Source organism: Podarcis bocagei, assembly GCF_964188305.1.
Source record: "Podarcis bocagei genome assembly, chromosome: 1".
NCBI lineage: Eukaryota > Metazoa > Chordata > Lepidosauria > Squamata > Lacertidae > Podarcis > Podarcis bocagei.
In genome coordinates, this window is record NC_138125.1 from 47,110,702 (window position 1) to 47,231,581 (window position 120,880).

The 120,880-nt window shown below is 42.8% G+C and overlaps 4 protein-coding genes across 12 annotated transcripts; 2 read left to right on the forward strand and 2 right to left on the reverse strand.

The window, feature by feature from the left end:
* Nucleotides 1-1,548: 1,548 nt before the first annotated feature.
* LOC308596585 (acyl-coenzyme A thioesterase 1-like) lies at nucleotides 1,549-4,785 on the reverse strand. The gene is made up of 3 exons (XM_081211834.1): nucleotides 3,879-4,785; nucleotides 2,849-3,051; nucleotides 1,549-2,247 (listed from the first exon to the last, which is right to left on the reverse strand). The coding sequence occupies exons 1-3, from the start codon at nucleotides 4,477-4,479 to the stop codon at nucleotides 1,642-1,644; spliced, it is 1,410 nt and encodes a 469-aa protein (XP_081067960.1). The 5' UTR covers nucleotides 4,480-4,785; the 3' UTR covers nucleotides 1,549-1,641.
* A 36-nt stretch (nucleotides 4,786-4,821) lies between these two features.
* On the forward strand, nucleotides 4,822-43,976 carry HEATR4 (HEAT repeat containing 4). Of its 4 annotated transcripts, none has more exons than XM_081211635.1 (19): nucleotides 4,822-5,607; nucleotides 6,417-6,498; nucleotides 7,568-8,642; nucleotides 11,098-11,285; nucleotides 13,307-13,444; nucleotides 14,941-15,144; nucleotides 16,203-16,349; nucleotides 17,901-18,089; nucleotides 20,038-20,198; nucleotides 21,485-21,589; nucleotides 22,955-23,073; nucleotides 24,471-24,651; nucleotides 27,019-27,088; nucleotides 28,780-28,969; nucleotides 31,152-31,230; nucleotides 33,683-33,854; nucleotides 35,296-35,357; nucleotides 40,088-40,304; nucleotides 43,727-43,976. In XM_081211635.1, exons 3-18 carry the CDS (start codon nucleotides 7,693-7,695, stop codon nucleotides 40,280-40,282), a joined length of 3,150 nt encoding a protein of 1,049 aa, XP_081067761.1. In that variant the 5' UTR covers nucleotides 4,822-5,607; nucleotides 6,417-6,498; nucleotides 7,568-7,692; the 3' UTR covers nucleotides 40,283-40,304; nucleotides 43,727-43,976. The 4 variants fall into 4 exon arrangements, with proteins under 4 accessions (XP_081067761.1, XP_081067763.1, XP_081067762.1 ...); XM_081211637.1 differs by having other exon boundaries at nucleotides 6,435-6,498; XM_081211636.1 differs by lacking the exon at nucleotides 6,417-6,498.
* Nucleotides 35,376-37,311, reverse strand: RIOX1 (ribosomal oxygenase 1). Its single transcript, XM_081211780.1, has one exon. It carries the CDS (start codon nucleotides 37,179-37,181, stop codon nucleotides 35,415-35,417), a length of 1,767 nt encoding a protein of 588 aa, XP_081067906.1. The 5' UTR covers nucleotides 37,182-37,311; the 3' UTR covers nucleotides 35,376-35,414.
* Nucleotides 43,977-58,499: 14,523 nt separating the features above from the next.
* On the forward strand, nucleotides 58,500-120,674 carry NUMB (NUMB endocytic adaptor protein). Of its 6 annotated transcripts, none has more exons than XM_081211717.1 (11): nucleotides 58,500-58,624; nucleotides 91,676-91,818; nucleotides 95,516-95,590; nucleotides 100,058-100,090; nucleotides 104,866-104,940; nucleotides 109,036-109,176; nucleotides 109,703-109,904; nucleotides 112,846-113,145; nucleotides 113,835-113,984; nucleotides 114,977-115,132; nucleotides 118,692-120,674. In XM_081211717.1, the coding sequence occupies exons 2-11, from the start codon at nucleotides 91,693-91,695 to the stop codon at nucleotides 119,393-119,395; spliced, it is 1,962 nt and encodes a 653-aa protein (XP_081067843.1). In that variant the 5' UTR covers nucleotides 58,500-58,624; nucleotides 91,676-91,692; the 3' UTR covers nucleotides 119,396-120,674. The 6 variants fall into 6 exon arrangements, with proteins under 6 accessions (XP_081067843.1, XP_081067847.1, XP_081067846.1 ...); XM_081211719.1 differs by having other exon boundaries at nucleotides 58,569-58,666; XM_081211718.1 differs by lacking the exon at nucleotides 58,500-58,624 and adding an exon at nucleotides 58,673-58,812.
* The last annotated feature ends 206 nt before the right edge of the window (nucleotides 120,675-120,880 follow it).

Below are 120,880 nucleotides of genomic sequence, written 5' to 3' on the forward strand. Positions count from 1 at the left end.
TTATTATATTTAGTTCAGTTTATAAAACAACTTTTAAATTATCTACCTTAGTCATTATATAAAAAAAAGAAAAAAAAGAAAGATACTTTTTCTAAGATTGACCCTAATTCCCTTCCACGAATTCCCCATTCTTATAATGATAAACAACATAAAATTTTTACACTGCAAAATAAAGATCAAGCCCCCTTTGGACTTCCAAACCCCACCCTTCTCTCCCCGGTTTCAATCCCAAACCATAGTCCATTATTCCATCTTTTTAGCCTGGTGACCTTACGTCCGAGGCTCTCAAATCTCTCTCAGTCCCTTTCAGCCGGCTTCTTTGGAGGTCTCTTATGATTGACACCCAAACTCGAAGAGATACTTTCTCAATGCTGACCATAATCCTTCCAGCCAGGCCTACTTGTTTAAAGGTGGAGCTCAAGCTCTGTTTCTTAAATCCATGTGTCCCAAATAATCCAGCTTTCACCTTGGTCGAGCTTGAAGTCGTCTTGACAGGTCCCCGGCTCTCGTTTGTCTTCTGTGACACTTCGGCCACCCCTCCTTTCTGCTCCTCCTGTTCAGCAAGTGTCTTTTCCTCCTCTTCGGTCTTAGGTTTCTTTTCTTGTCCAGCTGCCTGTGTTTTGAACATCAAGTCCTTTTCCAACTCAGTAGATATATTTTCTGTTGACTTCGGTTCACAGGTTGGGTTTTCAATGAGTTTTACTGGAGTCAGGTTAGCCCAGTAAATACAGCATGTGGCATCACGTGAAATTCCAGCTTTGTAATAGTTCCTGCTGCAAACTTTAAACTTATATCCTAACAGAGGCTCAAGGGTAGAATTAATTATAGACTTGCTGGAGATTTATGTCTTCTTCTAATTCATGGAGAACATAATATAAGTGACCCATCTATTCCAGTGTCCTATTCTTACAGTGGCCAACCAGATGCCTGTGGGAAGTCGGTAAGCAGGATGTGAGCTCTCTCTCCTGCTGCAGTTTCCAGCAACTGGCATTCAGAAGCATGAATACTGCCTCTGACTGTGAATGTAGGATTTAACCATTGGGGTTTGTTGCCTTATCCTCCATGAAGCTGTCTAATCCTCTTCAAAGCCACCACAAGTTGGCAGCCATCACTGCCTCTTGTGGGAGCAAAGTCCATACTTTCACTATGTGCTGTGTGAAGTGCTTTCTTTTGTTTGTCCTAAATCTTCCAAGGTTGAGCTTTATTGGATAGCCCCAAGTTCTAGTATTATGAGAGGAGAAAAACTTTACTCACTTTCACCTCTTACTCACTTTTTTCTCTAAACTCGAAAGATCCAAATGTTGTAACCTAATGGGAGTTTCTCCATCCCTTTGATCATTTTGGCTGCCCTTTCGCAACTCTACCATTTGCTTTATGAGGTGAGGTGACCAGAAGTCTACACAATATTCCAATATACAGAGATTTGTATAATGTACACCATTTGTAGTTTATTTTTGTAGCTGGGAATTCTTAGATGTCCCTTATACAAAAGCTTTCTCATGTTTGAGAAAGCACTCTATCAACATAATGAGTCCCCTGTCTGCAGAATTGTTATATCAAACAGATTTATTGTTATATATAACAAAAAACAATCGGCCACACACCCATTATCTGATAAAACACCTCTTCCAAGCAACATTCTCACAGCTTGCTGTTTTCTTCACCTTGTTTTCCATCGAGGTGTTTGCGGAAGAAGGTTTGAATCTGACCCCATGCATCCACCTGTGCTGCGGCATGAGCCCTGGGCTCCCCTCCCCAGATTACTGGTCTGCCCACCAAGAGATGCATTGAAGCTGCACACATAGGAAAATACGGAGGCTCAATATAATGTCCTGCTCCAGGATAGCAAATTATCTCAGGTTTTTCTTTTCCATGAGCCTGTAGCCGCTTGGAGGCTTCCACAGCAAAGAACTCGCTCTTAAAGTTGTGGTCATCTTGGCCTACGATGAAGAGGAAACGTCCTTCAGCCTTCTCCAGTGGAATAAAACTCTGGCGATCAGGGCCCTCAAGTGGGTTGTTCAGGACATCCAAAATGTCAGCAACACCAGACTTGTCTAATTTGAGCCGCTCTGAATTGAAACCAAGAGGTGGAATGGTGATGTCCTTGTAGTGCAGTGGCACAGCTATATTGGCCACAGAGCTATTAATAGTGACTGTAACAGTGACACCCTTTAAGAAAGAGGCCATAGAGATACACAGGTCACCACCTTTTGAGTGTCCCAGCAGTCCAACTCCTGGACCTTTAACCTAAAGAGAAAGAAAGAAAGAAAGAAAGAAAGAAAGAAAGAAAGAAAGAGGTGAAACAAAAACAAGATACATACAGTATGTGCCCCTCCCCCCCCCCATGACTAAGCTGTGGGCAAAAGCTCATGCTGCTCACCCTTAGTTTGGCAAAAGAAAAAAAGCTGAGCTGAGGACCATTTCACATTTCTGAACAATTTATCACAGTGACTGCCCAAGGCTTGCCTGCTTTGGTTAATCTTTGCAGTCAAAAATGGAGAAAACTGTTGCTGTGGACTTTAACCTTTCAGTGTTTTTTTATTCCAGGAGCTTGGCACAAATAATGAATTTAAAATATTAGTGCAATACAAGTAAGCATGTGATGATCAGAGTTCAGCTCAGAGAATACTCTCAAATCAGCAATTCAACAGCTCTCAGAATAAGAATACTATGGAATATATACTTCTGCATATACAGTGGTACCTCGGGATGTGAACGGGATCCGTTCCGGAGCCTTAGATGTGCTTCAAATGTATGGTGTGGTTCTACACACAAGACTTTCCAGTTTCAAATGTAGCACCCTCAGAAGCTTGCTATTTTTGTGAAGGCTGTCCACATATGGCCCTACCTTTGGATGTTTCAGCATATAGTTCAGAGCTTCTTCAAAATACTCCAGATGAAATTCCTTCATATTTTTGGGAAGATCTTCATAAGCATAATAGGCCAATGCTAATGTTACAAAGCCATAATTGGCCAACAGACAGGCTCGGTATTCTTGAAGTCCTCCTCCTGTTCCTGAAATATCCATGATTCCAGGAAAGGGACCATCACCTATAAAAGACAGAATAAAGTTGCATTATCTTTTTTAGACTTCTTTAGAATTCACCTTATTGAAAAGAAAGCCTAGCATGGAATCACATAAGGGACCTTGGAGATAATTTAACTCTGACCACTTGGGTTGAAAAGACCCTTGTTGATGACCCACTTTAATGGCTGGATCCTTCATAATACACTTTTCAAACCTGTTCATATTAGCAGATCAAAAGCAGAGAATGAGAGAGTTTGGAGTCTGAGGTGCCAGTGAGTTGTTGTTGTTGAAACAAACCCACGTTTCCAGTGAGCAAGGCTTGCTACGAAATACAAAGGAATAGGCAAGGTACAGGGCTAGCTCAGCACCATCATTAGACACAGTAGGGCAAATCATCAATTCTCTCTCTTTACACCTTTTAGCGTGGCCCCGGCCGGGACAACTTCCGCCTCACTGTATTTGTGAAGTCTTTTAAGGTGCCACCAGACTTGTTTTATTGCCAACAAACTCCTGCAGCTCTTCCTTAATTGTGGGTTTTTTTTGTTTGCTTGCTGGGTGCCATATCTTTCTCCCTTTCTGAGCAGGAAGAAGAGGAACCAGTTTACTACAGGATGGAGAAATCCAAGCTAGGGATGTGTGTGCCCTTCCAGAAGTCGTTCACCACAACCACTCCCATGATCTCTCTGAAACTAAACTCCGCTGCCTGGGACTAACGAGCTCTTTGAAATGCAACAACACGTGGGGGAGCCGCAGGTCCTCCACTCTGGCGTTGCGTGTCAACGACACGAAGCGCAGGAGCGTCTAGAAGGCCTTAAGAAGGCCAAGCGCGGGGCCAGAGTCCGCCACTAACCCGGGGGCAGGAAGAGGGTGGCGCGGACCCGCCCGTCCCGTACGGGGATCCTCTGGACGCCGGCGCGCAGGAAGCCCCTCTCGTGGGCGCCCTTGGCGAGGACGCCTCCCGCGAGGCCCTCTCCGTGTCCCTCGAGCACCTCCAGCTCCAGGCGGAAGGGGCGCTGCACGTCGCGCTTCACCAGCCGCCTGAAGGGCGTGCGCGGCTTCAGCGCCCACAGCAGCCCCATGGGCTCCAGGCCGGAGAAGCTGCCGCCCTCCAGCGCCGGCGAGCGGCTCAGGTCCAGCTGCCCGCTGCCGTCCGCCCGGTAGAGCGCGAGCGACTCGAAGAGCTCCCCGACCTCGTCCTGCAGCGACGCCCGGAGCGTGACCTCTTGCTGGGGCCGCAGCCCCGACACCGAGATGCCCAGCGGCTCGTCGAAGAGGCTCCGGCCGGCGGGGGAGAAGTCGATGCGGGCGTCCATGAGGGAAGCGCTAGTGGAGGCGGCGCTCTGAGCCGCTCGGCTTGGGCAGCCGCCGGGGGGGCGAAAGGCGCAGCGGGGTCTGGGACGCAGGCGGAGTCCCAGGCCGCTTCCCCAGAGCAGGCGCACAAATGAGGCCATGGCAGCGGAACGAGCTGTCAGCCTCAAGCAAATGAAGCGGCGGCGCTACGTGTCGTGGTTTCAAATTACACAACAATTGTTTGGAAAGGAAATTCGTTTGGGGCGGAGGGAGGAAGCTGCCCTTCGCACAAGGCCTTTCCTCCTTCTGCCAAATGGTCACCGTGTAGTCCGAATCCACCGTGTCCTCTAACTCCTTCATTTAATTCAGTGGGGTTCATGGGCGTAGCCAGGATTTATATTGCGGGTGAGGCAGGGTCAATGTCAGGGGGGCCATAACCGAGTTAGTTAAGTATTTCTATTTATTTACTTGATATTTATTTATTTGATAAATTTACTTGCCTCCCTTGGCTACGCCCATGGTGGGGTTTACCAGATTTAGATCCTGATCCTGAATCTGAATGGATATCTTAAAATTTAGAAAAAGTTGTTTATCCCTGAGGTGCAGGTGTAAGCCTTATCTCTCTCTCTGTCTCTCGTTTGCTTTCCTGTTGATTGCCATATTTGTTATATGTTGAAAATTAACAAAATACTGGTTTCGGAGGAAAAGCAAAATGGCCCCTCGCTCCCCACAACCAGAGTGCTGCAGCAACTCGTGATAAAAATAAAAAATAAAGAGTAGGGAGCTCCAAATGTTAACATTCATGTTACAGGAAATTCATGTTGTAAACAGCCAGACAGACATATTGCCAGGACAAATGCCAGTGAGCAAAAGTTTGCCTTCTGTATTTATTTCATGTAATGTATAATAAATGTCAGTTTGATGCACCCAACCTGAAGCATTCTGGAGATCTTCGACTAACTTGAATGCTGAAAACTTGTGCACTCTAAGGTAGTTCAATAAATGTTACTTCACTAGCTTTGTTTCTCTCCATGTTTAAAAAAACCAACAACAACTTGTGAAACAGCAGGTTTAATACCAAACAGCCAAAGGGGACTTAGCTTGGCAGCTCTATTTAAAATCAACAAATCAAAATTGACAGAATGTGAGTACATCATTTGTAGCCTGGCAACAACTGTACACAAGTAGAAGGGAGGTCTGAAGAGACAAGAATCTGATTTCTAATGTGCATGTATTTGCGATGTGCTCCTGCTCCTACAAGAGCAGATCTGTGAAAGCCATTCTGAAAGGTTAGTACAAACTTTTCAGTCTTCATAAAGAACAAGAAAAAGAAATACCCTGGAATCCAAAGAAGCAGGGGTATGAAACTGGCTGACGTTGGGAGTGGTTCACATAAAAACAGAGATTCTTGTACAATATTGCAATGTATATTTTCCAACTTAAACTTAACAAAAGATTGCAGAGAACAAAGAAGGTGACTGTCCACAGTGGCTTGTAGTAATTTAATGTAGAGACCTAAGTTCCTAATGATTGTAATCACAACATTTAAAAAAATGATTGTTGAAAACATTTCCAAACAGTAGCAGGAATTAACGTAGCATATTGTATAAATATTACTGTATTTTCTCAAGTTTAACACCTTTTCTGGCCAAATTACAATGTGAAAATTAAGGGTGTGCATTAGATTCGATGGCACATTTACATTGGCCAGCAAATACATTTTTTGGTTTCAAGGTTTTGAAAATTGAGGTGCGCATTAGATTCGATGGCACATTAGACTCACGTAAATGTGGTATGTTCTGAAACATGGATGTTACTTTAAGAGAAGACAGCAAAAATATTTTGGGGCACCTTAAAGATTTACAGACTGGCTGTATGATTAAGAAGTAAGCCCCATTAAGGCTAGTGGGGTTTCTTCTCCGGTGTAGATTGCAGCCTCATTGTGGCATAAGTGTTATGAGAGGAAGTGAGCACTAAAAGAGGAAAGAACAGGGTTATAAACTAGGATAAATGCATAATTTTAATCAATAAAATTAATATTTAATGTAGTTAACAATTCCTAATAACTCATCATGAGCAAATTTTCTTTGAACCATAGATCCTTAAATTATTCCAGCTCATGTATTCCAGGCAGAAACAAGTCCTGCAGGGTGCAAAGCTGACAGCAATAACATTTGCAAGTAAGAAATGCTAATAGCACCTCGGATTGGATTAGGGTACTGAAGGAAAAGCAATATTTGTGGACAAGAACTGACAATGTCAAGTGCACAATAATAGGATAGAAATCTTACCTCTTGATGCAGAAAGGGATAACTATTGTCAGCACAGTGCATGTTGTACAAGTGTAATAGTCACTTGGAAGAAAGAAAAATATTTTTTGTTTGTGTGCCAGGAAGTTATGCTTGGTTTAATATCAGAGATTCACAGCAGCATCTGAATGACATTTACTTGGACTAGGACTTTTTTTTTAAGCTAGTGCTGCTGTAGCTCCAGCAGCTTCAGCAGAGCAATGGTTTAAACACAGACAGGGTAATTTGTAGGTTGTACTGTAGTGTAATAGGCTATTTATTGAAGCAGTACTCCTAGGATCCCAAGTGCCAACATGACATGAGTTTTAACCCATTCTGGAGCATGCCTTGGTGACAAAGAGGTGACACTAGGCTGGTGAAGCAATATGATAACATAGTGAATGATAATTTCCCACTACTCTCTTTCTGCTTATAAAGAGCCAGAAGTAGAGAACAGCAGATGGGCTTCATTTTGTCTGCCTTGAACAAGCCTTTTCAGATGAGATCTTCCCCAGTTTGCATCTGTATTAGAATTGTGTTAAAATAGGTTTTTTATTGTTGTTTGATGCCCTGGGTTTCTTTGGTAGGAAGTGTAAGATACAAAATAAATCATGCATGATAGCATCTTCTCCTCCTTCCACATCACATTGCATCCACCATCAAAGGTAAATAGGTCATCATGGAGATTCAACGATACCAGCATTCTGCAGTGATAGCCTGTTTGGGGAAGAATTGTGGTGTTGGGTGTTTGCTTGAATCAGGCTTCCTCAACCTTGACCCTCCAGATGTTTTGAGACTACAGTTCCCATCATCCCTGACCACTGGTCCTGCTAGCTAGGGATCATGGGAGTTGTAGGCCAAAAACATCTGGAGGGCCGAGGTTGAGGAAGCCTGGCTTGAATCTTAAAAGAATGGTCTTTTACAATCTGATAGGGTTATTTATTTTCTCTCTGTGGTTTAGGAAAAGCTTGAGTGTCCCCTCAGAAAACAGCGGGATGTCTGTTTCTTTACACAGCCATTAAGTCTAACTTCTAAAGATTTATGAAAAGTTAGCCACTAGTGAGGAGCCTCACCAGTCTTGAAAGGATGGAAATACCAACTTTTTTCAAGAGCAAAAATCCCTTCCCGCTTGAGTCTAGTCTGAAGGCCAGAGTTGACAGACACAGCTTGCCATCTCGCAAGGCAATGCTGTCTGCAATGAGGGCAAAAATGCCTTTCATGTACCAGAGAGATGTTTGTCATGCTGAAGAGCACTATTCAGAATACCGGAAACAATGCCTCCAGAATGCAGCCAAGAACCTATATTTTTCTAAAGAAGCTGTTTACCACAGAGGGGCAATGCTTCAGTCCTTTAAGGACTATGACCCCAGGGGATTGTATGATTTTTCCAGTGTCATTCAGAGAAAAGAAAGTGAAAATGTTGTTGTTAAGAAGCAAAGGCGACCAAGTAGGCTCAAACCTTTGAAGAAATTACAGTCCCTGGAAATGAAGCCAGACACGCCTCCTCCCAAGGAAACCACCGCTGATGTTCCTGTCTGCATGGAAGAGCTTATCTGGAAAGCCAAGGTAGAAAGCACACTTTCAGAGCCAAGTCTCCTGGTACCTATTCCACCTCCTCCCCCTCCTCCTTCTTGTGAACCTCCTTACACACAGGCGTTCCTGACAGAACCTCATGAGATGTTAGGAGACTTGACAATCAAGAGGTCAAAAGCAAGACCCCAGGGCACCACAGTCCATGAGCCAGATCATGGGGACCTGAGGTGGGAAGGAACAATGTTGGTGAAGTTAAACAAGGCTACAGCTCAATTCATTGTGAATAATCAGCCCACCTGGGGAGGCTGGGTTCAGGGTAAGCCACCAGGTTTCAAGAAGCAAAAATATAACTGGGAAAGCATCAGGTACGTGCTTCCTGATGAAAGTGATGTGGAATTACTGGATCAGATTCAGGCTGAGGATACAGTAGTGAAAGGTCAGATTCAAATTCAAATAGATGAAGAGAAGAAACCGGAGACACCTCTCTCTGCTTATTATTGCAGGTAAGGCAAATAAATACCTGTTGTACTGGACCATCAAGCTGTGTTACATTTAGATGCTAATCTCATTATTTGGAAACATGCCTCATGGGATTGTGATCTTAGGTTTAGCCCTATAAAAAGTAAAGGGTAAAGGGACCCCTGACCATTAGGTCCAGTAGCGGACATCTCTGGGGTTGCGGCGCTCATCTCGCTTTATTGGCCGAGGGAGCCGGCGTACAGCTTCCGGGACATGTGGCCAGCATGACTAAGCCACTTCTGGCGAACCAGAGCAACACACAGAAACGTCGTTTACCTTCCCGCCGGAGCGGTACCTATTTATCTACTTGCACTTTGACGTGCTTTCGAACTGCTAGGTTGGCAGGAGCAGGGACTGAGCAACGGGAGCTCACCCCGTCACAGGGATTCGAACCACTGAACTTCTGATCGGCAAGTCCTAGGCTCTGTGGTTTAACCACAGCGCCACCTTAGCCCTATACATTTTTGCAATAAAAGCTGCTCTTTCCCCTCACTTTCCAATGCTCATTTGAAGGATGATGGGACAAAATATGGGTTTCTGTGACACCCTGGTGAAGGCCATTCTATGGGTAATTACCATAGCTAAGTAAAAATAAGCAATGTATGATTACAAACAGTTACAAAACAGCCTAAAAATTAATAGATGAGTTTTAAAAAACGCAAAATGGACACATATGGCAGAAAGTTACTCATCCAGCTGGGAAAGCTGGTCAGAACAAAAATGCCTTCAATTGCTACTAGATATTGCAAATATTTGTTGCCCTGCTCTGAGTTAGTATGGAGCAGCTTTCTTAGCTCTTTGGAGCTTGAAGGAGACTTCATTACCCTGTATCAGTTTTTTCAAAGGGAACACAGAATCAGTTATTTGAGCACAGTCTGTTTTGTTCAAAACCACCATGGTGCTCTCAGAAACCTACTTAGCGACCACCAAGGCCTCATAATGTTTTAATGCATTTTTTAATTGATGGTTGCCTTCTTGGTTGGGGAAGGTGCCTGTTTTTGGGGAGTGGGCATTGCTTGCTTGTTTTACTGTGTTTTTTGTGGGAGGGTATTTTAGTTGAGGGGAGTGTGTTGCTTGTTTTGGGTGGAGGTACTGAACATTACTAGTTTTTCTTCTGTGAAATTGGTGTTTTGTGGTACCACAACACTTTCTCAGAATTCCAAAAAGGCTGGGGAACCCCCGCATTAAAAGCATGACCTGGAATAGAAAAGAAACAAATAAATGGCCAGAATAACACTAGAAAACTATTGTATATATTCGTACCCCACCTTTTCCCCTGACAGGGGCTCAAGGCAGCTTACAGATAAAATAAGACCAGCCAAAAACATAGAAACAATTAAACATTAATAGAATTAAAACTATCAATAAATAGAGCACAGCATCAGCCCTTTCATTAAAACAACCAGTTCCCAAAATCCTGTTGGATTAAGAATGTGTTCACCTGCTGGCCTCAGGTTCTCCTTTTAATAAACAAAGGTAATAAAGTAGGTCACAATTCAGTAAACCCTGCCCTATTTGCAAAAGATCTTACGAGAATAATACTCTGAAGGAGGAAGAGTGTCAGATAAAAGGGGCAGTAATTTCTAAATGAAGCATTTACTACATTTGCTATGCTGTAACCCTCCCTGGGGAAAAATAAGAAATGTAGTATTATTATCAACAATGCTGCTGGTGTAAGCTGAGGTTGCTGAGATCATGTATGTAAAATGCTTTAAGCAACTTGGCAACAGCAGTTATTTTTGTATATATTGGGTCTATATAACTTGTGGCTCCCCAAGCCAAATGTGCCTGTATTGAGTGGTGTTTCTGCAGACCCTGGCAGACAGCAAAGGCATGCGATTCACTGAGGCTGGTGCTTAAGGGATGCTAACCAAGCAACCAAACAGAAAAATAATTGTTTGGTTTTTAGGGCAAGTGCCAAAAAAGCAAGAGGCTAGGCTGTTTCTCCACCATCACTCTAGATTTGCCCCCCTCCTTTTTTTAAGATGGATTCTTTGCAGCGTTTGCATATACTTGGCACTGGGCACGTTGGGGGGCAGAACTCTGTTTTCTGACAGGTCACACTGAGTTCTGTTCCCAAACTTGCCTGAGACCAGTGCTTTTTTCTTAAAAAAATGGGGTACTCTCATTTTCCTACTCATATTGAAATACTGCCCCTCAGTGAGGCCAAACTTAGATTCACAAAATGTTGAGGGGTATGCTTACCCCTGCGTCCCCCCAGAAGAAAGCACTACTTGAGACTGCTAACCTTTTATGCCAGTGTGGTCCCCCTCTGGGCTTTGCTCAAGGGCCCTTCCCAGGTACCCAAATTCTTTACTTCAAGAATTGACAACCCTACCTGGTAGGCTTCCATATGTGTGTGATGACCTGCGTTCTTGTTCTGAGTGAATTGAAAATTGTACAGTGCTCTCAGCTGGAAGTATGCTTCTCATTTCGCAGGGGGCCATCTTTCCACATGAGAGGGCGTGGTGTGGAAGATTCAGTTGATATAAACAAAACTGCGGATGAAATATCAAAGAAGGATCTCAGACATCTGGCACGTACTAAACTTCGAGAACGGCTGAGCGCCCGGGTTGGAAAGTACTCATACACTACCCAGAATGTGTTTGAACAAGAGCTCTATTTTGGTAGGTAGAACTATAATTCCTTTTGCTTAGCATTGTATAGATACGAACTATCCAAGCATTATTTGGATCCAAGATTACTTGCACAAAGACCAACTGCATTGGATCAACTGTGGGATTCATACAATCACAGCTCAATACATTTCTGGTGATGCTTGGTAGCCTGTGCATATCCTGTCATTTTTCTGCCATCCCATTCTAAGTTGCTCCCTGTCACATTTTTAAATATTATACGTAGCTGAGTCCAGGAAAATTAGGAGAGAACTATTTGTATGCACTTATTTTGTGCGTTCTAATGGTCAGGGGTCCCTTTAAAAAGAGAAGGGATGCGGGTGGCGCTGTGGGTTAAACCACAGAGCCTAGGACTTGCCGATCAGAAGGTCAGTTCGAATCCCCGTGACAGGGTGAGCTCCCGTTGCTCGGTCCCTGCTCCTGCCAACCTAGCAGTTCAAAAGCACTTCAAAGTGCAAGTAGATAAATAGGTACCACTCCGGCGGGAAGGTAAACAGCGTTTCCCTGCACTGCTCTGGTTCGCCAGAAGTGGCTTGGTCATGCTGGCTACATGACCCGGAAGCTGTACGCCGGCTCCCTCGGCCAATAAAGCGACATGAGTGCCGCAACCCCAGAGTCGGTCACGACTGGACCTAATGGTCAGGGGTCCCTTTACCTTTACCTGTTTTGTACGTTATTTCAGTTTTATTCTCATCTACCTTTAAAGACCTCAGCAACCTTGGGAAGGCTGAATTATAATGATCAGACTATGGCCTCCCAGTAAGCTTTGTGTCTGTGCTGTGATTTGAGCTCCCCAGGACTCCCCCAAGTCTATTCTAGAGGTACAATGTGATGCACTCCAAATGTTGTGGACTACTTTTCCCATCACCTTGCCAACAAAGGTCTGTATAGTTAAAGCCATGGTTTTCCCAGTAGTGATGTATGGAAGTGAGAGCTGGACTATAAAGAAGGCTGATCGCTGAAGAATTGATGCTTTTGAATTATGGTGCTGGAGGAGACTCTTGAGAGTCCCATGGACTGCAAGAAGATCAAACGTATCCATTCTTAAGGAAATCAGCCCTGAGTGCTCACTGGAAGGACAGATCGTGAAGCTGAGGCTCCAATACTTTGGCCACCTCATGAGAAGAGAAGACTCCCTTGAAAAGACCCTGATGTTGGGAAAGATGGAGGGCACAAGGAGAAGGGGATGACAGAGGACGAGATGGTTGGACAGTGTTCTCGAAGCTACAAACATGAGTCTGACCAAACTGCGGGAGGCAGTGGAATACAGGTGTGCCTGGCGTGCTCTGGTCCATGGGGTCACAAAGAGTCGGATATGACTAAACAACTAAACAACAACAACTTTTACCATGAGGTCCAGCCAGCATAGCCAGTGGTCAAGGATGATGGGAGTTGCAGTCCTCAACATCTGGAGGGCATTGTCAGGATTCCAGCCGCGGTCAGAGGTACACCGGCCTCACTCCAGGCATTCGGCTGGGATCCTTGCTGACCTTCCGTCTGCGTCCTCCGGCAGGCAAGGTCATAAGTCGGCGATTCTCCTCAGACGTGAGGAGAACACACCCTCCTCCTCCTCTCCCTCCCTGCATTCACCTCAGGGAGGGGAAGAAAGACAGACAGGAGTCCTATTTACATGTTTTATTCCTGTCATTCAGCAGTACAGAGAAAACGTGTCTGTACCCTCCAGACTCCGGCAGAAGAGTCTCAGCTCCGCCCCTGCACTTCCAGCACAGGTCAGATGACACTCTGAGCTAACATCCAGTGCTCAGAACAGAGAAAGGACTGCCCCCTTTCTCCAACAGTACATCTGCAAACCACAACATCCTGTTTTGCATTCCAGCCATCAGGAGCTGGCTTTTGCCTTGGTGCTTTTTCCCAACAGGCATGACATTGACTATTCTTACTGTAACCCCTACACCACACTGTCTTTCATATGCCACCATAAAGTTCTGGGCAACAGGAACTGGATCATCCCTATCTAGTTGTGGTTTCTTTTGTCTTCTGTGTGTATTTAGGGTCAGCCAAAATTGTCCATCAAAAGACCAAGAAGGATCTTATTGTTATGGATAATCATTATGAATATTATAGACAGCTCCAGCAATGCTACCCAAGGCCTCCAGAGGTCTGGAGCTTCATGCCACCAAAAAAGACAGGTAAGAGGCGATTACGTACTTGTTCCATCCCACGGGTCCAAGTACAGACTGGGACAAAGAATTGACAGATGCACTGAAGGATCCAGTTGTAGGGATTCCAAAGAAAGAGGCACAGAATACCAGAGTGATCACTTCTAGGGCTTTAGGATAAGAGACATGTCAAGAGACTTACATACAGCAATGCAGGATTCCTTGTCGTGCCTCTCCACTCTGTCTTTGGGTGACTAGGAAGGAAAGCAGCATGGGAAGGGGGGGAGGCAGACAGACGGATGGAGGGAAGAGGAGGGGAGGTGGAGCAGAGCCGGTGGACCCTGATGGCCACAGAGGAAGTCACCAACGGTGTGTGAAAGGCAATGACAAGCAAACTTTTTGAGTTTCTGGTCTATGGTCTCTCCTGACTTTGGAGGTGTTGATACAGCTCCTTGCCAAGGGCACAAGGGAGCCAAGGTACACCTCCGCCTATTCAGTGTTTTCTGAGATGGATCACTCCTCCTGCTCTCTACACAGGGAGGGCCATGTTAATCTTTATACTGCATTCTTCTACCTTTCAGTGGGAAGCTCCCCTCCCCTCAGTTATCCCCTCCACCTCCATCATTCTGCCTGGACACTGAGGTCCAGCACCGAGGGCCTTCTGGCAGTTCCCTCGCTGCGAGAAGCCAAGTTACAGGGAACCAGGCAGAGGGCCTTCTCAGTAGTGGCACCCACCCTGTGGAACGCCCTCCCACCAGATGTCAAAGAGAAAAATAACCACCAAACTTTTAGAAGCCCTGTTTAGGGAAGCTTTTAATAGGTTATTGTATTTTAGTGTTTTGTTGGAAGCTGCCCAGAGTGGCTGGGGGGGGGCAGCCAGATGGGCGGGTATAAATAATAAATTATTATTATTATTTTTTATTTATTATTATGGCAGTGGTGGGCCTTGGGGTCTCAAATTTCAGCATGCCCTGTGTGATGGCAAAATTTGGCACGCCCCACCCCTCACCTTCTGTAGCCTCCTGTGGTGCTCCTGAGGCTCCTTGCCCAGTACAACCAAACTGGTCACACTCCCCTAAATCCGCCTCTGGTTGTGGTCCTGTCTCCTCTGCAGGAACAGGACTTTTGGGGAGCTCTAGTTCCTTACAAAGCCAATTGTTGTTCCTTGTGCTTTACTTTCCCTATACTAAATAGGATTGAAAGAGAGCCTGGCTGTTTTTTTAAAAAAACCTTAATTGATTTCACAAAGCGAATGAATTTTCCTAATAATAAAAATCCTTAATTGATTGGTCTTGTTTGACTTACTTGAATTAATTTATTGTTGGGCCATCAGCCATCTTTCTCAATTATTTTATAAGCTAGTGGTGCAAATCTCCACATGTGAGCTGGTAGTATTTTCAAGGTTGAAATAGTCTTGGTGTTTAACCCTGTTCCAGTTTTTCTTTCTGTGTCCATTCATGTCATTGTTGGCAAGGGTTAGTATGGATTGCTACTAACCAATTTCCACTGAAACGCTGCTGGTTCAGTTCATAGGGTGCAGAAGGGAGCCATCCATTGGGCAGGGCTTCCCTCTGTCATTGAACACTTCACCAAAGGGAGTGAAACCGAATCCCTTGAACCAGCTAAGAGAGAGAGAAGATATTTGTACGGAGAGACTGATCTGGATGTGTCTGAGGAAATCTGTATCCGTAAGACTATGCTGGAACAGTGGAAGGCTGCTTGGAAATATGGTGAGCATTTTATCGCCCATAGGCCATTAAAATGACGACTGTTTTCCTATTATCATTGCTATGGCCAATAGTGGTTAGAGGACATAACTCACTTGTTTCGTTAGATCAGCTGATAAAAGCTTGCAAACTCACATATTTGCAATGGATATTCACACCTATGGGTTTTATTGTGACATTTTTCTTCCCTCTTTTTGCAAATATTTTTTATTAGTATTCATTTAATAATATTCTAATTGGTAACAAATCAGATCAAATCTTGCTACATCATAATACAAACATTAAAGCCAGTTATACATTCCAAATTAAAATAATTCAAGGGGACTTTTCATGTTCTGGATGTCTGGAGAAAATCTCTTTCAGTTATTCCTGCATTCATCTCTCTTGTTTCCCCCCAGTTTAATAAGTCCTATCTTAACCCATTGTTTTATCTTCACAGTCCTGGTGCATGACTCTCTATCATGTCCAACAAATCTATATTTCTATTAACATGCAGGAGGCAGTTTATTCTGTGTTGTTTTCCTTCAATTGATTTTCAGCATAGTCCTCTCAGTGGCCCTATCTTTCATTTCAGTATTTTATCTTTCAGGCTCTGGGCTCTCTCCCAACACTCTCAGTACATGCCAACTCTCCTTCTTTTGATCGGATTTATGGCGCAGCAATCTTTGAGTTTTTAATGAGTTAGTATTCCAAATATGAGTCTCCCATGGTGTTCCAAATTAGTGTTCCAAGTTAGTGTTCCAAATGTGAATCTTCCATCAAAAAGCAATGTCGTGGGGTATATTTCAATAATTGTTTGGTGATTGTTTAGTTTAGCTCCTCTAAGATCCAGGTTTGCTCCCCTGGGCCCTAGGGAAGCCAGCCAAAATCAAAGATTCACCCTCTCTTTCACATTACGCCATATATTAAAAAGAAAACTCCATGCAAGTAAATGCAGTTTTTATGTGACATATTCCCCCAATTATGATCTGTCAAATGTCCTCAGCTCCACCTGGGGGGAGGCTGTTTCTTTTTCTCCTGCTCCACAGCCGCCGTGTGACATTTTTCTTCTCAATGCTCAGGTCCACGATGGCATTTAGCAACTATAGAAGGATTAATCAGAGACTTGGCAGATGTGCACATTCAAAATCGGGTCAATGCTATACTCACCTGCGCAACTGCTGTGCTTGAGCGGCCCCACGAAGTCCACGATGCAAGTGATGAGTCAGGTATAAGCAGCTTCTATTGGAAACTGTTGTAACTTTTGTTGTGGTTTTTCTGGTATAGCAGGCTGGTAAGGTGGCACAACTGTTTAGGACTGGAATACAGACTATCATGGATCCAAGTACCTCTGGTTTATAGACAAAACAGCTAGGGTGTCATCCTACCCAAATTAAGGAGAATGCTTAATTTAACACAGTGAGACTTACTTTGCAGTATATGATTGCACTATTAGGATTGTACAGTTGAAACCAACTAATCACACTGCTCCAAATATTTGGACCATATTGTCTGAATGACTAGGTGCCAACGTTGTAGGGTGAAAAGCAGTGTCTTTTACTTTGGGTTCTTGGCCAAATCATAGAATCCCCCCCCCCATGTTCCTCAGCAGTTATGCCTTCTTCTGTCAGAATGGGAAGGCTTTTTTTGGAATGAATACTTGAGAACCTTTCTGAAATCATCAGAGGACAGGGTCTTGAGAGTGCCATGCAGTGGTACCTCGGGTTAAGAACTTAATTCGTTCTGGAGGTCCGTTCTTAACCTGAAACTGTTCTTAACCTGAAGCACCACTTTAGCTAATGGGGTCTCCTGCCGCCACCGCACGATTTCTGTTCTCATCCTGCAGCAAAGTTCTTAACCCGAGGTACCATTTCTGTTTTGTTTTTGTTTTTAAAAATAGATTTTTATTGATTTTCATTCAACATACATTCATTATACAAATAAATCTCACATATATCTTTGGCTCTGCCGAGCTTCAGACTTCCCTCCACCCCTTCGGTAAGTATTGTACATTTTCTTACATCGCGTATTCTGTTTGTTTATCTGGTTGACCATATGCTGTTAGAGTTAGTCTAACCCTGCCAGTGTCTTTAAGGTTTTACAATTATCTCTTATATACACCAAATATTTACTCCAACTTTCATAAAACTTCTGTTCGTCCTGGTCTCGTATTTTCCCTGATAATCTGGCCAATTCTGCGTAATTCATCATTTTAACCTGCCATTCAATAATAGTAGGTATTACATCTGTTTTCCAATTTTGGGCCAACATATTGCACTGTTTTGAATGCCCCATTCCTTTTTCCTCTTCCCCCACTCCACCCACTCCATTTGTGTGAACTTTGGAAGCTAAGGATTAGTCAAAGAATGAACGAACAATGTGAAAGACAGAAGGTCCAAAGGGCAAAAGTTCCAGCTATTTCTAGTTAACTGCTATCAGCATGATTTTATGATCCATCTGTACCAGGAAGGGTATCAGACAAAGTATACCAATCTAGCCATTTAGATTCCTGGATTTTTAGTACAGTGGTACCTCTGGTTACATACGCTTCAGGCTACAGAACTATGTTGGCTGAGGTACTATATCTGGGTTAGCGGAGTCTGTAACCTGAAGTGTCTGTAACCCGAGGTACCACTGTACTGTTTTCATAGTGAGCATATTTATAAAATGAGTGCTTACTGACCATCAATAAAAGAAACATCTTATTTTTAAAAGCTGGCATAATTTCTGCATAGGAAGGCAAAAATATTTACATGTGAATGTTCTGCTCTTTCTTTCAGTAATAGGGATAGAAACTGGTGGCAAGAATTTAGAAGTTGAAGATATACCAAAGAAAATACAGCCTTTGCTTAGAAATACATTGTTTGATAAGGATGCTCATGTGAGAATGGCTGCTGCTGTGGGCTTCTACGCCATGGGGGAGTGGAATCCAGTGGCACAGTCCATCATGAAGGATGCTCTGATAAATGGTTAGCAAAATAACTTTCCTCTTCCTTCCATATAGGAACTGTTTTGTGGATATCAAGCATCTCCAAAGCCATGAAAACATTTTCTCTGACAAAGAATATTCAAAAAGAAGTCAGACTAGGGCCCAAATCCACCTATAGTTAGGCTATAAATCTACATGCATGTGCCTGGGAACTCAATGGGGCTTACTTCTGAGTATACACGTATAAGATTGCACTGTCAGTCACAGCTAAAGCTGCAATACAAAGCCCTGATCTGCCGGGCTAGAAGGCGTTTGGTTGAGGCAGAAGTGTCCCTCTGCACAGCCCAGACCTCTGCTGGCCTTTGATGGGGCCACTGTGGAGTGTCTCAGTACACCTTCTTCTTCTTCTTTGGCAATCACTCGTAGTCAAGTAAGATTGTCTTCCATATACATGGTTTTAAAAGTGAGTCCGTAAGTGACTGTGGAGGCCAATTCTGAACCCACACGTCCTTCCACAGTGGGGACATAGGTTTCCAGGTGGGAGTTGATCATGGTGAGGGTTTGCCAAACGTGCCTACCTCTTAGCGCATTTCTACCTTTCATCCTGAGTTCAAGCATCTTCAAAACCCACGACACCTTTGGTAAAGGCTGTTCTTCACTTAGAGCGCTCACAGGCCAGTGTTTCCCAGTTGTTGGTGTTTATACTACATTTTTAAAAAAGATTTGCTTTGAGAGAGTCTTTGAACCTCTTTTGTTGACCACCAGCATTATGCTTACCATTTATAAGTTTGGAATAGAGTAGTTGCTTTGGAAGAGGATAATCAGGCTCAGTACACCAGCCCCACAGTGGTTCCTGGCAGAATGCCGCCTCCTCCTAAAAAGTGTAACTTTTTCAACAATCCTGCTGTGCTTACCAATCACTTTCTTAGACTGCAAACACTCTAATACAGTGGTACCCCGCAAGACGAACGCCTCGCGAGACGAAAAACTCGCAAAACGAAAGGTTTTTTCGTTTTCGAGTTGCCTCGCAAGACAAATATCCCTATGGGCTTGCTTCGCAAAACGAAGCTTGCCCCGGGGACAGCGGGTCTTCTCTTTTGAAGCAAGGGGCGGCGGGGAGAAGCGATCTTCTCCCCGCAGCCCCAGGTCCGGGGACAGCGGGAAGCGCTTCCCGCTGCCCCGGACCTCTTTTGAAGCAAGGGGCTGCGGGGAGATCGCTTCTCCCGGTGCTCCGAAGCGGGGCGGGGGGGTGGGAACACCTTCCCCCGCCGCCCCGCTTCGGAACGGTGCTCCGAAGCGGGGCGGGGGGGCAGGAACACCTTCTGAAGGCTGACAAAGACTTTTGCCCCCCCTGCCTGCCTTCCCAGGGGCTTTTAAATCGCCCCGGACATTGGAGAAGTCCTCCGCTGTCCCGGAGCGATTTTAAAATGCCGCCCGCCAGCATTTTAAGATTGCCCGGACAGCGGAGAAGTCCTCCGCTGCCCCGGGGTTTTTTAAAATGCTGGGGGTGGGAAGAAAAGCCCTTATCCCCCCCCCCCCAGCCTTCAGAAGAGGTCCGGGGACAGACTGTCCCCGGACCTGGTCTGAAGGCGGTTTCCCTAGGAACGCATTAATTGATTTTCAATGCATTCCTATGGGAAACCGTGCATCGCAAGACGAAAAAATCGCAAGACGAAGAGACTTGCGGAACGAATTAATTTCGTCTTGCGAGGCACCACTGTAATTAAAAGTGGTGTGTGTATTAAACTAAAAGTTTTATGTGTTCTTGCATCTGATCTGGGATGGCTAACCTGTGGCCCTTCAGATCTTATTGGACTCCAACTCCTACTGGCTCTAGTCAGCATGACCAGCCCCTAGGGATGATGGGAGCTGTAGTTCAGTGAGATCTGGAAAGTTCCAGGCTTCCCGCTACTGCATTAGACCAAGCTGGAATGAGAGTCTTTTTTATAGAGCATCATATTATATACTAGTAATTCTTTTGCTATTAGGTAATAGTACAGACAGTTGGACTGCAGCTCAAGCCCTGGCAATGGAAGGCAATATAAGTTTCCATGTAGTGAAAAGGATCCTGACTCAAATTTTTGAGCAGCAGGATGATGCCACAGAAGACCAGGCTTGTCTTTTATTATCTCGACTCAGCCGACAAACAGTAAGTACCAAGGCTCAGGTGAAATAACAAGCTGTAAACACACAACCATTGTGGCCTGCTGATATTTATTTTACTCAGGCTTGCCCCCCACTGTTGAATACAGATACTGGACACTCTTTGTAGCACAAGGCATGCATGTTGCAGAAAAGACAGGCATGAGACTTGTTCTACTTTGGTGGACTTGGGCCCAAGGGACAGGTTCAGCTTCCTTGCACAGAATCCCACAGGGAACATTCACATCAAAAATTATTTTGCTTTCTGTCTGAATAAGTGGCCAGGCCAGTTGCTGTACTCAACAGATTTTTCCATTGGGATTAATGATAATCTTGTGAACTATGGCATTATTTCTCCCTGGATTCCAAGTAGATTAGTCAGATGACTCTGGTTATTTGCAGTATTCCAGTCCAGATTATCACAATGCCATGGATAATGGCTTCACATTGTGTTTTCTTTTTAAAAGGTGTGTGTGTGTGTGTGGTTAAAATCTGAATGGGAAATTCCTAATTTAACATGAATATATATGTATATTTTAAAAAATGGTTCCAGCAGGACATCTGTTTGTTATATACTATCACAAACAGGGATAGCTCACCCCTTTTCCCTGAGTGGTGAAGTTACAGCAGCAGTCTCTTTTATTGTAATGAAAGAAAGCACAGAAACTGATGGTGTATTTGTAATTATCTGGATATTAAGATCAACCTCCGAGGCCTTGCTCTGAGTTCCCCACATCATCTGAAGAAAGGTAGATGTTGATCAGAGATGGTGGCTTTCAGTTGTGGCCTCCTTCTTCAGAGAGGTTTGCTGGTGCCATATTTGTTTTATACTCAGTGCCAGGTGAAAACATGTTTATTTGCCCAGGCCTTAAGGATGTATGTGTTTTACAATGCTGAAATTGTTGTCTGCTTTGTTGATACAGCTTAGTATTTGTTACTATGGTTTAGTATTTGTTTCATAACAAGCCGCACTTAGAGTTTCAGCTGTAGAGTCAATCAGGTCAATTAGTACCAGTTCCTCAAAGCAAACAGCATGCTTTGAAGTTATCATATAATAATAATAATAATAATAATTTATTATTTATATCCCGCCCATCTGGCTGAGTTTCCCCAGCCACTCTGGGCGGCTCCCAATCAAGTGTTAAAAACAGTACACATTGTTATCTCGCAGTCAGCTCCAAAAATGGTCATCGGTGGTCCTAACTCCTCTCCTTAAAATATTGGCAAGCCTCTCTGTCCCTCTTCTATACTTCAGTGCGTTCAGGCTTTCTGCTGATTGGTTTAATCTTCCAGGGCTTGGTTCATTGCTTACTGGCATCCGAATTGAACAGCTACCAATGGAAGCATCGGGTTTTGGCCTGTAAAACATTTTCACGTATTCCTGGGAGCGTCAGCCAAGTAAGTTATGCCTCACGAAGCTAACATACTATAACATCCATAAGAGAATATTGGTAGAGCCATTTTCATGACCGAAGCACTAGCAGATTCAAATATTCCTTCTGACGTGATTCAAGCTTACTAGAGATTCCATTGTTTGGCAGTTCAGAGTGAGGAAAAACATGTTTCTCTTCATTTGTGACATGCACCAACATACACATAGTAATTAAGGGAGGGGGAATTGTTGCAGTGGTGATGCCACCGTTAAGCGTAAAAAAAAATCTGATTTATTTAAAATTGCTCCTAAATGGCACTGGTGGTGAAACAAAGACTGAGATGTGAATATATAGACAGAAAATTCTTTGGTTTGAATCCTAAACTAAATCAGCTGAAGGAAGCTCATGGAAGGAAAGTTTCCTCTTGCCTCCTCGCTACCCAGCCCTGTGTGTTCCCTGAAAAGCCTCAGTAGAGACTCAGGAGGCCCTCCGAAACAGCAGAGGCTTGGGCTCAGGTGTATCCTGGGGATAAAAGGAGAAGGAAGGGAATCACAAAACTTTCCTTCTGTGGATTTTATTAAGTTATATTAAGTTATCCAAGTCTGATTTTGGAAGATTCCCTTGTCTACCAGCAGCCCACTGCATCCCAACCCACATTGTTTAGGAGGCCACTGGCCCTCCAGAGTAGGCTTTTTGGAGGGTTCAGGTGTCTTCAGAGAGACAGAGGGAATGGGAAGCTTTCCTTTTATGAGCTTCTTAAATTAACTTACCTTGGAATCCAAGCCTGCATTATGTATATGAGCACTGGGGTTGGGATGCACAGGTTAAGGTTTCTACTGTGAGCAGAAATCCTAGGCTTGCCAAAAAATATCCATTCCTTCCCAAAGGGCTACCCAGCAATGAAGGGGGCCAGCTTCCTTGATTCCTAGACTTTTCTAGGTGTCCAGGCTTTCTACATGGCTCGCCGCAGAGATGCTGACATAAGAAACAGTTGTACTCTTTTAAAATGATGCCTTGTGAAGCAAGGTTGTGTTGCAGCAGTTCTGCTCCTACAGGGCTGCTTTCGGAGAGCAGCATTGGGAAACTATGGACCGGCCTCCTGCCAGTTCTGTTATGGGGAGATTTGGGGCTCTGTTTCTGTTACATCTGAATCAGGAGAGGGTGTGGCTGTTTCAAACCAGTGCCTGGACACTCTTATACTACTGTTTTACTGGTTTTATGTTGCATTCTCTTTCAATGACACTGCTTGTTGTCTTTATGTTGTACACTGCTTAGCTTTTTAAAAAATATTAAGTGGTATATAAATGCTTTTTAATTATCATCTTCATCTTTGTCTTCTTCAGCGTCAATTTATCTGTTGCCTAAAGTTACTCTTAGTTCTTCTATGTAGGACCTAAAAAACAAAATTGTCCAGCTCATGTGGACAGATTGGAAGTTTGATGTACGCCAGGCAGCTGCCAAGGCTTTGGGGCATTTGGAGCTTGGGAAAGAAGTCCATGATCAACTCAGGTGAGAGCCATGCAACGTGGTAAGACATCTCAATCACTAGCAAAACATTTCCTCTGCAAGATTCTGAAATGCAGATAGACAGTGCATTGGAAACAGAGGACCTCAATAATGTCTGATGGCATTTGAAATGAGACGCATAGAGATCCATATGCATGTTAGAAACATCATCTTCACTGATGGGCAGAGCAATCCTATACAGTCACATTTGTGCCCAGTGCCACAGATATCCTGACAAGAGTTTTCAGCTGACGTACTGGAGGTAGTTCCTTCAGGGTAAGTATCATTCTGCTGACATAGCTCCATCTCTGCCAGCAGAGCATCATATATACTGCTTCCTAAGGCCACTTAGCTAGCCTAAGTCATTTACAGGATTTGCACCCTTAGTATGCTCTTAAGTAATGACAAAATAGGATAAAGTTAATAACCATTGTTGTTATGCTTTTAAATGCACAAAACTAAAGCTTGATTGATCCTCTGCTCCATAATGTGAACTGGTCTGATTGTCTGAAGGCAATGCACAGGGGCAACATGAGAGGCAACATCCAGAATCAGTCCAAGGTCAAGACACTGGGGCCTGGACTCAAATCAGGCAACTGGTGCAATTACACTGGTGCGTTTACTTTGGAACCTAGAGCGCAGCTGCAAGCCATCAAGGCTACCTAAAGAGTTCGTCTGTTAATGAGGAGCATCTTACTCACAAGTAGCCATTTTCTCTTGAGGAGGGCAGCAGCCTGACTGATCCTGCACCTGTGGGCACCTGCACTCCCCCAGACTCAGCGGCTGATCAGCCTCTGCCTCTGATTCTGTGCAGGGGCCTCCTGTGTCCTAAGGAGGAGGTTGGAGGGCTGTGACCAATGAAAGGTTTGGCTCTGTCTGACTGTTAATTGACACAACCTGCTGCTCCATTTGCCTTGGGGAGCTCCAGGTCCTCCTCCGAAGAGGATTTCTCCAGCGTGGAAGTGGCAGTGGTGCCCTCCAGGTGTTGGTGGGATACAGCTCCCATCATCCCTAACCATTGGCCACGCTGTCTGGTCCTGATCGGCCCAACAACATCTGGACAGCACCACAGTGATTACCCTTACAGTTCTTTATGCTAAACTAGGCATAGGCAAACTCGGCCCTCCAAATATTTTGGGACTACAATTCCCATCATCCCTGACCACTGGTCCTGTTAGCTAGGGATCATGGGAGTTGTAGGCCAAAAACATCTGAAGGGCCGAGTTTGCCTATGCATGTGCTAAACACATCTAGCTCATGAACACGGGGGTTTATGCTGTTGCTGATTCTATTAATACTTGTTATAATTAATGGCCCTTCACTTCAAATGAAGTCTTCACACCCAGGACTTAATAACTGAGTTCAACCATTGTTCATTAAGAACACACTTGTGCCCTCAGGGAGAAGCTAAAAAGAGGAGATGTCCGGATGAGGGTGGAAGCTCTTTCATTGATTGGGTGGCTGAAACTCATGACGGCCAGGCTGCTCCCTGGCTTCCTAAAATGTTTCACTGATGACTTTGTAGCAGTTCGAAAAGAAGCCTGCTGGGCAGCTGGAGAACTTCAGATTAAAGAAGAGATGGTGAGTGTTCAAAATGTAGGGCCAGTGCATCCACGAGGCAAGGTGAGGTGACTGCCTCAGGTGGCGGGATCTTTAGGGACAGCAGATTCAGCCTCCAAACAATCCATCGCCTTCTGATGCTGCTGCAGTGGCAGAGACAGCTGGGGTGCTGTTCCTTGAAGGCCAGATCCTTGGCAGCACCCCCTCCATGCCTCCTTTGCATCAGCCTCTTGGTGAATAGGAGGTACTGCTGGTCTTCTCCCACCCTTTGTTCCCAAAGTGGTCATTTATTTCCCGCTGATTCCTGATGTAGATCTTCACCCACCCCTTCTTCCCTGGGGGGATGCTATTTTGTGGTTTGCCTTAGGTGCCAAGTGTTCTTGGGCCAGTCCCAGCAAAATGACTGGCAAAAGCCCTATATGCAGAGATAAATATAAACTCCTTTCTTGAATGCAGCCTGGGTGGCTTCTTCAGAGACTTATTCTTCAGACGCTAGTCCAGGGCTGGAACAATACATCTTCCTCACTGATTATTTGGGGAGAACCAACCTTCTACATGCATAGTAGATGTGGTATAAATGCAGGCGCGCATCTGGATGTATAACACTACATCTACATTGTGATGCTTTTTCAGGCTGGGTTCTGCCTGGATGCATGATGTGGAGAAAATGGGTAAAGAGAAATTATTCTCCCTCTGCTCTAATACTAGAACCTGGGTCCCTCCAAAGAATCTGAATTAATGGGACAGACAAGATCCTTCTTCACGCAACACATAGTTAAACTATGAAACCACCCCCATAAGATGGTGGCCGACAACTTGGATGCTTTTCCAAGAGGATTAGGGAAATTCATGGAGAATAAGGCTATCAGTGGCTGCTAGCCATGATACATGTGCCAGAGGCAGTGTGCCTCTGTATACCAGTTGCAGGGAATTGCAAGCGGGGAGAGTGCTGTTGTATTCAGGTAATGCTTGCAAAATTCTCATAGGCATCTGGTTGACCACTGTGAGTACAGGAAGCTGGACTAGATGGGCCTTTGGTTTGATTCAACCAGACTGTTCTTATTCCTTTTGATGTAGACTTCATTACATGCAATTTGAGCTGGATCAGGGACGCGGGTTGCACTGTGGGTTAAACCACAGAGCCTAGGACTTGCCAATCAGAAGGTCGGCGGTTCGAATCCCCACAACGGGGAGAGCTCCTGTTGCTCAGTCCCTGCTCCTGCCAACCTAGCAGTTTGGAAGCACGTCAAAGTGCAAGTAGATAAATAGGTACCGCTCTGGTGGGAAAGTAAATGGCGTTTCCGTGCGCTGCTCTGGTTCGCCAGAAGTGACTTGGTCATGCTGGCCACATGGTATGCTGGCTCCCTAGGCCAATAAAGTGAGATGAGCGCTGCAACCCCAGAGTTGGTCACGACTGGACCTAATGGTCAGGGGTCCTAGGGCCAAGATCTATATTAAAGTCCCTTGTCCAGAGACAGAGAACCTGTGGCCCTCCAGATGTTGTTAGACTCCAACTCCTGTCAGTCCCAATCAGCATGGCTAATGATCAGAGGTGATGGAAGTTGTACTCCAAGAGCATATGGAGGGCCACAGGCTCCGTATCCCAGCTCAATCCCGTTTCATCCCAGGGAAACATTTCTGCTACATCTCCAAAGTATTTTTTGGTAGAGCCAATGAATCCAGCTGAAGTTGCTTGGGGGCTTTGATCTGGTTTGTGGACTTTCTGTTAGCTGTCTCTAAAAGTCCACCCCGCCATAGACTGTATTTTCTGTGTTTAAAAATAATATAAGCTGTGTTTATTATTTATTCATTCCCATACTTTATTTTTAAAAAAATATTATAGGCACAGTTTGCCAAGACCTTCTAAGCACCATTGAAAATTAAAGGAATGTGATGAATAATAATAATGATTATAATTTGTACATCGCCCATCCGACTGGGTTGCCGTGGCCTCCAGCAGATAAAAAAACACAATAAAAGATTAAATATTAAAAACGTCCCTATAAATATTCCCTATTAAATATTAAAAGCTTCACCTTCTGATGGGGTGAATGAAAGCAGAAATGTGCTATTGTGTTTCTCTCCTTCATTATTATGAGGCTTGAACAGGAAAAGAAAATACTGCACATAATGGAAAGATGGCTTTTTCAAGACAATGGAATTGAATGAGGTACCTGTCTGCCCTGCAAAAATGTTACAATACACAAGTGATGGGCGATGTTTGGCTTGGTGGGTTCCACATCGTGCCTACCTGCTGCCTTTATATTACAGTCTGGAATTCCCTATTGGGGCAGTCTTGTAATTTATTTGGTGTGAACCATCCCGTTTAAAACAATATGCAAACTACGTTCCTGCAACTAATACCTTTTTTCTTGTTGCTGTTCTTAGGTGCTCAGGTGCCTTTTTAAGATAATGCAGACTGACCCTCTCTGGAAAATCAAGACTCTCGCTATCAAAGGTATTCTACAGGCTAGGACCCTATCATTTCCTTCTCATGTGCAGAACCAACCTGTAAAAAGTATGGGGATGTTCAAGTTCCACTAAAAAGCTGATCATCATTTGTGGATGTTTTAATCATCAGGACTGAAGCAGCCCCAAGACTAGTGATAATCCTACGTTAGCATTTACGTAGCATATTTAAAGCATTTAGCACTTCATATTGTCTCATATTGTTTCCAGGGAAGTAGCTGTCTCTTGCTGCAACAAGAACAGGAAAGAGTTCTGTGGCCTTTTATGGACTATCACATTATTATGGTACAGCTTCCACGGACTAAAATCCAGTTTGTCACCAGTTATCTTTGTAACAGCCCTGTAGGATAAGTGAATATTTTAATCTCTCATGCTGAGAGATTTAATCTCTGATGTTGAGAGCAAAGCCTCTTGCCTGAGCCTCTTGAGATAACTGCTAATTGATTTCAACCAGAGACTTCTTGGTACACTCTCTTGGGGCCAAGCTGGATATGCCATTAATTGCAACCTTGCATTGAATATGTACACTTTAAAAACTGCAAATTAAAGCTGCAAGGGAAGGTATATGATGATCAGAATCACAACAAGTCATAGTTGGCGAGTGTAACCATTTCCTCCCCTGTTGTGACCCTGAGGAAAATCCCTCCTCTGAAGCTAATATTTGCACTGGGAGGAAATGCCTCCTGCTAGTATCAATTGGGGATTTCTTCTCAACGCAAACAGTGCAGCAACAGGGAACCTTGGACCCAGCAGCCAAATGTGGCTTGCCAAGCCTCTCTGTCTAATCCTTGGGACTCTCCCCAGAGCATAACCTCTCCCAACCACATTGTCTCTTCCTGGGCCAGTCCCTGCACTGGCCTTCCTTCCCACTCCCCTTGAATGTTTTCACTTGGCTGTAAAGTGTTCTTGACCTCTGATAGTGACTCTTGATTGAGAAGAGTGTCTGTAGAAAATAGTGTACTTTTTAAAGGTGCAATTTACATTAATTTATCTACCCACTTTTGCCTCTGTCTGCCCAACACTGGTACGTGCCCCCTGGAAGATTGCTTAAAAAAAAAAAAAGGCTTCCCACCTCTGAAATAACATTCAGGCAAAGGATTTTCTTCAGAACCGCAGCAAAGGAGGAAAGGTTTAATTATCAGCCCCAGAGGGAGCAGCTGTTTGCGTGCAAAAATAACTAGCCATATTTAACATCCTATCTGATACTGCAACAGCTAGCATACTTATTTAGTGAGCAGATACAATGACCTTTTAAATGCCTCAAAAGTGTTTTCCTGCTGCTGAAATTTCACATTAAAAGAGTCAGCATCAGAGTCAGCATCCTGCTTTCTAATTTAACACTTTGCCAAAAATGGTATGTCCAGGAGCACAATCCTGGACTGTCATTGAGTTAATGAGTCAACAGTGGCTTGATTTCCAAAAAAAGATGAGTAAGATCAGCAATAATACCGGCATCTACAAAAGATGATTTGGGTATAATCTATTTTGTGCTGCAAGGAAGGTTGAAGCACAAAAGAGATTCCCACAATAAGGCAATTCCTTCCTTCCACTTCAGGGAGAAAGGGTAACATTTTGTTTCAGAGTGTAGGATGTAGAACTTTAGGTGATGGTGGCACTTGGATCATTGCCTCATCTTCCTGGCATAAATGTTGAAATGAACACTCTTTTATTTTCTGTCAGCTCTGGGTCAGATAGGAGAGGCAAGTCCTTACCTGAAAGAACTTCTCCTCTGGGCCCTTCATTATGAAGAAGACCCTGGGGTGCGAAGGGAAGCCTGTCGTAGTCTCATCACCCTCAAGATGAAGGATGAAACAGTTCGGGCTACTTTGCTGGAGAGAATGATTATGGAGCCAAATGAGATGGTCAAAGAGTAAGTCCCTTGTTTCCTAAATGGAGAAAATCTTATGCATTTAGAAAACCACTTCCTTCTCCTGGGTTCTTCTTGGCAGATGTGCAATACCTTTACAGTGGTACCTCAGGTTACATACGCTTCAGGTTACATACTCCGCTAACCCAGAAATAGTGCTTCAGGTTAAGAACTTTGCTTCAGGTTGAGAACAGAAATCGTACTCCGGCGGTGCGGCAGCAGCAGGAGGCCCCCATTAGGTAAAGTGGTGCTTCAGGTTAAGAGCAGACCTCCGGAACGAATTAAGTACTTAACCCGATGTACCACTGTACTTCTTCAGGATAATGCTCCTGTGGAACACATTTACAGCTTCTGGGAATGAACTTTGTGCTTGGGGGAGGGGGAAAAGAAAAGCTGAAGTCCGGAAACTAAGTTCTGTTTCTCACTGGGCACTCCCACCACCACCCATTTGGTGAGCGTAAGGCCAGCAGGTTATGTGTATAGATCTCCTCCACTTAAGAGTGGTGCCTGAGTGAGTCAGGATTTCCCCCTTACATGAACTACACTTATAAGTTGGTCCCCTTCTCTCACACACCAAACATGTAGCTAGGGGGTCAGGGCCTGTATGATCTGGCAACCCCATCATGAGTTAATGTTTAGCCTTTGCTTGTAATTCTGTTTCTTTCCTTACAGGTATTCCAATGAGCACCTCTCAGATTAACACTAGACTGGCTCCAGAATTAGCAGTCCAGAATAAGCTCTAGCTGTTCTTAACTAACACAAACAGAATAAGCTTTGAGGGCATATTTGGCAGGGTATGATACAAGGCCTTGCAGATTTTTACCTTGTTCATAAACACCCCATGACTATCTAAATTTGTATCAGATGTACCCCCAACCCACTTGTGCAGATTTTGAGGGCATGTGGAAGGCTTCAGGGAGGAGTGTGATGTGAAGTTCTGCTGCAGAAGTCTGTTTCACTTGTGCACAGACAGCACTGGATACAACTCATATTCTAGACTATTCAAAAGTATGCAAATAGTTTTAAGAAACAGTAAAGCCTACTTTCAAGATTAACTTGAGAACTGGAGTTGTGGCCTCCAAGTGCCTTAGATGGGATGGAAACTTTCACTGTAAACATCAACATTACTTCTGAGAAGTACTATACTTAAACCTGATCCATTCCTCACCCCACTCCCCTCTTCTGCGTAGTCATGTGCTCCTTCCAAGCCTCAACCAGCCAGAATTGCTAGCTACATCTGTTTTTTTATCATTTTTACCACCTACCCTAATAACCTTCTCCCATGAACTGCTGCACAGGCCAAGCAGATCACAGGGTGGTACAGAAGAATGCAGTTTAAGGTTACAGTTGGTGGCCTTTGCCAGCATGGCACTCCAGGTCTGTGGTACCAATACCCATCTCTTCCCCAACCTGCCTCGTATGCATGGCAAAGACAGATTTTAGTGTCTCTTACACCCACTTCCCCTTGTATTGCATCACAAGGATTTCAGAGGGTGCAGCAGACATATGGAGACAAGTGGAAGCATGAACCAGCTTCAGATAAGCCCAAAGGACCCGTAGGGGAGGCCTTCTCTAGCTATACACTGGTACCTCAGTCTACGAACAGTCCTGTTAACGAACACTTCAGACAATGAACTCCACAAAACCGAAAGTAGGTGTTCCAGTTAGCGGACTTTGCCCTGGAAGACGAACGGAAGCCAAACACCGGCGGCGGGAGGCCTCATTAGGGAAAGTGCGCACCTCAGTTTAAGAACGCTTTGGTTTAAGAATGGACCTCCAGAACAGATTAAGTTTGTAACCCAAGGTACCACTGTACACTGCTGTAGGGGCAGAAGGGTCTACTTACACTGTTGCAGATATCTCACAGAATAAGGTGCTAGCTGTATGCACATAGGAAATATAGACTGAGAGAAGTTATTGTATTTTATTTATTATGTTTTATTATGATGTTTTTGTATCGGATCAGATTAAGGTCTGTGTTCTTTGGTGTATCTTTTGTTGCTGTAAACTGCCTTATGAATAGAAAGAATATAGAAAGGCAGCACACAAATTAAAAGTGAAATGAAAAAAATGAAAATAGAAGATGGCTAGTGTACTGATTTGACAGAACTCCTTCCTCTGCCAGACTTTCATCTGAGATCTCTGAAGCATGTAAATAACACACCGTCCATTGTTTCCAATTTAGGGAAGTGAGCCGTGCTGTGAAGATTTTCAATTTTGAACAGGAAGAGGAACACGAAACGATTCAGATGATCAAGAATAAGGTGGGAGAAAACTGCAATTAGCAGAAAGAACTAGATTCTTTTTTTTGTAGGAGTAAAGAATTCAGAAATATATTATGAATACTCCCCCTTTCCAAGGATGTTCAATTATAGCTGGATGGGGGGGGGAACCTGCTCCCCTCCCCCTAAAATCAGACTTTTTGCAGTAAACAACAGAGGAAGTCTAAACTTGAGAGACAGCACTTGTGAGTTACCACTTGCTTTGACACATCCTCTTATCTCCCTAAACACAGATCATAATGAACGTTAATTAAATAGCCATTATCATCGAATCTTGCTGCAGACCGATCAGGACAAATGCTCAATAAATAGGTCATCTGGAAGTGCCCTTACTTTCACATAAAATCTTCATGTTCATTCTGGAGGTGGCATGGTCCTGTGAAAACTGGACCACATGGCTTCTTGCACTTAGATCTAGCAGCTTATAGAGCAATTAGCTGTAATGCCCCTTTTTGTCTCTCTACCCTTCTAGGAGGGCTAGTGTGTTAGTTAGTCTAGTCTTACATCCTGGAGGTTAAGGAAACTAGGAATCTTACTGAAGAGTTAAGCTCTGGCTTGTTAGGGCAGTCTTAATGCAACTGTCTAGGCTCTCTGAAGCCCAGTCATACCATTACTAATTTTTCACATCACAACTGGCTCCTACCAGCCCCTGAAAAAGAAGTGGAGGCAATGTACCGTATTTTTCGCACCATAGGATGCACTTTTTCCCTCCTAAAAAGCAAGGGAAAATGTGTGTGCGTCCTATGGAGCGAATGCAGGGGAGGAGGCAGGCGGGAAAAGCCCCCAAGAGCCGCACACAAGCTCCGTGTGCTCTTGCGGGCTTTCCCACAGGAGGGAGAAGGGACTGACTGGCCGCATCAGTCCCTTCTCCCACCTCCCAGGAAAGCCAGGAGAAGCCGTGCAGCCCTTTTAAAGTGTGCGCGGCTTCTGCCGGTTTTGCGGGAGGTGGGGGAATTCCCCCACCTCCCAGAAAAGCCAGGAGAAGCCGCGCAGCCCCTTTAAAGAGCTCACGGCTTCTGCGGGCTTTTGCGAGAGGTGAGGGAATCCCCCCACCTCCCAGGAAAGCCAGGAGAAGCCGTGCAGCCCTTTTAAAGTGTGCGCGGCTTCTGCCGGTTTTGCGGGAGGTGGGGGAATTCCCCCACCTCCCAGAAAAGCCAGGAGAAGCCGCGCAGCCCCTTTAAAGAGCTCACGGCTTCTGCGGGCTTTTGCGAGAGGTGAGGGAATCCCCCCACCTCCCAGGAAAGCCAGGAGAAGCTGTGCAGCCCTTTTAAAGTGCGCGCGGCTTCTGCTGGTTTTGCGGGAGGTGGGGGAATTCCCCCACCTCCCAGAAAAGCCAGGAAAGCCCTGCGCAGCGTCTCCCGGCAAGGAGAGGCTGCGCCGGGCTAAAGGGGAAGGCAAAACAGCGAGCGGGATCCATCCCGCTCGCTGCCTTGCCTTCTTCCATAGCTGCGCGCAACCCCTCCGCAAGGAGACGCTGCGCGGGGCTAAAGGGGAAGGCAAAACAGCGAGCGGGATCCATCCCGCTCGCTGCCTTGCCTTCTTCCATAGCTGCGCGCAACCCCTCCGCAAGGAGACGCTGCGCGGGGCTAAAGGGGAAGGCAAAACAGCGAGCGGGATCCATCCCGCTCGCTGCCTTGCCTTCTTCCATAGCTGCGTGCAACCCCTCCGCAAGGAGACGCTGCGCGGGGCTAAAGGGGAAGGCAAAACAGCGAGCGGGATCCATCCTGCTCGCTGCCTTGCCTTCTTCCATAGCTGCGCGCAACCCCTCCGCAAGGAGACGCTGCACGGGGCTATGGCTTCTTTAGCCCTGCGCAGCGTCTCCCGGCAAGGAGAGGCTGCATGGGGCTAAAGGGGAAGCCAAAATTTGGCTTGTTCCATAGCTGCGCGAAACCCCTCCGGCAGGGAGAGGTTGTGCGCACCCTGTACGCTGCTCTTTGGGGCTGGGGGGGGAAAATATTTTTTTCTTGATTCCCCCCCCCTAAAAACTGGGTGCGCCCTATGGTCCGGTGCGCCCTATGGTGCGAAAAATACGGTATGTCAATATATAAACCAAAGGAATTGTGGAAAGCAGACACAGACATCAGTTATGAAAGTGAGAAACATTTAGCAGTCCTACTCTCCAAATACAGATCTGCCCCACTCTGTCCCTATTTAGGTAAGAGCATATTGTTTCAATCTGGTCAACTAGAATTAAGTTCTGCTGAATGGAGCACCTACTGACAAGTGATCTACCCTTCTACAAGGGCTGGTGCATTAGTTTCACCTTTAGTCTTACACCCCCAAGACTACAGAATTTTAATCTTTGGGCTACTGATCATTGTATTTTTGGTTTTAGTACATTGGATTCAGTTTGTTTCCATTGTGCACCACCTGGACAAGTTTTTACATGACAAGTGGCAAGTAATTTTAATAAAAATAACTATTTCTGACGCAGGTTGCCGCATTAAGCCAAAAAGACTTGGTAATTGAGAAAGTGCTCAAAATTAAGGAGATAACAAAGAATATGTGGCAGGAAGCCCACCGCATCTATCGAGAGAAGGGAGACGTCTTTGCGTACAGTTCAATAAGGGACATCTTCCTTGATGTTGTTCAAGATATTTTCACCGGTAAATCAGGGTGGTGGGGAAAGCAGTTTGGTAGAATGCTCACTTGCTTTTGCATATTTATTTTTTTCTTTTTTCAGAAAGGGTGCTTGGCACAAACTTTAAAGTAGGGGTGGGAAACTGGATCTGGCTGGCAGGCTGATTCCAGTACCGGTTCACCATCCAGAGAACACTCTTGGGAGGGACGGTCCACACAGCTGTCAAGTCACGTGACATATGACGTAAGCAATTCCACTTCAAAGGAAGAATCAGGAGCATTCTCAGTTTAGTTCAAGGCACAGATACAAAAGATTCTTGCCAAAGGTGAGGCTTGTATTCTGCAATGCATTTAAATTCAGCTTTGGATGCAAACCTCATTTTTGGGAGGAATTTAATAAATTGTACATTTTTTTTGTTCCTGCAACTTGCTCTAGGGCTTTATGATGAAGGATGGGTAATAACAACATTTCACAGAAAGTCAAGTGTAGCTGTAGGAGTAGGTCCTATAGATATGAAGTTGTCCACATAAGTGTATGAGGGATTGAAATTTGTCCATTTTGCTAAGGTTGCTTTGATCAGCTTTTTAAAAAATCCAGTATTGATGTACGCATTGTGCTAAAACACTGCTTTTAATTGACAGCTTAGCTTCTATGTGTCATGTTGAAATGCTTATCTACACCAAAACAAAAAAGCATTCACTATCCTTGGTAGGTTTTGTTTTGCTTTACAGAAATAAGTGTTCCATATTCAAACAGTTTAGGATCCTGCACCTGTAAAATATGTAGGATTAGCTTCAATGAATTTATAGAAATGTTGTGTAATTAAACTGTCACCTAGTCATATTTCTGTGTGCACACAGATCAATGGCTACTAGTTGTATTAGATACAGTCACTGTATATTTTAATTTCTAATCAAACACACAATTTAAACATCCCTGTTAGAAATATTGTATTTATTATATTTAAATATTGGATGATCTTATTTTGCCAAAGGAAAAGAAACTTACCGTATTTTTTGCCCTATAGGACGCACTTTTTCCCCTCCAAAAATGAAGGGGAAATCTGGGTGCGTCCTATGGGGCAAATGCAGGCTTTCGCTGAAGCTTGGAGAGCGAGAGGGGTCGGTGCGCACTGACCCCTCTCGCTCTCCAGGCTTCAGGAAGACATCCGCAGCCTAGGCAGCCCTGTGGGAGTTCCCGCAGGGCTGCCCAGGCTGCGGATAGCAGCATGTTTCCCGGAGTGCCGGGCGCGCTGAAAGCAGAGCGCCTGGCGCTTCGGGAACACATCCGCAGCCTAGGCAGCCCTGCGGGGCAAAAGGGAGATGGTGCTTAGCAACATCTGGAGGGTGTCATGTTGGCTGAGTCTGGACCAGATGTACTATGTACACAATTCTGCATTTTAATAGGCAGATAGCATCAATCTGTTTGTAGTTAAACTAACAGGTTTTTTCTCTCTTTCTATTCAGAAAGCTTTCAATGTCCAAGCAGGAAGTTCTCAGAGGTTTGGATTGCTATCTTAAATATTCTAGTAAGTACAATAGAAGAGTATTCTTCCAACACATTTATTTTGATCATACTTAACATGTTATACAGACAACAGAGGGTTCTTAGTAATCAACAATCCCTTCTCAAATAAGACTGTGGCCAAGGCAATTTTGTCATCCAGTGTAGCACAAGGAAGGTCTTCCACACTGACATACTTTGGGTAGGAAGAAAGCAAAAATTCAATACCATCTGCATATTCAGGCTCTATTTCACAGAATTTGGGCTCCTCCTTGTGGTACACCCTTGAATTTTCTGCAGTATAATACAGCAATGTGGCATCTCCTTCATTGCACAATCTGACAATTCCATACTGAAGCAGCCGTACCTGTGTCTTTTTCTTCAACTGGACATCAAGATTTTGGACATTTCCATTTTCCCACCGTGCTGGATGTCCATACACACTCAATGCCTTTTCGCTCTCAGTCAGCACTGGCGGGAGGCAGTCATGAAGAAAAGCCTTGGCTTTTTGATCCACAGCAGCATCAACTGGTGCAAAATCTATTAGTTTGGTTATTAGTGTTCTGATCTTTTGCATAAAGGCATCTCGGCGAGGATCAGCAACATCTGAGTTCAGGACTCCCATGTATTCCAGGTAGTCTGTGGGTAGCCCACGGCGATAGTCCACATCCTCTTCAATGGCCATCTGCAGTGCTGCAGGAAGGAGCTTTTCTAACAGGTCTCCCCAGGAGTTTCGCTGGTATGAAGATACTGTTATATGGAGTGAATGTGCATCTGGGAGACAGTCGCCTTGGTGGATAAACCCCCGGGGGAAATAGAGCAGGTCTCCAGCTTCTAATACAGTCTCCAGAATGGGTTCTCCAATCTCCTCCTGGCTAAAGTTGCTACTCGAAAACTGAGGCAACACCTCCGCCTCTTTCCTCGGGCTGTAAACCCTCCAATGCTTCTTTCCTTCCAGCTGGATCACAAAGGCTTCAATGTCATCATAGTGAGGAGCAAAGCCCTGTGTACCAGCAGGGGTCAAGTAAGTGTTTGCTCCCACCATGCTGTTGAACTGCTCCTGGAGGATGGAGAGGAACTGCCAGAGGGTGAAAGAAAAAGCCTGGGGGTTTAGCATCCTGAGGGAACAGCCATTCCTGTAGAAATCCCACACCACAGCCGGCAGCGCCCTGCCCTCAGGATTGTGTGTCTCCCTCTTCCCATCTTCGTAGCTGGTCACGTCCAAGTTGACGCCGAACCGAACATCGCTGTCACGCAAGATGGCATCAAACTCTGCTGTAGAGAAGAGGCCCTGGTAATAACCTGGATTGTGCCTCTGGAGCAAGAGAGGTTTCTTCTCCCAGTACCGGTCAAAGAAGTGACGAAGCGAAGTGGGAGCGATGAGCCACTCGAAGAGTTTGGCGGCTCGCTGCCGGCTATGCTGAACTTGCCCCAGCTCTTGAAGGCGGCGCTGGAGTGGGCAGCCCATAAAAGGACGCTGTGGGGAAGGCGCCTTCTTCTCCTTATGGGGCACCGGAGCAGGGCTTTCTCCGCTTGCCAGGCCGCGCTCACGCTTGGAGGCCGCCGCATCCCTGGAGTTCGCATTCATTCTCCGTCTCTTCGCAAGTTTCACGGCCGCATCCGGGACGGGGCGAGCATCCCTGGGCGGCTCCCCGTTCGCGGCCCCTGGTGCCTCCGCGCAGTCCTCGGCGGCCACCGCCCTCTTAGAGGGCCGCTTCTTGGCCTTGTGGCGCCTCAGCGAGACGGACAGCCCGTGCCTCGGGCGCTGCCGCAGCTCCCGGTCCCCGAGTTGCACGGCGGAGCGGTAGGCCGAGAGCGCGGACACGCGTGGCGGGTGAAGCAGCTCCATGCCTGAACCCGGGATGGGGAAGTGCCGGCCAACACGTGCCGACGGCTTCCGGCTTAGGAGCGAGGCTTTTCGACCTCTCCTTCCGGTGCCGCTTCGTACGTAGCTCCGCCCTGGGATTCCCGCACGGCCAACGAGCGACGGGTCAGAGAGACTCAGTGAGAGAAAGCGCCGCTCTAGCCCTAGTGGGCTTTTCCGGTCTGAAACGGAAGTTGGGTCCTTGTTCTCTAACAAGTATCTAGGATATTATAGAGAAAGGAAGGGATGGAATGGTTTTACGTTCTAGTCTAAATCGTATTCTTATTGTTATTCTTATTGTTATTCTTATATTTATCCTCTGCCTTTGACCCTAACAGGGACTCAGGACAACTCGCCCATAAAATAAGAACACCTAAAAACATAGGGGGGAAACAATTGTTAAAAACAATTGAACGTTAATAGAATTAAAAATCTAAAAGCTCTATTAAAAACATAACATACAATCGCAATAAAGCAGCAGGGCACCACGGGATCCAATAATGTATCATCACACACGCACCCCCGATTTGAAATTTAGGCTGTGCGCGACTCTTAACTTTTTGCAAAGATACCACGGTGGAGCAGGTTGCTACTCCTGCATCGTAAATCAGATTTAAAGGTAAAGGACCCCTGACAGTTAAGTCCAGTCGCAGACGACACTCGGGTTGCGGCGTTCATCTCGCTTTACAGGCCGAGGCTTGGGAGTAATTATTTTGAATTCAAGCTAACTTACTTTCGGGCAAACACCCATAGGCTGGAGCTCACCTCAGCATGCCTTACTCTTGAGTAACTATGTTTAGTGCATTAGGTCGGAATTCTAAACCCATATTTATTTACTTGGAGATAAATCCTATTAGTCAAAAGAGGTTCAGTTTGGGCTTCAAGCCACATAGGTGTCTCAAGATGCTGTTTTGCCATATTAACAAATTATATACAGCCAGATTTAACATAGATAATGGCAATGACATAAAAGTAAATACAGCTGCTCAACAAATAATAAATGCTAATGCTATTTAAAATGTATCCAGTGAAATATCTACAGCAAAATTATTTAATTATATGATAATAGCAGAATAAACAGTCACTCTTATATGAAAAAGTAATTCCCATGAGGTGTTTGAGGCTTCCCTAGATTGCAGACACAGACCTCAGAAGGACAGGCACTTACCAACAAATAATTTAAGCCACTATAAATACATTTTAGCTATGTGCAGTTATTCAGAAGTAAATTCTGTGTTTGTAAGCATGCACAGGATTCCTGTCTAAATCACCAACTTGTGCAGTTTGAGCTATTCAATGCAAGTAGCTCAGTTTGTGACTTTTACTGGAATCCTAAACATATTTACTAAAGTAGGTCCTTTAGGGGCAAGTAGGACATGCCAAGTATCATGTTGCGCAGCCTTTTGCATTTATAGGGTTAGGAGAAATCAATCGAAAGTTTGTTTTTCATGTAATGTGAATTGCATTGCTAATATGTGCATATTACTGATACTGATTTTAAAAACAGCAATATTTGTTGTTGTTTAGTCGTTTAGTCCTGTCCGACTCTTCGTGACCCCATGGACCAGAGCACACCAGGCACTCCTGTCTTCCACTGCCTCCAGCAGTTTGGTCAGACTCATGTTTGTAGCTTCGAGAACACCGTCCAACCATCTCGTCCTCTGTCGTCCCCTTCTCCTCGATCTTTCCCAACATCAGGGTCTTTTCCAGGGAGTCTTCTCTTCTCATGAGGTGGCCAAAGTATTGGAGCCTCAGCTTCACGATCTGTCCTTCCAGTGAGCACTCAGGGCTGATTTCCTGAAGAATGGATAGGTTTGATCTTCTTGCAGTCCATGGGACTCTCAAGAGTCTCCTTCAGCACCATAATTCAAAAGCATCAATTCTTTGGCGATCAGCCTTCTTTATGGTCCAGCTCTCACTTCCATACATCACTACTGGGAAAACCATGGCTTTAACTATACGGACCTTTGCTGGTAAGGTGATGTCTCTGCTTTTTAAGATGCTGTCTAGGTTTGCCATCGCCTTTCTCCCAAGGAGCAGGCGTCTTTTAATTTTGTGGCTGCTGTCCCCATCTGCAGTGATCATGGAGCCCAAGAAAGTAAAATCTCTCACTGCCTCCATTTCTTCCCCTTCTATTTGCCAGGAGGTGATGGGACCAGTGGCCATGATCTTCGTTTTTTTGATGTTGAGCTTCAGACCATATTTTGCGCTCTCCTCTTTCACCCTCATTAAAAGGTTCTTTAATTCCTCCTCACTTTCTGCCATCAAGGTTGTGTCATCTGCATATCTGAGGTTGTTGATATTTCTTCCGGCGATCTTAATTCCGGCTTGGGATTCATCCAGCCCAGCCTTTCACATGATGAATTCTGCATATAAGTTAAATAAGCAGGGAGACAATATACAGCCTTGCCGTACTCATTTCCCAATTTTGAACCAATCAGTTGTTCCATATCCAGTTCTAACTGTAGCTTCTTGTCCCACATAAGAGATTTCTCAGGAGACAGATGAGGTGATCAGGAACTCCCATTTCTTTAAGAACTTGCCATAGTTTGCTGTGGTCGACACAGTCAAAGGCATAGTCAATGAAGCAGAAGTAGATGTCTTTCTGGAACTCTCTAGCTTTCTCCATAATCCAGCGCATGTTTGCAATTTGGTCTCTGGTTCCTCTGCCCCTTTGAAATCCAGCTTGCACTTCTGGGAGTTCTAACAGCAATATTAGATGTTATTATATATGCATACATTACATAATATATGTAAAAATTGACAGCAAATATTAAAAATGAACAAGTTATGCCTTTCTCTAGTTTAATTTTTATTTGCAAAGAAAGAGATAAGATGAATCTGTATATGGCTTTGCAAAGTCAAATCTTATTTTGCTACTTGTATTTCAGCCTTGGTTGGGAATCCCTCCAACCCCATGGACACAAAGAGCCTTCTTAGAAGCACTGAAAATACGCAATGCTGAGAAGGCAGAATGTGCCAAGAAACCAAAAGCACCCACAGAGAAGCGGAAAAAATCCAGCGTCAAGAAAACAAAAACAAAAAAACCTGCTCAGAGTCCATTTACTAGTCAGCCACTCAGCTGACTCTTCTACTGTGGGAAACAAGGTACAAAAGTCATGTACAGAAAATAGCTTTTCAGATACTTGGAAGCAGAATAATCATAATACAGTTGTTAATTGGTGTATGTGTTCCACTATGGTCTCTAGTCAAACCAGCTCTGCAGGATTTTGAATCATTGAGCTTACTTCTGCATCTAGTTTCAGCTATCTCAGGGTGTGTTTCCAGCATTGCTGGTATTGCCACACATCTATTACATTACTGGTAATACTTCTGCATTAGATGGGTACAATATATTTCTTCACTAAGGAGCTGGGGGTGGGATTAAAAAAACCAACCTAAAGTTTTATAGTGTATTTATTGCATGAACTACAGCACATGTCCACATGTGCTCATGTGGCCCTTTAGAAATAAAAATAAATGGGCAAAGTTACCACACCCTATGCGCAATGCCCACATTTTTTCCTTTTTAAAAGGAGAGAAGGGCAGAAGTTGCTAGCAACTTGGGTCAGTTTTACCACTCTGTTCACTAAAACCAAGGCAAGGGCAAGTGTTTACCAGGCTACCTGTTTCCTGCATACTAGTGGGAGTTTCCCCTCAGTTTAATTCTATTTGCATAATTACCAAGTTTTTGATGCTGGATGAGAGGTACTTAAGCATGTAATTCTACGCACACTTTTACAAATGGGACACTAGAGAATTATTGGAAATTGCAGTCAAACATAACTAGCAAGCATAGAGCTAGTGGCAAGCATAGGGTTATTTACTGCATGAAGGGATTTAGGAAAATAGAGCTGTGTTCCTAGACTCAGCTAGGTCACTCCACCTCTCTGGAGAGGGAGGAAGTGAGGCTTTCTACTTCTCTCTCTCTCTCTCTCTCTCTCTCTCTCTCTCTCTCTCTCTCTGCACCATGTAACCAACAAAGGAGGATGTGTGTAAGCTTGCTCTCAAGCTTAGAGCATGTGTTTGAAACTACTAGCTGTATTTTCTACCCAATAATATTTTGCCTGTGTCCTCCTTGCAACTACATGGAGCAATGCATGTACCAGACCTTTGAATCTGTAAGTAAAGCATTTAAAACTTACTTAGCAGTGTGTGGTCTGTTCTTTGCAAAAGAGGTAGAAAGAGTGGGAGAATTGTAAATGAGATAAGAGGAGTCTAACAACCTATGTTCCTAATGCTACACTGCTGCTTGACTTTTGTGCTTTAAACTCTCTTGGGGCTTTCTGTGTGCTTTTTGAATCTAGGCACCCAGCTGATTCTTTTGTTGTTCACCCACACATGTGGGTCCACAGGGATTCATATATTTAATTCCCCAGGAAGAATAAGGCCCATTGATTTCAATGAAGCTCACATCTGAGTACAAATGCTTAGGGATGTGCTGTAAGTCACTTCCAGTGCTCCATTGAAATGCAGTCCATCTACATTTAAAGCCCCATGGCAATTATTAGTCTTAAGGTGCATTTTCAGTTTCACGTTTCAGAAATGACATGGACTAAATTGATCCATATTGCAACTCAGCATGAAAATAGAAGGAAGACATAATAGGTTCAATCATATGCAATATTGATACTTCTTTTATGAGGTGAATGATCCAATATGAACAAGAGCCAGTGAATGTGCAGGGAGACAATTAATATGCTGCACTTTCTGTTAGCAGTGAGGGAAGAACTACATTCAAATGGGGTCAGAAGAATTTATTTGAGTCAGTCTAGATTTTGGGTCTGTTTCATATGCACTTTCATTAGAAAAGAGTACAAATACTTACTTCTGGCTGTTCTGAATTGTCTAGCTCAGAGTAAATCCATTGAAAGTAAATATAGTCATACCTTAGATCCTGAACGCCTTGCAAGTTGAACATTTTGGCTCCCAAACACTGCAAACAGGGAAGCAAGTGTTCCGGTTTGCGAACGTTCTTTGGAACCTGAACATCTGACATGGGTTCCAATTGGCTGCAGGAGCTTCCTGCAGCCAATTGGAAGCTGTGACTTGGTTTCTGAACTTTTTGGAAGTTGAACGCACTTCCAGAATGGATTCCATTCAACTTTCGAGGTACAACTGTAGCTTATTTCAGTAGCTCTAATCTGAACATGACCAACATTGGTTATCACTCTTAGTATCAGTTTTAGATTAAAATACATACACATAAATATGAATAAAATATTTCTGTACAATATCCCCATTTGTATTATTGGAATCAGGGCTTCACGGATTTACTTTTTGTATCGTGATGTAACCTGAACCATTCTTTACTTAAGACCATGAAATTGCTGTCATTGTTGATTCAAATGTCAACTGTGCCAGCTTTAGAACTAAATACATAGTTTTAAAAAAATGTTTTGGCCTGAAAAACAGGATATTAGGGTAATAGAAAAACCAGAGTAAAAGAAACTTTATTGTTCACCTTGGACACTTTACTGGATGATCAAACATCCAGTCAGAGAGATATTTTCTGCATAGCATCTCATTTCAAAAACAAAGGTGACCTTGGAGGAGCTTACCGGTCAATCCTATGCAGAGAAGGTATGGTGTTTGGTTAAAATAAGTTTAGGCATGCTGAACAGTGTAAAATCAGGATGGATAGCATCCATCACTGCCTCTAAAAAAGGAATTGTTATTAAAATTTCTATACTGCCCTTCAGCCAAGGGTCACACGGTGGTTTACAATATAAAAACACAAAAATGCATAACATAGTAACAAATGAAACAATATCCCCCACATTGTTTATTAAATTTCAAGGGATCATATTATTGTAAACCATGCTGGGAGTCTTTTCTAGCTTAAAAATGATAAAAATATTTTAACTAACTACCGGTAACTAACTAAATCCCTTTCTACCTTTCCTACAGAAATTCTTAACGGTCACTTCAGTTCTTCCTGTCTTTTCATGCAACCCCTTTTCATATTAGTCATGGGTATTAAGAAAATGACTTCTAGAGTATGGTCCTGTTGTCAAGCTGGATTTATTGTTTTACATCACACAGTGTGGTTTTATGGCTCTTGGTAGATACTATCAAGTGGTAGAAATCCCATAAATAAAATAAAAACAGTGGATTCATATTATCGTTTTCCTGCAGTGAAGTGATTTTTCCTATTTCTTTTTTTCTTGCAAAGAGACTTTATAGTGAGAACTGAACAGAACTACCTAAGATGAAAAACAAACAAACAAACAAACAAACAAACAAACAAACAAACTGTAGTATGAAACCAGTTTTGGCCTCACCGGGTACAGCTGAATAAGCTCAGCTAAACAACACTATTAAGCCTAAGAAAACAAAGCATCAGGAATATACTATTAGCATCGTATAGGAGACTTGGCAGTTTTAGAGAAAGTGTCTGCAGTGTTCAGTGGCATTTATTCACTGACAACAATAAGGTCTGGCACAAGTGCTTTGCCTTAAGTCTCTAGAAACCTTGCTATTGCTCTCTTCATATGTCCTAAGCGTCACACTGTTTATTTTGTCTCCAGATGCAGAGGGACATTACTGTACATCTCTGTCATTCTCAAATACTTCGGGACCTTCATCTGATTGACTAGCAGAAGTGCACTCTTGAAGAAAATAAATGGATCAGAGGGATGGCTAGATAAAGTTACAACAAGAATATATTTGTTAATGAACTTCTATGCTTTTTTAAGTTGTAGTAATTTACTGGATTTGATTTTTTACACCTGTGCAACAGTATTCTTCAATTAAATTAAAAGTTAAAATGAAAGCAAATATTTTTGTGCACCATGGTTCCCTGCCTTCACCCTTCCATTACTCCCCTTCTTGAATGAATAATCTGCACAAGTGTGGGTGTTACTGAATGGAATTATCAGACCATCAGATGAATGCAGCGGTTAGGTAATAATATTGTTGCATGCCACCCCAGTCTCCGAGCAGTTCAAGATTCCAGGGGTTCCAGGTGCTTGCCCAGGATTTGGTTTCCTTGAAATGAGGGGCTGTGGTGTCTTTATGATAGATGGTTTATTTACACATACAACCTGAGCCTATGATTAAGGGGCTCACAGCATTAACAACCCAGAAAGTCTTGCTTCTCCCAAAGTCACAACATTGGATTCAAGCAGAAATCAGGCATAGCTCCCGCTCTCAGGCTTCTTCCTGCTGTCTGCTTCTAGCCCAGCTCTTGCACACAACCAATCTTCCTTTGTTCTTCTCACTACCATTCAGGTGACAGAGGGAGCCCAACCATTTGCCCTCTGAAACAGAGCAGCTTCCTTTCTTATTCTAATACTTAGGGCACATTAACTCACCAAGAAACTTGCATGGCTCCTTCAATGGAACCCCCAAATTCACAGCGATATATTAAACATTGCTCAGCACTTAATATAGAAAAGCAACATAACATATGTAAGTAGCATGCTTTGCATAGAGTCATGCAACCAGAACCTGCAACAGCATGCGGGAATTGTTCAGTAGGAATTTTGAGCATCCAGGAAATTTTACTACTATATAGTGCTGGGACAACATAAAAGTAATGCAAGATGGTTAATCTTCAGGAAGGTAGAAGCAGAATTGTTATTATTTATTAAAACTATTAGTCACTTTTTTGCCACAGCAACTCAAAGCAACTTACAATGTTTTAGGCAATAAACAAACACGTTAAAACAAAACAAAAATGGTGGGAAATTTTCTGACAGCACATCATTCACCAGGAAGCTCCCCTTGGTTAATCTGCTCCACAGAACTACTTAAGATAGGGTATTTGGATTTGAGTCAATACAAGTCACTCAGACCAGACTCATGTGGGGTTAGGAGTGCCTAAGCCCCTTGATTTTAATTGGCTTGGGGGCATCTAATTCTGCATAGGATCAGGCTGTATATTGGCTTAAATCTATGTACTTTGTGCTTAGCTGATTTGTGCTTTATCTTGTACACAGGGCATCTGCTACCATATCACTTTCCTGGAAGCATTGTTGCTGTCAAAACACATGCTGGAGTTATCTAAACAGAAACATTAATTCCATGTAGGGACACCACAGCCATTATGCCGGTTGTTATACCACTAAGTGAGTTGAAAGCAGACAAAGATCCTAAGCGTAGGGGCATATGTGAACAAGTTTTTTCATTGCTCATCACAGTTGTGACAGACACCACTGTAGAAATGGCTTGTTCCAGTAGGTGGTAGTATGGTACAGAAAAACATTTTACTTTAGATGGTCTAACTTTCCCAACATGCAATAATGGGGAGCTGGATATTTTGCCTGTACCATTTCGCTGTTTGATAAATGTAAGCACTCTATCCCCAAACCAGCACAAGTGTGTGTGTGTGTGTGTGTGTGTGTATGTGAGAGAGAGAGAGAGAAAAAAAGATAAGTCTTACATGTGCACCTCAGGGATAAACAACTAAGAGCTTAGCGGAAAGCTATTTCAAAATATTTGAGAAATGAGACTTTTTAGAAAAATGTGTCTTTTCCAAATACACATATTTTTGCACATGTGAATGCATGCATCAATACATGTGCATCATGTATATCTCATTCTTCTGTATTTGCTTTTTTCCAGGGGCTAGTTATTCAGCTGGGTGCAGCACTTGGGTCTGTTCCTGAGGTGCCCACACTCTTTTATACTCAGAAAGCCCTTCCTAGCAGTGAAGGATTGAGGTCTCTCTAGTAGCCAGAAAGGCTTCTGCTCCTTCATTCTAGAACTCCATCTGTCTATCAACCTCTCAATGTCATGTAAGAGATGCACCTTTGCCCCTCTATAAATCCCATTCGGAAGTTGCGATAATTGAGCTCCACATATCTCCGCTGCAGTGGCGAGGATTTTGTTGTGCACAGGCTCTCTGATATCCAAGCTTAGCATTTCTCTTTCTGGGGAAATTAGGTTCAGCTTGCTGTTATCAGGAGGGGAAACAAGAGCTTCCTATCTATTTGGGATATTGTGTTGCCAGAAGCAGTTTGTGAATCAGCCTTCATTTAAAGCAGATGCCTACCCCCAGTGAGTCTCTTGCGAGGCCTACAGCCTTCCTCTTCCTTTCCAGTGTATCTACTTGCCATTATAAAAGGTAGAGAAATGATACTTTCTCTTATTCTACACAACATTCAGCAGGGAAGGGAAATCATTCACTGGGGACTTTTGCAGCTTGGGAGTTCTCTGGCCCTGGGTCTTGTACTTATTATATTATATTATGGTCTGGAAGCACATCAGGCAATCACCCCAAAGCAAGGAGGTCAGCCAGGACTTCTATGGCAGAAGCTTTGCCTCTGTCCAAACATATGGCATGTTTTAAAGCAGGGAGGCTTTTCCACTTTCCGCTACAAAGAAAGGGTCATCCAGCATAAACAGAGTTTAAGACAGCTGGGATCCTTGCAAAGTGTAGGTGTGTATCAAGACACTCTGACTGACACGAGTATCTGAGTAAACCAAGTACATAGGGTGGGATAGGGGAGAGAGGGACAGGCAGCCATATTTTTATTATTATTATTATTATTATTATTATTATTATTATTATTATTATTATTACCCTGACTACCTGGCTGAGTTTCCCCAGCCACTCTGGGCAGCTCCCAACAGAATATTAAAAACACGATAAAACATCAAACATTAAGGACTTCACTAAACAGAGCTGCCTTCAGATGTCTTTTAAAAGTAAGATAGTTGCTTATTTCCTTGACATCTGATGGGAGGGTGTTCCACAGGGCAGACGCTCCTACCAAGAAGGCCCTCTGCCTGGTTCCCTGTAACCTCACATCTCGCAGTGAGGGAACTGCCAGAAGGCCCTCGGAGCTGGATCTCAGTGTCCGGGCTGAACATGGGGATGGAGAAGCTCCTTCAGAGATACTGGGCTGAGGCTGTTTAGTGCTTTAAAGGTCAGCCTAGGGGACATCACATAGGTGGGCTGGGATAGTGATGCAGAAGACCAGACTGCTCTCCTTAGTCCAGCACAGAGAGACACACAGTGGAGAAATCCAGAGGTCAATGTAGGGCTCCAGACTAGAGTTAGGATGCCAAATCATACCTTCTGCACCCAACTAAAAAATGAGTTGCTCCCCTGTAACTCGAGCAAAGCTCAATATCTTATAGTTTCAGTATATGGCAGTGGGGGGCTGCGGCCCTCTAGATGTTGCTAGTCTACCATTATCCCTAACCACAGGCCATGTTGGCTGGGGCTTATGGAGTCCAATCACATTTAGAAGCCTGCAGGTTCTTCACCCATGTCATAGCGGTTCATGTAGTGAAATGTATGGAGACCATGCAAGTGCTGACAATTTTTCTACTGTACAGAACTGAATCCTAGAGCAGAGAACAGATTAATCTACATCACATTCTTTGAAGTCTGGGACAAAAGTAAGAACGTAAGAGGAGCCTGTTGGATCAGGCCAATGGTCTATCTAATCCAGCATCACAGTGGCCAACCAGATGCCTGTGGAAAGTAATATGTCCTATTGGGTCCATAAGAGGAGATTCTCTGCTTAGGAAAGCTACAAATCGCCTTGGAAGAAGGATGTTAGATTGCGGTGTAAAATAAATAGAAAAAAATATTCAGAGTGTCAGTTATGATTCATCTAGAAGCTTTCCTGGGCCTTTTAAAAAGTCTATAAAACTCATAAATAAAATAAGATGCCGAACAGAGTAATGTAGCTTCAATTGTTTTAATAATCAATCAATTGAAACAGTACATAATTGTTGCAATTGTTCCTTTTTTTCTGGCACTGGTCGCACATGCCTATTTTAGAAACTGCCTAGTGAGAGCAAAGAGTAACTCTGCTCAGATCTTTACAAGTATGTAAGCCAGCAGTGTGTGTTTTTCTGGGGGGTACGCAGGGGTACGCATACCCCCTAAAATTTTGCGAATCTTTGTACTTTTCTCCATTTACTGTATTTATTTTTCCCAATTTGAACTACAAAATGGGGATTTTCTTGAGTCAAAATGAGAGTACCCCTAAACATTTTTTTAAGGGGAAAAAAGCACTAGTGAGCAGCATTGCCAAAAGCCACACACACTGTATACAAAAGGGGATTTAAAAGTACATTGAGAAAGTTATTCTTAAAAAGTTGCAAGTCCTTTCTGAAAATGGTAAGAAGATATGCTTCAAAACCGGTTAAGAGTTTTCTCCAGCACAGGACAGTTCCCACCCCAAAAGCTGAGGCTGAGCTAGTTTCAGGCACTTGGATGGACCTTGCTCTTAAAAGAAGCAAAAAGAAGTCAGCGCTATCAGTAGTAGTTAGCCATCTCCAATAGAAACTGGCATATCTTCCAATAGCTGTCAAACGAAATTAGGTACTGCAAATCTGTTTTTACATTTTGAAAAAGAGTAGACTTCCATAGCAAGGCAGAATGCAAATGGCAAGCAGAAACTACCATAGGAGCTGGTGGATGAAATTCCTTACTGAATGATTTTATACCACCCTCTTTTGCTAAAACAAAAACAAAACAAAAAACAAAGCAGATTACAACCCAAACTAAAAAAATTCAAATTAGAGCAGTAAAAATAAAATTACAACAATAAAACAGTACAATATAATTAAACGGTAAAGAAAAATGCAGGTTAAAGCAGCAAAAAAAAGCAATCATACAATGGAATAAAAGTACCCAGCACAACCTCCGATTCTTGGAATTATTGTTATCATTATCATCATACATGTGAGTGTATATATATATACACCAGTAAATGGGTTAGAGATCTGGATGTGTGAAAACAGTACCTAAAAAAACCCCGTGTTTGCTTAAGAGCTGCCACAATCCAACCCTGATTTGTCACTTCTTTTTAACTTTCCCCCACTTTATTAGCAACTCTGAGTCCTGCCTTGTCACTTTTGCTGTGCTGCCAACAGCAACATCCTATTATGGGAGAAGAACATTTCCAGGCTTGTTCTTGCAGGCTTCCCAAAAAAGAAGGCCTTGACAAAGCCTCTCCGTTTGGCCCGGTGGCATTCAGTATATCACTAGTGTAAAGACACTGGGCAGGATTGTGAAATCTGTTCTCCATTGTGTTGGCTGTAACATCCACCGCTAGATAGCAAGACTGAGAGCTTGTTCAAAATACTGTTTCTCAAGAGCTCGCTGCTCCCCTGCTCCCCCGCCCTTCCTCCATCAGTATGAATGCACTCACTCACTCACTCAATGAAGCATCTCTTATCTGAGATCTTGGCTTCCCTCCAACTGCAGCTTGCTGGCTCTCTCTCTCTCCAGGATTTTCCCATTCTCTGTTGGTTTGTGATCCTTAATCCCGGTTTTCGTGCACACAGGGTTCCACTGAGAAAATGAGCTTTATCTAAATTTGGCCAGTCTAATTGAAATAGATTAATAACATCAGTATGTTAAAAAAAACCAACAAGCCCCAAAACCCAAAGCCACTGTGAAATAGACTCAGTGGAAACTGAGAAATAGGCTGAAAAAAGACTCACTGTGCTGTTCAGATACAGAAAAAAATTGGGCACATAGAGTGATAACCAGCTACGCTGCTGCACCCTGTTCGCAGGGGACTCCTGTAGGCTCCCCACTCCCCTGTATTAATCGTTAGCTTTATTAAGCCTCATTTGATGCTCACAAAACACGGCATGCAAGGATCGCTCACTTGGTGATATTGAAAAGATGCTATCTGTAGTGTCTCAATAGCCAGTGACTACACAACAAAGCTTCAGACTCCAAGACTCCAAGCGTCTTACTTTTCAAGGGAGAGGGAGGGGGAGAGAGGGAAGCATGTGTAAGGGGGGAAATTCAGATAATAAAACGAACAAGGAGAGAAACTGGATGAAGTCACTGCACTATAGAATTACCATGAGGAAGCACAACAGAGGCAGTATGCACAAATGGACTTAATTCACTCGGATCCTGCCTGCACCGTGAACAAGGGCCTTGATAGCTGAATGTGTGTCAGGAACTTCCCTACGGAAAAATAAGACCTGTGCAGCCAGGGTGTGATCTTCATTCGCACGACAACATGTGCAGTTTCCCTATGCGCTCACATCTTGCTGCTTTTAAAGCCTTATTTCATGGCATTTGGGTTTAGTGGTACTCAACAGACTGACCTGACCCTGAAAGGGCATCCAAATTATGGCAGATTTTATCCTCAAAAATGTCTTGCAAACATTTCACAGTGCGCTCACTGAGATCCACAGATGGGCCAGACTGCAAGAGACCCCAGACCACTGAGAAAATCTCTCTCAGATGACACTGTGAGGATCCAAGGATGGAGAATTCCTTCTGCACTGCCATACCGCCTCCGAGTAAACCGGACATTAGCTCTTATGAGTGTTGAATTCATTACACATGTTTGTGGATAAACCTAACGAGAAGCCAGGACTAAACCACTGAGTCATAATCTCTGCCACTGTTATAGAGTTTTTGTTTCTGCTGTCAGTCCTTGGCTTTCCCATAAGGTAAAGGTAAAGGTAAAGGTACCCCTGCCCGAACGGGCCAGTCTTGACAGACTCTGGGGTTTGTGCGCCCATCTCACATCTATTGGCCGGGGGCCAGCGCTGTCCGGAGACACTTCCGGGTCACGTGGCCAGCGTGACAAAGCTGCATCTGGCGAGCCAGCGCAGCACACGGAACGCCGTTTACCTTCCCGCTGGTAAGCGGTACCTATTTATCTACTTGCACCCGGGGGTGCTTTCGAACTGCTAGGTTGGCAGGCGCTGGGACCGAGCAGCGGGAGCGCACCCCGCCGCGGGGATTCGAACTGCCGACCTTTCGATCGGCAAGCCCTAGGCGCTGAGGCTTTAACCCACAGCGCCAAAATCGTCTAAATAAATATTTCTTAGCACTCTTTGGCTGTCACACAAATTGGAAGTCAGAGTTGATGTTAATTTCCTTTGTATTCCAACAGGAACACTGCTTCTATTATTTCCTCCTATTTGTCCCCAATAAAAGCAAATTAGTCTAGGAAACTGTGACATCTGAAAAGAGAATTTATAAATTACTGTGTGAATAGATTTAAATAGCCGAGGAACACATTTCAAAAATGTGAGAATAACCGCAATCTATACTGCTTGACTAACTTCATTCTATGTAGCAATTAGCTGACATAGCAATCACAAATGAATTTGTAATGATAACTCCAACTCACAGCTACAGCTACTGTGAAAGTCTGAGGTCATTTCATGATGCAAGATGACGTCTGTTCTTTTGGAATGAAGGTTTAAAGCTCAGTGCCTTATCTGAAGTTCTTTGTCAGCAATACTGAGATCGGAAATGCCCTTCAATAAATTGGATAAAACTGAACCAAATCCTTAACAAAAGAATATCATGTTGGAGCTATCCTTTAATTTGTAATTGAAAAATTATTCTAAGAGTATTCCAGTTGTCTTAATATAATGATCACAGTCCACTACAGAGTTAATTATGCTTATGGCAACTGATTTTAAAGGGGCTTTTGGACTGTGGTCATGTGTGTGCAGTCTAAATGCAAAAGAACATGGAGCTGCATGTAAAAGATAAAACTAATTATGCTTTCCCTTCTCTTCCCATTTTTAACACTTCAAAATAATATTTCTGTTTAATGCATTATCACTAAAAAGAAAACATTCTGTTCTCATGTCTGTTATTGACTTTATATAAAAGCAATTTTATACAAGCCTTATACACACTTGGTAGTCTGGTTCACACTTAACACTAAGCAATAGTTTGTTTAACAAACCATGAATTAACTACAGATTATCCCATGGGCAAGCAAGCCATGACTTGTTTCATGGGCATCCACAGATTTTTCTGGGGTGGGGGGGAATAAATGCTCCAAATAAGCAAACATACATACATAACTAGCATCAGAGAACAGGGGCTACCATTTCTGGTAGATCAGATCCTTTAACATACCTTTCAAACAGTCCTGGGCTGGACAGACAGAAAAGTTTCTCAGTTTTAAACTACACCGAGCAATGTGTTTTAATATCAACTTGTAATTCTGAACAATAACAAAGCTAGCTCCAATAATTCATATCTTATCCCTATGCCTGTGGGGCATTTTCCCCTTGCCCCACTTGCTCCTCTTCAGAGTTTTCAAGGAGATTAATAGCAGTGGGAGGATCCCACTGCAATTTTGTAGAAGAGGTGGAGGTGGTTGTGGATGAAAGCACCGATCTGTCTTGCATATATTGCTGTGCTACACAGTTCCTAGGCTGACACAATTGTTGGAGGAGACGTGCACATATTTCCAGGGGCGTAGGAAGGGGGGTGGCGGTGGGGCAGACCGCCCCCGGGTGCCCTCACTGAGGGGGGTGACATTCAGCACGCTGTGTGACCGCGGATCCCAAGCCTACCCCGAGCCGTCGGGGTAAGGGGGTAGATGTGCCGCTTTGCCAGCAGCATTCCCCTGTTATGTACTGAGTTGAATAGGATCCAAAAGGCAACAGTCTGATTGCTCCCAGAACAATAGGATTCAGAATGCAGCAGCCTGATTGATTGGTCCTAGAACAATAGGATCCAGAATGCAGCAGCCTGATTGGTCCTAGAACAATAGGATCCAGAATGCAGCAGTCTGATTGGTCCACAGGAGCCACCCAATCCAGCTCCAGGTGGAAGGGAATCTGCAACCTGATTGGCCTACAGGAGAAACCCAGAATTAGCCAATCACATGGGGCCCATTGTGTAAATAATGTATATAAGGCAGACATTCTGGGGGAACTTCCATTCCTCCTCACCACTATGAGCTGAATAAAGAGCATGAAATCCACACTCGACTCCAAGTATATTTCACCCCCCCTTCCCCCTTTGTTTTGACAGCTTGGGGAGGCTTGGGAGTCACGGGCAGGTGGTATGCCAAATGTCCGCCATGGGCTGCTTACTCTGCCCCCGGCTGCAGGGTGTGCATGTTGCTCCAGGCACCTGAGTGGCTATCCCGTGCCTGGGAGGGCACCCTCTGCACCACGCTCCCCTCGGGAGCGCGCCCACCCTGGGCAGAGTGGGCATATGCTCCACCGCTGCATATTGCCTCCACAGTGCATTCCATAAGGTAGTTGGCCTTTCAATTAAGGAAGCTCTCTGTGCCATGTGCCTCTCAAAGTCAGCTCATAGCTGCTGCCATGGACTCCAAACATGTGTTCACAGCTTACTCACTTTTTCTCTAAATTTAATAATAATAATAATAATTTGTTTATATGCTGCCCATCTGACTGGGCTGCCCCAGCCGCTCTGGGTGGCTCCCAACAAAAATAATAAAAACGCAGTACAACATCAAACGCTAAAAACTTTCCTAAGAGGCCTTCAGATGCCTTTTTAAAATCGCATGTCCCAAATGGTACCAGCTTTCTTCATAGCTGGGAGTTGCCTTGCTCATTTTGGTTTGGGTGTGGTCATTGGCCATGGAGGGTGATAACTGCACATCATGATGCATGCTTTGTGGAAGTGCGCTAGAATGCCGACTTTTTAAAGGAATACCTCAGAACCGCTAGTACTGAAAGACCACATCTTAAACAACTACTTAATGCACATATTCACCCCAGGTTACCAAGGTCAGCCAAGGGAGTGAGACTTCCAGGCACTGCATTAATTGTTCTCTAGGTAACTGAACAAAGCTATTACCCTAAAGTTGCAAGCTGAAGTAACAGGCTTTGTTTTTATTGGTCAGGCTTTACTGCTGATTGAGCCGTTTCTTACCCCTCTAGGATTTCACAGTGTTACCCGCAGAAGTGTGAACTTTTGAAACCTTAGCAGCTTTAAATGTATAAACTACGGCAGTCTTAATTCTGTCCCTCTGAGAAGCTATCCCATTACAGTGGTACCTCGGGTTACATACGCTTCAGGTTACAGGCTCTGCTAACCCAGAAATAGTACCTCGGGTTAAGAACTTTGCTTCAGGATGAGAACAGAAATCGTGCTCCAGCGGCACAGTGGCAGCAGGAGGCCCCATTAGCTAAAGTGGTGCTTCAGGTTAAGAACACTTTCAGGTTAAGAACGGACCTCCGGAACGAATTAAATACTTAACCCGAGGTACCACTGTACATAAACAATTTTAAGAAAGGCGCTTTTGACTGCCATTGTGTCCTTTTCCGTGGTATATTCCTGCTTTCCTATTTATCCCTTTAGAGATGGAAGCTGGGCAGAGTGGACAGCGGTCTCTTTAAACTTCCCTCACCTCATAGTCCAGCAGCCGCAAAGCAAACCTGTCTGCCTGGCTAGGGAGGGCTTCTCCTGGAGGAGGGGGGGGCGAGGAAAAGAGCCTGTTGCCAGGCAGCGTTTGGAGTGAGGTCTTCTTCAGGAAAAGTTCAAAAGCAAACAGCTTAGCCTGGAAACAGTTTTGTTTCCCAGGCGCTTTTGCCTCACGCCATGTGGCCTGGCGAGTGACTTCAGCAGGGCGGCGAAACCAGGTTCAAGAATGGGGACCCGGGTTCAGGTGGGTTTCAGGATACAGAGGCAAAGGAAAACTGAGTGTAGTCAGACACACACTCTGGACTTTAAGAAGGCCAATTTGGAAAACCTGAAGGAGCTACTGGGTGTGATCCCGTGGTCAGAAATACTCAGTGAGAAGGGAGTCCAATAAGGATGGGAGTTTCTAAAAGGAGAAATATTGAAGGCCCAAATGCGGACCATACCAACAAGAAAGAAAAGTGGGAGGCAGTTGAGAAAACCAGTGTGGCTGCATAAGGAGATGACAGATGAGCTGAGAGTAAAGAAGGGCATGTACAGTGGTACCTCAGGTTACAGACGCTTCAGGTTACAGACTCTGCTAACCCAGAAATAGTACCTCGGGTTAAGAATTTTGCTTCAGGATGAGAACAGAAATCATGCTCTGGCGGTGCGGCAGCAGCGGGAGGCCCCATTAGCTAAAGTGGTACCTCAGGTTAAGAACAGTTTTAGGTTAAGAATGAACCTCCGGAACGAATTAAGTTCTTAACCAGAGGTAGCACTGTATAAGAAATGGAAGAAAGGGGAAATCACAAAGGAGGAGTATACATGAGTAGCCAACAGTTGCAGGGGGAAAGTCGGGCTGGCTAAAGCTCAGAATGAGCTCGGGCTTGCAAGAGAGGTTAAAAATAATAAACAAAAGGTTTCTTTTGCTATGTCCGAAGAAAGAGGAAGAACAAGCAAGCTAACAAAATGAATTTCACTCTATTCTGCCTTGGTCAGACCACACTTGGAATACTGTGTCCAGTTCTGGGCACCACAATTTAAGAAGGATGTTGACAAGCTGGAATGTGTGCAGAGGAGGGCAACCAAGATGATCAAGGGTCTGGAAACAGACTTATGAGGAGCTCCTGAAGGAGCCGGGTATGTTTAGCCTGGAAAAAAGGAGGCTGAGAGGAGATATGACAGCCATCTTCAAATATATTAAGGGCTGTCATATGGAGGAGGGAACATGCTTGTTTTCTCCTGCTCTGGAAGGTAGGATTCGAACCAGTGTCTTCAAGCTGCAGGAAAGGAGATTTTGATTAAACATTTGAAAAAAAATTCTGACAGTAGCTGTTCAGCAGTGGAACAGACTCCCATGAGAGGTGGTGGACTTGCCTACCTTGGAGGTTTTTAAACAGAGGTTGGATGGCCATCTGTCATGGATGCTTTAGCTTAGATTCCTGCATTGCAGGGGGTTGGACTAGATGACCCTTGAGGTCCCTTCCAATTCTAAGATTATATGATTCTAATGTCAACTATAGTTAAAACAAACCAAAGTTTGTAAGCAAACAATCAACCATGGTGTCTGATCACGGTTTGTAGGAAGATAACAGGCTACAGTTGTGCCACTAGGCAGTGTTCAGATAATTAAATAAACAATACTTCAATAAACAGCAGTTTAAGATTACATACACTAAGTATAAACTCTAAAGAACTCACTGGCGCTTACTTCTGAATAAAAATGATTAGCACTCTGGTTCATATCCTCTTTGTCCACCATAACAGCTGCTCATTCTTTATTTCACTTTCCTTTCAATATTTTTTTTTCTATTTATTTAAGTACTAACTGTATATCCTTGGATACTGGAACATAATTGTTTTGTACATTACTGAGACTTTGTTGGAGAATACTTGTTGGTGTCTGTAGAAAGCAAGTGCCTACATGACATTCAGACACCCCTTGTGTCTGCAAATGGTTCTGGATGGAGTGCTTGACACTTAAATAGCCCTAAGTCAAACTCTATATTGTGGAAACATTTTGAACACTTGCAATTCATACCTGACCTGGGGCTAGTAATGTGTATCAAGAATTCCAACAACGGGTTTTCAGTGAGTGACTTGCATAAGCAATTTTAGTGGTTTTAAATCCAATCAGACTATCTTATGGTTTTCCATTCACAAATAGCTGCTGTAGTTAGCCATAAGCTTTCTGCAAAATATTAATGAAAAGGAAGGCAAGAAGCTGTTTAACCAAAGAGTAGCAATTCAGGAGGGGATATACAGATGAAGTCTTCATCTTCCCATGAACGTAATATAAAAATTGATCTATGCAGGCCAGAATTCTGTTTCCAGCAGATGCCACCCAGATGCATGGAGGAAAAAACCATAGCTGGGTATGTAACAGATAGTCACTCCCTCTTACCTACCTATATGAAAAAATCCTCTCTCTCCCACTTCCTTCTTTCCATTTAAACTTCTCCTGTCCACAAAGAACCTCCCAAAATCCATCCTTCTATAACACAACAGGTATGCAATACTGTGCTTTAGGCTGCAATCTAAAGTAGGGCTGAAAATAAGTCACACTGGAGACTTATTTCAAAGAAACCTGTGTGTTTCATCTAAGGAGGATAGGGACAGACCTGGTCTTGTGCTTTCAGAGATAGGGAATCAGCCATTGTTATGCTTCTTGTTCCCAGCAGACTTTGGTGCAACCTGATACCTGTACAGGACCTCAAGAGTGTAATCCAAATGTCTGCTACCTCCTCCCTCATTCAGTTTTAAGATTGTGCAGAGATGTAGACTCCATGGCTTCAACAGCAGTTGTTTTCTCTCCTAACTGCCACCCTGTCGCCCAGACCATTGCTTTGTTTCAAGAGTTCTGAAGAACTCAAAAGCTTGCACAGCATTTTCTGTAATTTTGGTTGGCTTAATGAAAGTCTCACTCCAATACAGATTGGAGCATTTTTCTTATGGGCCAACGTGCCTCCCTTTACTGTCTATTAAATATGAGTAAATGTACTCATAAATCACTAACGTTTATTGATTAATTAACACTATTTTATTGAAAAGTTGAAGGCAACCTTGTTCTCTTTTGTGCCAGATGCCCTTGCGCTACCAAACTGCCAAATTTTATATTCCAGTTATTGAGGGAAAGTGTTATTTCATACGGTTAAAACTGATCTTTCTCTTTTGTGAATTTCAAAATACAAATGTGTATTGTTTTAATGGCCTGATACACAAACTGTACTTTGACAAAATTCAATAATATAAGAATTATAATTTTCAGTGGCACAGCTGTTCCAAGGAGACTGCTTGGCAGCAAGGCAGTAAATTAGCAGAATCTCTAATCTGTCCCATTTGCTCAATGTCAGGAACACACAATCTAGATTCCCACAACTGGACAGAGAGCCCAGAGAGAGAGATGGAATCTCTATAGACTACAGCAATTCTTCCTCTCCATCCCTCAGTTCTGCCCTGATGCTGCACTGAGGACCCAGGTGGACACAGCTGGGTGAGACCAATTCCACCCTGCTCACCCACACAGGTCTCAGTAATGGGTGAGGCGGCTTCCTCATCCATAAACAGATCATGCCTAGCCCTACCATGTACCACTGTAATTGTCCCCACCCCACCCCCCACTCTCCCCTGCTCCTGTCCTCCCAGGCACATCCTCCCTCCATCAAGAAAAATAACAAAAATCCACACAGATTGAAATCAGTTGAAACAATTAAAAACAGTTAAAAGATTGGCCCTGTCTCCTAGATCTGAGAAAATATGGGAACCCAATGGGATCTGGCATATTTTAAATATACAGTATTGTACTTCTTAGGATTGCCCTGGGAATATTATCAACTCTTAGAGGAGAGCGACAAACCTGTAAACTGAATGACACCAACCAGCCCAGTCAGTGAAGGGTTAATTCCGTGTCAGGTGTGCCCTGCCCCGCTCTTTTGAACTGTGTCCCTCCCTACTGTGCAACCAAACCAAGCAGGGCTAGGCACTTTGCATCGGGTACTTTATCAGGAAGGCGGAGCCTGAATGATCGCATCTCTTCGACCTATCGCAGCTGCCGCTTCTTGCGGTTTGGACCGACAAAAAAAAAAAAAAATAAAACAAGGAAAGAAGTGGGGGCGTCAATGCTTCGGTGTGAATCAAATACTGCGAAACGACAAGGCGGAGCGAAGGCTTGACGGGCTCAAATCCCCACCAATACCTACCAGCGACCGGGGCCGAAGCAGCCTATGCGCCCGCGAGGCTTGAAGTAGGGAAGGAGAGAGGGTAGCGAAGGAGGTGGGAGTTGTTGTCAGGGAGTAGGAGGCAGCTCTGCTTGGCGGCTGAGGAGGAGCTGAAGGGAGGCGGCCGCGGGTAGCAGGTGAGAGCGAGCGACGGAGCGAGCGAGCGGCGGCCGGGCCCGGTAGGCGCTTGGCTGAGGGAAGGGGCTTCCGCGGACGACGAGGCGCGGTTCCTTCCTCCCTGCCCGGCGGGGAGAACGGCGGGGCGACCTGTGGCGGAAGGCCCGAGCTCCCGGGTGCGGGGCTAGTCGGCTCCGAAGCCGTGTGGGTGAGCCTCGAAAGGGGAAGGGAGGAAGGAAGGAGGTGCGGGGCTGCTGCGCTCAAGAGGAGGCGGCGGGGAAGGCGGCCGCGGGGAATCCGGGAATGGGGAGAAGCGGGCTCCCGGAGTACGTGTGAATGGGTGCAGCGGCGTGCAAGGGAAGGTGCGAGTGCGGGGTCTGCTCGAAGAGGAGGTCGGGCGAGGTGCCGGAGGGAGGTGGGGCGCTCGAGGTGCCCGGGAAAGGAAGGGGCCGGGTGGGCGTCTCTCGGCTTCATACATATACAGGGTATATATATCTGGTCGGCTGGGCTGGAGGCTGAACCTGGGCGAGGATCTGCGGCGAGTGGCCCAGGAATGCGGGCGGATGAGGAGCCCTGCGGAAGGGAGGAAGGAAGGAGGAGAGAGGGAGAGGCGGATAGTGCAGGAAGCGGCGAGGAGGGAGGGAGAGGCAGAAGCGCCGCTCTCGCATCCCCGGCAGCGGAGGGACCTCGGCGGGCGAAGCTGCCCTGCCGCCCCTTCCCGGCTGCCGGGGTGCCTGCCTGCCTTCCTGCCTGGGACTGGCCTCCCTTCCAGGCCCCGCTTGGTTTGGGGAGTTAGGGATTCCTGAAGGAATGTGGCCAGCTGGCTTCCTCTCCTCGGAGTATATCTGCCCTATATTTCATTCTGTCTCCGGGACTACTTGTTTGTAAATGAAGCCTTTTTGCAGAATCCTGGCTTTGCAACCCCTGGAAAAGGGGGCGGCGGCGGGAAAGAGCTGATAAGCTAATTGAGCGAAGCGCCGTCCCACCTATTCTTACTTGGCTTTGTGCGAAGCAGAATTGATGTGTGATAGGATTGAAATCAACGGGGTTAAACTTTGAAAGATTGGGTGTTGGCACTGGCAATATGATTACTTTGGTCTTTAAAGGAGAGCTTCATTTCCTTTTTATGGCTTGCTGTCAGGATGTTGGGCGCAAAGCAAGTGTATATCTTTTTAAAGAAGAGGATTAATATTAATACAAAGTGCAACAATTACTGAATCATAAAATACTAGGTTTGTGTGTCATGTTTCCAAATAACAAAATACTCGAGTTTTTTTTATCCTTTCTATGAGTACTTATTGTGAAATGATGTGTCTATTTGCCTTGTAATGTCTTCCAGCAGCTCTCATCTAGAACTCCTTCATCCACAAGATTTATGTAACCTGCTCATTAATTTTTCATAAAGCTCTAAAAGTTTCTGGTAGAATTTATTCTGTTTAATGTGTAGGTTGTTGTGTCTTCCAAGACTCTTATAAAAGCACTTATAAGGATTTGTTATTTGGTTGTAATCAGCTATTTGTCTTAATAATAATAATAATAATTTTATTATTTATACCCCACCCATCTGGCTGGGTTTCCCCAGCCACTCTTAAACATTTGTGGTCCTCAAATTGTGTGTGTGGCATCTTTAGCAAAGATGATGTTTAGGAATACAGTTGAACCATAAGGCATTTGTATCTGGTTATTCTCTGCTGCAAAAGTGTGCATGTTACGCATATTTCACTTCTCCAATCCTTGGGCTTGTTCTGTAGTTAAAATCATGATAGGTCTCTTAAGGCCAACTGCTATTTAATGTTTGACATAGTAAAAGAGTGCTGATCTGTACAGTTTTTCCGCTGGATTGTTGCAATGTTTTTCCATTCTTTCCTTCTTGGCCATTCTTTATGGAAACACTAAATCAGTGACATCACTCATGTGAGCAAAATAAAACCATAAATTGTCTGTTCCTCCTTAGTTCAATCCTTGTCCTTTATCATATTAACTTCTTTAATCTACAGATAAATAGACAGTGGGGTGGGGAAAGTTGCTGTTACACAAGTTCTGTACAAAGAGTGGCAAAGCCAAGATGCATAGTGAAAACTTTCTGTCACTGAAGCCTCCTTGGCTCAGACATTTGCACTCTTTTAATAGAAAATACATAGAGACAAGGAGAATAATTTCCACAGTGATGTGATGCATCTTCCAAAGTTTTATTTGCCTAATCAGATTTAAGTTCTTAATTCAGTAGTGTGTGTAATATATATTACCCTGTGTTGCCTGGAGCATCATTTGTGCAAACACTCTAGGTACCTTATTGCAACAATGTAATACCGGTTTAATTAAATTCAAGCTATAGTCTAGCAAGGGTTTTGTTTTTGTTTTTTGCATTGTTTTTAAAGACTTACTGTGTTCAACCTTGCAAATAAGCTCACAAAAGTTACTAGCCCACATAAATATTATCTAGCCCAGGGGTCGGCAACCTTTTTCAGCCGTGGGCTGTTCCTCAGACCATGTGGTATTGTGTGTGTGTGGGAGAGAAATGAATGAATTCCTATGCCCCACAAATAACCCAGAGATGCATTTTAAATAAAAGGACACATTCTACTCATGAAAAAACACCAGGCAGGCCCTACAAATAACCCAGATATGAATTTTAAATAAAAGGACACATTCTACTCATGTAAAAACATGCTGATTCCCGGACTGTCCACAGGCCGGATTGAGAAGGCGATTGGGCTGCATCCGGACCCCGAGCCTTAGGTTGCCTACCCCTGATCTAGCCTGTCAACTTGCCCACACACAGTTTTAAGAAAAAAAGAGCCAAGCTTTTTGGCTCTCTTCATCATGGAGTGAGCAAGAGGCTGTATCAAGCCTTGGTTAGTCCATGAAGGAGATGGGATGGAAGTGGAATATTTTGTAATCTTAAATTTAGGAAAATTCCTTCCAGTAGCACCTTAAAGACCAACTAAGTTAGTTCTTGGTATGAGCTTTCGTGTGCATGCACACTTCTTCAGGTGTCTGAAGAAGTGTGCATGCACACGAAAGCTCATACCAAGAACTAACTTAGTTGGTCTTTAAGGTGCTACTGGAAGGAATTTTTTTATTTTGACTATGGCAGACCAACACGGCTACCTATCTACTACTTAAATTTAGGAGATTTTTATGTTGTGGAAGTATTGGTGGGAAGATATGACTTACTGATATTATCTTGCACTCTGTTTAAAGCAGCACAATTGGGGACTGGTACATCAAACAATCCATTTGAAGTGCTCTGTCTAAAGTCTTGCTGGCAGAAGATACAATATTAAGTAACTTTACTACTCTATTTTAGGAGAATGAATCTTTTCAGATAACGTCTTTTAATCCTGAGCCATTTTTGAAGATTTTATAGGCTCTAGAGTACTCTGGAATAGGGTATTGACAATACCCAGATCAACAAAACAGATATCAGCAATACAAACGTTTATTGGCTAATACATTTTATTGGAGAAATAAAATATTGGACAAAATATTACATTGGGAGAACAATTTCATGACTCTAAATGAAAATATATTGCAAGTTTAGTCTGTTGATGACCTCCCTTGTTCCACACACTTGCATTGCCTAAAAAAGGGGCCTTATATAGGAACAAGTGCTGTAACTAATGTTCTATTGTAATGAAAGTAGATTGCATGCTATACCAGAATTCCCTTATTGTCTGCTGTCTAAACATAGTGATGAATATAGGTAAACTGTCTTTCTGGACTTCAAATATTCTATACTCCGTAGCTCTCATCTGGCATTAACTGGCTTGAAGAGACAACATACCAGTGAATACCAGTTTCTGGAAACTGCAAGGCAGCAGAATGCTTTTGTTCTTGGGTCCTGTTTGCAGACTTCTCACTGGCATCTGGTTGGCCCTGTGAGAACAGAATGTTGGACTAAATGGGCCTTTGTCCCAATCCAGAAGTCTCTTATGTTCTTTACCGTGAAGGTTCATCTTCGGTTGCCTCTTCCCTCCCCTGACCATGCAGCTCGCCCAGTCTCTCTTATGATGATGATAAAGTACTGTAGTGAAGAAGCTTTTTTTATCTGTGGAAGTGCCCTGTGCATGGGAAAATAATGAACTTCCGAGATTCTCTATCTGTGTAGGCCCTCCACAGAATCAAAGGTTTATCTTCATTATGAAAGAGACTAAAAGATTTGTGTGTATGTGCGGGCGGAGTGAAACACGTGGTCTCAATATACACCTATATTGCTTCTTCAAGTTAGTAATGGTTAAGGGCGGTGGTTATCTTTATATCATTCTTTGCCCACTGTAATCACAGACTCCTGTTTCAAGCATGGCAGGACCATGCAACCATCGTACCAAATTGTTGGCATTGGTGAAGAGATCTACAGGGAGCACCCTATCTGAAGATTATCTTGTGTTTGGGATACTGGTACAGATCTGGTGTTTCCCTGCCTAGTCAAACCTTGCCTTTCTGTAGTTGCTACTATTAAACAATTAGGAATCTGAAATCTTTGCTGATCTACTGCAGAATAACCAAAGATCTGGCTGTTGATCCAAATCTACCTTCTGTCCACCCTGATTCAGGCAGGTTCAGAGAGTTGTCAACCTTCTTGAAAGGTGCACTTACCAATATAGTGTTACTTCTAACTGTCCTGTCTGAGTACAGCTGAGTACATGTTGAAGTTTCAGCAAATAGGTTTCAACATTTTGAATACTGTCTTCTGAGATTATATTTTGCTTCTCATGCAAGAATAATATAATTACAATTTTTTTGGTGATATATATTGACTTATAAAAACTGGAAATGTTATTTTCTGTAGTTCTCTATTATAGCAAATTACAGTTATGGATGAAGGATAGTAAGTCATTACACATTACTTATATGTTTTATAACTTTAAATTCTTATTTAGAATTTTAAAGCCATCTAGTTTGGCAACTATAAAATTCCTGAGAAACCTTGGCTGGCTAATGTCTCTCTTTTTTTCTTGGAAAAAGCTGAGACAGTTCTGTGGAAAATCACTAAATCAACATTTTCCCCCTCATGCAAACCTGGTATGCTTCTGAGTTGTACTGACTTTTTGTAATTCTGCGTCTGCAAACTGCAACATTCCCAGAAGGAATAGTTCTGGGTATTTTGTTCTGCTAGTTTTGAAAAGCTTAGAACTATTGCCTTTACAGAGTTCTCTGGTGGGAAACTTTATTGATGGACATCTGTATATTTAATATCTTACACTTTTAAAATGAATTATCTGCCTTTATCTCCTACTAAACATATATTTATATCTGATATTGGTTAATCTTGAAATGTGGTGAGGCTTATAGCCTGATTCTGTGCATATTTGCTCAGAAGTATATTCCGCTGAGTAATACATCTTATTTGACCATAACACACTAATATATTCATACAAATGGGACTTTACTACCAAGTAAGTGTGTATAGAAATGCAGCCTTGCTTTGTGTAATGTAGAAGATCTTACGTTTCACCCAAGAAAATAATGTGTCAGGTGCATTTAACTTTGATTTATATTTTGCCTAAAGCTGCATTCTTGGTTTCTGCCACTGAAGAAGCAGGAAGCTAGTGTTAGACTAGGTAAAGTCAGTTGATAGTGGCAGTGCAGTTTTCAGAAACTTTTCCAGTACCTTTAATTAATTGGGATTTGATTTAGCATTTGTCTTAAAAGCAAAAAAGTAAATACTGTTTTTTTGTTTAACTATCCCACACTTTTCAGTACACAAAAGTAGTTTAGCTGAAATATTTTATATAGACCAAATAAAAAATGCACACTTAATGTGGTTTAAATGTTCATAGAAATTCACATCTGTACTTTGAAATGTATTGTACTTTTCTCAAACGAAACAACTCAGTAGCATATACTTAACATTGTTCAAATGATAAGAAAATAATTTGGGCACTGTCAGCTGTTAATATGGTAGGAATACATCTTGTTTGACCATAAGCATAAGCCATAACAAAACTAACATAGTCATACAAAATAAAATTCATGAACAGTGTCTGCATAAGATACAGCTTTAGCAAGTCTAGAAAGCTGTTCATAATAGATACAGGTATGCTTCCTAGGGATAGTCACCTGAAAAAAGTTAATGGCTCAATTTGACAAAATCTATTGTTGCAAATCTTCTAAACAATGTATTTTTGGAGAAATATGTGATATATCCCCCCACAAAATATTTCACTCTGTACGTCTTCTGTAAAGAAGCAGAGGTGCTGCCGTTATGTTAATAGTCCAAAAACAGAAGAACAAACTGAACAAGCTATTGCCTACAATTAAAATAATGGCCTCCTCCCCCCTCGCGCGGCATCGGAATGAAGCTCCGATGCCAGGCGGGGGGGGAACGCCTCCTCCCCCCCCCCCGCGCGGCATCGGATGGCTTTCCTGAAGACTTGGGGTGGGAGGAGGGTTTTCCTTCCCACCGCCGCGCGGCATCGGATGGCTTTCCTGAAGACTTGGGGTGGGAGGAGGGTTTTCCTTCCCACCGCCAACATTCAGAATGCTGTTCTGAATGTTGGCGGCGGGGAGGAAAAACCCTCCTCCCACGCAAGCCCCGGGAACAGAGGGAAAGCGCTGCGCGCCTTCCCCTCTGTTCCCGTACCTGTCCTGAAGGCTTGCGGTGCGGAGAAAAGCCCTTCTCCGCACCGCCAGCCTGGCAAGCGGTTTCCCTAGGAACGCATTAATTGATTTTCAATGCATTCCTATGGGAAACCGTGCATCGCAAGACGAAAAAACCGCAAGACGAAGAGACTTGCGGAACGAATTAATTTCGTCTTGCGAGGCACCACTGTAAATGTGGATAAAATGGTGTTCATGCAAAATGGCAGACACTTAAATAGTTTTGCAACTTGAAGTGCTAATTGCAATGGTACGGAATGATAAAATGGTTACAAAATAATACAGGCTATCCAACAAAGTGATAAATCATTTAGTAATGCTCACAGATCACCCAGATCCACCCTTCTTGTGCCAATAGTTTAAAATTGCTATTTAGGAAATAGAAATGGATGGATGGTAGAGAGCTGTCACAAATGGCAAATGGGAGGGTACTAGAGAACTGTCAGGGCTGCAGTGTGAGTCTAGGTGTGCCAAGGGGGGGCTCAAATGCTAATGCCTAGGCTTTGGACAATGTAAGAATAGCAAGACAGTGATATTTAGGAAATGAGGCAAAAGAAAGAAGGAGTAAAACACAACTAGTTAACCTGTCCTGAGAAAGAGAGAGAATAGTTTCTCTTGAGTTTCACTGTGACCTGTTTGTGTGATGTCACAGCTGTAGACTGAGGCTTTAGCTGGAGTTAAGTGTGAAGCCTTTTGGTGGGTGTGGTGGGTTCACTCCAAAACAGGTAGTTTTCAAGTTTACTGTATTTCCTAAGGGACCCAGGTCCAAGCATTGATGGGTTGGTCAAAAATAGCTCAAGGATGACATTAGAAGGCTTGCCTAAGTCCGCTCACCATCCTAAGGTGGTTCCAAAAAAAGAAAAAAAGTACTTCCCTTAATGGTGATCACAAAGCACCTACTAAGAGAACACCAGAATAATCTGAAAGAAAATTTAAAAGTATAGTAGTAAGGAAAAGGGGAAGGGAGGCAAGGGTAAAGGATCTAGCTAAGTTGGAAAGGTCTGCTCCTATAATACAGTGGTACCTTGGATTAAGAACTTAATTCGTTCTGGAGGTCCGTTCTTAACCTGAAACTGTTCTTAACCTGAAGCACCACTTTAGCTAATGGGGCCTCCTGCTGCCGCCGCGCCGCCGGAGCACAATTTCTATTCTTATCCTGAAGCAAAGTTCTTAACCTGAAGCACTATTAGCGGAGTCTGTAACCTGAAGCGTATGTAACCCGAGGTACCACTGTAATAGAATTGAGTTGGCTTGGAGAAGAAAGAAGAGTGGAGCATGGAACAATCTTATGGGAGAAAACTGAACAGTGTCAGGGTCTGAGGGATGCCTAGTTACAGGAAAGAGAATTCTGATGGGTGTTGGCCATTGTCACAAATGTTGATTGTGGGGAACAAAAAACGATCAATTTCTGGAGAGAGATGCTTTCTTGGAAAAAAAGGCTTTTATTCTCACCAGGGTTAATTAATGGTCAAATAGAGGGATATACTTGCATTAGATAGGACAGAGATTCTGAAGACCAATTAAGTTTCTGTATTTTCACTAACATCTTTTAGCTTTAAGGAGGTCATTTAGCTTAAGCCAGTATTGCTTCCTGAATTTTTCTGCAGTGGCACTGCAGTCATTGCACAGAGCAAAGCCAAAGTTCAGGTGCACGTGAAGAGTTCCAACTGAGCTAAGTTTCTAGGTAATACTAGCTCTGGAAAAGGTATGGAAAAAGCCTACTGAAATTAACAAAGGTCATATCATGTTCCTAGTAAGGAAATAGAAATTGTGGTTGCTTAGTTGAGGGAAAAAGCGAAGTGGTTTCATGCGAACAATTATGTTATCAGTTATCTTCTCTCAATGCTATCTAGCGCTTCGGGCTATTCAACAAAACTGTTTGGCAATATGTGGAAATATTGGGGTGGTGTATAAGAATTTGATTTGATATTTTTAAGCAAAGTGGTTGATGTGAGTTATGTTTTATGTTTGATATGAAAAATGATAATACAAAATTAAAAAAATAAATAATAAAACTGGCAAGTTTTCAAGGCAAACAAGAAATCCCTTTTCATGAAGTGCATAATTAACTTAGGGAATTGACAAGTACAGTGGTACCTTGGTTTTCAAACGTCTCCATTGACGAACATTTCAGTTTTCAAACACCGTAAACCCAGGAGTAAATGCTTTGGTTTTTGAACACTCCTTAGAAGTTAAACATTCCATGCAGCTTCTGTATTGAGTTTTTGGTTTTCAAACATTTCAGAACTTGAACGGTCTTCCTGAACGGATTACGTTTGAAAACCGAGGTACCACTGTATAACCATGTGGTGATGACTTCTTGTAAGAAGGATGAAGCAAATACACATTATATAGATATTTCAACAGTTAGCTAGTCTTGATAGCTAGGAATAGAACCTCCATGTTCAGAGGCAATATACTACTAAGTACCAGAGCCTGGGGGCAAATCTTGAACGGGCATCAACATCATTTCTTGCAAATGAGCTTCCTGGAATCACTGTTAGCCAGATGTTGAAAACCAAAGAACTGACTATCATTTAGCAAGGCAGTTGACTGTTTTTAGTAAGACTGATCAATTCTTAAATACTTTTTAAAATGTCATGGGTATTGATACAAGGTCTTGAATATCTAATTAATGAATAATGAAAACTAAATTTTGCCAAACACTGCAGGGTGGGTCAGTGTCATGTTATAGTAGAGCACTTGTTGACCTGCAGTGCCTGGACTGTAGCTTAGCTATAAACTGCAACTCTTTGGAGTATCGCAACTGACAATGGATGTTACCTTGCTCAAAGCATTAGCAAGATGAAATAACCTGCTATACTTAAAAAGCAAAAGTACTGAGAAGCGTGTTTACATTTTAGTCTGTCTTCCTGTGTCGTGTGCAAATTAAGTTCCTGTTGTAAATAAAATAAAGGAGGGAGGACACTGTATCTGTAGGATCATAATTCACTTCCTGAGCCACTGTGTTGAAGAAAAAAAAAAAAGAGTTACAGTAGTTATATAGGTGGGCACATTTTGCAAAGAACATAAAAAGACTTGAAGATTATGGAATCTATACAAAATCTATATTGTTTTGGCCCCAGAATGAAGCCTAGTTCATTTAGACAGAAGAACCTCCTAATTTGGGGGCAGATAATGAGGTATGTACATTGGAAGTGATGCAAGTAAATAATGCAAGGAAGCAAGTTAACCTGCAATGATCCTGACATGGTTTAGCCATGGTATAGCAGTTGTTCAACACGCCTGCTAGATTAGGAAATCTGAAACTTTGGCTTGGATAAAATGAATTGTGGTGCTATGAGCTGATGACTGCTTCAAGTACCATTTTAAAACACAAGTAGGGTAATGCAATTTGAGTTCTAGAGAGAACTGTACTGAGCAGTAGAATTTGATGCCCTGTCTCTCTGCTGTCATATTGGAGTGCTACAGTAGTCTTGATGCAGTAGCAGTGTAGAAGCGAAATGTGTTTTGGAACAATAGCTTGTGAAAAGAATGTACTAGTTAATGAATATAGTGCTGGTCCACAGAAAGTAAACTGAGATCATGAACTGTATTAAATATTTCATGATATGGGAACAGAAGGGCAATTTAACCAAACAAAATTTTAAAATATAAGAATGTGTAGATTACAGGGAGTTCAATGATGAGACCCATTGATCGCTTTAATCTTTTATCAAACCACAAATAGAAGTTAGTTTACTAATCAGGATCGTAAAGCATCATAGAATCATAGACTTGTCAAGTTTGAAGGGACCACAAGGGTCATCTAGTCTAACCACGAATCTTCTGCCCAATGTGGGGCTCAAACCTACAGCTTTGCGATTAAGAGTTTCATGATCTGCTGATTGAGTTAGCCTGGCTGACCATTAAACCACTGTTCCCTTTTGGGTCATTACAGCTAACTATATTTTAATTGAACCAGTATGTACGTATGGTGTGTGTGTGCGTGCAAGGAGTGAGGAATATTGCTCATTCCCAGCTACGACGCTGTTGTATAGCAAGCTCGTAGTTGAGCATCTAAATTGTGCCTGTGTATACCAAATCTTTTGATCATGCCGCTTAGAAATACAGCAATTGACATAACATTTGGCATTCTGATAATTTCTGCATAACTGTTCACGTTCATAAGATTTTCCTGCCTTTTAGCTGCGTTTGGTTGCTGCATCAGCCACATAAGCACATGGTTTTGGGGCAAGAGATAAGCACATGTTGCTGTAGATGAAGTGAATAGAAGATAGCCCGGGTGGGGGAGAGCTCTTGCAGAAAGGTAGGTAGAGCTGTTTACTTTATCTTTTGTCAGGGAAGTTTTTGATTTTCAAACTGTTCAGTCCCACAACACCTGTACTTCTTTTCTTGGTAGTTCTATACAGTGGTACCTCGAGTTAAGTACTTAATTCGTTCCAGAGGTCCGTACTTAACCTGAAACTGTTCTTAACCTGAAACACCACTTTAGCTAATGGGGCCTCCCGCTGCTGCCGCGCCGCCAGAGCATGATTTCGGTTCTCATCATGAAACAAAGTTCTTAACATGAAGCACTATTTCTGGGTTAGCGGAGTGTGTAACCTGAAGCGTATGTAACCCGAGGTACCACTGTACATGCTTTTTTTTTTTTTGGCTTGCATTACAGGGTTTTTAAAAAAGAAGTAGGAAACTGCAGTTTCATCAATGTAGGGCATTATACTTGTTAAATTCTGTTATATATGTGTGTGTGTGTGTTTGTATGTATGAGAAAGAGAGAGAGACGGGGAGATGTTTTCTTTATCGTAAACCCCCCTGTGATCCTCAGATGAAGGGTGGTATAGATATTCAACAAATAAATGTGCTGTAAAAGCACTACAGAATACAGTGGTACCTCTGGTTACATACTTAATTCATTCTGGAGGTCTGTTCTTAACCTGAAACTGTTCTTACCCTGAAGCACCACTTTAGCTAATGGGGCCTCCTGCTGCTGCTGTGACGCCAGAGCACGATTTCTGTTCTCATCCTGAAGCAAAGTTCTTAACCCGAGGTGCTATTTCTGGGTTAGCGGAGTCTGTAACCTGAAGTGTATGTAACCCGAGGTACCACTGTACTAAAAATCCAGGAATTGAAATGGCTAGATTGGTATACTTTGTCTGATACTCTTCTTGGTAAAGATGGATCATAAAATCATGCTGATAGCAGTTAACCAGAAATAGCTGGAACTTTTGCCCTTTGGACCTTCTGTCTTTCACATTGTTCGTTCATTCTTTGACTAATCCTTCGCTTCCAAAGTTCGCACAAGTGGAGTGGGTGGAGTGGGGGAAGAGGAAAAAGGAATGGTGACATTCAAAACAGTGCAATAGTAAATTACTGCAGTTGCATGCTACTGATTGCCAGTGAATATACTGTGTATTGAAGAGGGAAATGTGGTACAGATTAAATGAATATTGTGATTTTGGCTATCACAGATTCATTCCTTGGTTGAATTCAAAGTAAATTTGCTATTCTTTGAAATGCCTTGTGAAAAGGACAATTTCTTGACTTTCTTCTCCCAGGTTTAAGAACACTTTCCTGATTTATTTGAATACTATGCTGTACACCAGTCTTTCCCAACCTGGTGCTCTTCAGATGTTCTGGACTACAATTCCCATTATCCCTGAACAGTGGCCATGCTGTCTGGAGTTGATGGTTGCTGAGAGTCCCAACAGCACCTAGAAGGCTGCTGTATACTTTCTCTCCTTGCAGCAGTGCAGGCACATATCCAAAGTCTAAACAAGAGGCATATGCAGCAATATCCTGAAACTAGGAGCAAATTTGGGAACTTCAGGGGTCTGAAGGCACAAAGTGACAGCCCTCAGTCTCCTACAGATCAGCCTGGCCTTTGCTTACTGTAACATAAGTTGAGATGTGTTTCTAGATAATTTTAGAGATAATAAAAGTCTGTTGGTGAAGGTTACCTCCCCTTTAAGTTCACTGTGGCACTAAATTTAAAAGACCCCATTCCTTTTTAAACCAGTAGTTGCTGTGCAAAGAATATGAACAATGATGGCTTGAAAACGTTGCCCATGTTGAACCTGCTTATATCTATTTCATTGTTTACTTTAGAGGAGGTGATATGTTTAAGAGCAAACAATTCTGATACAATGAAAGGCTGCAGCATTTGAAACTTCATAATTTAGAGAAAATATGAGTAACGGGGGATATGATAGAGCAGGCTTCCTCAACCTCGGCCTTCTATAGGTTCTGAGACTACAGTTCCCATCATCCCTGACTACTGGTCCTGCTAGCTAGGGATCATGGGAGTTGTAGGCCCAAAGCATCTGCAGGGCCGAGGTTGAGGAAGCCTGTGATAGAGGGATATAAAATTGTGGATGGTGTGGAGAAAGTGAATAGGGAGAAGTTTTTTCTTCTCTCATAATACTAGAACTTCAGGGCATCCAATGAAGCTGAATGTTGAAAGATTCAGGACAGACAATAGAAAATACTTTACATAATGCATAGTTAAACGATGGAATTTTCTCCCACAAAAAGGCAGTGATAGCGATGAACTTGGATGGTTTTAAAAGAGGATTAAACAAATTCTTGGAGGATAAACCTATCAATGGCTACTAGCCACAGTAGCTATCTCAGTATGGTTCTGAATAGTAGTTGCTGGGAATCACAGATGGGGAGACACTGTTCAGCTTGTGTCCTATTTGAGAGCTTCCCATAGGCATCTGGTTAGTCACTGAGAACATATCAGGTTGGCCTGATTCGGAAGAACTCTTATTACGTTCTTACTCTTGAACAGTGTGTGCTTGTTCAGAATTTTTTGTCTATTTATACACGGACTGTATTAAGTGAATATACATTTTTTCCAAACTTAGACTGTCACTTTGGCAAAAGTGTGACTTGCATTTGGATTCAGCAGTTGTAGAGGCTAAATCGTAGACAATGATACTGAAAAAACTTGCATTCTTACCAAATGGAAATGTGCAGTTCACAAAACCAATAAACTTTCAGGGCTTTCTTCTCTCTCATTTGAAGTAAATCCCATGTGTCTAATATAAATCCACAATGTGTTTGTCTGTTCCAAGCTAGGTTATGATTCCATAATGTTCAACTCTGCAAGGCAATCTGATGAAAAAACTGAACCATAACTATCAAAAGCTTCTATTGTGCATAGGAGCTTATCGCATGTCTATGCAAAAGCATTTAAACCTCCTCTCAGTCTATGTCATGTGCATCTCTTCTGTGCTTTACTGCTAAACTGCAATGGCTGCATGAGCAACCTCCTTTCAAAGGTGTGTTTATGCCAAGTAGGAAAACCAGCTTCTTTAGTTCCAGTATTTGCACTTGATTCTAGTTGTTGCAGGAATATATTCAATACTTTCATTGCAGTGCATTTCTTCAGTAAAGCTATGTCTACCACCAGGAGACTTCCTGGCAGGTGGGGGGCAGCTGGGTACAAGATAAGCTCTGTATGGGTCTGTCTTTCTGGTACTTACAGTTTGCTTGCTTAGTTTTCTGGGATGCAACATTTACCTGCCTTAAATAATGCTTTCAGTTGCATCGTGAGCAATGTTCATTTCACAACTACTATACTGCAACTTGCAGTGATGACTCGCAAGTCTCCAAAACCACACAGGAACAGCATTTGCCCATAGCCACCAAACTGCAAGAAAACTTCCGACCAAATCAGCTGTGTTCACTGAAGAACTTTATGCAATCAGGTCTTAAACTGCACATTTCCTGGACTTGAGGTGGTGGTGGGAATTGTTGTTTTAGCGGAGGGTTGGTGAACCTTTTTCAACATCAGGACTGAATTCTTTTGTGGGGAATTTTCTGGCAGCCACCATGGCAGTGGTGGTTATGGCGAGAAGCAAAAGTCAGTCAATCAGTGGATGTGCTCTTAACCTTTGTACAGTAGACTGCATTCTAGCCACGCTAGCAGGTGTTTTCCACCAACCCACACAAACATTGCTCACTTTAGACAAGCCGGAGGCATTATTACAGTTCAGAGACACAGCCCTGACAGGAGAAAAACACTTGAGGACAGAGTGGAGCCAGAGGTGTTTGGAAGGTGGCCTGGGCAGGGGCATGGCTTACAGAGAGGCCTGGATAGCCACATTTGGCCCCTAGACCTGAGGTTCTCTAACCCTAGTTTAGACCTTGGATTAATTTGGGTTCAGGTCATAGCTATTTCTTTGGTGTCCATGTACAGCTTCAAGATGGCTGAAAAACAGTGTCCCTAGGAACATACTTGGTGCCTTTTTTTTACTTTGAGTAATTGTAGCAAATCTCAACACATCAATATATAAAGGCTTGGAACTTAACTTTCAAGCAGTTTGTAGACCTAAAACAACTGACTTGTAAACTGAGCTTTGCTGCAGTGTACATTTCCCTAATGGGTATTGGTGTCTAGTGGGCAGGATTTTCTTGTCATCCTCCTAGATCAGCTTTTCAAACATAACCAGAGCAACAAAGACCAAAAAGACCATTAGATCTTAACAGCCCCCAGTCAGTTCTCCTGAGCTTGATAAAAAGTATTTGAAGCTTAAATTGTTTTGTGCTTGTCAGACAATTGATCCAATTACTTAAAAAGCATTTCCCCAGAACTTTAACTTTAACAGCCAGCAGGCTGTGCAGTGATTAGCATATAATATAACTAGAAAAATAAATTGCTGTCTGTAAGTTTTTACGGCTAAACAATGTGCTAAGCATACTTGCACTCATTCTTAGAGGTTTTTGGTATGGATAGGGAAGATCAAGTGCCTGTAAGCTTTGCCTTGTTTTATGGAAATTGGCCAATGTAAGCAAGGAATAGAAGAAACTAACAAGGTTGTGCATAGACCACAAAATTTGGTTTAAACTCCAATATGACACGTTCACTATTGGGAAATGAAAAAACAGTGATACATCTTCACTTTTCTGCAAAAACTTGCAGGCATAGTAAGTCCTATATACTACATAAAATCTGCTAAATTACAAGCCACTTAGTCTGTGTGGAATCTTTTTTGCTGGTCACCTTTAAAGGTTAACTTTTATTTATGGGTAGAATTGGAAAGAATTTGGTGGCAAAGGTCACTCCTTCTAAGGGGATGAATCCTGCCAAACCTCAGAAGTGATAGCTTCGGTGGTTTTCCTGCAAGACTGCCATTACAGTTTAGGAGTGTCTAAAAATGGAATCACTTACTCTCCTCTAGTACTTTGTGGGTAATAGGTCTGAAAACTGCCGACATGAAAGAGATGTCCCTGGGTAAGAAATCTGCCAAATTGCAGACAAATATGTCATGAGGCTTTTCCACTAGGCATCTTTTTAAAGTTGATTTTTTAGTGGGAAGAACTAAAAGAGATTTGCTTAAACCATGGTTTAAGGAGCCATTTGGCGCCTAGCTTATATATCTGAGTTTTTAACACTGATTACAAACCTGGCAAAGGCTGTTACACATAAATGTCTGTTTCATGCATAATGTTAAAAAGTAACAGTTGGATTAAACCATGGTTTACCGAGCTGGCTCACATATGTTGATCCAAATTGTGGTTTGTTTGCCTCATTTTCGTGTCACTTCTGTGACTACCCTTCAAATGAAAATGCTCTCTCTCTCTCTCTCACACACACACACACACACAGCTCAACAACTCTGATCAATGCTCCTCAAAAAAAGTCTAACAACTCTGCAACTTTGGTCAATACAGTGGGCAGATCACTGCCAGTTTTTTTTTTAGTGGGAATAGATCGCAGTCTCTTGGAAGTTGGACATCCCTGCTCTAAACTAATTAAGTTTATTACTTATATAAGGTAGACAGCATAATTTTGAATACTAAACTATTGCTTGCTGGGGAAATCTGGTTTGGTGAATTGGAAAGGCTTGCAGTGTGTGGTGTAATTTAATTGCTGGATTAGAGGTGTTTGTGAAGGATGAGACAACTTTGTTTCTGGAAATGCAGAAGATCAGGACAGCAGTTCTCCTGAATGTAAAAAAATATGCTAGTATCATGCTTTCTTGACAAAAGAACAAGTCAGTAATACAGTAGTGTTTCAGTGTCAAGACTGATGTGAATAAAAATGAGATCCCTTTCCTAATTGGATTTCATATACTATATCTGGTCACCAATGTGCTTGAACCTCAGAAGATGATACCCAGAGAAAAGTCTCTGATGAGCCCAGTGACTAGGCAAATTGGTATGGGTGAAGGTGGTCACAGTTGAGCCAAACGTTACTTGAAAATGTCTTCTGTTTGAGGGGAATTATCCTAATTACAAAATCTCACACTTTTAAGACATTAATCCTATTCTGTTTTGCACTTTTTAGCCTGTAGCTTAGCATGAGCGAATGAGTCATTCTCCATTTGAAATTTAATTGCTTCTTGAGATATTTTTACAAATGAGTTAAAATAGCCATGTTGACATGTGAGTAGGATTATTCTTGAAGTCAGGCAAGCTCATATTTTTGTATTACCTGCTAAATTAGCTGGTAAATGTCAATACTGAAAATAACTGATATGGTTTTGGATCTGATTTTCAGCTGGATTGTAGCTATGTAACTCAGAGCAAGCACGGTCCTGATAACATTGACCTGTGTCATTAATTATTGTATGTTTCATGATGGAGAGGTGTCCTGATAGAATAGCAGTGAAATAATGGAGACGAAAGGGGGGGTATGCCTGCTGCAGAAGACACAAGCTGTCTATTAAAGCATAGTGGAACCTCTGTGACAAAACACCCAGTGAAGCAGAAAACTGACCCACTTAACTGTTGGCATAGAACTTTGAATTTGTTAAGTGCTGGCATGATTCTATGATACTTGAGGTTTGGAAATAAGTCTTAATAGTTTTAAGTTTTAAGTGAACTTTGAAAACTGTGTGCTTGCAACAGAACACTTGAAAAGTAGTTTATACAGTCTGACACGCAAAAATTTGAGGTTAGGTATTTAAATTTAAAAAATTAAGATTCCATCTATTTGGATGTAACTGGGCTAATTTTGTCCTCTACCTCGTTTTATAATTTATACATCAGATTGTGTGCATGCATGACTACCACAGCCCTATGCCTATCCTTAGGAATCCTTTGAAAGTGGGAGCAGATTCAAAGTGGGTGAAGACATTACTTTACTACTTGCTACCTTGAGTGGAAGGGAGGGGGAAGGAGGAGGAGCCACTGTCACACACACATACATCCTTATCTTGGGGGGGGGGCTGCTATAACACCTAGTTCCTTAAAAGCAACCAAGACTGATTTTCTGGGAGCAGATTAGAGTCTTTATCAAATCTCAGCTGTCTGATTGAGAAAAGGAAATGCTCTAAGCAAGACAAGGATACACAAGAGAGAGTTACCTAAAGGAAACTAGCCTTGGCTATATTCTCTGACCAGCAGGCAGCATTGGAGTTTCGGTATTGAGTGGCGTGGAACCTACTTCATGGCAGGCTTGAATCTATGGAGTGGCCCCAATTTCCTAGAAGTCTAGGAGGAGAAAAGGGAGCCAAGTATGAGACTTGCTGAATTTCTCAGTCATTATTACAGAGGTGATTATAGCTGACAGCCTCATTTTCACTGCAAGCTATTTGTGGTAAGAATATATTTCTCCTTTCCAATATGTGAAGCAAATTTTGCATGTAATTGTTAGTTGTGCTCAGGGTTCTGTGGTAGTTAATGAGTGATCAGAAGAGTTAAATGCCATCTTGGGGAAGTCTCTCAGTGGTCAGGAAATGACAACATAGAATTCATTTGTTTTAAAATCTTAAATATTTATCTAGAGTAGGGCTTTCAAAATTTCTTGGCAAGGTCTCATTCCAGATATTCAGGCTTTGTGCGAGCTTCTTTTCATCCCCAAAACCCAATAGCTTCCATTCTACCTTGAACTTTAGTAAAAAAAAATCTGTTCTGAAGTTTCGGCATGCAGAGGCATTGCATCAATACAAAGAAACATATCAAAACAAAAATAGCATGCAAGTAAGTAGCCTTTGATGGCATACAGTGTAACAGAATTGTATATACTCACTGTGTAATGCAACTTTTAGCAACATTTTATTGGTGTAAATCACTTGGACCCTATATATTCATAAGTACCTATGGTGCTGTGGGTTAAACCACAGAGCCTAGGACTTGCCGATCAGAAGGTCGGCGGTTCGAATCCCCGTGACGGGGTGAGCTCCCATTGCTCGGTCCCTGCTCCTGCCAACCTAGCAGTTCGAAAGCACGTCAAAGTGCAAGTAGATAAATAGGTACCGCTCTAGCGGGAAGGTAAATGGCGTTTCCATGCGCTGCTCTGGTTCGCCAGAAGTGGCTTAGTCCTGCTGGCCACATGACAAGATGAGCTTGAGCTCTTGGTACAGCAAACTAAATATGACATAATAGGCATCACTGAAACCTGGTGGAATAAGTCCCACGATTGGAATGTAATAATGGGGGGATACAATCTATTTCAGAGAAACAGACCAGACAAGAAAGGAGGAGGAGTGGTGTTATATGTCAGGGATGTGTATACCTGTGAAGAGATCCAAGATTTAGAACCTCAAAGCCAAAGTGAGAGCATTTGGGTCAAAATTAAGGGAGAGAAGAATAACAGAGACCTCATTGTGGGAGTTTACTATAGATCCCCAAGCCAAACGGAGGACATAGATGATGCCTTCCTGGAACAGATGGCCAAGCATGCAAAAGGAAGGGAGATAGTAGTAATGGGGGACTTCAATTACCCGGATATTTGTTGGATGTCAAACTCAGCCAAGAGCATAAGGTCAAACAGATTTCTCACTGGCCTTGCAGACAACTTCATTGTCCAGAAAGTGCGAGAAGCAACAAGAGGAACAGCCATTTTAGATCTGGTCCTAACCAATGTTGATGACCTGGTTAGTGGGGTAGAAGTGGAAGGATCATTAGGCGCGAGTGATCATGCTCTTCTGAAGTTTACTATACAGCAGAAAGGAGCAGCCAAGCATTCTAGGACTCAATTTCTTGACTTTAAGAAAGCCGACTTCATAAAACTTAGGGAAGTGCTGGGTGAGATCCCATGGACAGTAATACTAAAAGGAAAGGGAGTTCATGATGGCTGGGAGTTTGTTAAGAGGGAGATAGTAAAAGCACAACGTCAGGCAATACCAATGAGACGGAAACATGGAAGGTGCTTAAAGAAGCCAGGGTGGCTATCTAAAGAACTTTTAACTGAGTTAAGATTAAAAAAGGATGTGTACAAAAAATGGAAAAGGGGGGAAACCACCAAAGAGGAATTCAAACAAATAGCCAGCACGTGTAGACACAAAGTCAGAAAAGCTAAAGCACAGAATGAACTCAGGCTTGCTAGAGAGGTTAAAAGCAACAAAAAAGGCTTTTATGGGTATGTTCGTAGCAAAAGGAAGAACAAAGAAACAGTGGGGTCACTCAGAGGAGAAGATGGTGAAATGCAAACAGGGGACACAGAAAGGGCTGAACTCCTCAATGCCTTCTTTGCCTCAGTCTTCTCCGATAAAGAAAACAATGCCCGACCTGAAGAATTTGGAGCAAATGATTCAGCAAAGGAAACACAGCCCAGAATAACTAAGGAGATAGTACAAGAATACTTGGCTAGTTTAGATGTATTCAAGTCTCCAGGGCCAGATGAACTGCATCCAAGAGTATTAAAAGAACTGGCAGATGTGATCTCAGAACCACTGGCAGTCATCTTTGAGAATTCCTGGAGAACAGGCGAAGTCCCGGCAGATTGGAGGAGGGCAAATGTTGTCCCTATTTTCAAAAAGGGGAAAAGAGAGGACCCAAATAATTATCGCCCAGTCAGTCTGACATCAATACCAGGGAAGATTCTGGAGCAGATCATTAAGCAAACAGTCTGTGAGCACCTAGAAAGGAATGCTGTGATCACCAATAGTCAGCATGGATTTCTGAAAAATAAGTCATGTCAGACTAACCTGATCTCGTTTTTTGACAGAATTACAAGCCTGGTAGATGAAGGGAACGCAGTGGATGTAGCCTACCTTGATTTCAGCAAGGCATTTGACAAGGTGCCCCATGACATTCTTGTAAAGAAGCTGGTAAAATGCGGTCTTGACTATGCTACCACTCAGTGGATTTGTAACTGGCTGGCTGACCGAACCCAAAAGGTGCTCATCAATGGTTCCTCTTCATCCTGGAGAAGAGTGACTAGTGGGGTGCCACAGGGTTCTGTCTTGGGCCCGGTCTTATTCAACATCTTTATCAACGACTTGGATGATGGACTCAAGGGCATCCTGATCAAATTTGCAGATGACACCAAACTGGGAGGGGTGGCTAACACCCCAGAGGACAGGATCACACTGCAAAACGACCTTGACAGATTAGAGAACTGGGCAAAAACAAACAAGATGAATTTTAACAGGGAGAAATGTAAAGTATTGCACTTGGGCAAAAAAAAATGAGAGGCACAAATACAAGATGGGTGACACCTGGCTTGAGAGCAGTACATGTGAAAAGGATCTAGGAGTCTTGGTTGACCACAAACTTGACATGAGCCAACAGTGTGATGCGGCAGCTAAAAAAGCCAATGCAATTCTGGGCTGCATCAATAGGAGTATAGCATCTAGATCAAGGGAAGTAATAGTGCCACTGTATTCTGCTCTGGTCAGACCTCACCTGGAGTACTGTGTCCAGTTCTGGGCACCACAATTCAAGAAGGACACTGACAAACTGGAACGTGTCCAGAGGAGGGCAACCAAAATGGTCAAAGGCCTGGAAACGATGCCTTATGAGGAACGGCTAAGGGAGCTGGGCATGTTTAGCCTGGAGAAGAGGAGGTTAAGGGGTGATATGATAGCCATGTTCAAATATATAAAAGGATGTCACATAGAGGAGGGAGAAAGGTTGTTTTCTGCTGCTCCAGACAAGCGTACACGGAGCAATGGATCCAAACTACAAGAAAGAAGATTCCACCTAAACATTAGGAAGAACTTCCTGACAGTAAGAGCTGTTCGACAGTGGAATTTGCTGCCAAGGAGTGTGGAGTCTCCTTCTTTGGAGGTCTTTAAACAGAGGCTTGACAACCATATGTTGAGTGCTCTGATGGTGTTTCCTGCTTGGCAGGGGGTTGGACTCGATGGCCCTTGTGGTCTCTTCCAACTCTATGATTCTATGACCCAGAGGCTGTATGCCGGCTCCCTTGGCCAATAAAGCAAGATGAGCGCCGCAACCCCAGAGTCGGTCACGACTGGACCTAATGGTCAGGGGTCCCTTTACCTTTACCTATGCACCAAACAAAAGCAAATTTGTTTTCCCAGGCTTTTAAGAATTGCAAAGTAAGCTCCTCCCCCCAACTAGTATAGTAAAATCAAACTGCTCTATTTAAATTGTCTGCTGCAGCATTATTTTACTTGATCATGTTATAATATTTTTGTTTTGTACTACTCTGCCCAGGGAATATAAAATTACATTGAAGGTGCAGGATGTAAAATTATGTAAATATGACTTCCTACACCACTAATTTTCTTGGTGTAATTTATTGCAGAGGTAGCCAACATAGCACCCATTTACCCCAGCACAGTTAATGGTCTGAGATGATGGGAGCTTTAGTCCAACATTTAGAGGGGGGCTCCTCTTGTGTGATCCTGGTGTATTTGGTAATGTTAGGCATAAAGACAACATAAGGTTTATGAATGAATCATATGTGAATGTATAAACTTCTAGGGAGCAGTCCAAACCCAAGATACACCGTGTTGAGCAGAGTTTGAAATAGGCAGATCTCTGGCTCAGGTGGTGCTCAGCTGTTTGAAGCCCTGATTATGGCTGATCCAGAGAGATGCCAACATAAACCCTCCATCCTGACTCAACTGGGGCTCAACTGGCTGAGCCAAAGTTGGTTGAGCCCAAGGTTGAAGTGGGGTAAGTCCCCCCCCCACCGTAAAGGAATCTTCTGGGCTGGGGGCAGGGCAGGGGGAGGCTTACCTCACTCCAAATGCTCAGTCACATGACTTAGCAATCCAGCAAAAGCGGGTGGTGTATGTCAAACTGTATTTTAAAAGCTTGTTTCCCCTCTGCCAGGTTTGGGCTGACTAATCTAGCAGAATGGAGTTTGGAATTAGGGTAAATTACACTGGCATAATGCTGGCTCCTTGTAGTTTGGATTGCTGTTAGTTTTGGAATAAAACATTTTAACTTGGGCACAATATCTGGGAAAGTGTAATAGCAAGTTGGCAGTAGCTATCATTGCTAAGAGGACTTGTATAACAAAAGCTATCAGTAATGAAACATACCAAATGGATAGTTCTTGCTGGATTTAATAGTCTCATCAAGTGATGGGTGAACTTGTCCCAGTCAGGCTCAAAAATTGAACAGTCTTGGAAAATAGCTGCCTGGTGCTCATTTCAGATTATCAACCCCACCCCCACCCCGTGATATCACCAGAAAATGATCAGGTCCAGTCACTCTTCCACAAGAGTCCAAATGTTGGGGTGTTGCAAAATGTAGTTACTGACATGGGTCAGTAGTGTGGGAAAAGTCTACTTTTCTCCATTCCTTGCAGCTCTCTAGCAGCATGCCAGACATTTGGGGAGAGAGCTGGGAGAGTAGTCTTGCTTCACTGCTGGAGCAACAAAAATGTAAGAGGGAGCTTAGAACCAGTGAAGGGTAGTTGAGTTGGAGGCAGGGACAAAGGGAGGACTTAGGTTCCTCTCCAGCTTAGATTTTAGACCAGAATGATTACTTTGTACTGAGGGTAGCAATCAAGCTTTACTTGGGCTTATATCCCAAACACTGCTCGGATAAGTCTGATAAATCAAAAGCCTCACCCTAAAGTGCAGTTGCATGGGCTAACCATTTGTCAGTTAACCCTGTTGGAAGAGAATACTGCAGTGAATTAATTTGGTGGAAATAGTAAAGCAGCCCATTTTAAATCAAGATTTACCATATGTCCTGCATTCCATGTGTCCTCTTACAATCTACTTTCTCATTATACCATTATATACTTTTATTGTTGAGTAGTATGTTTTACTACATTTCTGTATGAACCTGTATAAAGACATTATAAAGTGTTTCATTTTGCTGACTCCAAGCTAATACTAGTTTAACTTCTGAGGGCATGCTTGTTTCATAACCATTCTTTTCTGAAATGTTTGTCCTACGAGCAGAGACTTTATGACCTTTCTGATCTCTTCATTAAAAAAGGGATATAGTGTCAATACTGTGTAATCAGGGGCAGTTCCTGAATACTTTTATAATGCCTTATCTGTTATTGAGCAGTATGTGGCTGCTAATATTCAGTAGAAATATATATTAACTACTTGTTTCACCACCATCATGCATAGTTTTGACAGACACTGCAGTACAAATAATTTTTAAAGTAGGTGGCTTCCCAGTATCCCAGGAGATACATGGGAGGGAGATATTCCTAATATATACTGAGACAGATAATTTAGAGCTTTAAAGGTCAAAGCAACATCTTGAATGGCATCTGGAAGCCAGCAACATTGCAGTTGCTGCAGGTACTGTTATGTGACCCTGCTATCCTGTATCAGGCAGGAGGCAAGTTATTGCATTTTGTCCAAGCGTAAATTTTCCAAATGCTTTAAGGCAATCAGATGCATGTTGTGTAAAGATTCCTTCTGTCTAGATATAGCAGACTGAATGCAGATAGTAAAAGACTTGTGTTGGCTATATCTCTCACTCATTTAACTAATATCAGAGGCAGAGCCAAAATCTCTCCTGGACTGCAAGCATAATTGACAAATGACAGCAGATTAATCAAATACACCTCACTGTCCCCTGCAATATAAGGGTCGGGTGACTTCTGTTTCAGTGTTTCTGAAGAAGTGTGCATACACACTAAAGCTTATACCAAGAACAAACTTGGTTGGTCTCTAAGATGCTACTGGACAATTTTTTTATATATGTCCCCTTCAATCTGAGGACTAAAATGAATTTTATCTGTAATCAGCTTTAGCCAAAGTACAGGTATCAGACCTGAAATAAGAACTAAAACTGACACTCGTAGATTTGATAAAAATGGAATTGTCTGATTGACAGGGTGATGATGATAACCCCATAACAGAACTATGAATCATGACATTTAGCAATTTCATAGAGATGTTCAAAGGGGCAAGGTAGATTTTTGGAGCACTCCTCTTATCAGCTTCTAGGAAGCTGATTCATTTGCCCATCCCCATACCAAAAACGACCTGCAAAACGAATAACAACAACCTAAGATGGAGCCAGTTATACGTGCTAAAACCTGCAGATTAATCAGTAGAACTGACTATTCCTAGTATCCAAGGTTGCAAGGGAGAGGTTTAATACAGTCAAGTTTTTCCTCCTGTTAATATTTTAGATGTACTGTATATTGGTCAGGTTACCTGAGTGTAATCCAGTGCAGCACATGTGTGGTCAGTTGTGCCTGTAAAACTGGGAAGCAGATCAGGGTTTGCTTGGCAGATGTGAAGTTCTGTGCCATCTCCAAGGAAGGGAGTCTTGGGATGTGTATCAAAACTCCTCCAAAATGATCATTCCGACTGACTTAATGCCATGCCTAAGACCCCCGTGTCACTCTAGTCAAATGCCAGGCACAAGACCATTTGTCAGAACAGTCCAGAAGTCTGATAGGAATTGAGTGGTAAAAGGTAAAGGACCCCTGGACAGTTCAGTCAAACCTGACCATGGGATGTGACGCTAACCTTGTTTCAGGCCAAGGGAGCCAGTGTTTGTCCACAGACAGCTTTCTGCATTATGTGGTGGGGAGTGGCTGATGGCATAAAGATTCAAAGTTGACTGTATTCTGTAGTGACTGCCTATACATAAAGAATATCAACTGCCTTTGAAACACCACCCTGGTGCTGCACCAAGTACATAGCCAGAACCAACGGTCAATATATATGAGGTAGGCAACCTCCTACCATATGAGGTTATAAAGTCCTGCTGCTTTGTTCATTACTGATCTTGCATGAACAAGCTAGAAAAGGATTAGTTCCATCCTTTTGGCTGAAGGGATGATTGAAGTGTTTCTTAGTACACATGTCTGAGATCAGTGCTTTTTTCCTGAGGTACTCAAGGGTACACAGTACTGGCACACACAAACCCAACCAATGTTAACAGTGTGGCATTTACTGTAGCAACTTCATGGTGAGTAACGGCACCTTCCCCCCCTTTTTTTTAAAGCACAGTTTGAGATGCTTTTTACTCCTAATACTCATGTGCCATTCACTTTTCCAATTGTGACCCTCTTGGTTTCCTTCTCATGCATGTTGTTGGCTAATTCCTGGTTCCGTTGAACTCCCTGAAGTGATTTCTGTACTTGAGCGGTAATCCTCACCCTTAAGGGCTTTAAGTCCCCTTGCTGCAAGAGAGATCTAAGAATAGAATGTTGGGCTTCACTTTTTAGGCTGTTTTACAGTAATGTGTTTTTATCCAATCATATCTAAGGTTCCTGCTAGCTGAGAAACCAAGAGTTCAGTTGTTCTGGAACTGAACTTCATGGCATAGATACTAGCTGAACATTTTCTAGGATCCTGACTTCTGCATTCAAAGCTCTTAAACAACTTTTAAAATCCCTGCAAGGAAGCTGGAGGGGCCAGCCAGATGGAGATGTCAGGCACCAACCTGGCACCCAGAGATCTCTGCCTGGTCAGAGTTGGACACATGCCAGTCTCAAAGTGCGCCTGGCACCTGATTAATTTCAAACACTGATTTGAGGCAAGTAGCAATTGTTCCAAGAATCTTAAGTTGTCAAGTCCTCTGTCCAAGCTACACTCCATAGGTGGATTGGTTCCTAACAATTATCAGTCCACAAAAGAACTTTGTACTTACTTACCAAGCTGCCTGCAGCAGATAAAAACATGTATTCAAAGGACAGCTAAAACTTTACACCAACCACACACACTGCTCCAGTTCCATTTCTCCTGGATAAATATGATTGGCCTTTGTACCTTGAATATATAAAGATAAAACTTCTGCGAGGACTGAACACTTGTTCTAATGGAATGATTTGATTTTACCACTTCTGTTTTTAAAGCTGATGAATCTCTCACGTACAACTTTTTTTCTCTTGCTTTTACTTATAAAAATTCCACTGTGAGAAGCAGTATTCTAAAGTTCTAGTTCCAGTTTTATTCACTTGGGAAAGTTTGAAACTCATGTGGTGGTAGTGAAATGCATTTTAAGATCTTTTTTGTGGCAGAGGCTTTCATAGTAAAGTCATGGTTTAATGGTCACCATACACTTTAGAACACCCAGATACAATTTTTGAGTTTGTATCTGATTTTAAAGGTTAATGGAAACACATGGCAGACTAAAGAAATCAAAGCCACAATTCAAGCTAAAAATAGTTAGCTAAGCTGAAATAGACCTTAAACCTGCAGTTTTGTATATGTTGCACCCATTTCATTTGGAACAGATGCTCTTGCTATATGCCTGGACAGACTGTGTACCATGAATAATGCTCTTTTGCGCAGGGCTGTTTTTCATGCCATCTGAACATGGACTTGTGGTGTGTTTCCTGCCTAACAAATCACAAGCGATAGTCAACGTTTGTTCTTGGCTTGCTGCTTGTGGCTTGATAGTGGGCTATAGGGAGCAGAATGCACTGCTCCATACCATATGACAACCTGCATATTCATTAGGTGAGCCGAGCATTCTTCTTGTGCTTGAGGACACTGGGCTTTTTGCTCTCCAGAAGCAAGTTCTTGATGGCAGATTTATGCACAGTGGTGCCTCGCAAGACGGAAAACTCGCTAGACGAAAGAGTTTTCCGTTTTGGAGGTGCTTCGCAAAACGAATCTCCTATGGGCTTGCTTCGCAAGACGAGAATGTCTTGCGAGTTCCTGCGGGGTTTTTTCCTCCCCCCCCCTTTTCCTAAGCCGCTTATCAGCTGATCCGATAAGCCGCTAATAGCGCTAATCCTCTAATCCGTCAATGGGCTTGCTTCGCAAGACAAAAAAACCGCTAGACGAAGAGAATCACAGAACGGATTCTTTTCGTCTTGCGAGGCACCACTGTAATACTATTTTTCATTTCATAATGAAATGAAACAAACTCTAAGGATAAATACTTCTACTCAGCTGCCTTCCATTTACCTTCTGTGGCTGACAGGAGGGGTTTGTGAGGGCAGAGTTTGAGTGGAATGGGTAGGAGAAGCTTGAAGTGTGTAGAGCTGATGGAAGAAGGTGCAATGGGAGTGGCTTGGTAGAGGGAGCAGGAATTGTACTATTCTGCCTCCCTGGAGGCACCAGCTACCCCTGTCCAAACCCTTCTATTGACTTTGGCTGTGCAATAAGCCTGCAACTTACACACATTTAACTTCTGCACATTTAGCTTTACGCACTCAGAAATTGTAAAAAAAACTAAAAGGGGGCAGTTGTTTGGGGAACAAAGTCTTTGGCAATCCCATCAGCTGTTGAACCTATTGTGCAAGGGTAGGCAAACTACGGCCCGGGGGCCAGATCTGGCCCAATAGCCCTCTAAATCCGGCCGGCGGACGGTCCTGGAACCAGCGTGTTTTTACATGAGTAGAATGTGTGCTTTTATTTAAAATGCGTCTCTGGGTTATTTGTGGGGCCTGCCTGGTGTTTTTACATGAGTGGAATGTGTGCTTTTATTTAAAATGCATCTCTGGGTTATTTGTGGGGCATAGGAATTCATTCGTATATATTTTTTCCCCAAAAACATAGTCCGGCCCCCCACAAGGTCTGAGGGACAGTGGACCAGACCCCTGCTGAAAAAGTTTGCTGTTGTGTTTTGGCTATACACAATTTTGGCTTTAGCACGCTCCCCAGAACGTAACCCGTGTGCAAGTTGCGGGCACGATCCTGTTAAAATGTTTCTGAGCAAAAGTTGCATGGTATGTTGATAACCTAAAGCAGAGGGAATGTCTAGTAACTAGTGGTAAAAGCAATTGCGTTCTTACATGTATTGTTCCTCTTAAGTTCTTAACAGCATGCAGCTGTTTGGCTTTGGCAAGCGGTAGAACTCAGGGTGTGGTTCTAAAATACACAGTCTTTAAGTTATTGGCACTACTACAACTTTTTCTTCTTTAGAATTCAAAACTGAGCATGCCTTTATGTTTAAGTCCCTAAAACTTCAAAAATGTGTACCATCAAACGGCAGCAATCAGTATTGACTCTTGGATCATCTCAACCTGTAATGATAAGGAAGAATAGGGTTGTATTGTTACTACAGTTTTTTAAAAGAACTTTTATGCTATTATGTTATTTACAGAAGATGCATAAAATGCTAAATAAAAGTGTGTGCCATAGAAGAGCTTTCTGTAAAACCTGGCAGACTGAAGAGTAACAGATTTTTATCATATATAGCTCGGGCCAAAAATGAATAGCTTTTTAAAAAAGCTACTTGATGTAGAGATGTGAAAGTTTTGCTACAACTTGTGGCTGGAAAGGGGATCAAGTTAGGCTTGTATATAAGCCTGAAAAAACGAAGACAAAAAGCAATTAAAAGTTTTGTTTTCCTTTGTAAAATCTGGAGCTTGTAGCAAACCATCTGTTGCCCTGGAATAACCCCTTAATTCATTTAAACCATTTTTGTGTGCACACTCAAGAAGTGTCTCTGAGGCTGAAATAACTATAAAGGGGTTGGGGTGGAGAGGCTGGTGAAATAATGGAATTGGACTCCTCTCTGTGTGCCTGCTCTGAAGTTGCGAAGGATATAGTACAGCTGTAAGTTTCCCTAGGCTACTTTTCTCTAGGTTTAGTTGTCCATTCTTTCCTCCTGCCTGCTGACAGTCACTGAGTCCAAGTTAAATGTTTGACCTTTTTTGTAACTATTAAATCATATGTCCTGGGCTAGTCTGCCATTTTACTACTTGCCTAATTATTTGGACAATGAATGGCAGTTTTGAAAGTAGTTTGGCAGCACTAGTATTACTTGAGAGGAAGACCGATGTTCTAGTGAAGGGGATGTGGTGTGCATTTTTAGAAGTGCAGATAAAGGAAAAGTTGTCGAATAATTAAGAGTAGTTATGATTAAAAGTAAATCAAAGTTTGTTGAAATCCATAATCTTTGGTTTCTGTTTTGCAGTACATAATGTTTTCTTGTTCTGGAGTTCAGGGAATAGTTTCAACATAATTTGAAGAAGCTGCTTTGGAGTTACATGAGATGTGTCTTAAATTGTTGCATTTTGCTGGATGGACTATGCAGATAGGCATTTTTTTTAAAGTGAGAGAGTAATAAGGTGAAAAGAGGTTGATGGTATTCCAGAGGAGGGAGTATTCTATCTAGCTGTTCACGAACTTAGCATCAGTACTCCTAAGTAACAGGAAAATTTCAGCTTCTTATCGTGAGAGAACTTGGAAAAATATATGTGCTGCTTCTATGTTTCCTTTGTTTGTGATCTTGCTCTGATAGTTTCAGTTCTTACATGACTAGTTGTGACTGAGAATTTAACTTGGTCAAGCTCTCAAATCCTATTCAACACGATTGTGGTGGTAATAGATCAGCTGTTCTTGTGTTATGGAAGGATAGTTCACTGGACTTCAAACTCCAATAGTTCGCATCATTCATAGCCTTGACACCTCTATCTGAAAAGCCAGGTTGCAGAGATAGGTGTAATCCATTTTTATCAAATCCATTTGCTATAATCCTCCCGTTACCTGCCAGTTCACTTTTTAAAGCTTTAAAGCTTATTGATGAGCTCTATGTGTCCCTGCTGTTGAAGGCTGTGACCGGTGGATATCCAAACTTCTCAGTTCAAATGTTAAATATTGCACAACTGTACTGTGTTGGTAATAACCTCAGATATTCTTACAAGGTCCTGGTTCTAACAGTGTCCTTTGTGCTGACACTGCCTCATTTATAGTTCTGTCCATGCAACACACATGAGTGGCAAGGGCATGTTGAATCCCACAGTTAAGAAGCTTCCTTTACCTTGTGATTCACTAACTGAGTAATCTTAACTGTGTGTAGGTGCAGAGTTAATTTTCCTCTTGGACTGGTGCAGCAGAGAGGCCCATATTGGGTAGCTCTAAGGAAGATGGACTGGTTTCAGATCCAGTGGATCCCTAGCTGGCTCTGCTCATCTCCAAAATGCTAATGGAAGTTTCACAACAGCCTGCAATTTTGGGTGCAGCAGGGTCTTTTTGCAGCAGCAAAGGGAAACCTCTGTCAAATCCCAGCCCCTACCAGCAGCACATAATTGTTCTTCCCATCCTCAGTAATAGTATCTTCTGGCCCCCAGGCATTTCATGCTGACTGCAGAAGTCATAATATATGCACTGTCTTCTGAAGCTGGGTGACGTACTGATTCAGGCCTGATGCACACATATCACTAAACCATGTTTTGTTCAGCCACAGTGTTGCTTGTTTGGCTACTCCACCCCAGATGTTCAGCAAGATAAAAATCATGAAGAACCGCTGGACAACAAAATAAGCTTGGAAGAAACAAGCAGTACCTTGTCTGATTGTCTGTAAGATGACTTGTGATTTGAACATGCCACAGTTGAAACAAACCATGGTTTAGCATTCTGTGCAGACGCAGCCATTGTGGGTGGAGAGAAACCATTTAGTATATGCTAGGCAGTTCTGTATTTGCAGAAGGGCAATGCCTGTATCTTCGCTATGGAAGTTATCTGGGGTGTATCCATTCATCTCGGATAACAAGGCATGACACAACATGTGCCTACTGATGAATTAGAAGCCAGTGGAAAAAACTGCCCATTCATCTTCCTTCTCTGAAGGCTTCAGTCTGAGTAGTTCAGCAGCTATGTTAATAGCTTTCAATGAAACAGTCTGGTCTCTGAGCAACAAACAGTCTTTCGGCAGCTTTGACCAGGTGCCATTTGATAAATTTGCTTCATAGTTTGTCCACCTTGGAATATACTTGAACTCAACAGATGAATTCATTGTGCCTTGACATGTTTAACATATTCTGCTAAAATGTTAGGCTTGGGGGGGGAGGTTCTGTTTATTAAGTTGTTTACCAGCATGTTGTTAAAACAGATAGGTTCAAACATATGTGCTGTTAAGATACTCTTCATAACAATCACTTGTAATAGCTTGGCTTCTACTCCATACATGATGCAATTGTTATAGTAACTGAGAGGGTATCCTATCATTTACTGTACAATTAATGATCATTTGCTGCCAATTATATTTTAGCTTTATTTGTTTGGATTGCAATGGCTGCAGAGCTATGGTGCTGAAAGCACTTTCAGGGGCTAACCTGCATCTTTTAATAATAAGATAGGTTTTCACTTCTGGGGTTCAGACACTACCAAACTGTGTACCAAAGTTGCTTCCTGTGCTGTAAACTTCCTGTCATCAGATCATGAAAGGCACCCCAGGTAATAACTAGGAATTCATACGTGGGTGGAAGTGTTTGCTTTGGCAAGCAGCCTTAGTAACACCAGCATACCCAGGATGCTGGCAGACTGCTTTCAATACTTGACATTGCTGGGATACTGAAGAGTAACTTACTGGCTTGCTAGAAGGTAAATGTACCATCTGAAAAAGTCAGTGACAGGTTGTTTTGAAATTCATATTGGGTTTATGTTCACCTTAGTCCTTCAGTAATGTTACATAACCCAAAAGGGTTATCAATTGCATCCATAAATCTTTTGTTTTAAAGAATTAACATGGGCTGAATGGCTAGGTAAAGGTAAAGGGTAATAGCTATAAATGCATTCTAATATAAAATAGCCTAAGTACTGAGGTAAATACTAATTTCCATAGATTGTCAAAATATAAATTTCATTAGCTATAATGTTTGTTGCTTAATTCATTAAGGAGTCTAGCAGGTCAGCTATGAAACTATTCACAGTGGTGACCTCTGTCAAGCTTCATATTTTGGTGTTATGTTGGTCCATGCTTTCTTTTGTGGGAAATAGTGACTTTGAACGTACAGAACTGTATGGGCATCACTATAATGCCAAGCATTATAGTGCTTTCCTGCTCCATAGGGTATTCTGTGGTATCTCAACATGTGTTGGTGATCTCTGAAGAGGCATACTAGATCTTGTGTTGTATAGGCAAAGAATTAAGTATGAGGCTTGAATAGCATTTTAGAAATAATTTGCAATACAGTATTGGAGGCTTTAGGAAATGTAAGCCTTTCTCATGAACAGGAATGGCAGAAAACCCACGTGCTTATGGAAGGGGCATCATCTTGTGTCAGGAGATGGAAGTGGAAGATGGATCAGTAATAACTTGAATATGTGAAACAATAGACAATTTGATCATAGCCACTTAAGCTGGTCCTGAAGCACATGCCACAATGCTTTCCTTCGCTCTTCCCCCAAGGTATCCTCTTAACTACTGCACTGACATGAAAGGAGCACATTTCCATGGGTTCATCCAATTATACAAGGTCAGCATCCTGGGCTGCTGATTCTATGGAAAAGAGACCTGCAGTTGGCCTCTGTGCATGTGCTTGTGAGCCTTCCAAGGTTACATAAGCACCATGGGATGCACCAAGGGATGAACCCATGGAAAAGCCTTCCCCATGTTAGTGTAATATTAAAGGGACTGCCTGAGCAGGCCTTTTACCATGTTGGAGAAATATGGTAGATTGGTTCATTATTTATATTGAGATCCGAGTTCAATTTTCATTTAAACCATGTCCTTCTTTGTAGGGCACAAGAACTGAGCAATGAATAAATTACGACAGAGCTTCAGAAGAAAGAAAGATGTCTATGTCCCTGAAGCAAGTAGGCCACATCAGTGGCAGACAGATGAAGAAGGGGTTCGGACTGGCAAGTGCAGCTTTCCTGTTAAGGTAAATATATTTACTCTTCTAAGAACTGCAGCAAACTTCTAAATCCTGTTTGTGTTTGGATCATGCTAACAATAGTTACGTGGAAGAATGTTTGTATTTGTACAAATCCTGTTTCTTGTCTATGCACACATTTTCTTTATAGTTCTTCCTGTATGTAAAATATCGCTGGGGCTGAATAAAGAAATGTTGGTTAAAGAAAAAATCTTACAAGTTTTACTTGTTTAAATTGGCATACATTTGCACATGTATAAAGCTATAGTCTGAAGAATAAGCATATTTTGTTATTAAATTATACAGTAGGCATCTTAAATGCATTTGTTATATAGGGAAAGAGTAATGTATCTTTAAAGGTTATTTGGAGAACCTTTTAATCAAAAGGGTATTCGTTGATTGATCAAAGTAGTTAAACATTACATCATGCAGCCATAATTTTTTTTTAAAAAAACTTCCAAATGTCTTCCATGCTAGTCAGATTTTTTTTTTAAAAAAAGTTCATTATAGAAAGTTGCTAGCTAAGGCAAGGGTGTGATTTACACTTTTGTAACAGTGTTAAAAATTATTGTTCTCTGTTTCTCACAGCAAGTCTCACCCTTTAGTGGATAACTAATTTTTTCATGCTGCTTAGTAGTGTTAAGCACTCTTTAGCAAATAGGAATGGCTGTTTTAATGGTTCTCATAGATCTGTATTGTGTGTCTTTGAGTTGCTTTAACAGAGGAGGTAGCAGATTAAAGAAAGAAAAAGCGTTGTGCTTTTTGAATCTGTTTAAGTGGATATGAAATAAGCGATCTTGAGACAGGCTATAATATGAAAAGAGTAGACAACTCTGATGGTAAGAGGCCTATGTCTTGATATGATGCTTGTACTGATCCATATTCTACACTGGTGCAACAGTATTCTTACCAGCAGCTCACAGTCATGGCTTTTATATCTTTTGTCCCAAACTACCTCTTTCCACCTTATGTTGGTGTTCGCAATCAACTGTTATCAGGTAGCTCTTATTCCGTTTCTTGCAGGAGTCACACACATATGGAATACACACAAGAATGCAACAAATAATTTCTGTAGATCTAATGGGGATACTTTTGTTGCAAACTGACTGCTTACAAAGCAGATATTCAGCAGAAAAGTGTTTTTATCAGTTATCCAGGCTAATAATAAAGGTAAAGGGACCCCTGACCATTAGGTCCAGTTGTGGCTGACTCTGGGGTTGCAGCGCTCATCTCGCTTTATTGGCCGAGGGAGCCGGCATACAGCTTCCAGGACATGTGGCCAGCATGACTAAGCCGTTTCTGGCGAACCAGAGCAGCACACGGAAACACCGTTTACCTTCCCACCAGAGCGGTACCTATTTATCTACTTGCACTTTGGTGTGCTTTTGAACTGCTAGGTTGGCAGGAGCAGGGACCGAGCAACGGGAGCTCACCCTGTCGCGGGGATTTGAACCGCCGGCCTTCGGATCGACAAGTCCTAGGCTCTGTGGTTTAACCCACAGTGCCACCCACGTCCCATAGGCTAATAATAGTACAGTCTTATTTCCCCCTAAATTCTATTTTCTTACACTTGTTTTGTAGTAGAGGTGGTTTTCTTTTGTATTTGCCTTCCCTACTCCATTAAAGTAGGGCTGCATTTATAGAAGTAGAGCTGCATTTATAGAAATTAAACTCTTTTCAGTAAGTAGAATGCTTACTTTTTCATCTATGTTTAGTACACAGTTTCAGCTGGCTTGATGTTTGACCTTTGCAGTACTGCCTTTGTGGTACTGTTGGTGTGAGATAAGCATTCAGGAGTGGTAAAGTAAATGTTACTCTCCTGACTTGCTGCAAATGGTTTTATTATTATTATTATTATTATTATTATTATTATTATTATTATTATTATTATTATTATTAAAAAGAAGACTCTGTTTCCACGAATGTCATTTATTTGTCACTGTGTTTATAAACCTCACTGGAACATTAAATAGGCAAGTAAATGAGGAGACTTAAGATGCATTTTCCAGTGTCAGAATGTGTACCTCCAACTGAATATCACACACCCATACCTGACCAGAAATATAAGAGCATGGTTTTATAGAGTACCGAGAAGCTTTATATAGCAAGAAGATACCTGCTTTTTTTGCTTTTTAAAAACAACATTGGAAGTCTTGCTGAATAGAAGAAAGTGGAAAGAAGCACAAGTCAATGGGCATTTGTGAAGACCTCCAAATTGCAGAAAAAATGGATTTGGTTTGGCTGTCTTTACTTTTTCAAAGAAATATGGATGATAGTACAGTCTTGCATAAAAGTCAATCTACAGTTTGTAGATGCTTTGCTGACCTCTTTGAGGGTTGGAACCTTGAACTTATTCTAAGAGTGGTGGACAAATCATACTACTAAATAGCTGTGTTTGTGGCATGGCATTGGGAGGATGGGACAATTTTCCCCGCCCCTCAATGAGGATCACTTTTGGTTCTGTGGCTGCTGCTTGCGAATCTTTCTATTTGATCCTACAAACTACAGTGTAGAACTCTTTAATTCTTGACGTTTTAAGCACATGAGGTGTTCAAGCTACCAGTCCAGTTCTAAATGTCACTGTTCTGTAATAGAATAGTAGCCATAACACAGAGACCTATCCTACTTGCATTTGAATGGACTTGAACATATTAATATTGCTGAACTGGGTACTGATGAATTGAAATTATTCCACTAGTACCAATAGTTGCTTAGAATTGCAGATCTTCTCTCTGCCTCATTTTTATTGGCGTGGGATGGGGAAGAGTTGGGTTTTCTCAGGCTTATGAGATAGGTGTAAGAACTCAAATAATTTCTGTAACACTCTATGCAACTAGGAACTTAAGATTTCATTCCTATTAGAAATAGGGCCTTTAGAATAAATCAACTCTATTTAATCTTGACACCTTTTTCCTTGCCTATTTGCATGAGGGAAATTGCCAAGCAAAGTATTTAGATCAAGCCTATATAATTAGTAACAATGCCATGGTCATTGGGAATGTATAATAGTTTGTATACTGTAGTTCCTTGATGAAATATAACATCCCTTTTTCAGAATGAAGACTGGCCAGACATACAAAGTCATTTTGTATAACACTGCAGCAGTCATGTTCCTGTGTATTAGCCCCATCCATAACAGCCTGTTAAAAATGAGGAGCTGATTCTAGAGCCTTGTTTAAATAAATGGCTTGTCAGTAGTTGGCATTATATTAGTTTTATCTATGATATAGTACATCATAACAAGTAGAATTAGACTGATCACCCAGAGAAGATTCTTCAGTATTATAAATTCTAGGATTAACGGAAACTACAAAATCATTTGTTATAAGGAAAGACTGTCTTAACCATGTCTCAAGACAGCACTTGGAAGGTTTACTATTTATGGACTTGGGTGGAAGGGTGATAAAATGGCAAGATTTCATTGGTCCGAGGACAGTGGCTGTGCCAGGTGATATAAAGATCTTTTAAATCCTTCTCACAATCCTAGCTGCAATAAGGCCTGTTTAAAAATCACATGGCTGTGTTCTGAGTCATAGTTTTGTCCATAGACTTATATTTTGTGTGAATTATGTTGAGGGTGTATAGTATGTGTGAAAATACTGGACTACTTAATTCAGCTGATACACGAAGATAAATACAACTACAAAGTGCTGGTTTAGTCCAATTATTCTAATCGGTGCTTTTCCCCCTCCACTCTCCCTTTCAGTATCTGGGACATGTGGAAGTAGATGAATCAAGAGGAATGCATATATGTGAAGATGCTGTGAAGAGACTGAAAGCTGTATGTATACTTATTAAAATATTACTTTAAGTATGCAGTTGTTTTCCATTTACAGAGGTTTTTGTAGGGGAATTTAAATAGCTGCCTTAAAGCAGAGCTTATGATCACAGAGGCATACCAGTACAAATTGGAAGAAGAGCTAAAACCGTTGCTCTGTCCTGATCAAAGTAGCTATTCTGTGTTCTTAAAACAGTTCTGAAAGACTTAGGCTTATTGCTGTGGTTTTTTTTTTTTTTTTTTTAAGGAGACCTCTCTCGGAAGTGTGCTGTTTGTGCTTCAAACAAATGCCGCTATCTTTATATTAAGCCGGTTAGCTTTTTGGATAGTTATTCTCTGTGCTATATGGACTGGGACTGCCATAGCATGTATGTGCTTAGAGGCCTTCACTTTGCTGCTGTACTTAGGTGTCCAGATGGTTAACTGATACTAGCTGTATAGAGTGTTTACTCTTCCTGATACCTGCTTCCACTCATGACTGAAGATGGGGGAGAACTGGAAAAACCTCTCTTGAATATTTGTAGTGATCAGATTCCTCACTAGGAAGAAAAACATGCCATATAAGATCTTCTAAATTAGGGGCGGGGAAACTCCGGCCTAGGGGCCTATTTCTACTCCAGCCGAGCCATGCCTACCTGCCCTACACCTGATGCATACACCATCAGAAGTGGAGCAGGTAAAGGGAGGGGGAGTTGGGTGAAAGGGACTTTGCAGGCACCCCCAAACACTGTGTTTTCTAAGCCCTGATTAATAGCTGATTGTCATGGCTTAGAAAGCCTTTTGCATGCACTTTGCAAAGGCAAAAAGGATCACCTGGTATCATTGTGACATCAAGTGATTGACAGGAGATTGGGTCCGCCTACCTGAACCTGGCTTGGCAGGGTTCCGGCCCACTGGCTAAATTCTGTTCTGCATCCCTGTTTTAAATGGATTAGCTGACTTTTGACACCCACTGATTAAATTTTTTTTAGTTATTTTTGTGTTCTTCATTGACTGCATCAATAAATCTTAAGCCTACTGCAAAATACTAAAAGGATTTTTAAAAGGTCCTCTTGCATGCGTACATAGTGATTTCAGACTCAAACCTGTTGTTTCCTTCTCTCAGTCACAGACAAGAGGATGAAAAAATGGGCTTTGAGCTTTTGAATGAACTCCAGTGATCTGATTAGATGCCATCCTCAATTTCTCATTGTTCTTAGTCTTGAACATTTTGGAAGATGTGAATGCTATACTCCACAGAGCATTTCAGGGCAGGAAGAAGTCTCAGACTTGTTAGTATAAATGATGCTCTCCATATTTTTTTTGGGGAGGGGGAGCAAGCACATTGTCAAATTAGTTAGATGAGTGTTTGGTACAACTAAATACAAAGTGATCCATAAAACTATCCCCCCCCCCCATTTCTAAGCCCAAAGAGACAGATGTTTAAAGTTGTGCGTATAACACATTTGGCACACTGCACACTACATTTCTGGAATCAAAGAACATAACTTCAGTCTTTGAATTCCCTGTTCATGTCCATAACTTAAACAAAATGGTTGTGTACTATATCCAGTGAAGATCACTCTGAAATAACAGTCACTTGAAACCACCTATTACACACAGAAGGCACATGGAAATCACAAGACTATGGGCCTTCCTTGTGTGGCATTCAACACAAGAGACTTCTATTTCTACTGAAATCTTAAGCTCATACAGCTTTCACTTATACCATTCTATATAGATTAACTGATTATGCCAGACTATTTGTCAATAAAACCAATTGATATTGACTTTAGTGCTGCTTTCCTAAAATATTGATGTATTTCACTCCCCTCAAGCCACTTCTGCTGATTACTGAGGAGCATTCTCATATTGAGACTTAAAATGTCAACCAAACATCCAACTGTAGAGATCATTCTTAAGTTGCTGCTTTTTGTTTCTGTTCATAAATGTGGATTTTCTTCCTTAGCTTATACCCAGGATTTTGTTTTGTCGACTGAACTTCCATTTTCACAGGGCAACCGTGTCTCTTCCAATACAGTAGAACAATTTCCTCTGAGAACAAGTCATAAGTCATTCAAGGGCAGTTGAATCTTGATGTATCTATCTGGGTGTAGCAATCTGATGTTGTCAAAACAGACTGACTTGTGTGTGGTAAACTCTTAAATGGCTAAACCCGGTTTCTCCTTTTCTGTGCTCTTCAATGGCGGCAGTAAATTGTCTTCACTGGACCTGCTGCATGCCTCAGATTTGGATAATAATACCAAAAAGATTATGTGAGGAAGTGCTCCCCCAAAGATATAAAATGTTACTTTTTATTTCTTTTTTTAGGACACACTGCCTTTTACTTTCAGTTACGGAGAAACACATATCCAAACTCACTAGAGGAGGGGTGTGAATAATTGAGTTTATATACTTTGGTTGTCACGGCTGCTGGAACATGGCATAGTTTCATTAGTCTTATTCCTAACTCTACTTAGAATAGTATGAATTGACAGAAAAAAATACTGATGTACAATTTTTACCACAATGCTTTTAAAATGTAGCTTTCCTCTTGACAAACAGCATTTTACCTGCCCATCAGTAAACTGTGTTGGAAGCTGCCTGTGTCTTGTCTCCATCCTCTCTCATTTAGTTAAAATTGTCTTCAGTGTTAGTGTCTTTAACAAGTCTTTTTTTGTTTTGTTTGCAAATATGATACATTTGTTAATGTATTTTCTTGTTTTAGCAGGTAAACGAAACTTAATAGTGTTTGAAAATACTAGTGTATCTGAATATTAACTTCCATAGCTACCCTAAAATCCATTTTGCATGCTCTCTATCATTAATACTTTTTCTAGAACATCTAAATTTTTTCAAGTTAACACCTTTTGAAAATTAAACCTAATTACAGTTTCTTAAGCAAGGTACCTTACAGACCTCCTGAACTCTGGCATATCTTCTGAAGGCTTATATTGATATTTAATGCTTAACTTGGCAGTGGTGGCATATATATGTATATATGTGTGTTTGTTTGTGTTTGTTTGTGTGTGTCTGTGTGTGTCTGTGTGTATATGAATGAGATTGATTATACATTTTCAAACTGGCAACTTAAAAAAAGGAATTCCATAACAAATCTTAAAGTATATACTCCTATAGCATTTTTTTAACCTAGTGCAGTTGTTCCATTTTTCTTACCGATATTTTTTTGTAATAAGCTAGCTTGAAGACAGTTTTAATCATTTAAGGCAACAATATTAAGTTAGATATTTCACCACCCAGTGCCATGTGTCGAAATAGCTGATAGATGGCAGAGAAGGGGCATAATGTCTGTAAAGCCTGCTGTTACTTCTAGGCCCTTAAGTATCAGAGATGACCATACATGTGGCCTTGTATCTCTTATACATATGAAGAAACTGCTGCCGCCATGTAGGAAGACATTCTTGATCAGCAATTCACCATGCAGATTGACTAACTTTCTCCAAACCACCATAAACGTTTTGTACTGGAGACTGTGAAGCAAGCCAAAGCCCATAAATGGCTTGCTTCATGGTAGTCATCACAGGAATAATTTAAAGCACTGTTGATCCCATCCCTAAATTTTCAGTGAAGATTGTCAGGAGATATATATTTGGGCTTTTGTTTGTCTCTGAAATGGATAAATAATTTTAAAATTGCCTGTGAAATATAAGCTTCATAAGCTGCTTAATCACAAAACTCTAATAACAGTGAAGTGAGAACTCTTAGGTGATGCAGATAGTTTACTTGTAAGTTTCTGAATGGTGTGTGTGTGTGTGTGTGTGTGTGTGTGAGAGAGAGAGAGAGAGAGAGAGAGAGAGAGAGAGAGAGAAAGAAAGAAAGGGGAGTAAGAAGCCAAAATCTAATATGGAGCCTCTTCAGTGAAAGAATCCACATTCTAAAACAAAAGAATATCCCCTACACTTTCTACTAAATCTGCTTTACAAAATAGTGTTGGAAAATCATGATGGTGGGTATATGAGCTTAAACACAAACACCTTTTCTAAGCAGGCTTTTGATAAGGACTGGAAATATGCTCCCCAAATTATTTTCCTTTTGCTGTCATGCTATTTGAGCTCTGTTAATTAACTCGAGCTTTTCAAAATTTATCTAATGTGCTAATTTCAAGTCATCATCATCCAATTTGGAACATCTCCATGTCTGCTGCCAAGTTTGGCTTGTAACCTACTAAAAGCTAAAGGGACAAACAAAATGAAGTCTAAAACATTTTGCATGAAATTGGGTCTGATTTTTCCTTTCCTTTCCACCAATTTCAGAGCTATGGCCTGTCCTAATAAAAGCCCATGTAATGCTTTCTGTGTGCATTTTCATGGGACTTTCCACATCTGCCTGTCACATCCTCTATGGATAACCCTAAACATTCCCTACTTTCCTTCCAATCCCCATTATTTGTTGTATGTGTTGGTTTAAAACCCTGGGACACTTTAGCTACCTACAGTAATAGCATTCGACTTGTCCCCCCTGTTCCTCCAGGAAAGGAAGTTCTTCAAAGGCTTCTTTGGAAAAGTAAGTTTAATGCCTCGTTGTGTTTGTGCTGTAAGGAGTTACATCCCCAGTATAGCATTGCCTTGTGTCAGGAGCCCCGTTCAGACATTATGTCTGAACAGGAAATAGCAACTGGTGTTGAGTTCATAGGGCTGCACATGCTGGCACTAGCCCAAACAGCCCTTCCCTGCCTGCTCAGTCCCAGGCCTTCCTGTGTTGAGCAGAGAAGGTCTAAAGGGAGCTTCTACCTCTCTTAATCTGAATGTGAATGGAAGCTTTGAACAATCACACCACCTGGTTAATGTACTCATTGACACTTCTATTTGCATTTAAGCAAACATGGGTAGGAGTCCCCTTTAAGGGAGGGGGCAGGATTAAAAACTCATACATTGACTAATAATGAAACATATGTTGTAGATATCTTTCCACATTTACTACTCTATTTTTGTGATATACAAATAACATGAGAAAACTTGGTATACTTATTTGTATAACTTTCTTGTTTATAAAACCCAACAACAACTTCAACAGCAACGGGGTTTTGGGGGGTATGGGGGGACACAATGAGCTCAAACCATGAGAGAGAGTGTTTTTAAGCTTAATTTTAAATAATTAAATGCGCATTGATTTTGCTAGAAAATTGCTGTAATTTAAAAAATATTGGCATTTAAAATTGAACTAGAAACAGAGAGAACTAAAAATATTTTCTTTACAAAATCCCACTGAGTATAAATCCCTGGAACATGCTGGCATTGTCTCCTGTCTCTGGTTGAAAGAGAGTGGACAACAGCAAGCAGAGGATCATAAAAGGCTGTACCACACCCATTCAGAGCTGTGTTTCTCTGTACATTAACTGTCAGTGTTGCCATACTTATTTGTGTGTCATCTACTATAAGATTATGCCGGGACACGATTCTTTCAATCTGCATCGAGAAATTGGTGAGAAAGTTGCAATTGCTGCCAGACATTTTTGCAGCATACCAGAAGTTAAGGGCAACAGCTGGGAAAGCCTCACATGTCAGGCAAGGAGCAAGGTTCCTCATGAATTACTTGCCACTGTTCACACACTTCCTTCCTTGCTTAGATTTAAAGGTCATAACAGACCTATGGGAAGGGGTTATTCCCCTCCTCCAACTTATTCGCTTCTGTATCCCCCCCCCCCCCCGAATGTGGAATAAGGTGGAGGGATTGTAAATGAACAAGGACCTGGGAGACTAGGAGTAAATTTCCCATGAAACTCACAAAAGACCTTGGGCCAGTCACTATCTCAACCTAACCTGCCTCACAGGATTGTTGTTAGGATAACATTGGGAAATGAAGAGAGTTGTTAAAGATTAACACATTTATTATGGCATAGACCTTTTTGGGCTAGAGTCCACCTCACTAGAAGCTTGACTCTTGGTAATCCATTAAGCTTACACAATAATACTGGTATATCCTTGAAACCAGTTTCTCTTGTCATAGCTGCTTAGGTAGTAAACTATAGACAACACACACTTTTTGTCCAACTGAAAAGGATCTTTAAGAGGCTTGCTAGAGTCATTAACTGATTTCATCACTTCTAATCACTACCTAGAATCCTAACATGCAGATAGAAAACCACAGGCTTGGAGACCTAAAATATCATCTAAGCCAATCCTGTAATCCTATAACAATACATTTTCCGTAGTCTTGAATGTGCTACTGGGCTATTTATTTTTTCATTTTCTGCTGTGAGCGCTGACCAGTTGGCTACCTCCTTTGAAAATATACCACAGCACTTAATGAGTTCATGGCAGTGTTGAATCTCAAAGTGAGAATCCCTAGCTCAGTATTTTAGTCACTGTATCAATCCAGGCCGTCCAGTTCTATGTTCTTTGCATGTCTCAAGTGAAGAAATAAGTAGTGGCTCCGGTAGGCCACTATTAAACCATCAAAGAAAAATTCATAATACAGTGGTGCCTCGCAAGACGAAAAGAATTCGTTCCGCGAGTCTTTTCATCTTGCGATGTTTTTCGTCTTGCGAAGCACGGTCCGTCGCAACTGCGCCTCTTCAAGCGGCTTTAAGAAAAAAGCGCAAGACGTTTTCGTCTTGCGAAGCAAGCCCATAGGGAAATTCGTCTAGCAAAGCAACGCAAAAACTGAAAACCCTTTCGTCTAGCGAGTTTTTCGTCTTGCGAGGTATTCATCTTGCGGGGCACCACTGTACTATCCTGTACTTTTGGCAAAAACTCATTTTTAAAACTACAAATCAATAGCTACATTACTTCAAGTATTAAACATATGCTTCTGTTAAGCATAAGACAGGTTACACATCTAGTATGACACTTCAAATTGTCTTAATGCCAACACTACCACCCCTGCCCTGAAACTAAGCGTATCCTTCTGTGAACTCAAGAATTGTAGGTGTGTAATGAATCTGAACAGCTGGCCCATTTCTGTTCATCCCAACAAACATTTTGTACTGAAATACCAAATGTTGTTGTTTAGTCGTTTCGTCGTGTCCGACTCTTCGTGACCCCATGGACCAGAGCACGCCAGGCACTCCTGTCTTCCACTGCCTCCCGCAGTTTGGTCAGACTCATGTTTGTAGCTTCGAGGACACTGCCCAACCATCTCGTCCTCTGTCGTCCCCTTCTCCTTGTGCCCTCCATCTTTCCCAACATCAGGGTCTTTTCCAGGGAGTCTTCTCTTCTCATGAGGTGGCCAAAGTATTGGAGCCTCAGCTTCACGATCTGTCCTTCCAGTGAGCACTCAGGGCTAATTTTCTTAAGAATGGATGCGTTTGATCTTCTTGCAATCCATGGGACTCTCAAGAGTCTCCTCCAGCACCATAATTCAAAAGCATCAATTCTTCGGCGATCAGCCTTCTTTATGGGAAATACCAAATAAACAGTATTTAAAATCATAAATGTTGCTTAGATTATAATACCATACATGGAGAACATGACCAGCTAAACTGCATCACATCAAAATATGGCTGCAATAATCTTAGCATTTGTTATTTAGTGTAACGTTAAACAATCTAAGCTATATGTTATAGGATAAAAGGTTAAATCTCTCAGTGTCGCGGAGTGGAGTTAGTCTCTAGGACTCTTCCAAACAATTAATAGGGTAGCTGTGAGGAACTTTATTAGCCCTAGGCCAGTATCAGTAGTGAGATCTTCTCTGTTGATAAGGGGAAATGGAAAAAGGAATAGTGATATGTATGCTTCCTTCTAAAATGTCAGAGGGGTTTTGCAACCCACTCCTAGATAGTGGGATTGCCGCATCTCCAAAGAAGGGAACAGGCTTCAGGCAATAGCCCTGGGACATTTGAGAATGGGAATTGTAACAGGAATTTTGTTGGGGCTTGAAGTATTTGCCATCTTGCTTAGCCAATAAAAGATCCCATAAGTCACTCACATATTTATAGGCTAACTGTTAGGGCTGAGCCCACTCAGGATGTCTTACAGAGCATAAAAACACAATTGTTGGCATCCATCCGTCTGGAGAGACGATGGAGTGCCCTTCTGGGAGTGAAGTCCAACTGCTGCGTTAGCAGTACCCAAGTGACCTCCCTGGGGCGCAAGCCTGGGCAGGGTGTATGGAGGTCCTGGACTTCCCAGACCACAAGACCACCCCCCTCTCAGCCTTGCTGATGTGGTCCAAAGGAAAGCAGAGCAACACATTTGGCACCAGCTTCGCTGCAGGAGTTGCCAGAGGGAGGCATACAAGGCACTATCCAAGTGTCCTAGGGTTTACTCTTTAGCCTTATCTTCTCCTGAAGATATCCTGCAGGCAGTGGAGGTTTAGGATCAGTGTTTCCCTTCTGCTAGATGGGCTACCTTTTCAGGTTGATAAGCCCCACCTGCCCCTCAACTCCCTCTATACTATGTGCAGAAATGGCCTTCTTAACAGTTGGACCACTCTTAGTTTTGTCTGCTCAATCCTCCAGAGCCTTTCTTCACATGCAGGGGAAGTCCCTAACTCAGGAAGGCTTTGAGACCCTTTAGCTACTTCCCCCCCCTCCCAGTTTAGCTGACCGGTCAAAGCCAGCGAATGCATACAGTACACACGCACACATTATGGGTCATTTGAAAGTTGCATAGAATAATAGAGTTGGAAGGGATCCTGAGGGTCATAGTGTCTAACCTACTGCAATGCAGGAATCTTTTTTTCTGAATTGTTTTTATTAATTTTCCAAATTATTACAAATCAAACCAAATTAAATTAAATTGGAGTATTTTTGCCCAATATGGAAGAGCGCATGGAACAGATTTAGGGGGTATATGGGGGGGACGGGACAAAAGTTCCATTTCGCAAGGAGAAATGGAACTACTTCCCTAATCCTATGCTGACTACGATCCTGTAAAGTACTTCCACATTTGATGGTAGTGCTACCGCATGAGACACGGGACAGAACATTGGGGTGATGGGAAGACAGAATGCTTGTTGCTAAAACTGGCAGCAAAAAGGCTACTTGTGGTGTAACTCCTTAAGCGTCAGTGTTAACTGACAGTTTATTTGGTGTTTAAACAGGTAAAGAATTTAAACTCGAATTCTTTGCCTTTATTTGAATGTATTAACATACTTGACTCATCCTGTTCTATTCTTTCCCCCCTTCCTTTTGCATTGTGTTCTTGAAAGGCTGGCTTCAGCTTGATTCTCTGGAGGTTTTGTTGTTTGGTCTGAATATCTGGCTTTGGGCACTCCTACTGAAGTTGGATATCATCTGCACACTGACTTTTGTGCTTCTTGGAAAGAGGAAGTCTGCATTCAGCCTTATTGACAGCACAGCAGTAATACTGTGTTTCTTTTTTTTTCTTCCCTGCAAGAGCGGAAAGAAGGCAGTTAAAGCCGTCCTGTGGGTTTCAGCGGATGGACTCAGAGTTGTTGATGAGAAAACAAAGGTTAGACACTGCTGGGTTTGGAACCACCATAAACTGTACAGATAATCACTGTAGTTCTCACTGCTTCTTCTATTGCAGGGTGTCAATAACTTCATACAGGCCTAGTTCAGCGAATGAAATATGCTAATTACATATGGCTCAAATTTTATTTGGCTTTTTCTTCCTTTGTGAACTTAGGTCCTTTGAATTCTTGTTTTGCTTTGTTTGCTTGAAAAGGGATTTTTGTCATAGCAATAAATAGGGAGAAGGCAACAGTTTCATCCTGTTCTTTCTGTCCCTGCAGAAAAGCTGAAAGAGATTAAACTGCATACAGATATGTGATTGATCTGAATTCATTCTTGCTGCATCCTAAGATTTTGAAAATCTGTGTGAGAATTGTTGTTTTTGTTTGTTTTTACATTTGTTATGGTGTGTATTTTTGTGTTTTTATATTGTAAACTGCCCTGTGATCCTTGGATGAAGGGCAATATTAAAAAAATAAGTAAAATAAAATATTGCAGTGAGAAATGAATAAAATATGTGAGGAAGGTATTATTTGAAGGCTCTAGAAGCCAGTGCAATTCAGATTAATTATCAATCAAGGTTTTCAATCTTTAAAATATCTCTAAGGCATTACCGAAGGGAGAGCATTAAAATTAATGATTTGTATATCGCTTTATATGCTAATTCGTATCCCGAAGGTGCATATTTTAAAAACTGCATATGGCTTTTTAGTTGAATACCCAAATGTGTCCAATCCTATTTTTAGTTTTAAATGATGTTTGCGTGATATTTGTGCCATCCTATTTTATTGCAGGAGGGTTACAGTTACGGTATTTTTCGCACCATAGGACGCAGTTTTTCCGTCTTAAAAACTAAGGGGAAAAGTCTGTGCGTCCTATGGAGCGAATGCAGGGGGGGAGGCAAGCAGGAAAAGCCCCCGAGAGCCACACACAAGCTTCGCGCGGCTCTTGCGGGCTTTTCCCCAGGAGGGAGAAGGGACTGACGCGGCCAGTCAGTCCCTTCTCCCTCCTCTAGAAAAGCCTTGTGCAATCTCTCCAGCCGCGGGAGGCTGCACAAGGCTAAAGAAGCCAACTTTTAAAAAATCTCTCTATCTCTACCTCTTTTTCTTTTTTCGTCCTTTCTCCACCCCCTTATTTTCCTCTGGATCAGTGTTTTTATCTAGATTAAAGTTTCAGTTTGGAGGGGGGGGGTATTATAAAAAAGGAAACTTTGCAGCTTTTATTTTAGTATACAATAAAAACAGATTAAACAAAACACAAGAGAAGGAACTAGCATAGAAGAAGAAGAGAAAGGGGAAAGAGGGAGGATACAAAGCCATTTACCAGAGGTAGATCTTAACCCTTGCCTCACCTGGGAGCTTCTCTGGGCAGGAATTCCCTCGGCTTAAGTGGGGTGGGGGAAGAGTGGCAGGTAGGGGGGTACCTACCTAGACAGTGAAGCCACATGTCTCTCCAATGAAAATTGGGAGTGGGCATTGTGTGAAGTGGCTGTGGATCTCTTGCTGCAGAAGTGTAGGACTGTATAGAGTTGGGAGGGCCACCCGAGGGTCATCTAGCCCAGCCCCCTCACAATGTAGGAATCACAGCTAAAGAACGCCAGGCAGATGGTCCCCCAACCGCTGCTTAAAAGCCTCCAGTGGTGGAGACCTCCAACAACTTCCGAGGTAACAGAATTGCAGGGTTGGAAGGGAACCCCAGGAGTCATCTAGTCCAGCCCCGGTGGACAGCGGGGACGATCCATCCTGTTGTGCAAGGCTAAAGATGCTGCTCAAGGCTAAAGAGGAAGCGCACAGCCTGTCCGTTGCTCTTTGGGGCTTGGGGGGGGAATAATATTTTCCCCCTTGATTTCCCCCTCTAAAAACAAGGTGCGTCCTGTGGTCCGGTGCGTCCAATAGAGCGAAAAATACGGTATTCTTTTAAAATTGGCACCCCAACTTGTCCCTTTCCCCAGTAAGCACACAGAGATCAGCGGGAGTCTTGCCAGTGACTCGAGTAGGCTGGGGGTCACCTATGTTCTTTGCTCCCTGCTCCTCCCTTTTTTAAAAAGTAGTAATATATGGAGGTATCTGCAGAGGGGAATAATGCCAACCAAGGACAGGTTTGCTTCCGCTGCAGCTGCCATTTAATGTCAAATATAAGGAGGTTCTGTGATGGATCATACCCTGTAGTGACACTGTTTGGGATGCTACAGATGATACAACTCTGTCTCTCTGCTGCCTCAATCCTCTGTGTCAGTGTGGAAGGCAGCTGCATCCCAGGGACAGCTGTGGAAATGATGTACATTGAAGCGTAAGGAAACTGTTCCAGCAATGATTATATTTATACATGTGACTAATACCCACTGTGCAAGTCCAGAGCCCCATGCAGGTTCAGAGTCAATTTGATGTGTTGCGTAGTGAAAGAGAATAAGATGCGAGTTGGCAAGCTAATGATTCAAATGTTGGGCGTGAGCCTGCTGTATAGATGTCCCCCATTCTCAGCTCCCCACTTACAATATAGAGCTGTTGTAAGGGCTACTGAGGGCCCAAACCAGATGTGTGCAGATTTGGTAAACATTAATTTGCCACTTTCATCATAAAGTGGAGATGAAGAATCAATGTGCATTTTTTTTAAGAGTACAGAGGGGAAGCGACTCTTGGCTGCCTTCCCAGAATTCTGCTTGAAGACCCCCCCTTCCCTTATTAACTTTCAGTATCTGAGACAGCCTGAGGGACAGAGGGTTAAAAGTAGAAGAGCAGAGGTAAGGCAAGGGAGGCGGAGGGTTGCACTCCCACCCCACTAATTTTAATGACAAACTACCCCCCCCAGCACCCCCAATTGGCAGCGGCACCTTTAGCAAACATGTGCATATCTGGTTTTTGACCTGAAGATGTATGTGAAATGCACGTAATGCACGATGTATGTGAAATGCACGATGTATGTGAAATGCTTTGAATGCACGTAAGCCCTTATATGGGGATGCGGGAGGCGCTGTGGGTTAAACCACAGAGCCTAGGACTTGCCGATCAGAAGGTTGGCGGTTCGAATCCCTGCGATGGGGTGAGCTACCGTTGCCTGGTCCCTGCTCCTGCCAACCTAGCAGTTCAAAAGCACGTCAAAGTGCAAGTAGATAAATAGGTACCACTCCGGCGGGAAGGTAAACGGCGTTTCCGTGCGCTGCTCTGGTTCGCCAGAAGCGGCTTAGTCATGCTGGCCACATGACCTGGAAGCTGTCTGCAGACAAACACCGGCTCCCTCAGCCTATAGAGTGAGATGAGTGCCGCAACCCCAGAGTCGGTCACGACTGGACTTAATGGTCAGGGGTCGCTTTACCTTTACCTTTTAAGCCCTTATATGAAAGTCAAGTGGTGTTGTTATTATGCCTCTTACTATTATAGTTTTGTCTAAGTCAGGAATCAGAAGCCTATGGTCCTTCAGATTTTGTTAGACTCTGGCTCCCATCAGCTTGAGCTAGCAGGGCCATTTGGCAGGAGTGGTAAGGGTTGCACTACAGCCGCATGTGAAGAGACAAAGTTCCCCCACACCTGATTTAAGTCCTGTGCTTCCAGTGGTTCACCTGACCTCTGTTTCCATAAACTAAACTCTCTCTAGAGCTGCTGATGTTACATATTTAACTATTTTAAAATGCAGCTGAACTTTGCCACGGATGCTTGAGAGCCAGTTGCTGCTTAATAAACAGCTTAGCTTAAAGATGCCAATATTAAAGCTGTTATTCTAAACTCTGCTACTACACTCTATAATGCTTGATGGTAATATTTCAGCTCATGTGGGAAATTGATTGTAATATTGCCCCTTGGTGGTTGGATGAATTAGTACAGGTCTCCAAACATTGAATCTCAAATCAGTACAATAATTTTGGGGATACACTTGCACAGAGCTTTGAAGAGAAGCCAGAGTTGTTTTTTTAAGTCACCCCTTTAAATATGTAGTATATATGTGGAAATATATAAAGCAAATATATCTGGCAGACTGAAAGGTACAACTTTGGTATTAATCTGATAGAGGGAAGAAGGAAATCTAGAAATGTACTGTGTTTCATGCTCCTGTAATGATTTGAATTTCTTATATCATCTTTCTTGTTTTTTTCCTTTAGGACCTTATAGTTGATCAGACAATAGAGAAGGTTTCTTTCTGTGCTCCGGACAGGAATTTTGATAGGGCATTTTCTTACATCTGTCGAGATGGCACAACACGACGCTGGATATGTCACTGCTTTATGGCTGTAAAGGACACGGTAAGCTGCTTTTAGGATCACAAAAAAGGAAGAGGCCATTTCCAAATTATGTCACTTGTCTAGAGAAATTTAGCTTTCTTGTGGCAATCTTGTCATTTAAGAGCAGTGCATTCAACAGGCTCAGATATTTGAAACTGGAATGTTAAAATGCTGTAGCTAGTGTAAATCATGTATGTTTCTTAATACAAACAAGGAACCTAATGTGCTTACAGAGCATGAATTGCCATTTTAAAAAATTGTACAGTATCTGCATTATGGATTTTATAGCACCAATATTTCAGTATATGAGCTGACTGAACAGCCTTTACACCTGGCAGCTAAAATATATATTTAAAGTCTTAATCCATGTGTATGTCTCATGTCTCTCATAACCTGTCCTTTATCTGGATGTAATAGTTCTGAATTCTGCTGACCAGAATTTTTACAGAGAAGGGAAGCTTGCACTGAGTGCCAGCTATCATTTGGCAATGTTTGGAGGAAATATGTAGTTCCATTTTGGTTTCTAAATGACGCAATATCTTTTCAGGGAGAGAGGTTGAGTCATGCAGTTGGCTGTGCGTTTGCAGCCTGCTTGGAGCGAAAGCAAAAGAGAGAGAAGGAGTGTGGGGTGACTGCCACCTTTGATGCCAGCAGAACCACATTCACAAGAGAGGGGTCTTTCAGGGTTACTACAGCAACTGAACAAGCAGAAAGAGAGGAAGGCATGAGGCAGATACAAGACACAAAAGGTAATGGGGTACAAGTCTGGCTATTGGGAAGCTCTGCTGACTCAAACTACCATTTTACCTGGCCTGTCATTTTAAATAAAAGTGAGATTATGAACCCTACTGCAAAATAACTTCATTATACCTTTTGATAAGGTTTTGGACCTAAAATATCCTCAGTAGGCTCCTGAGAGCTTTGGATTTTGCAGAAACAGAGATATAGTGTGTTGTGTATTCTGCGAGTTAGATTGAGGAGGAGGGATTAGTGTAACTCATTAATTTCCCGTGTTTCTGAGCTTGATTTGTCTAATATAGGCATGGAGAACCTTTGACCCTCTAGAAAGGGCTGTGCTACAACTTCCATCATCCCTTGCCATTTGGCCATTCTTGCTGGGACAGGTAGGAGTTGTAGTTCAGCGATCTCTGGAGGGCCAACATTTTGCCACTCCTAGTCTAATACTTTGGTTTCTTAAATACTAAAAGAGCACCTGCAGATTTCATGGCCTGCAACACTTCAGAGCCAGTGATCTTGGAAAAAGTAATAATGATTTACCTAGTTGGTTAAGAATAGAAGCTGTCTTAACACATAGACTCTCAAACAATGGTTGCATCTTCATGACAAGATAGAGCAGATAATCTTTTAGTACACTTACCGTATTTTTCGTCCTATAGGGCGCACCGGCCCATAGGACGCACCTCGGGGGTTTTTTTGGGGGGGGAATGAATAAAAAAAAATATTTCCCCCCCCCCAGCCGCAGCTGCTGCCCCAAGCCTTGCGCACACCTGCCCAAAGCACGGGGCGCCCTCCGGAGGGCTCCCCGTGCTTCGGGCGACAGGCTGCCGCTGCAAGCCTCGCGCGCCATGCGGGACCTCGCGCGCCATGCGGGACCTCCCGCCGGGCGCGCAAGGCTTGTGGACACTCGCCCGAAGCACGGGGAGCCCTCCGGAGGGCTCCCCGTGCTTCGGGCGGCAGGCTGCCGCCCCAAGCCTCGTGCGCCGGGCGGGACCTCCTGCCGGGCGCGCAAGGCTTGCGGACACTCGCCCGAAGCACGGGGAGCCCCCTGGAGGGCTCCCCGTGCTTCGGGCGGCGGGCTGCTGCCCCAAGCCTCGCGCTCCCGGCGGGACCTCCCGCCGGGCGTGCAAGGCTGCTGCCCACAAGCCTTGTGAGCCCGCGGGAACTCCCGCTGGGCTTGCAAGGCTTGCGGATAGCTTCCTGAAGCCTGGAGAGCGAGAGGGGTCGGTGCGCACCGATGCCTCTCGCTCTCCAGGCTTCAGCGAAAGCCTGCATTTGCCCCATAGGACGCACACACATTTCCCCTTCATTTTTGGAGGGGGAAAAGTGCGTCCTATGGGGCGAAAATTACAGTATATTTTCACTCTTGACTTCGTAGACATGTATTTGCCCCCTACATATTAGGTTCCCCCCACCCAGCCCTTTAAATAATGACTGAAATTGTTAGTTTCCTTTAGAGGTATGTGGGGCATAGGCACCAATACAGTTGGGAAGTGTGTAAATTAAGAAGTGGAAGAAGGCGGCAGGTCTTGGAGCTATTCTCGAAGAAATCATTTAAATGAGCTTCTCTGTCCCATATCTTGGCGTACTGTTGCTTATTTCACCACATTTAATTCAAATATGCCTGGAAAATGCTTAATGTAGAACACAATATTCTGATAAGATGTTTGCAATTTTAGTTTCATTATCTGGAACGACACACTGAAGACCAGATTCTACTACCTGGTCCTGCTAGTGGAAGCCTGCGCAGGGACTTCCACTACTGCAATGGGGGCTTTCCCCTTCTCTCCACTCCTTGCCCACCCACCCCGAATTGGCTTGTTTGGGGGGGGGGAACTGGGGCAAACTGCAATACAGTATGCGAGGGAAGCTTATTCCATTGGGAAAGCAAGAACGCTTAAACTGATAGGATTTTTGAAACAGCGAAGCACTGAATTGCTCCCTAAACATTTCTGTCAAATCTCTGGCAGATCAATGTGCAGCATCTCCATGGCTCTTTGCTATGCAAAAGCCATTCATTAATGGCTTATTATTTTGTGTGATGTCTATGAAATGTTCAAACAGATAAAAGACTTAAATCCAGCTCTAGAGGGCCATTTGTAGTGAATTCGAGCATAAACAATAGCAAACAACCAAACCCACAGCAGAGTATTTCAGAGGGCTTAAAATCTTGATTAAAAGCAGCAGCTTTAACTGCCTTCCTAAACGCAAGCCGTGAAACCAGTGCAGATCTCTCAAGGGAGTTCCAGAGGTGGGGGCAGCTACAGAAATGCCCCTGTCATATGTTATGGATACCTGAAGGGACACTGAGAGGGGCCTCTGTGAAAGATCTACGTTCTCAGGCAAGATTATATGGAAGGAGAAGGAGGAGGAGGCATTTCAGGTAATCTGGCCACAAGCCATTTAGGTCTTTATAGGTAAAAATGAGGACTTTGAATTGCATTCAGAAAGGAATAGGTATCCAGTGCATTTGTTACAAAAGGGGAGTAACATGAGTCCTACATCCCTATACCCCCATAAGATGCCTAGCTGCAGCAGTCTGAACCAAATGACATTTCTAAACAGTCTTCAAAGGCAGTCCCATTTAGAGTGTGTCAAGATGAGAGGCGATTTGCTCCATCCTGATCTTGAAACAACAGAGCAGTAGCAGTGAAGGTGGAAAATGGAATTCATAACAAGTCATTATTATCATTGAAATGTTTGCTAAACTAACCTGGATAGATTAAGAGGCTAGTTAATTGCACCAAGCACTGTCTCTGCATTAGTCATGATAAAAATGCAAAAAACAATTACTGTAGAAAAATAGCATTTTGCATCTATCTATCATCTATCCAGGAAGTTACCATATTGTTTTTAATTAATTTTTAAAAAACCTCTGAAGAACCCAATGATAAAAAGGTCTCTTTAGCCAATATCCCTGTATTAACTTTTTCCTGCTATTTTTTCTCGCAGTTGAAACTGATGTGAAAGCGGCGGTGTCGACTGTTGTACCTGGCAATACAGCCCCATCACCAAGTTCCCCAACCTCTCCTAGTGCTGAGGTTGCATCCTCTGCTGACAAAGAGTCAAATAACCCCCATGCTATCCCACGAAGACACGCTCCCATAGAGCAACTAGCCAGACAAGGCTCGTTCAGAGGTTTCCCTGCTCTTAGCCAGAAGATGTCCCCATTTAAACGACAGCTCTCTTTGCGAATAAATGAGCTCCCTTCAACGGTGCAGAGGAAGAGCGACTTCCCCATGAAAAACTCAGGTAGGGCAAAATTGATCCCCATGTCCTTAGTACACTTGGATGCCGTTTGAGCTCACTTGATCACCACATTTGAGAGAGATCTCTATAAAGAGATGTTGTGATCCTCTGCCCCTCGTACCTTCACTGTTTCTTTCTTGAAATGTCAGTGTCAGGCACCAATTTTGTTGTTTGCTCTGCACCAAAGTGTACTTACATTGTGCTCTTAACTTCTGTAAACTTTCCTCTGTATAATATTTCTGTATTTCTCCATTTTTTATATGGATTTTGCCGACTGGCAATTGTGCCTTGGTTGTCAAATGTTTTGGAAGTCGAACGGTCTTCCAGAATGGATTACGCTCGACAACCGAGGATCCACTGTATTATACATACCTAGCCCAATAATATTTACTATTGTTAAATACCTTTACAGTTTGAACTACATGGAACACATTCAGAGGTAGAAATGTATGGTCTGAATGTCTGGGCCATGAGCATTGTGGTTTAAGTTGGCATATTTTAATTCATGTGCTTGCACAGTGGAATGAATTAAACACTTAGTACTTGGGGGGGGGGGGTGTTAGATATTGCTAAATTAGGGCTGATCCAATATTGCATAGCCCTTCAAACATGTGAGTGGGGGGAGGAGAGAAGAATGTGCCCTGTGCATTCAGTTGACTGCATTCCTGTGCAATTTTTATTCTTATTTTCAGTTCCTGAGGTTGAAGGAGAAGTGGATAGCATTAGTTCCCTGTGCTCCCAGATTACAAATGCATTTAGCACACCGTCGGAGGACCCTTTCACCTCTGCCCCTATGACAAAACCAGTCACTGTAGTTGCACCACAGTCTCCTGCTTTTCAAGGTGTGTCCTCTCTAAGTTTGGGTACATTCATGGTGTTTGCTACATATGCAATGCTGCTTTCCTCCGCCGCCATTGCTTTAATGTCTCTAAGTGTCTTGCAAATGCCTTGCTTGTCTCTGAAGTCATTATGCTTTGCTCATTTTATATGCTTTGTAGCCTTTTCCTCGAAAGATGAGGGCCCATCCAAAACTATTCAACTAATTATATAAAATGGTTTCAAAGAGAAGATCACATTTTTAGCCTTGAAAACAATTGGTGTGTTGATTTAAATGAGGTGCAACTTCAAAGTTTTGATAGCTTTGCTCAAAGTAACTTAAGACTGGATCCTTGAGACCAGTAATAATCCCAACGAATTTTGGTGAAAGACAAATTGTGATTAGAATTTCAGGTTGTGGAGTAGAAATTGATTTCATTAGCCAGAATATCTTTACAGTTCCAAGTTGTTGCACACTTTCTCAATTCAAACCACACCCTTAGTGCTCAGGAAGTAAGAATGTAGCTCATGGTCAAGCAAGTAATAATAAAAATAATAATAAATGGGGGAGAAAGAGGAAGAAGTAAGAATGTGTGGAACGTGAAGTTCATGTCCTTTGGTTTTTCATGGACACTTTAAATTTAAGCATGTGGGTAGGATACTAGAAGTCTGTAATTAATGGCTTTCAATTTTCGGTGCAGATGAAGTAGATTAACTGTATTGATTAGGTTATAAAAAACAAATTGGGTTACATTTGAGTATAAAATGTGGAGGTCATTTTATTTGCATTCTGCTGGGGGGAAATAGTTAAAAATTTCTTGGTTGTCTTAACACTTGAGTCAACAGGAAATGTAATTTGCATAGTAGAAAATGTCAGTAGATTAACAGTGTGAAAGAGTGGCTGAGATGTTGATGTGTGTTGCATGTTGGCAGAAATCATACATTTATTTTTAACATCCCAGTCACCTGCATGCCTTGCATGAATTAACAGCATTGATGTTGTCTGCTCCCATTTTAGTTAATGGCACTGCCTCTGCCTTCAGTGTGCTTACTGCTAAACCAGCTCAAACTACTGTAGCACCCACAGCAATACCAGTTCGTGAAACCAATCCTTGGGCTCTTGCCCCTGCTGCTCCAGCTGCTGCTAAAACTAGAGCTGCAGCCACTCTTTCTGGTAAGACCGGGCACAGATCCTGTGTGTTGAAATATGTGGTGCTGGATTAGAGGGATCTTTCATCTAATGCATTGCTTGGGGATTTTTAATATCCAAAGCCATCTGGTTTGAGGCAAAGCAAAGGAATCCGTTTATTTTATTTACAGCCTTTCTGTTTTACTCTTTGCTACAAAAAGCAATTCCAGAGAAGATAACAATAAAATATGCATAAAGCAAGGCAGAGGAATTGCAATTTGAAAGAAAAGAAAAAATCCAATCTGGCATTACATTCCTGCAAAGGCCTGCGCAAATAGCCAAGTCTTTACCTGGTGCAGGAAGCTCAACTGTGTCTGCATCAGGCTTCTCTTAGAAGGGAGGGAGTTCCAAATCTGGAGTGCCACCACCAGCAAGGCTCTCCATTGCATCATCACCAGCCAGGGACAGTTGTAGGAATAATAAATAGGTGTTCAAAGATGTTTGAGGTGCAGCTTTGTACTTTTACTTCAGTATCTAGGGAAACATTTAGATGGCTTGAGAGAGGATAAGAATTTACTGCAGGAGCAAGACTACTTTAGTAGCCAGGATACATCTGCCACCATTCGTAAATTCAAAGCTGGCACTGTAGCAGGGCATATGGGACTCGTCAATCTGGGAGGGCAGCCTATCTAGGAGAAGGAAAACTGATCCTAAACCTCCTCTGCCTTGTGGGATATCTTCGGGAGAAGAAAAGACTAAGGCGTAAATCCTACACAAATCCTGAATGGAGTTCCTAAGACGGTTGGATGGCGCCTTGTATTCCTCCTTCCGGCAACTCCTGCAGCCAGGCTAGTGCCAAATTGATTGCTCTGTTTTCCTTTGGGCCATACCAGCGAGGTCAAGGGGGGCAGCCCAGGACCTCCATCCAGACTGACCATGCTTGTGCCCCGAAGAGGTCACTTTGGTGCTGCTAACACAGTGGTTTGACTTCACCCCTGAAGGGCAGCTCATAGTTAAACTCTAGCAAAGGATGAATCTACTGATTTGGGGGCAGCTGTACATGTAATGTACCAGACAGGATCACTGTTTGCATACCAGTACTTCCCAAACATCCGTACAGTCTTGAATGCATGTATGCATGCATTTTAGCAAGGGTTGCCAGATACATTTACCCAGTGGCATAAAAATGCATGTATGTCGTACCTTGCTGCAGTGGAAAGCCACAGGTTGGTTGTGCCAGTTGTGTCTGGCTGGACCTCCACATTTCTGCTTACCATGGGCAAGTAGCTTAGACCTTTGGCATAGCATGATGCCCATGTGCACAACGATCCCTCCCTGAAGTTCTCCATGAATTGCGCAGAACTTATGGGAATGTCTTTTTCACACTGTACTTTGGTTGGCTAAAACACCTGTTGCTCAGTGCAGCATGAGATTCCTATTGCACAGATCAGTGTTGAAGCATTTTTGGAGCACGTAGAAGCAGCATAAGACTTGTGCTGCTCCTTCTCTAAACTACAGAGCAACATGTGACCTACCCAGAATCCTCTGGCATATGTAGAGGACTTTGGCAAAGTGAAGAATCAGTGGTGAAGTCCAGCAGTGGCTGACTACTGAGCCAAGCCAAATCTGTACACCCTTTTTTTAGTCAATAGATGTTCATAGTTACTGCCTCCACTGTTGAAGGCAGTGTGCCTCTGAATAACAGTTTCTGGGAATAACACATGGGGAGAGCACTGTTGCACTCAGAACCTGGTTGTAGGCTTTCCACAGGCATCTGGTTGGCCTCTGTGAGACTAGAGGGGTCTTTGGTCAGATCCAGCAGGACTGGATTTGAAGCAGAGACCTTTCAGAACCCTACAATGCTATCTGAGGTTCTGTAAGCCAGAAGGCAGGGGCAGAACATCATGTTTTATGGAGCCAAGCATACAAGTTTTACCAGTGAGCTATAGCTTCTCATCTGATGGCACATGAGGCCACCATCTTGCCAAAGATAAGTAGGCCTGGGTCTGGTCAGTGCCTGGATGGATAACAGCCCGGGAACCAGATATACACTGCCTTGGACTCACGATGGAAGGAAGGCAGGATATAAATGTAACAAAATTAATGAAAATAAATAGTTGGAAGGAAAGACCCAGAAGCAGCTCCAAGGTGAAGCATCAAAATCTGCTTAAGTTGGGGGTTGTTGGACAATAGTAATATGGCCTTTCAGATTAAAGAGTAAAGAAACTCAATAGAGGGAGGAGACAGGGGTTTAGCCTTTGCAGGGAAGAGGGTGGGAATAAGGCATGATCCAGAAAAGAAGTATTAAGTTGAAACAAGTTAAAAGAAACTGAAATGTTAAGTATTGAATATTACAGAGCAATTAGACAGAGGTTAACAGACTGAATTGCGTAGAAAGCGTAAGCAAGGAGTATAAGTGAAGGAAGGGAAAGAACGAAAGCAACAAGCTGTCAGTAAGTACAGTTTCAAACTATCATGCCAGTTTTGCAAATGATGAATTCCGAGTCATAGAGTTTATTTATTTAGCAGTCAGTACAGATATCACACACTCAGGCTTGTAATTGGCGATTGGGCCATTGCACATCATGTTTGGCAATCTCCCTGATTCCAAAGTGGGGTGCATAAATTCCCCAGTGCCTGCTTGGAATGCCATGTACTATACCCTCCTTCCCTTATTAGCATTTCATTTGGCCCAGGGCGGGTGGGGATCCTATAGTCTGCAGGCCAATCTTGGCCCTTTAGATCCACAATGCTGTTTTGGGCAGGTCATACCCCACCCATACCTGATAGCATGTGGGTAAAAGCAGGGCTTGACCAAAGCCATGTTATTGATCACCCAAAGTACCTGACAACTAGCTGTGCAGAGCCAAGACCCAGCATTGAGCATCAATCATCTGCGTGATTATTCTGAGTCAAGCATATCAGAGAGCTGCCTGCAGCGTAGGTGCACCCAAACTCAGTGGTAAGGAGGTTCATTCCTTCTATTCGAGGAAGGGGTGATCCCAGTTAGTGCTGGACTCAAGAGAGCAATTGGGTGCTCTTTGCAGCAGTTTCTCCCATCTGTAATTTGACTGGTGGGAGGGGCAACCCACCTGTCAATTGTGATGCCATGTGACTGACAGGATAGCCCCCATCCACCTTTCAAAGTTGGCCTATTTCTAAGTTCTGGCTCCTGGAGCCAATAAAATAAATCACAGCCCCTGGCCTAGGGGCTGGCAATCTGGTACATTCCTGTAGTCCAGTTACCACGGCTTGCACTTTTCCTTTACTGAGCTTTAGAATGAGGAGCTATTCTACTGAAACTGAATGGGTGTAAATATTTTCTACTTTGAAAGTGGGACTGGATGTTGTAAAGTCTGTCTTTGGGCATAACTCCAGTATGAACAAGTGCAAGTTCACATTTGTCTGATTAATCAAACCTGCTATATTAGTTTTAGTGATCTCAACTGCTGTTATGAAACTGACCAGCCTGATCCAATTATGGTTGGAAACTGGAACTTCTTCAAGGTCCCTGTTAGATCCTTTATCAAGCAGCAGCGATTAGAAACAGGATGAAGCGTATCCCTTGCTGAGATCTTACCCTAACTTCTGTTTTCCTTCATAGGTTCCGAGTGGAGTACCAACTCAGGAGCTGCCTCACCGAATCTGTTCCAGGCGAACCACAGACGTACTCCCTCCGAGGCAGACCGCTGGTTGGAAGAGGTGTCCAAAACTGTCCGGTCCCAGCAGCCGCAGCCACCTCCAGCTCCCCAGCCTCTCCTCCAGCCTCCTGTGGCTTCTCAAGCGGCCCCAGCTTTTCCAGGCGGCACCTTCATTGCATCTCAGCCTGTGCCTGTCGGTGTGGTCCAGCCCATGCAACCAGCGTTTATCCCGGCTCAGCCATACGCTGTCGCAAATGGAATGCCCTATTCCGCCCCAAGCGTGCCGGTGGTTGGAATCACCCCTTCCCAGATGGTAGCAAACGTGTTTGGCACGGCAAGCCACACTCAAGGATCCCACTCTCACCAGTCGCCTAGTCTTATAAAGCAGCAGACATTCCCCCAGTACGAAACTAACAGCGCTACTGCCAGTCCTTTTTTCAAACCTCCTCCCCAGCAGCTCAACGGGTCGGCTGCTTTCAACGGTGTGGACGCTGCCAAGTGGCCCACAGAGGACAAGCATGTACTGCCGCCTGCAGCTGCCCAGCAGGTTGATCCGTTTGAAGCGCAATGGGCGGCGCTGGAAAGCAAATCGAAGCAGCGCACCAACCCGTCTCCGACTAACCCTTTCTCGAGCGAATTGCAGAAGACCTTTGAGATTGAACTTTAAGCAGTCCCGTGGCTTTGTGCTTAAGTCTGTATGTATGTGTGTTGGAATTGGACTGGGTGGAAGGGGGGTACAAGGGGGCAGAGGGACGAGTGAGCAGCATATACGCCATTGCTGGTGTCCCCATGGAATCAGTGGGCATACAGAGAGGGAACAATTGGGGTGGGGTGGGGGGAGACGCTCCAAGCCCCAACCACACAACTATTGGGAAATCTAGGAAATGTCCCTGGGCCTGCTTGGGAGCTTCAATGGCAAAGGAAACCTCAAAAGGGCTGAAGAAGGGAAATGAGCCCTGAAGCCCTTTCCTCGCACAGAACTTCAGAAGACCTCGTAAGATGAGAAGCAAATTAGTCGCCACTATCTCCAGGAGGTATCTGTCTACCTTCCTGTGAGCGAGCCATTCCTCTGGGCGGGGGGAAAGAGGGAGGAGCAGCCAGGGGGATACAAGCTCAGCTGGGGAATGGGAAGAAATGAGAGCTGCTTGGCATATGCCCTCTGTGGAAAAGAATGAGCTTCCATTTTGAGTAACACAATAATTATTATATATAAAATAAAGCCAAAATCTTTATTTTTATGCATTTTAGATTATTTTAAATAGTTCTAGGTAATAAAAGCGGAATGAGTTGTAAGTAATCTTGCCAAAGGTATAAAAGGGGGTTGGATGTAAAATTGTACATAAGATTGATTTATCACTGATTCTTACGGTCAGTAATATGAGAGTAGAATGGGGAGCAGAGTTATTAGCTTGTTCTTGTCCTATCATTGTAAGTAGCATATTGCAACAACAATCATGAATCATGACCAATTCAAAAAAAAAATCACAGTAGAGTAGTATTAAGAGCAGTATTGTCTTTGTTTAAAAACAATGGGTAAATTCTATCTTTTTTAAAAAAGAATTCAAACTAGATCATATTGGAGTACATATAGGTTTTTTCATATACTGCTGCAGTTTCCTTGTCTTGAATCTGTTTTAACACTACTGTGGTAAGTTGACTGTAATCATATCTACAATCAGGTCTACTTAGGAACCCATTTTATGTGCATTGAATAGAATTTAGATTTTATTTTTTATTTTTTTAAAAAAGCTTTTCCCCACTGTTCTATGTGAAAGCTTGTGGCTAGACTGCAGCTATTCCATATTCTTCCTTCAGCAAATCATGAAAATCCATCTCATTTTTAATTTTACTCGTAAAACTTGGCCTTACAAGCAAACGTAAGTTATATATTTGTACTGATTTATAATCTGCTTTAACAGAAATAAATGTTGGTAGTAGATAATGTGGCTTTTTGAGCAGGTTTCCTTGTCCTTTTCCTGCAGTGTCTGTACTTCCTTGAATTTGAATTTATCTGGCGCATGCCTGATGTAGCAGGCTGCCACTTCCATTCGCATTTCCATATGAAATTGATTACTTTAAAACTAGAACTTAAGACTTTTGAACACTTGGTTTGCTCTTGCTTTATTTGGAGTTCCTGAATGCTGTGAGCAGA

Excerpts from the sequence above, each read along its gene's own strand:
- RIOX1 (XM_081211780.1), bottom strand. The coding sequence starts at position 37,181 with ATGGAGCTGCTTCACCCGCCACGCGTGTCCGCGCTCTCGGCCTACCGC.
- HEATR4 (XM_081211635.1), top strand. The coding sequence starts at position 7,693 with ATGGAAATACCAACTTTTTTCAAGAGCAAAAATCCCTTCCCGCTTGAG. Across the intron at positions 8,643-11,097 it reads CTCTCTGCTTATTATTGCAG|GGGGCCATCTTTCCACATGA; the intron begins GTAAGGCAAATA and ends CTCATTTCGCAG. Across the intron at positions 16,350-17,900 it reads CGATGCAAGTGATGAGTCAG|TAATAGGGATAGAAACTGGT; the intron begins GTATAAGCAGCT and ends TCTTTCTTTCAG.
- LOC308596585 (XM_081211834.1), bottom strand. The coding sequence starts at position 4,479 with ATGGCCTCATTTGTGCGCCTGCTCTGGGGAAGCGGCCTGGGACTCCGC. Across the intron at positions 3,052-3,878 it reads CACCCTCTTCCTGCCCCCGG|GTGATGGTCCCTTTCCTGGA; the intron begins GTTAGTGGCGGA and ends TGTCTTTTATAG. Across the intron at positions 2,248-2,848 it reads ATATGCTGAAACATCCAAAG|GTTAAAGGTCCAGGAGTTGG; the intron begins GTAGGGCCATAT and ends CTTTCTCTTTAG.
- NUMB (XM_081211717.1), top strand. The coding sequence starts at position 91,693 with ATGAATAAATTACGACAGAGCTTCAGAAGAAAGAAAGATGTCTATGTC. Across the intron at positions 100,091-104,865 it reads TCAAAGGCTTCTTTGGAAAA|AGCGGAAAGAAGGCAGTTAA; the intron begins GTAAGTTTAATG and ends CTTCCCTGCAAG. Across the intron at positions 109,177-109,702 it reads TTATGGCTGTAAAGGACACG|GGAGAGAGGTTGAGTCATGC; the intron begins GTAAGCTGCTTT and ends ATATCTTTTCAG.